Source organism: Chelonia mydas, chromosome 3 (genome assembly GCF_015237465.2).
Source record: "Chelonia mydas isolate rCheMyd1 chromosome 3, rCheMyd1.pri.v2, whole genome shotgun sequence".
Taxonomy (NCBI): Eukaryota; Metazoa; Chordata; order Testudines; family Cheloniidae; genus Chelonia; species Chelonia mydas.
Window position 1 is genome coordinate 146,583,997 of NC_057851.1, and position 121,896 is coordinate 146,705,892.

General features: G+C 44.2%; 1 protein-coding gene across 3 annotated transcripts; it reads right to left on the reverse strand.

Moving 5' to 3' along the window:
* Positions 1–41,597: 41,597 nt before the first annotated feature.
* Positions 41,598–103,221, reverse strand: KCNK5 (potassium two pore domain channel subfamily K member 5). Of its 3 annotated transcripts, none has more exons than XM_007071679.4 (5): positions 102,365–103,221; positions 51,182–51,293; positions 49,715–49,881; positions 48,464–48,632; positions 41,598–47,218 (listed from the first exon to the last, which is right to left on the reverse strand). In XM_007071679.4, the coding sequence occupies exons 1-5, from the start codon at positions 102,548–102,550 to the stop codon at positions 46,398–46,400; spliced, it is 1,455 nt and encodes a 484-aa protein (XP_007071741.1). In that variant the 5' UTR covers positions 102,551–103,221; the 3' UTR covers positions 41,598–46,397. The 3 variants fall into 3 exon arrangements, with proteins under 3 accessions (XP_007071741.1, XP_043399442.1, XP_037751470.1); XM_043543507.1 differs by lacking the exon at positions 102,365–103,221 and adding an exon at positions 99,770–100,051; XM_037895542.1 differs by lacking the exon at positions 102,365–103,221 and adding an exon at positions 77,505–77,594.
* Positions 103,222–121,896: the final 18,675 nt, after the last annotated feature.

Genomic DNA, 121,896 nt, shown 5'->3' on the forward strand with positions numbered 1-121,896 from the left:
TAGAAAGTGGTGTTGGAGAGCTGCCTAGCAGCCTCTTGTTCATATTCTGACCTATTCATGATGACGACAGCACCTCCTCTGTCAGCCTTTTTGATTATGATGTCAGAGTTGTTTCTGAGACTGTGGATGGCATTGTGTTCTGCACGGCTGAGGTTATGGGGCAAGTGATGCTGCTTTTCCACAATTTCAGCCCGTGTCCGTCAGCGGAAGCACTCTATGTAGAAGTCCAGTCTGTTGTTTCGACCTTCAGGAGGAGTCCACCAAGAATCCTTCTTTTTGTAGTGTTGGTAGGAAGGTCTCTGTGGGTTAGTATGTTGTTCAGAGGTGTGTTGGAAATATTCCTTGAGTCGGAGGCGTTGAAAGTAGGATTCTAAGTCACCACAGAACTGTATCATGTTTGTGGGGGTGGAGGGACAGAAGGAGAGGCCCCGAGATAGGACAGATTCTTCTGCTGGGCTAAGAGTATAGTTGGATAGATTAACAATATAACTTCAACAAAAAAACTTCAAAAACAGACTCCAGCGAGAGACTGCTGAATTGGAATTAATTTGCAAACTGGATGCAATTAACTTAGGCTTGAATAGAGACTGGGAGTGGATGGGTCATTACACAAAGTAAAACTATTTCCCCATGTTTATCCCCCCCCTACTGTTCCTCAGACGTTCTTGTCAACTGCTGGAAATGGCCCACCTTGATTATCACTACAAAAGGTCCTCCCCCCACCCCCAGCTCTCCTGCTGGTAATAGCTCACCTTAAGTGATCACTCTGGTTACAGTGTGTATGGTAACACCCATTGTTTCATGTTCTCTATGTATATAAATCTCCCCACTGTATTTTCCACTGAATGCATCCGATGAAGTGAGCTGTAGCTCACGAAAGCTTATGCTCAAATACATTTGTTAGTCTCTAAGGTTCCACAAGTCCTCCTTTTCTTTTTAAAAGCTGACAGTGGATGCTTTTGGTGTTACACTGTAGCACAGATACAAGCAGAATAAACCTATGCACCACCAAACAGAATCACTCCCACTCAATGTTCTCAGCAAAGGCAGCAAAAGTAAACAAGGGTTTGATATCATAAGACAGTCATTGTTTGTTCTTGGATAAATTTAAACTCTTTGGGCCTGATGCTGAGAGGCACTGAGGATTTTTAGCTCCCCTTAATTTAAGAGGGAGTTGAAGGCACTCAGCATCTCTCAGGGAGGTGCTCAACAACCCACAAGATTGATCCCTTTGATTAGTATTTTGCCCCTTCATTGCCACTGGTGTGGGCATGGGTTTTGACAGCAGTTTTACAAACAGCTCTGTGGACTGGCCATTCAACTGCCTGGAATGTCAAGGGCAGGCTGGTTCTCTCCAGATAAGTGCACTCAGTAAGGGCTTGGAGTTGAGGGTGCCCGGCTCAGGGCCGAGCTCACTGGCTCAGGCCTGAGATCACACCAGGGCCAATTCACGTGTCTAAGTGCTGTGCCCAAGTAGGGCCTGAGCATGGAAACAGTTAATGTGCAGCCTCAGTAACAGTAATTGATATAGAGCATCATAAGAACATGGCACCTGACGCTATTTACTGTAAGTAACATGGCAAGAGACAGATTGTAACTACCCAATAGCCACATAATGTGCAATTTGGCATTGACTCGAGAACAGTTATTAAAAGCTGCTTCACCACAAACAGGAACTTAGTTTCTGCCACCACAAACTTGCACTCACTTTCCAAAACAAGGGATAGTTGCACAATGACTGTGTTCTCATGCTGGAGAAGATGAGCCTGGCCTAGTGGCCTGTCCACTTTTTGCCATGGGCCCAGCCTCCTGTCCCTCCTCTTCCCCTGAGCCCCGCGCCCTGGCCTGGCTGGAAGCTGGAGCCTGACCTGGGTAAGAGCAGCGCAGGGAGCCTGGGCAGCTATGGGGAGCTGTAGACCCTCCACATGCCTGGGGGGGGGCCCGAGAGCAGCACCTGATCTGTGTCCCCACCTGCCAGGTCCCCTGCCCAGGTCAGGTGGAGGGTCCCTGGCTCCCTACAGCTGCCTGGGCAGCTGTTACCATGGCCCAGCTGTGGCTCTTCGTCCCCCAGGCCAAGCCAGAAGCTGGAGCCAGGTCAGGGTAAGAGCCGTGTGAGGAGCCACCAACCCTTCACCTGTCCAGTGCAGGGGGCCCAGGGGCAGGGACACAGGTTGGGGGCTTTTCTCGGGGGGTCCCCCACTCTGGGCAGGTGAAGGGGCCTGGGCTCCCCAACCCAGCTCTGGCTTCTGGCTTCTTCTAGGGGTGGGTGCTTCGGGGGAAGAGGAGGGGCAAGGCCATGAAGGGGGCAGGGTCTCATGACCCCCCCACATTTTTAGAAAGCGTCCGTCGCCTCTGCTGAAAACCCCCCCATTCCAAATTTACTAGTTTGGTCTAATTCCAGTTGTTGGGTTTAGTGTGAGGGTGGAGTTAGTGGCCTGTGATATACAGGACATCAGACTAGATCAGGGGCTCTCAACTTTCCAGACTACTGTACCCCTTTCAGGAGTCTGATTTGTCTTGCGTACCTGCAAGTTTCACTTCACTTAAAAACTATTTGCTTACAAAATCGGGCATAAAAATCCAAAAGTGTCACAGCACACTATAACTGAAAAATTGCTTACTTTCTCATTTTTATGTTATAATTATAAAATAAATCAACTGGAATATAAATATTGTACTTAAATTTCAGTGTACAGTATATAGAGCAGTATAAACAGGCCTGCGGACAGCAGTTCCAGGCCCCAGGGCCATCCCTAGGGGGTGGGGGCAGAAGTGACAAATTCGTCACTTCTGGGACTGACAGCACTGGTTGATCGTGCTGGCCCCTGGGGCCCTGCAAAGCGCGGGGCCTGGAGCAATCGTGCACGCCTAGGAGCCCTGCAGCCCACCCGAGCAATTTAAAAGGGCCCGGGGCTCCCGGCCACCGCTACTGTGGCAATGGTCGGGGGCCCCCAGGCGCTTTTAAATCACCCGGGCCCCTGGGTAATTGCCCCTTTTGACCTCCTCCTGTTGGCGGGCCTGAGTATAAACAAGTCATTGTCTGTATGACATTTTAGTTTGTACTGACTTTGCTACTGCCTTTTATATAGCCGGATGTAAAACTAGGCAAATATCTAGATGAGTTGAAGTACACCGTGGAAGACCTTTGTGTACCCTCAGGGGTACATGTACCCCTGGTTGAGAACCACCTCACTAGATGATCTGGTGGTCCCTTCTGGCCTTTAACTCTATGGGCTTGTCTACACTGGCAAGCTTGTTTCGATGAAACTAATGTCGCCAAGGAAAAATTGACAAAAGCAAAGTCGCCAAAGTGTGTCTACATTTTCTCCCTCTGTCGACAGATCGTGTCCACATTTGGGGCACCTTTGTCGACAGCGAGAGCAATGGACTGTGGGTATGTATCTCACAGTGCCTGGTGACACCATCAGTCGCTGGGTGTTGTGGGAATGAGGAAATGGAGTGCAGCGCATCCTGGGATGTGCAAAATGTACCGTCATGCACTGCTTTGTGTCCCACCCCTCCAAAGGTCTCTGGCTTCCTTTCGCACCATTTTTCCAGCTGTCATTCTTTTGTAGTGCGTGCCAGCATCTGCAGTGAGAGAGGATGGATCCCGCACTTCTCTCCCATGTGCTGTTAACTGTCGTCAGGACATCGCGCATGGCAGCACAGTTACTCACAAAGTTAGCAGAGGATGAATCGCAGGTACCCGAGTGGGATATGGACGGCAGCAACTTATCAGTGCTTTGTGCATTCACAGAGCAGCTGCATATGGTAGAGCGTCGCTTTTGGGCTAGAGAAACAAGCACTGATTGGTGGGATCGCATTGTCATGCAGGTGTGGGATGACGACCAGTAGGTCCAGAACTTCAGGGTGCGTAAAGCAACCTTTATGGAGCTATGTGCTGAGCTGTCCCCCGACCTGCGGTGCAAGGACACCAGATTGAGAGCTGCCCTTTCAGTAGAGAAGCGTGTTGCAATCACTGTGTGGAAGCTGGTGAATCCAGACTGCTAGATTGGCACAGTCGCAAATCAATTTGGAGTAGGAAAGTCCACTGTTGGGGCTCTATTACTCCAAGTGTGCAGGACAATAAATCACATCCTGCTGCATAGGACGGTGACTCTGGGAAATGTGCATGAAACAGTGGATGGATTTGCAGAGATGGGTTTCCTAACTGTGGCGGGGCAATTGATGGCATGCACATTCCAATTTTAGCACCAGACCACCTTGTCTCTGAATACATCAGTAGGAAGGGATACTTCTCCATGGTGTTGCAGGCGCTTGTGGATCACCGGGGCTGTTTCACAGACATCAGTGCAGGCTGATCTGGAGAGGTGCATGACGCATGCATCTTCAGGAACAGTGGCCTGTACAGAAAGCTGCAGGCAGGGGCTTCCTTTCCAGGCCACAGGTTCACAGTGTGGGATGTGGAAATGCCCATAGTAATCCTGGGAGACCTGGTTTACCCCTTACAGCCCTGGCTCATGAAACCTTACCCAGGGCACCTGGATAGCAGCAAGGAGTGTTTTAACAACAGGCTGAGCAGGTGCTGCATGGTAGTCGAATGTGCCTTTGGCCGTTTGAAAGCTTGCTGGAGGTGTTTAAATGGCAGGCTAGATCTTACCGAGGAAAATATTCCCGTGGTCATAGCCGCGTGCTGCACTTTGCATAATCTGGGTGAAATGTTTGCTCAGGTGTGGAGCACTGAGGCAGAGCGCTTGGTTGCACAGTTTGAACAGCCAGATGCTAGGGCTGTCAGAGGAGCCCAGAGGGCTGCTATTAACATCAGAGTGGCTTTGAGGAACCACTTTTACAATGAGGGGCAGTAACACGTCTGCTTTGGAATTGCTTCCCTGTTGCATCCATGTACAATTTCAGGGCCCAAGATCCATGCAACACAATGCTTTAGAAGCCTGTTGCCGAGAGTGAATTGATCGCTATACGCTTTTGTAGAACACAGAATAAAAACGCTGTACCATTAAATACCTTTTAGCCTTTATTTATTGTGTGTCGCTCCAGCTATGATTGTGCAAGCTGTGAGAGGGGGTGGAGTGATGGGGAAACTCAGGAGTGCTGTGGAGTGAAAAGGAATGTGTGGGCTTGTGGGGGGGGGGGGGCGTTGGCAAAGAATTGTGCATTTGCTGCAGTGGCGCTCGAACTTGGATCTGCTCAGTCTGCAGCTATATCAGAGACTTGAGCATCTCTGTCTGATCCTCCATCACTATTATCATCCGCTCTGTCGCTTGCCTAGCAAAAGCAGCAGTCTCTTTCCTGTCCTGCCTTTCGGGTTCCCAGCACTCTTTCCGTTCCCTGGTCTGCCTCTCATCGCGCTGCAGCACCTCACGGAACATCTCTTCTTTGCTGCGCCTAGGTTTTTTTCTTATCTGCCGCAGCCGGTCCAGGGGGTGTGTGTGGTGTGTTCCTCAAGGTCTGTGCTGAACAGAAGAGGGATTGTCACATTTCAGCAAATGACTGAAACATTTTAGTAAAAAGGGCATTTTGCTAATAGAAATCACTTTCTCTCTGAGACTCTAGGCAGGCACACAGCTCCGCGAGCACCCCAGTCATGGTGAGTTTCGGGAGCCAGGGAAAGGCAGTTGTGCATACGGACAAAAAGCTCACAGCTTGCAGGGCAGCTTTGCAGGGAACTCATTCTAAAATTATCCCACAATTTTTCACAGGCAGCCAACCTGCTGGCTGACATCTCGCTGCTGAGGGTGACCAGAGAAACCAGGGCTCAGCTGCTGAATGCTTGTGGCTTTCACCCCAGTCTACATGCAGCTCAGCTATGTGCCGCTTTGGTCCCAGCTCCAGTGATTGCTAAATGGCATGGTACAGTTTCTTACAATGGGGGAACTAACAAGGCTGCAATCCCTTGGAATCTGCGGCAGAGGATTAACAAGTACCGCTTGGAAACTTTCCAGAGCCTCTCTCTGGAGTATTCCCTGCAGGTCTCGATGTCCATCAACACCCTGCTTGGCCATGCAGATTAGCTACATAGGGCAATGTCCAGCTCACAGAAAACACTACCTGCCTCCCACTTTTCGATTCCCTACACAAGCCACACCACCTTACTTGGAGTCTCATCTGCTTCCTGTTCCCTGTTGAGCACTTCTGGAGTGGAGAAAAATTCCTGGCTGCTGACCCCGCTGGGAGCTCCACATCCTCTTCTAGCTCAAAAAGAAAAGGAGGACTTGTGGCACCTTAGAGACTAACCAATTTATTTGAGCATGAGCTTTCGTGAGCTACAGCTCACTTCATCGGATGCATACTGTGGAAATTGCAGAAGACATTATATACACAGACACCATGAAACAATACCTCCTCCCACCCCACTCTCCTGCTGGTGATAAGCTATTACCAGCAGGAGAGTGGGATGGGAGGAGGTATTGTTTCATGGTGTCTGTGTATATAATGTCTTCTGCAATTTCCACAGTATGCATCCGATGAAGTGAGCTGTAGCTCACGGAAGCTCATGCTCAAATAAATTGGTTAGTCTCTAAGGTGCCACAAGTCCTCCTTTTCTTTTTGTGAATACAGACTAACACGGCTGTTACTCTGAAACCTGTCTTCTAGCTCAGTTTCTTCATCCACAATTTCAGCCTCTGGGTTACCTCCTCTTTCAGCTGCATTGTGAAAGGGCAATGGAGGTGGGGTCACCACCGAGGATAGCATTCAGCTCCTTATAGAAGCGGCAGGTGTTAGGGGCATCACCGGAGCAATGGTTCGCCTCCCGCGCCTTATCGTACGCCTTCCTCAGCTCCTTTATCTTCGCTCTGCACTGCTGTGTGTCTCGAGCATAGCCCTTTTCACACAAGCCTCGAGAAATTTGCCCATGTGTCCCGATTCCTACGGGTCACTCACAGCTGCAATTGAACAGACCCTCCCTCCCTGTATACTGATCAGATCCAACAACCCAGTGGTGGTCCAAGTGGGAGCGCATTTGGTGCGATAGCCAGCCATGCTTACCTGGGAAGCGACCTGGGAAGCTCCTCTGGAAAGCCAGCAAGCAGGAAATGAGATTGAAAATTCCCAGGGCTTGCAAGCGGGTGGGGCGGGTTCGCTGCAGGGCAGTGGAGTTCAAACCGCTGACCAGAGCGGCAGCAGGGGAATTGTGGGATACTTTCTGGAGGCCCAAATAAAATAAAAAAAAAACCTGTGGTGTCTACACGGGCTGTTTGTTGACAATAAAGGGAGGGGAAAAGACAAAAGTCTCTTGCAGGGGTGGACGTTTTTTGTCGTCAAAACTGGGCATTTGTTTTGAAAAAAGTCACATTGCAGTGTGTACGCTATCGCTGTTTTGTCGCCAAAAGCCAGTTTTTGGCAACAAAACTTGCCAGTGTAGACAAGCCCTGCGACTATGACATTCCAGAAGGCTCTTTTTAACAAAAGCCACCTTCAAAAGTGACTTTGGGCAGCCTCCATTCAGCCTATGCCTAATGTACCTCAATCTGGGGTGTGGGAGGTATGACTGAGAAGAGTTGCATTTTAGGAGAAAGTCAGCCAGCTAGAGCAGGGGTTCCTTAGAGGATCCCTACCAACAGTGGAATAAGGACCAGCTGAACATAGAAAACTTATGTATTCCTGGAGCTACTTTCCAGAGCTGGAAGAGGCGGGGCCAGAAGATTCTGTGCCCCGGACTACATGCTGGGAGCATGGGATGTAGGTAGAGGCTACCTGTTTAGAAAGCAAGTTCCCTGCTCTCGTGAGGGAGAAGGGAAGAGAAGGGAAATGACCTATGGTTGGGAGCCTGCCTTCTTGATATGAACGGGGCACCAAAAATATATTCCAGGGCACCAACTGCAGCTATCGTTCTTCTTGGACTATTTGTTGTCTTTTCTTCTTGCAGCTCTTCCCATTTCTGCCTCTTGCCACTAAATGTCTCCATGGCATGGGTATTTAATTTCTCTCTTCCCCGCTAGTGACGTGTTTGACTTCTAAAATAGTCATTTCCTCCTTTTGCCCCCACAGAATTTACAAAACAATTTGTGGTTCTCTCTCAAACCTTCCCAGCATCCCACACATGTGCATCCAGAAACAATCTGACACCCACAGATTTTTTTTTATTAATGCTCTCCTCCTACCCACCCCATCACATGTGAACTTGTTTCAAGCAGCTGACCTTGAATTTGCAAATAATTCTTAAACACTTCAAAAATAGCTTTTCTAAGTGGTTTATTGCTGGTGAAAGCTGCTGGACTGATAGCATTGTCGAGAGTGAAGGCTTCTGGTCATCCAGAGACAAGGTAGACCATGGGCAAGCAGTGCAAGCTTCTCTCTCTCTCTGACACAATGTGCCTTATCACAGAGGGATCAGTTCAAAGGATGAGAGTGGAGTTTAGACTCCATGGCTCTTTTAATCCTCTGCTGAGATGCCCAGCAAGGGGACAAACTCGTGTCAGTTTTGTAATTTGGACATTTGTCCACTGCCGACTGGATTAAAACCACAAACTCAGTCACACAGGGTGCCTACGAGTATGTGTACACAGCCTGCGGCAGCGAGCCTCAGCTTGGGCTAACAGACTTGGGCTCATGCTAGCACTCTAAAAATAGCTGCATGGACAGCGCTTTTGAAGTGGAGGCTTGGGCTGGAGGTTGGCCTCTGAAACCCAACCGCCACCCTTGGCTTCAGAGCCCAAGCTTGAACCTGATCCGCAACTTAAAAGCGCTGTCTACACAGCTATTTTTACCGTACTAGCACAAGTCCTGTTAGCCCAAGTCTGTCAACCTAGGTTGGGAGACTCACTGCTCTAGGCTGTGTAGACATATGTTAAGAGTCAGTGCTTTCAGTCACTACTGACCTGGGTTATGTTCAAACTGGCTGCTTCCGTTTCTGTGAGAAAGTTTGTTCGCAGCATTATGGGTCATGTTTTCTTACTGCTCAGTGCTTATTTCTGTCCCGAAGAATGGACTAGAGTAATTTCTACAGAAATGACTGACTTAGCATATCATCATATTATGAAGAAACCCACAAGCAAAAAATATCTTTGTGGTTTATTTGAGCAATGATCTGCTCTGGGCCTTATTCTGTGTTTCCTCATGGAGGCAAAACTCTCATTGCAATCTTTCCTCCTCAGTCCCTTCCCTCCCCTTCAGTGGGAGTTTTGCCTGCATAAGGATCATGGAGCTTAAGTTTTTTATGGGGGATTTTTTATTTCCAGAGTAGCAGCATTGCTATGGGGAAAGTCTGTAATAAGGCTGGTCAGACCAGAACTTGTGAACTTCATCACTCAACCAAAGGGCATTAAACAATAATTTAAAAGATTCAAAACCAGGGTATATAGTAAAAAAAGAAAAGGGCCTCTTACCTGACCCTTATGGACTGGCTCCTTTCTACAGTGGGGCCTAATGGTGGCTTTGACATCACAGAACAGTGAATTCTGCCGCATCACAGTAGAGATGGAGACACACCCAGCATGATTTTTGGGAACCTATGGGGTTAAAATTAAAGGAAAGCTTAGAAAAATATTCACAAACCATAGCTAGTGACAGTTAAGGTCGTGGCAGGACACACCGCTTCCAGCCAAGAACTTAAAAGGGATCGACAAAGAGAAAAGCCTCTGGCATTCCTTCCACCTTCACATTGCCTACAATGATGTCGGTAACACTCCAGTGCTCTACATAGTTTTCATTTTTATCTCCAAGAGATACCCAAAGAATGCATACCCATGATCTACCTGTTCTGGGAATGACCAGCTGCCTTCGGTCTGTAAGGGTATGTCTACACTGCAATTAAACACCTGTGGCAGGCCTGTGTCGGGTGACTTGGGCTCGCAGGGCTGTAAAATTTTGGTGCAGACATTTGGGCTCAGGGTGGAGCCTGGGCTCTGTGACCCTCCACCTTCATGGAGTTTGAAATGAACTCACATGAAAGCTAAATGTGTTTCATGAATGGATTCTGCTTCAGTGGGCCTGACGGGCTAAAATGGATCTGGTCCCAGAAGTATAAGAATCATGGTAGACAGTATTTATATCACGTTACTGCCCAGTTTCCAAAACGTGCTGTATTTCACACTTTGTTCTCCTACAAAGCAGAGAAAAGCTACAATCTGCTTCCGAAATGAGCCTATTATTTCAACAGAGGAAAAAGCCCCTGTGAAAATGTGGAGACATGCACAATGTCAGGAAATAATAGTCAGGCAATTAAATCCTCAAGGGTGGGCATGCTGGAGATTGTAAAGCCATCTTGTTATGAAGAATTCTGCTGTGACATAAAGTTTGCATATGAAGAAGTCACTTTGCATTATGTGAGAACTTGTTCTGGTGTGTAATGGAATCAGACAAATTCCCTGTCAGTCAGGAGCTTGTCTTGTTTCCCACAATAAACAGGAACTATTGCTGCAAACACTTTCTATCTAGGATCAGAGGGGAACAGAGCAGGAAACTGCCTGGAGTGGGGATGCTTGTTTGCTTTACCTGCTGTCACTTTGCAAAGCCCTGCAAATTACACAGAAATGTTGACAAGAAGGGCAGGTAAACACAAAGTAGATGGAGTTTTCTTTTTATCTGTAAAGAAAGGAGAGGAGGAGTCGCCAAAATCAACACAAGGAGCAGTTTTTAGTCATAGAAATCTCTGAGACTGTTTCAGTGGTTTCGGATTTTTTTCTTCTCCCTCAGATTTTTACCTTAGGCACTTGCAAGTAAAGGAGCAGGCATACCTGGGCCAGATCTGTTAAGCAGTTGGAGGACTATGAGTAGCATTCTAGTTTTATGTTTCCACACATCTCCATTCACATCTATACCAGAGTACAACCCTGCTGTGTACCATGCAAGGATTTGCAGGGCCAAGATCTCAACCGGGATTGTGGGCATTAATGTCTAATGAGAGCTCATTCGTCTTATGTAGGATTGGGATCCTAAGACAATGGCTACAAGGAGAGGAATTGGCTCTGTTTATATTTAAGGGGATAGTGGTAGGGCTTGTCAAAAATTTTTATGGAAAATTGGGTTTTTGATTAAACCAAAAAAAAAAGTGTGTGAGAGAGAAGTGTCTGGTTTGCATGGAAAATTTGAGTTTTCAAAAATATTTCAGCTCCAAAGCAAAAAACATTCAGATTTTGAACTGAAGTTTTCATTATTTTTTTTAAATGAAAAGCTGAAATATTTCATGGAAATTTTTGATAAAAATGATTTTTTAAAAAAGTTTTTGTTGACATTCTCAGTGGAAAAAACTCCTGTTTTCCAACCAGCTCTAGCTCCTAGCACTCTTATTTGCAAGAGGATCTAACAAAGCTGATGTCCTGTTTTCGCTGAACTGCACAGCTTGGGTTTGTGCCCTTCAGTAGACAAGCCCCATGCAAAGCTAGAGGGGAGCCAGAGTTGAAAACTGAGACCTCAGAGAAGTAGTTGCGTCTCTCTGACCTACGTATTGGCCACAGTGGCACTAGTGCCAGCTTGAAATAGATAAAGATTAATCTCCCACCGTAAAAATTGCTGATTATTGAAAAGAAAATATCTCAGATGTTGATGAGATTATCGGTCATTAAGGTCCATAGAATACCACATTGTGTAGTTGGGCCCAGACTAGGGAAGGTTAGAGCACATAGGGTATGTCTACACTACGGAATAAGGTCGAATTTATAGAAGTCGGTTTTTTAGAAATCGGTTTTATATATTCGAGTGTGTGTGTCCCCACAGAAAATGCTGTAAGTGCATTAAGTGCATTAACTCGGCGGAGTGCTTCCACAGTACCGAGGCTAGAGTCGACTTCCGGAGCGTTGCTCTGTGGATAGCTATCCCACAGTTCCCGCAGTCTCCGCTGCCCATTGGAATTCTGGGTTGAGATCCCAGTGCCTGATGGGGCTAAAACATTGTTGCGGGTGGTTCTGGGTACATATCGTCAGGCCCCCCTTCACTCCCTCCCTCCGTGAAAGCAAGGGCAGACCATCATTTCGTGCCTTTTTTCCTGAGTTACCTGTGCAGACGCCATACCATGGCAAGCATGGAGCCCGCTCAGGTAACCGTCACTGTATGTCTCCTGGGTGCTGGCAGACGCGGTACTGCATTGCTACACAGCAGCAGCAACCCATTGCCTTGTGGCAGCAGACGGTACAATACGACTGGTAGCCGTCCTCGTCGTGTCCGAGGTGCTCCTGGCCACGTCGGCTGGGAGTGCCTGGGCAGACATGGGCGCAGGGACTAAATTTGGAGTTACTTGACCAGGTCATTCTCTTTAGTCCTGCAGTCAGTCCTATTGAACCGTCTTATGGTGAGCAGGCAGGCGATACGGATTGCTAGCAGTCGTACTGTACCATCTTCTGCCGGGCAGGCAAGAGATGAGGATGGCTAGCAGTCCTACTGCACCATCTTCTGCCGGGCAGGCAAGAGATAAGGATGGCTAGCAGTTGTACTGTACCATCTTCTGCCGAGCAGCCATGAGATGTGGATGGCATGCAGTCCTTCTGCACCGTCTGCTGCCAGCCAAAGATGTAAAAGATAGATGGAGTGGATCAAAACAAGAAATAGACCAGATTTGTTTTGTACTCATTTGCTTCCCCCCCTCCCCTGTCTAGGGGACTCATTCCTCTAGGTCACACTGCAGTCACTCACAGAGAAGGTGCAGTGAGGTAAATCTAGCCATGTATCAATCAGAGGCCAGACTAACCTCCTTGTTCCAATAAGAACAATAACTTAGGTGCACCATTTCTTATTGGAACCCTCCGTGAAGTCCTGCCTGAAATACTCCTTGATGTAAAGCCACCCCCTTTGTTGATTTTAGCTCCCTGAAGCCAACCCTGTAAGCCGTGTCCTCAGTCGCCCCTCCCTGCGTCAGAGCAACGGCAAACAATCATGCATCTGAGTTGAGAGTGCTGTCCAGAGCGGTCAAAATGGAGCACTCTGGGATAGCTCCCAGAGGCCAATACTGTTGAATTGTGTCCACAGTACCCCAAATTCGAGCCGGCAAGGCCGATTTAAGCGCTAATCCACTTGTCAGGGGTGGAGTAAGGAAATCGATTTTAAGAGCCCTTTAAGTCGAAATAAAGGGCTTCATCGTGTGGACGGGTGCAGGTTTACATCGATTTAATGCTGCTAAATTCGACCTAAAGTCCTAGTGTAGACCAGGGCATAGAGAAGTTATTGACTCAGTAATGGAAGAGACATTGACAGAGAGTTGCGATCTTGCATATCTTGGCCTCACAGGGCTGTTCAGATTCTGATTTGAAGATCCAATTATGTAGTACACTGCCACTGATAATGCAGAAACACAAGGTGGGGGAGGTAATATCTTTTACTGGACCAACTTCAGCTGATGAAAGAAAGAAGCTCTGTGTAGCCTGAAAGTGTCTCTTTCACAGGGGTGAAAGTAAGGCGGTATGGGTCGGTACAGCGTACCGGTAAAAGGTAGCCGCCGGTACCGGCCCGTACTGCTGAATTTAAAGCACTGCCATGGCAGCGCTTTAAGGACCCTGCTTAAAGCGCTGCCGCAGCAATGTTTTAATATCGCTGCCCCTTTTGCCTCTCCCCCGTCGGTCGCTGGGGGGGGGGGGGGAGAAGTAGCTGCCCCGGGGCCACGATTTAAAAGGGCCCAGGGCTCCAGCTGGCGCTGCTGCAGAGTGCCAGGCCCTTTAAATCACCACTGGAGCCCCAGGTGGCGTGGGCCAGGGAGCGCAGATGAACTGACTGGGAGACACTGACCCCCCAGCCCTGCCCCTTCCGCCCAAAGCCCCACCCCTTCCGGGGAGACCAGAGCTGCCCCGTACCGGTAAGAGCTCCATTTTACTTTCACCCCTGCTCTTTCACCAACAGAAGTTGGTTCAGTAAAAGATATTACCTCACCCACCCTGTTTCTCAAATATTCTGACTACATGACTACAACAAAACTGCAAACAGTAATAATGCATTGATTACAAACAATGGAACTCACCTAAAACCCCTCAGAAAAGAAAGTTTAATCAGGATAGGTTTATTACTGAACGGGAGGAGGGGACATTGGAACAGATGAGGAAGAAGCATTTATACTACCATATTGTGCATAGACTATTCTCAGAATATACCAAGGACATCTCATTTTATTATTTTACTTTCCATGCATGCAAAACTCTAAAGAACATTGATCAAACCCATTCCCACATTACTAATCTGTGAGTTGCTTGAATAAAAATTAAAGGGGCCAGTTCTGGCCCTTGTACCTCTATCCTGCTCTGGCGGTGAATATAGGAATTCTCCTCCACGCAGGGGAAGCATAGAGCTGCTATTTGCAGCCCTGTGCTGTCCTCTCACAACCCCACTGTAGGGAACATGGCAGAGACAGAACCACAGAGCGTTCATAGTGCGGAGTGTTATGAAGATTCTGTGCAGTAGCCCAAGACAGACTGAGGTCATAAAACATCTTTGTTCCCCACTCCCTGGGTTATAACTCCTATAGGGCACCGTACCAAATCTCTCTAATTTTAAAGAAATGTATATCTGTATTATGCTGGATCCCCGCTGTATATTGCTGCGATGCAAATATAACTCATAGCATAGCAGCATTCGTTGGGAACATATTGTTCAGCCAGAAACTTGTATGCTTGAATTTTAACCTAATATCCTTGCCATTTCAATGCTAGGGATGCAGTGATGAATCGTTATTAGCTCATTTTTTCCATTATGTTTTGGTCTGTCTCTTTAATACATTTGGTGCAACATTGGTAAAAGATAACAATGAAATCACTCAGAAACAGTCAGTGTTTACAGATCTGAGACAAAACCAGTGCTTCAGTCATTCCAGAATCAGATACCACTCACTTAGGGACCCAGTTCTCTGAGCTATTGAATGCACTCAACTCCCACTAAAGTGAGTAGCACTTGAGGGCACTAAGCACCTAACAGGACAGGATCCTGGAAGGGATCCCACAATATTTTGGACCAAACCTATAACTGCCCAATAAAAAACAAAAACTTGCACCGAAGAACAATAGAGGAATAGTCTCATTAACTCCATGAGCTACAAGTACAGTGTATACATGTTTACACTAATATTTTAGGGTTTGGGGACAGATATTTCAGGGTTTGGGGCACCCCTCACTACCATCCTTACTCACAGTTTCATGACTGAGCACTACTCCTCATGAGTCAGGCCCCTCATGATGTTTAGTGGTAATCAGCTGCTGCCCACCTCCATTTGGTGATGTTTGATCACAAAACTGAGGGTTGGAGGATGTAGAACAAAGCATACACAGTTAAATAGGGAATGGTGGGCACTGGCTTTCTTAGTATCATGAACTGGCACTGGTGTCCCAAAAGGTGACGAACAAGTAGCATAGACTATTCCTGGACCACTCACTCTTACTGTAAAGGTTGAATCATCCCCACCACTAAGTAGCATTTGACATTTTTTTTCCAAGTCTTCCTCAGCCATTGTGTTTCATCAACAGTGGGCTTGCTTGGATTGCTTCAATGCAAAGTATAATCCAACTTCTTCACAGTGCCCAACCATCATTCTTAGCATTTAGCCTCCTTCAGAAATAGACGCTTTGAATGAAAACTCTGTGTAACTTCCTGTGAGATGAGTTTTCAGACTTGCAGTTCTTAGAGGAATAGTATTCTGGGTGAATTAGACTTCAATTTCCTAGATATTTTGAAAAAATAATACAAGTTTCTTTCTCAAGTTCTTAATGGTGGAGAGGGATCTCATCTGCTGAAGGTGACACATGGAAGAGTTGTATGAAGTCTTGTTGTAGCTGTGCTGGCTCCAGGATGGTAGAAAGACAACGTGGGTGAAATAATATGTTTTATTGGACCAAATTTTTGGGAGAGACAAGCTTTTGAGTTTACACAGGGCTCTTCTTCAGTTGGTGCAATAACAGATATTATCTCACCTACCTTGTCTCTCATGGAAAAATTGACATATCCTGCCTTTGGATTCCTTAACCTTTTCATACTGTTATACAACTGTTCTTTTAAGTTTTAAGAGTCATCTAAGGACAGAGCACTTACTCTTTTTGAGCTTTTTATGACTCAAAGCTTTTCTTGTAACAGATTAGGAATACTCAATTAAAAGAGACAATTTCAGTTTCTTACCTATTCTGTTTTCAGGCTGGCCTAATTATTTGGTACAGGTCCAGCAAACTATATTCATTCCCTAATTATGGCAGAACTTTACAGCAGTATTTTCTAAGGGCTCTTCATTCCATGTGGATGTTAACACAGTAAAACCACATTTCAAATAGAACCAGTTGGGAATTTGGCAAAGTGTTTTTCCATCAGACAATTTGTCAAAATCAAAACTTTTCATGGGAAATGATCAGTTTCAACAAATATTTCAACTCATAAAAGTTTCAAAGTGTTTTGTTTCTAAGTTTTCAAAATAAAAAAAAATCAATTTTTCTGGTTCAAAATAACTTTGTTTTGAATTTAAGCTAAAATAGTTTATTTTAAAAAATGAAATTGCAAGTACACATTTTGAAATTATTGAAATGAAATGTTTCATTTGACCTCTACTAATTTCCCCCAGATTTTCAGTGTGTGAGTATTTTTGAGATTGACTTGTCATCCTGAATTAGGACAGGACATTTTTTTGATATCACAAAAATGTACATAGGATTGGAAAACTGTTTTTCACCCCACCTCTAATTTCAAGCTAGTTCCAGCAATTCCATCTTTTAGTTTTATTTCAGGTTTAAATGGCTTTCCTTCCGAATAGATACAAATCTGGTCTTTATTTTAAAAGCTTGATAGCGATATTTTTGGCTGACAAAATTAGTCCCTTGGACAACTCCACTGAAGTCGCTGGAGTTACACTAGGGATGAATTTGCCTCATTTTTTGAGTTGGCCAGTTGTTAGATTAGGGGGTTGCGCGGGTGGGGGGGGGGAGGTGTCACTCCTGTTGTCTACTCCTGGGTCTGGCACTGAAGCGCTGTGTAACCTTGGGAAACCTGCCTGTGTCTCTATTACTCTAAAATGGGACTAATAATGCTTACTTATAGGGGTCTTCTGAAGCTTCATTAATGAATATTTGTAAAACACTTGTCCATCCTTAGATGAAAGGTGATAGAGAGAGTCAAAGCATTCAAGAACTTTGCATTCTTTCTGTCTTCTGCAAAAATGCCTGCACCCTGCATAAATTGGTTACATCTGTGAGTTGAAAACTTTGTGTGTCTGATAACACTGTGTTAACCATAGACATTCTCCGCTGCAGTGTGAGATATCCGTATACCCACTTCCAGGCTTTTCTTTGTTTAAACTAGTGATCAAAAGGCACATTGCGCTGTCACCATGCTGTGAATCACCCTCACCACAGAACAACCACCCTTTCCATCTGGGTGGAAATAATATATTCCTTGGAAGGGAGTGAGGTTTCTCTACAGTAATTAGTGAGTTGAAGGAGGCTATTCTATATTGAGGAAGGAGAGGAAAGAAGGTATATTGCACAGATGATATTTATCTATTGTCATTGCATTACTAAGATTACAGTGGAAGTTATGCTCTAACTTCTTCTTCCAAAGCAGTTGCAGAACGGGCAGGGGGAAAGTGCATTAGAATGGGAGGTACCAGTCTACCTTGCAAAACACGTATTGCTCCTCTCCTCTCTAGCAAAACAAATGGAAACCTCTCACATACATCTTCTTGGTCCTTACATTGCTTCATTTTCCAAAGTAAAAACTTTTTCCATTAAAACACTGAACTGTTTTTGTTTTTTGTAAAGCTTAGGGGCAAAAAATCAGTAAAAATTATATTTTTCCTGGTGGCAATTGTTTTTGACTCCAGGGGTTGTGGGGAGGAGGGGAGTCACTCAAGCTGCCTGTCAGATAGGTCTATGATTAGTTGCCTTAGAAGTGCCACAAGAGAACCCACATTGCAAAATTCAGATCTGGATTTCAAATAGTCCAGTGTTTCAGGGGGGGTTGGATCTGGGGGTTGGGGAGGGGGTTCGTTAATCCTGTCATAGAGATAGGTGTCGAGTGAAAAGTTTATATCCAGATTTTAACCCATCCAACTCAAACTTTAAAGGGAAGGGGGTTAGGAACTAGTGTTTTGGCTCAGGCCTATCTCTGTGCATAACATTAGCTAGCTTAGCCTGTTAGCAGTCAGGCTGGAGTTGACCTTGGTGACTTTACCTCATGATAAAAGTGCCTTGTCTTCGCTGTGATTTTAACTTGGGATAGCTCACGCACGTGAAGATAGGACTACACTTGAAACTATGCTAGTGGCAAGGTGTCTTAACATGCTGTTGGCTTGCAATGGTAATGAGTGCCTTCAAGAATAATTTCATGGTAATTTATATTTTGGCTGGAATATGGGTTATAGTTACCTTTCTCATTAATGATTTTTAATTAAAGCTGCTGTAAAGTGCCGCTTTGATTCTTTTTTCCCCCTCCCCTTGTCTGCCATTTTGAACTGATCACTTGGGAGTGGTGGATAGCAGGGAGGGCTGTTATGGTGCTGAGCTGAACCAGCACCTAGGGCTGTACGGTAAGCGCCTAACCAAATATTTTGTAATATCCTTCATAAGAACAACAATGATGGCAGCCTCCATCTTACCAGCCTGAGCTGCTGTCTTCCAATGCTTATTCAGTTTGGGAAACCTCCACCACACCGTGCTCTGCCTGGGTCATCAAGGGGAACAGTTCCTATGAATTGGGGACAAGCTCTTCTCTGGGACTAGTGTCTCTTCCACCTTTCTTCTCCATCTCCCTCTCCCTGCTTATTGTCCAGGGCAGCCTGGGTTGGATCTTTGCAGACATCCAGGTTGTTAACCCACACTCGTCACGGCTCCACAGATGAGTCCATACTGAAATGGGACTCTGTGCTCATGGGTTCTCGGAACACAGTCCAATTCATCATATAAGAAACAGGTTGTTGGGGCACCCCTGGTTCTCTTATTCTTATCCTTGGCCTTCTACTAGCTCACCTTCAGCCCCTTTAGCCTCTCCCTGAGATGCTGTGCATGTCCACTTGATCCCATGTTCTTCCTGCAGCTTTTTAGATATACCTTCTCACAATTCTTTGTATTGTTAAAGTCATGGATTGTGCTCACGTTGGCTCAAAGTTGCCCCAACTTTCTGGTGTTCTTATAGTCAGGTGGATGCACAGTGATAAACAGTCTTATCAGGGGCCATTGTTCTGCTGCTTCAATGACTAGAGATGGCCAAACCTGGAGAAATTGCAGGCAGGGTGGGACTGTGACATCAAGCAGAGGGATATAACCACTTGGTCAGAGGCAGAGCCCCTAAAATGGATCATTCAGCTATGTTCTTTTTCCCTCTTCCCTTAGAAATATTTGTAATTGTTTCTACTTTTTGTGGGGGGAGGAAGTTGTTGGATAATCTCATCACCAAGTAAATCTTTAACCTTGCTCTGTTATTCACAGTGGTTACTTGGAGGCTTGTCTTTCTCCCCCCACACCTGCCCCTTTTAAAAAAAATGCTTTCATTACACAGCATGGCATGTGGCTTGGGTGTGGTGAAGGAAACATCAGACTAAAAAGAGCACATTGTGTTTCATTTAATTGCCATTGAAGTTCAATATTTTACCACTGATTTGCATATGAGTGCTTCCTGGAGGAAGAATAAATTTCAGCAAATAAGGGCATGTTACTTATGAATGAGAGCATCCACACAGGGCTTTCATGCGATTTAATTTATGTGCCTTAACTTCCACACTTTTAGTTAATTCATCTTAACTTTCCTGCATGGCTCCATGTAGACAAGCCCTAAAACATTTGCATTGTAACAAGTGGCAGGCACTTATTTAGATCAAGGACCTGTGTACTCTGCCACAAGCTGAATCTAATTTCTGCAGCAAAGTACCTGATTTCTATAGCATACCAGTGCAATAGATGAGAAAATCCATCCGCAGATCAGTTCAAAAAATTGGAGATCTTTACTGAAATCTAAAACGGATTTTATGAGTATAATATTGCCTGGGCCATTTAATTTGATATTCAATTGGTTTTATACTGCCCCTCCATTTTAAAATTTACAGACTGCTAAAGAGTTTTGTATTGAAAATACATAACCACATTGCAGAAGTTATTAGAGTGGAGCTAGAGGCTTTGGCAGCTGTCTAGTTAACAAATGGCATTTTTGGCACTTGTGGAGGCACGGGAGGCAATTTGGGATTGTGGGCTAAGCGGATTAGTTGGAGTTTGCTGTTAAAGTGATCAGTTGCAAAAAAAATAACAATGGAATCTTTGTCATTATTAGGTTCCAAAGTCAACATCCCTTTGAGATGAATTAGGCAGCTTTCACCACCCTGCTTGCTATTTTTCTGGTTGGCAGACAGTTTATACTCAGTTGACATTTGGAAAGTTTTCTTTGCAACCATAAAGGCTAGAAACAATTTTTTTAAAAATGAAAGCTCAATTTCTGGAGCACGTTCAGTGGCAAGGGGTAAATTCTGCAGCAAATGGCCACTGAATCATGGAGTACATGGGACCCTGACTTAGATGATTGCAAAAGTCTTCCTGAATTACCTGTACTTTTTTGTTTGATGACAAATTTGCCTTTTCTTGAGAGGTAATGTTATCTAAGTTCTATTGCAAGGTCTGCCACTGACTTGCTTGACCTTGGGCAAAACATTTAACCTCTGTGCCTCTGTTTCAGTACCCATTTTTGTAAAGTGCTTAGTTATGCAAAGTTTTACTGTGATTATCTCCTGCTCTCTTCTATTCTCAGCATGAGCACACACTTCACTCTGTGGTTCCCAGCTTTACTCAAAGCATTAGTTTTAGTCCTGCTCCTGTGAGTTCTGTGTAGGCACTTCTCTCCAGGAGTAGCTATAAAAATACACAGAGATATCAATGAAGAGCACCTACAGTCCTCCTACCCTTCTCTGCATCCCTCCTCCTTCCCCATTTTCTGTTACTGCCTGTTTCCACAACCCCTAGGCTCCCTCAACAAGGTATTACCATGCTTGAGTCCTGCTGCCCCATGCCCAGAGCCACACCCACTCTAAGGGCCTGTCTACATTGGGAAATTGCATTGTGCTAGAACACAATCTTAAGGAGTTCTTATAACGACAATGATGTTAAAAACACCGTGGCACTCAGCATGACATGGACTGTCGTGTTTAACATCATGTCAGCTGGTATGATTAGGGTGACCAGATAGCTAGTGTAAAAAATCGGGACGGGGGTGAGGAGTAATAGGCGCCTATATAAGACAAAGCCCCAAATATTGGGACTGTCCCTATAAAATCAGGACATCTGGTCACCCTACCTGGGGTTAACCATGACCAGGGGAGATGATGTGAAACACAATGGTCCCTGTCTACACTGAATGTAACATCATGTTAGTTACCGTGACTCCTCAAAGTTGTGTTCTACCATGATGTAATTTCTCAGTGTAGACAAGACCTGGAAGGCTTTCAACATTCCATAGCTATTCCTGAAAACCTCTCCCTAGCAGGACCCAAGCATGGCCTAATCCCTCTTTTCCTTAATCTCTCCCCAAACAGCCTTTTTACATCCCATTCCCTTCACTAGGTCTCAGTGAACCACCACTGCCATGCTCCTGGAATGCTATAATCTGCCTTCTCTCTAACCTTTCCTGGCTGGGGATCTCTCACAGCCTCTGCAGAGAGAGACTATTCAAACTCAGAATTGCTGCACCCAGCAGCTGTCCCTTTTACGGCTTCCTCTAGTTCATTCAGTTGCCAAACTTTGGTTCGGACCCAAAATAATTAGTCTCTCTCCTTTTGCCAGTTCTCAAACTATAAGAAAACAAATAATCAGTTAGTGAACAAAAAGCTCTCTGGTGCTTTTTGTTCTTGACAGAAGGTAATCGGGAATGTACTCCCATGGTAGGAGGGAGCTTTATCAGTTTGGAAAATGACCTTGCTCAATTCCATTGAAAACACAGCATTGTTTTATGTCCATCTATTGTGAAGAGTTTGTTGAAGAGCTAAACCAGCTTTTGACAGACTTAGCCTCTTCTGCAGGTGCAGAGAGAATATTTTCTTTGTTTCATTTTGTTCAACTAGTTCAGTTCAATGACTAGTTCATTCAAAGTTGAGAAATCAGTTGGGAGATGAACAAACAGGAAAGCTTGTTTTCCTCTTCCCATCTATGAATAAAAATGAATGTGAGAGGATGAGATCTTCTAGCTCTAAAATCATGAAGGACATAGTGACCAGAAACAATCAGTTCAAGTCTATAATATCTACAGATAATATTTCTTTTGTTTAATAAAGCAGTTCATTTTAAATGCAAGACATGCTTTGCTAAGCTTTTTTTTATGTATCCAACATGTTAGGTAGCTTTTATTTAACAAATGAAAAACAATTTTGAAATGCTGTTTTTGTGCATCTTAATTGAATTCAATTTCCATGCAAAAGTAGCTTGACACAAATTACAAGTCAAAAATAAATCATCTAACAAAAAGAAATGCGTCATTCCCTATTTTCTAACCTAATAAAACAGGTAAATATTAAGAATCTGAATAAATGCATGTTTGGCTATATAATTGCTTAAATAAATGTGTATCGTTATGGTGTATCCTCCTGGTTACCAAAAAGAAATACTAGTTTATATCAATCAATGAGAATCAGCCTTTCTTTATGAAAATAACTAAAAAGTACAAATGTAAAACAATACTAAAATCCATTATTTAAATCCTGGTTTCCTCCTTGATGATTTAAATCATGATTAAAATTGGTTATTTTAATCACTTTGATTTAAATCACTCCATGCTGGTGTGGTTGCAGGTAAGGAGTGATACAGGACCCCACCTAAAAATATTCATCCACAGTTACCCCATGAACACTTCCTCTGGAAGATAAATGGCAGGTACACACCATATTTAAACTAGCTGTACAGTTTATGGTGGTAAACTCACTATCTAGCTATCATTTTTATGGTACCTATCTGTGCTGACATAGGGGATGAAGAAAACTACATAAGTTTTCTAAAAACTGTTACTTTATTTATTTCCTTTTCAATATCATCTTAAGAGAAACCATATGAGGCTGCATAGTTACACCCAAGGCAGATGAGTTCCTTTTTTAAATTATGAGATTACAGTAAATAACTAGGGAATTAACTGGCATTAGCTTCTCACTGTTGCGAACATTTTATACTAACAAACTGTCCCATGCCATAGTCTGTTTCTTTTTACAGCATATCTTGTATCTGGGAATTGTATCTAGTAGACATGGCCCCAAACCAAAAGCTAGGATCCAGAAACGCTTCCAAACTTTGCTGTAGGGTGGGAATGGACAGAGCTTTCAATCTGAACTGGGATCTGTCTTTTCACAAAAAACAGTGTCCTAACCCCTGTTATGTATACTCACGCGATTCTACTGTCAACTTATATTACCCGTGTGGTTTCACATGGATAAGAATATCTGCTTTCAGTTCTAAACCGCTGTGTACTGTTGCTGCAGGCTATTAAATAGCAGCTGCATTCCACTCTAGGCACTTCATTTCAGCTGTGAGTGCAGTGATCCAAGTGTACAGTTTGTTAAAGCACTTTGGGATCCTTCAGGACAAAAAGTGCTATCTACAATTATTGATCTGTTCTCACATACATCTTGAGTCATGCAGGTCATTGACCCAGATCTCTCTGTTTTACCATCACATTAACCAGTAGGACTGCATTATGCAGACAAAGGAACGAAACAGTATGAAATATGACTGGCAGTTAGGTCTCACCAGCCAGCAATAATCTGTTCCTAACTAGCTTGTAATCAGACCTCACTATTTCAAAAAAGACCCACAATTTTTCTCTTGTCGAAACCTGAGCAGGGTTGGGGGAGGAGCAGTTAAAAACTTCCTTGTTCCATCCCACTACAGGGAAATGAAACGAGGGCTATAACAAGTGCCAGGATTCTGAGGACATCACACCAGTTGAACCAAGCTTTCTTCTCAGGATTGTCATTCCGGATCCCAAGAGAGTGATCTCATAGTGGACAGCTCTCTAAATCTCCTTGCTCTCTCTCTCTCTCTGACACATGATTTTGAAAAGCGAAATTATTGGCGCTGTTGCCCTCATTGCTTCTTGTAGTTATACAGGATTCCAGAGGAGGGCAGACTGTTCCAAGTGAAGAGTTTACACTTAATATGAGACTGAGAGACAAGGTGGGTGAGGGAATAGCTTTTATTGGGCCGTCTGTTGGTGAGAGAGACAAGCTTTTAAGCCACACAGAGCTCTTCTTCATGATCAGATGAGTACTTTTATTTGCAGAATTGAAACTCGTGAGTTAGCTTCTCAGAGTAATGGAATCACATGGAAGGGGTCACTTTTTCTGGGGAAGGCATTACTTCTTCCCAGGAAGATGACAGAAACATAAAAGTTGGGGAAGTTTGGAGTTGGATCTGAATTCTGTGTGAAAACCCAGCCAGTTCTCCTTCCCCTACCCTGCAAAAATTGCCACCCAGTTGGAAAATTCTCCACAGCTCCAGTAAGTTATTGTGACAGGTGAAACTGACAATTCTGGGCAGTGAGCAGTTTCTTGAGGCAGGTTTTCTCCAGTACTTGATGGCGAGGGCACCCTCTCCTACTGCTCAGTCGTCTTTAAAAATCAGCTCAAGCGGCAGGATGCAGATCTGGATTCTGAACAGCTCAGAGTTTTGGGGTGTTCAGACTCAAGGTAGTGGCTTGGGTCTGCCTCTAAAACAGTTGGAATATCCTGGTGCTTACCAGCAGTAGTTATATTTTGCTGTGTGTTTATGTTTCATGTTAAAGTACAAATGTCTCAAGGGAATAATGCATGTAGGAACTTCTACAGGAGCTAAAGTCCAACATCAACCTCTAGCTAGTATTATAAGAATGAACAAACCTACTTTGACAAAATTTATAAGATCCTAGGACACTAACCTAGGGCCTGATCCTACTTAGCAGAGGGTGAGCATTAATTTAAAGGGACATCTGTTGTTTGATGCATTCTGTTCAGATTCCTGTAGGGAATTATTAAAAACCATTTGATCTGCTGAAAAGTAGAATATGTTTTCAAACAATGCTCCTGCAAAGGTTCATTCACTGTGATGTAACAATCAGATTTTGCACTATGAATAAAAATACTGGGAGGTGCCACCTCTAAAAAATAACTGTCAATGTTTTTTTCATACGGTTGTCCTTCATTTCACGCAAATCTTCAAAGCCTCTCTGTGTAACTCCTGCAGATTTCAGTGTGCTTGCAGAATTGGCCCTCTAATCCTAACCATACTGATGAAAACACCTTTTGTATGTTTGTCTCATTGTCTTTTAGACTGTAATCTCCTGGGGTGAGGGGAAAGGGGGGCAGGGGAGCGCTGTGTTCTCTCTTTTATTTGGGAAGTTCCTAGCTAATTGTGGGCACTACAAAAAACAAATAATAAATGCACTGAACTGCAGCAGGTTACTAGACAAAGGGAGGTTGGATTCTCTTTTTCCTTGTGATAGTAACTTTTGTTCATTGACTATGAACGTTAAATGTGAATTATTCATGAGTTAGGAGTAATAATGAGGTATTAAAACAATGAGGTAATTAGGCTGCACTAGGTAGGCCCTGACTGGACCTTGGCATTCAACTCTTGGCACCACATTAAAGAAAAAAGGTTTGCTGTGAAGAGATGAGAGGCAAAACTATCAGTGGTTTGAAAAACAGTTGCAGGAAAAGTTGCAAAATCTAGGCATGTTGAGTTTAGGCCTTGTCTTTGTTGCAGACTTATTTAGAGTTAAGGAGAAAACCCACTGTCAAACACGCTCCGCTCTCCCACATCCACAAGCCTCTATTTGTACCACATGACAAGGCACCCACCATGCCCTGAGGTACAGGGCAGACCTTGAGTGAGCTTATTTCAGATGTTGCTAAGCCCTGAGATATCTGCAGGGAAAACACAACCACTGCCAGTCACAAGAATAGATACTTCATGATCCCTCAGTTACTTCCCATAAGCCTCCTGGGCACCGTCTCCTGCGTACTATCTTTGCCATCTACCTGTGGTCTGATCCCTGACCGGAAGCGGTCTGCCTTCATAGGCCTCTGCTCACCATCCTCTAGCTTCATTCATCTCCAGTGTTTAATACAGCAGAACGGTGCCTACTCAGATGCCCAGGTATCAGTGTGTAGTCACCTGGCAGGAGAATCAGACCAGAATGTTGATACAGCTCTGGGCTGAAGCAACCAAAACCACTGACTTTTAACTCCTCAGAGAAGAATCTCAAACTGTATGATGGGTATATCTCAGCAGCTGCTGGCTGATGAAATGGACTGGACAGCAGTGCAGGGAGAACATAAGTGTGCAGGGACACTGCATAAGAACAGTGCAGGAGCTCAAGGTGAGGTACCAGAAGGCCAATCCAGGACTACCTGACAACATGTTTATTTCATGAGGAACTGGACCGTGTTCTGAGAAGCATGCCGTGTATAGAGCCTGATTTCAGCATGGACTTAGCTGTGGAGCCAGGATGGGTGTATGTTTAGAACTTAGATGTCTGAGAAGACACGCTCCACCCCACCAGACAGCCCTAAAAGGGTTGGTGGGTAATGACACTAGGTTGAGAGATGATCTCAACCACAAATCACAGGAACTCTTTCCTGACCCAGACCAGGAAGAGCGCAGTGGAGTGGAAAGGCATCACACAGAAGAACTAGGAGAGGACGTAGTCTCTCTGCCAAGTAAAACGGGCACAGACACCTCTGTTGTTATGAAGGATATTACAAAATATTTGGGTGGGTTTTACCTCTAATCCTAGCTGCTGCTTCAGCTGGGGGCAAATGCTGTCATTACACTTGTCCATCCATCCTGACTATGCTGCTTAAAATGGTGTGCAAGTGGATTAAAACCATCTGCAAACCTGCAGCTGAATGCAATAATATCTTCTTAATGAAAAAACATTCATAGGAAAGTAAAAAACTTCTTGACTATACCTAAGTCCAGGCAAAATGTAGCTTGCCAGAACACACTACCATCCAAATATACCTGCATGTTCAGGCACATTCCCACTAGCGTAGAAGTCAGTTTATTGCTGATCTGCTTTTTGGTCCGTTCCTGGAGGTTCCTCCCTCTCCCCCCCCGGCTCAGTAAATATTACAGGCAGTCTCTGAGATTCCTTGGTAAAACAAGCCTCCCTCTGCCACCATTATAACTTGCAATCCCTGTCCAGTCACTTATCAGTTCATCTGTCACAAGACATAGGAAGATTTCCTTTGCATGTAGAGAAAGTCTTCTTCCTAAGGCCTGGAATAACTGGGCCCTCTTCCATTCTGGAATCTGAAGCAGCATGGAGTCTTGTAAGGTTGCAGTTGCCTGAAAGAGGTTTAATATAATCCCCATTGCCACTCTGTCAGCCAGGACATGGTACTCTCTCCTGTGCCCACCCCCCACCCTCCTTTCCCAAAAAGAGGTTTTTTGGGAGATTTAGAAAATAAAATCAACTCCCCATTTAATTTTCTGAGAAAACTCCTTTAGAAAGATTCACAGTTTGCAGGCATTTGTTGCGTGAAAGAACCAGAAAAGAGAATGGCATTCTTCTGAGGTAACAGTTGCTACTTTTTAGTTGTGGCTGTATACACGGAGTGTGGAAATAGGGAGTCAAGGACATGCCCAGTCTTTTCTTTCCTCACTCAGGACCAAGTAAGACAGAAATAGTCTCACTGAGGGATGGGAGGCCAACTAGGAGACCACTCAGTGTCAGTGACAGGCTTCAGAAATTGAGTTCAACATCATGGAGGACCAGAGATGATGTAACAATGGAGGTGCAAAAGGACTGCTCCATCTGATCAGAAAAGCCAATGGAATTGAAGGAGAAGCAATAAGAAGTTGGAAGAAAAACAAAGAAGGAGAATAAGGTGTCTGAGGAGAAGTTGCTGGTGGAGTATCTCCACCTGACTGTGAGATGAGAGAGCAAGACATAGAGTTTCAAATGGGACATATGTGAGAGATTATTTGGGCCCATGAACCAATGGGGGTGAATCCACATGGTAGGGTCTCCTTGTTGAAACAGTCCAGACTTCCAGAAGATCATGGATCCTTATGCATCCAATGTAGGTGTCCATGAATATGGTGCAGTGATCTATAAGGATCTGCATAATGAAGGAATAGTATCCTTTCCTGTTAATGTACTTAATTCCTTGACATGGTGAGCATAGGATGGGTATATATGAGTCCCATCAATCATGCTACATAGTTTGGGAATGACATCTGTTCAAACCCCAAAATTATTTCAGGATTATTTCCATTCTTTTCCACCCCGGGGGAAAGCACAGCATTAATTGCCTTGAAAACCTCCAGCACCATGGATTCGTCTACCCTGAACTGATTACTGGCAGATCTGTAACAGTCTGGGGTTGCCAACTTCCACAGGGAGGTAGCAACACAATTCTGGATGGTTAGTGGCTGCCGCTCTTGCATCTGGAAGTTCTGCTGCTCAAGGGCTGGGGCAAGCTCCCTACACAGCTCCAAAGAGAGTGGCTTTTCATATGCAAAAGTTCTGGCCCCACTGCTGCACATCCCATGTTTCCGTCACAATGCAGTCCCACTACTGTGTGCTTGTGCTCCTGGTTCAGAAGAGGTGGTCTGCATTGGGAGCATCTGCCATGGGAAACTGCATCTGCTCAGTCCATCTATTCATGGTCCCCATCTCTTATTGTTGTGCTCCTGCTGCCTCCATCTTCTCTGGTCTAAAAGCAGCCTCTGAAACACCTTCCACCATCTCTTGGCATCTCTCTGTGAAGGCACAAAAAAACCCCGTTGCCTCCATAGAAAGCTGCAGCCGTTGGTCTGGGTTACTGGGGCAAGGAGGAGCCAGATCTTTGACACGTAACAGCACACCACCACACCAGTTGGGTCCTGCCAGGAAATGAATTTCCTGTACCTAGTTTATTTTCTCTCTCAGTCCCCTGACTGGGCAGACAAGTTGCCCCACAACACCCTGTGAATGAGAACAGAGAACGACACAGCGAGTTGTAGCACTATGAATCTCAGGAAATGCACCCAGATAGTTGTGTTCCTTATCCCAGCCACATACAGCACCAGAGCAGATGAAAGACCTAACAGCAGAGTGCTTATATCAACCATATGGTTATATTAAAGTCAGTTATGCAACTGCTTACTGACTAACCCTCAATCACTTAACCAGTGGGGACCTAGCCTTAGACAGACTGAAATATACTGGGGGCAAACTTGATATTTGCCTACACGTACATTAATGAACGTTAAAGCTACACAACAGGACCTCACAGCTATCTGTCAGATGTGGGCACAAGACATCTTATTTTCTTTTAAGAAGCTGGGCCATCCACATTGTATGTTGGAGAACAGAGGGTTGGAGCTTGAAGGGTTTCTTGTTCCTGATCTGGGATCTGTATTCAACCATGCTGCTTTGTTTTGATGAGTTCTGTTTTTAGTTCCTTATTGTTATGGTGTCCCGACCACTCCAGGCCCTGGGCAGCCAGAAACTGAAAGATATAATTATAAGAATGAGGACAGGAACCAATTATTTCCCCTTTCTAACAAGTCAGGAAATGGTAATTAAAATAAACTTCAGTTAGAAAAATGGAGTTTGCCTATTAGGAAATACTTAAGAACAATTATACCTGTTGGAAAAACCTGCCAAGATAGAAACACCATCACTGGAGTTAATCAAGGCTAAGGCTGCACCCTCATGGTCAGGGCCATCTCAGAGAGAACCCATGGTTGCAAGGGGTTGTGAGTTGGGGAGGGGTCACTCACAGGGAGACAGCTCCTCACTCCTCCAAGTCCCATACCACCTCTGTCTGAGGAAGTGGAGCCTGTGCTACACTTCCTGGACCCCAAGTCTGCTTGTTCCCAGACCCTACCTAGACTCTAGACCTGGCCTAAGAAAGTCTCCACCCCACACCAGCGAGAGGCAAGGCAGGTGAGAAGGAAGTGGCTGCAGGGAAGGAGATAATTTGATGTTTTGTTTTGGGAAGTAGTGGTGGGAATAAGGGTCCTTTCCTCAATGGCTCCCAGTTGCCTTACTTTCTCCCTACTCAGGGTTTCTTTTGTGCCCTTCCCAGCTACTTCCTCCTGTTCCTCGTCTCCTTTACAGGTGTTCTCCAGGCTCCTCCCCACCCTTCCCAGCTGCTGCTGCTTCCTCTGGCTCACTCCTATTTTGGCCACTTCATGCTGAACCTAATATGAAGCTCCTCAGGAACCACTATCTTCATGCTACCTGCTGTTTTCTGTTCCTGTCCCAGAACTCCCCTCCCTTCAGGTAGCCTCTCCTCAGTCAGTCTGACCTGTTCCCAGTCTACCCTGCACCCTCTCTCTTCCCTAGTCACAGGCAACCTGACCTAATCTGTGGAAGTTATAAGTGTTTTCGTTAAATAAATAAGACACTATTTGAATTATAAAATGTGAGGGTGGGCTAAGAACCATTCCTTAATAGGACCCCAAATGAGGTGGTCTCCAGGGATATACTTGAACTGGTTCTGTGCTCCTTATTTAGGGATACTGAACTCTGTTCTGCCATGAAGCATGTGAGATAACTGGCTAACCCACTGGAACCCCCTTCCAACGGACTCTAACTGTGCTGATTCCCTGCAAAAGGAAGGTACATCCTCTATGAAGAGCATACAACTCAGCCTTTCATTAGAAGTCTGGTTAGTGGAGACATTCAGCACAGGAATGCGGGCTTGATATCGTTTTCATTTCACCCTGAGGATTAAATTTAGTGTCTTACGTAGCACAGACCACAAACAATTCCTGACATCCATCCAAGGGATCCCTAAAGGCCCTGTTACCTTGGCATGTATAAGAAATAAATGCAATATGGAGGGGAAGTATTGGTGGGGTTTTCAAGCATCGTACAGAATCTTACCACCAGTATTTCATAGCATAAAAGCTCGCAGTGCAAATTGACTGGGTTACGCTGGCTGCTTCTGACTCTCATCCCTTCTCTTTGTTTTCATTCTCTAGGTCATCCTGTCTTCAGTGAATAAGCAGGCACATTTTGCTCCGTTCATTTTCTTTTCCTTTGTTGAATTGCTGATTTGGAGCCAAAGGTTTGTTTGGGCAGGTGACAATTTAGCTGCCTATTTTGTGCTACAAAGACACCAATTTAGATCCCATCCACACTACAACTGCAATCATGTCAGCAGAGCTGAATACAAGGTAGTTCAGCGTACCCCTTTCTTGAGCTTTAGCATGATTCTTAAAATAGAGGTAGGTCTCATCTACACTCCAGAAGGGGAACTGTGCTTTAAACCAGGTTGGGGCTGAGGTGGTGGGAGGAGGGAGCCCTGTGAAAGAGAGGTGGTGAGGAGTTCAGGTTTGGTGGCAGACGGGGGCTGCAGGGGGCTGGAGCAAGGGCAAGTGGGGCTGAAAAAGAAGCAGTTGCAATTCACTCAAAATAGGCAAGGCCCTTCTGTGAAAGCCATTTCAGGTAACACCAGACCCACTGGCAAATGATTAGATGTGTCCTTAACTCAGTTGCTGGCCTGGTGTACATAGGGTCCAAATAGTCAGAATATGTCTATGCTCTCTTTTCTTAATCATGAGACTGCCAGAATCAAACCCACAATGGATAAAATAACATGTACGTGCATCGGTGTCCTTAATGGAGAGAACCCCAAAACTGTTCAGCTGTGTGGCATGGGCCGCATATTGCTAACAGAGAGTAGCCTCTGATTCAAGCAGTAAGGCCCTGTGCTTTTAGAACAGGAGAATCCAAGTATGGGCTCTGCTGTCAGTGTGCAATGCCAAGTGGCCATGGTGGGCTGCATAATAGGGACAGTTACTAGAGACAAGATGGGTGAGGTAGCATCTTTTAAGAGATCAACTTCTGTTGGTGACAGAGACAAGATTAAAAAGAGGCTGTGAGTGGGTCACAACAATTAGTGTATGTTACAAAAATCTGTAACCCACTAACCCTCTATTTTTGTCCTCTGACTGCAGAGGTGCTAACGGGCCATTCCATCTTGAATGGTCCCTCACAATATGCACTAATTACTTGTGCTAAACAATCTGGTCCACAGCATTTAGCTGTGATGTTCAGAGTACTTTCCGAGACCTGAAGAAACTCTGGGTGGCTTGAAAGCTCGTCTCTCTCATCAATAGAAGTTGGTCCAATAAAAGATATTACCTCACCAAGCTTTTTCTCTTATATCTTGGGACCAACATGGCTACAACTACCCTGCATAGGGACAAGCACGGCATACTTATGCGGAAAAAGAAAAGGAGGACTTGTGGCACCTTAGAGATTAACCAATTTATTTGAGCATAAGCTTTCGTGAGCTACAGCTCATGAAATGCATCACTTCGGATGCATTTCGTGAGCTGTAGCTCACGAAAGCTTATGCTCAAATAAATTGGTTAATCTCTAAGATGCCACAAGTACTCCTTTTCTTTTTGCGAATACAGACTAACACGGCTGCTACTCTGATACTTATGTGGTTACAGGAATTGTTATAGGATAGGATAAACGCAGCACAGCAGAGGAAAGGGAAATTAGGATGCACAGGCAAGGGGAACATATTGATGGGAGCTGAAAGAGAAAGACAGGGGCCTTTGACAGCAGTAATATCCCTCTTTAAAGAAGAGCCTGGGTGATTACTGTATGAAGTCCACATGTAATAGCTTTTGGAAGCGGTCACTGACCTCTTAGTCCTAGGTCTTGTGGTTTTTGAAAGAATGAACATTTAAAGTAAATAAACTTTGACAGTCTCTGAGCCTTTCCCTCCCTTTCCCCTTCTCCTTCTCTTGGCCAAGGGAAGATAAGTTTATCACAAACATTTCCAAGACGATACATTGTATGAATGCACAAGGTCACATATTGTGTCGGAAGGCAGCAATTTATAAAGGAAAGCAAATTTTAAGCTTTAATCCGTTTTTTCCTCTATTTAAAATCTCTAACAGATCAAGTATTTTGAGATAGAAAACAACGTCTCTCATGGCTGGGCATTTTTAGGGATTGGCAGTGTCACGCTCACGACCATGAGTGCCTACCACAGGGCAGACACCCCACACTGATGGTATGTTCTATAATTAGATTTCCCCAAGCCAGTAACAAATGTGAACTCCTGAATCACTATAATAGTCTCACCGTTCCCTTCCCCAGACCAATCTGAATCTTAGATCTCACACGAAAACAACACCTGTGTAGCCACTCCTGTAATAAACTAACAAAGGTTTATTAACTTGGAAAAATAAAGTGTTATTTACAGGTTATAGCAAGCAAACACATCTGTGATTCCTAAAGATGACAGATGTGTTAGTCTATCAATTCAAGATGTCTTTCAGGGCAGATCCAGGGGGTAACTTTTGGGGATCTTTGCGTCAGGTTAGAATCTCTGGCCCTGAGAGTTCACGCAGCAAAGGGATGGGAAATTTTCCTGATGTCTTTATTTTATTTCCTTTGTTCAGCCTCCAAATGCATAGGATGAGCTTCCTTGCACATAGCATTTCCAAGGTGCGATAGCCATTAACCATTCCTTCGTACTGTGATGTTCCTTGATGGCCCATCTGATTTTGATAGCTCTTCAAGTGATGGTCCCTATTGTATTCCACTGAGGGTTATGTGCATGTGCCATGGGGCTGGAGTTGGACCTTTTCAAGGTCGTAGTGTCCGTAGGGCCACGAATGTGCCCTTGCATTGCTTCATGGTTTCACCGGAGGTGATAAAGGGTAGGGTGGACCGACCACATCTTCAATTCCTTCTCACTGCTGCATAGTCTGAGTCAGAGCTTTTGCTTTTCTCTCATCCTTGGTGACACACTTTCCAAACTTTCCAGAAAAACTGTTTTTGTTCTTGTACATAATTAGGATTTTACTGATTTTGTGGTAGCTTTAGTGTTCATAGTAATTTTTGTAGGATTAAGGATTTTGGGATGTCACTTCAGTGGTTCCCCCCCAATCATCCCTCCCCTAGAACTTGTCTGGGTACTGGATTATGACGACAAGATTCAAGGTCTGCGCTTCCTGCCCTGATGTCCTTGCTCTTTTTCACTCATTGACGAGCATCAACGCTGTCTGTACTGCTTGGGGGAAGCCCACATCACGTCCAGGTGTAGTATCTGCCTCTCCTTCCCTGCCCTACACCTTAAGAAGCACCTCATGGAGGTTGTCATGAGGCCTCAGTCAGATCCTGGCCAAGGGACCCCCTCTGGACATCAGCCTGAGCAGTCCAGGAGTGCACCTCCTACCACTGAGTCCCAGTCCAGTTCCGCTGATACCAGCGCTATAGATCCCATGTTGGGGCCTAGCCATGAACCATGGAAGGATGCGCACAATTATGGCAGTAAGTCTTCTTCCATACCCAAGAAAGACACTGCACCATCCATGAGTTCCGGCCACCCAGGTTCTCTGACAGCTTACTTCTGTGAACAGTTTCATGTGAGACACACCCTCCCTCCTTCCATGCACATGACCCCTCTCAATCCTCCCCTCCCCCTCCCCCCCCTTGGTTCTAGAAAAGCTTTCATGTGGCCCATCAGGAAAGGCTCCACAGAGTACAGCCTAAGAAAGGAAAGCAGGTCTTTGATCTCATGAATTACTTTCCTGTTCCTCACTCCTTTCTGCTTCCTCAAGTACCTCCTGTCTCTTTTCCCATTGGTGGTTACAACATTCCCTACTAGGCTTGACCCTTAGCTGCTTATTTCTACAGACAGGCAGGCAAGCAACTATAGGAAAGAAGAGTCATAATCACATGACCAGCAAGCACGGTGTGGTATGTGCTTTGAGAGCCTGTGATCTACCCCACCTACCTGCCAGTACTGAACTGTTCTCCATGGTATATTTATTAGTCCAGTCTAAGTGGGTTTTTTTGTTTGTTTGTTTGTTCTATGACTCAAAGGATGGGGCTGCCACTTTCTGTTGGGAAACCATGGAAGAGAATTGCAGGTCTCTCATAAATCGCTGCTTCTTAGTTTTATCAGAGCCCTCCTTGTGAACTCTTCTGATTTGCTTTGGGGTAAGCCACAACCACTGTATCACTTTATAACAGCAGATGGCCATAAAATTAGTCACAGTAAGCAGTGTTCCCACACAAATGCTCAAGGCATATTGCTAGTTTTTCATTCATTTCCCATTTTAGTCAGAAATGAAAAATCATGTCAATTTCCTCACTAAATTTGCCTTCTTTTCCAGCTGTGCCAGAGGTGGAGCTGGCAGTGGTCCCAGCCTGCAAGGAGTAGAAAAATATTGGAGGAGGCTGTCTGTGCCTGGAGTCTCGAGCTGCGCCCCCATTTTTCCACCGACTGCAAACATACAGGAGATAAGCAACAGGTCTGGGGGCTACATGGGAAGAACAGCCTTGGCACTAAAAATGAAACCCTATCATCTTACCTCACAGGGTGTGGAGGTTAAATCCAATCTGAGAAATACAGCATTCATTTCTGGCGGTAAAAACATAGCCAGCCACATGCAGGAAGGCAAAGAGGAAGTTTTCATTTTAGGTGGTCTCTGCTTTTTTTTTTTTTTTTAATAGCTGCTTTCTAGTTTTTATGAGACTCTTTCTGTAGACCTGCATCCAGGGGAACAAATTGATTCCCTCCACACTTTTGACCATACGTATTTTTTTGTCCCGTCCATGGACAGGGTGTATGGTTGGGATAAGTGCTTCTCTGGCTCCAGCATAGTTTTAAGCATAAGTATAGGCAGTGCTCGGCCCACAAATAGGCCCAAGAGTTTTTAAAAGCTGTGATCTGAAAAGCATTAGAAAATAATTACAATATTTCCTTATAAACCCAGAAACTGACTAGAAAGGTGTAAACAGAGATGCAATCAGCAAGTGCCTTAAGCCATAGAACCTATAGGACCAAGTAAGGACTCTGATCAGCGTAGACTGGCACTCCTATTTTCACTGTAGGCCTGTGCTCCTTTGAAAGAAGAGGTGATGCATTGAGTACAGTTAAAGGCAGAGTGCATTGTACTGCAGTGCATTCAGGCTTAGGCAGAATGACAGATAGGTTTGGGGATTCTTTGTTATTTCTCAAAAATAGTACACTTGGTTGGAAAAAAAAATCAACTTTTTTCTCCCACAAACAATTATGGGGAAAATGCCCATTTGAGTTTTCTCGGTAAAAAAGTTGTTTTTTGTGAGAAATTTTAAAACATTTTTAAATGAAACGTTAAGTCAAAATGAATTTTGTTTTTCAATTTTTGGAAATCGAAAGATTTCAGTTTTACCTTTTCAGATTGCCTCCCCTGAAAAAATCCAAAACCTGAAAATGGAAAACTCCTATTGTTTTCGCAAAAAGAACAGGAGGACTTGTGGCACCTTTGAGACTAACAAATTTATTTGAGCATAAACTTTCGTGAGCTACAGCTCACTTCATCGGATGCATTCAGTGGAAAATACAGTGGGGAGATTTATATACACAGAGAACATGAAACTATGGCTGTTACCATACAGACTGTAACCAGAGTGATCAGGTAAGGTGATTCTTTTATGTAGACACTGTCCAGTTTGACTACAGACAAGCTCTTTAATACAACCGCATTTGCTCCAACCCCTCAGACAGAGACAAACACCTACGAGATCTCTATCAAGCATTCTTACAACTACGATACCAACCTGCTGAAGTGAAGAAACAGATTGACAGAGCCAGAACTCTCACAGATCTTGGGAGACAGGCCAGTCCTTGCTTACAGACAGCCCCCCAACCTGAAGCAAATACTCACCAGCAACCACACACCACACAACAAAAACACTTACCCAGGAACCTATCCTTGCAACAAAGCCCGTTGCCAACTGTGTCCACATATCTATTCAGGGGACACCATCATAGGGCCTAATAACATTAGCCACACTACCAGAGGCTCATTCACCTGCACATCTACCAATGTGATATATGCCATCATGTGCCAGCAATGCCCCTCTGCCATGTACATTGGTCAAACTGGACAGTCTCTATGTAAAAGAATAAATGGACACAAATCAGACGTCAAGAATTATAACATTCAAAAACCAGTTGGAGAACACTTCAATCTCTTTGATCACTCGATTACAGACCTAAAAGTTGCAATTCTTCAACAAAAAAACTTCAAAATCAGACTCCAACGAGAGACTGCTGAATTGGAATTAATTTGCAAACGGGATACGATTAACTTAGGCTTGAATAAAGACTGGGAGTGGATAGGTCATTACACAAAGTAAAACTATTTCCCCATGTTTATTCCCCTCCTCCACCCCCCACTGTTCCTCAGATGTTCTTGTCAACTGCTGGAAATGCCCACCTTGATTATCACTACAAAAGGTTTCCCCCTTCCCCCCTCCCGCCCCCCACCCCGCTCTCCTGCTGGTAATAGCTCACCTTACCTGATCACTCTCATCACAGTGTGTATGGTAACACCCATTGTTTCATGTTCTCTATGTATATAAATCTCCCCACTGTATTTTCCACTGAATGCATCTGATGAAGTGAGCTGTAGCTCACGAAAGCTTATGCTCAAATAAATTGGTTAGTCTCTAAGGTGCCACAAGTACTCCTTTTCTTTTTGCGGATACAGACTAACACGGCTGCTGCTCTGAAAGCGTCATATTGTTTTGGTTTCCAAAAACTGAAAGAAATTTCATTTCTAAATTATCCAAAAATGTGTTTAATTTCAAAACATCAATTCAAATTTAAAAAAAAAAGTTTTGAATTTACACAGTTACACCGTTATTCCAAACAACTATAGACTTTTCCAGTAAGAAAATTAAAATATTTCATCAAAATTTTCCTATAGAAATGGCAGTGTCAACAAAAACTACATTTTCTCATGGAAGTTTTTCAGTCAACTTTTTGTTTTTTGATGATCTCTAATAATATCCGACAACTAGTCTGATCAATATTTTTAAAATAAAATAGTTTTTGAAGATTGTCATATCTGGGGTCTTATACCATTCTTGACACCGTTGTATTTGAGTAGCTTACACCAGCAGAAGATAAAACAGGTGTAAACCCACAGTCCAGTATGTCAACAGGATTCTGTCCGTAAGTAATAGCTCAATTTGGAAATGTGAACATCAGAGAAAGGGCTTCCAGCCTGGAGTGGCTCAGCTTGTTTTCAAGTTCTGTTTGTGGGAGATGGTCTCTCTCTGAATTCTTTCTGCTCCCACTCTTCCTTCTGGGATTATCTTTTACCCCTTTTTATCTGGAATTGTTAATTTCTATGGACACTGATCCCAGTTTTTGTATACATTTATAGCTGAAGTTTGTATTAGGCAAAATACTATACCCTGAAGACAGGATTTGTTTTTTGTCTAGTTATGATGTGAAACAAGGATATCCCATCCTGGTGCTGATTATATGATGGGACTTTTAATATTCACTCCATCCCACCCGCTTTGGTGGACTTCTACTCCTCCCTCCCCCATGGTGGCCAAAGAAGCTTCTTTCAGTTTGATTTTCTTGAGAGTTTAGGGCAAGGGTGGGAGGAATGAATGCCTACTTGAGCAATGTTACAAAGGCAACCTCTGTCCTGCTGGGAGTGTGGCTGCACGTGCGTCAGCAGAAACGGTGCCAGATACCATGGGCAGGCTGGCGTCTGTCAACATGGAAACTGAACAACATTCCCCCAAATACTTTAAATATCCCAGGCTGTGCAAAGTCTACAGGTAATAATTGAATCTAGACACCACAAGGTAAACAGCCAAAAGGACTCTAGGGAAAAGGAGGGGCTGAAAGCCTAATATCAATATCAAGGGATGTACGCTAGGAAGGGGTAGGGCAGACCTCCCAAGAGTCCCAGGTTTCATGGGATGGTCCTGCTTTGACCCACAAAAGTGGATCTTGTCCCGGAGGGTTGGCTAAGCTCAGCTGCCCTTTGCAGCCAGGCCAAATCTGTATGTGCTGTGTTCCCATATATCGCATTGCAATGCCTTGAACAGGGAGCTGAGCCCAGCCAGTCCTGCAGGACTAAAGCTGCTGTAGTGTGGGGTGATTTGCTCTGCAACTCTCCTCCCCTCAACCCCCCGCCAGGCCTCCCAGCCCCAGATGGCAGGATCCCTGCTGCCTTACCAACTTGAAATGTTGAGAGTAATGATAGGGTCTATAGACTCTTCCTCCCCTCCTGCCTATATTCATGGCTGTCAGGGGTAAGACAGCTCTACAAGTTACACATCACAGGAGCAAGTGTGTCGGGGGCCAGGGGATATTCCCCTCATTTACAGTGTCACCAGCTCTCAGGATACCTTTGCAAGTCATGAGATTTCAGCCAGAGCTGAATGGAGCCAGTCAGTGAGGACACCAGAAGCTCCAGCCCTGTGGAGCATTACAGCGCTGGTTGGGAAGATGGGGGAACCCTCTGACTGGCTGGCTTCTCCACGGCCCCTGCCTCCCCCTCCTCTGCTCTCAGGAGCCAACACCATTCTTACAGAGGCCAAGAGGGGAGAGGACTGGGACACTGTGGGAGGGAGGGAGAACTAGGGACCTGCAGCACAGGTGGAGGGGTAGTGTCTCTCCCTGCCCAGGACGCAGTGAGAGCTGTCAGTCAGAGCCACCCCAGGGCTGGAAGCTGGGCAGGATCCAACAGCTGTGGTTGCAGGGAAATGGACCTGATGCTGATGCAGGACAGGGACCAATTGGGAAGCGGACCAATGGGGGCTCTTTCTGAGGTGCAGCCTCTGCTCTGCAAAAACCCTGGATGTTTCATGTTATTAGAAAAATTTCCCCTAGATAGAGGCTCAAAAAAGAGGCTATATCCTGGAAAACCCAGATGTATTGTAACCCTAAGAGGGAACAGAAAGAGCCCTCCTCCCTGTCCTGTGAGTAGCGGGGACAGCACCCTCCCCTCCCTCCCTGCAACACCTACCCTGAGAAGCGGCAGAGGGGAACCTCGCTGCAGCCCTCCTGCCCCTCCCCTGACCTGGGAAAGGGGGGTTAAGCAACCCTGGAGCTGCAGGAGCAGAGAGGAGGCGGAGAAGTGGGGGAAACAGGAGCAGGATTGATTTGGGGGTGAGAGCTTCTGCCTTGGGGGATCAACATCACCTTATCTCAATACCTGTGGGGGAGCTGGCAACACGAATTGACACAGACTGGGGATGGGCTGCCGGAGTTCAGAAACTAAAAAGACAGACCCGAAACCCCCCCCCCCCTTTTTTTTAAAGTCTCATGATTTAAGGTCTGGCTCATGATTTTTGAGTGGTTGGGGTAGGCAATACCACATCCCCTTTTCTTTCATTGTGCCCCCTCCTCTAGCCTGCCCTCAGCCAGACACCCTGCAGCAGGCACCTCCTCTTCCTCCCAGCCAAGCGGGAGCAGCAGCAGGAGACAGAAAAAGGAGGCAGCCTGGACACTTGTTCCTCATCCCAAACCCAAGAACCCCAACTACTCTCCCAGGTGCCTGGCAGCTTGTGATGGGAGACCCTGGGGAGCGGAGGGAGCCTGGGTCAGCACTGGGCTGCTCACCTTGGGCCACCATTACGCCACTCCCTCCTGGCTGCCGCAGGAGCGGAGACACAAAGCGCTGATGGATATCTGCACAATGTCCCCATGTGGCCGGGAGGCACAGCCACAAGCCGGGTGCCTGCCCACCGCTCAGCTGGATGGATGCATGCCAGAGAACCCAGCTGAAATGCAGGCAGTTGCGAGAAAGCTGTCCAAGGTGTGAGTTTGACAGGCCATACAGGACACCTGCCAGCCCTGTGTATTATGGGCAGGGTTAAATTTTCCTCCCGTCTCCACTCATAAAACCACATTCCTCAGTAGTTACACAGAGTCCAGGCATGGTATGTAGGATCAGCTCCCTCATTCACACAATGACTCAGAGTGTAATTCTACCCATTTGCAAGAGAGAGAGGGGCAAAGTCTAACAAATATTGCACTTGCCTAGTAACCTTTCATTCAAGGGGTCTTATAGCACTATGTATCATCCATGTTCTACAGGAGTGTAAACACTGAGGCAAAGAGGTGAAGTGACTTGTTCAAAGATATATGATGAGTCAGCAGCAATCAAATAGAAACGAGACCCATGGCCCCGTTCTAGCCACTCGACAACACTACCTCATAGCAGCAGGGATGCCACCACATAAAAACTGGCAGGAGCACATCCTCAAACTTTCAGGCTCAAGGCTGGTTAGGGCCTTTTGGGGAGAGCACTCAAAGGAAATCACCGGGTGTTACAGGCAGTTGCGTCTGAGATCCGAAAAGGTAAAACTTATCCTCACGAGTCAGTACTGAACAGTGTCCCAGTCTGGCACTTTCTGCCATCAACTGCTAGGTGCTAAATAGCTGGAGTGTGCCATTGGCTATGTACATATCATACACATACCTATTAGGCCACGTTCAGACTTGGGTGCCTAAAGTTAGGCATGTGCAGTAAATGGCCTGATTTTTCTCAAGTGTTGGTCACCCCATCTCCCACTGATTTCTATGGGAGCTGCTGGTGCTCAGTACATTAAACAGCTGGAGACAGAAAAGTGCTGGTAGGTCTTCTAGCCCATTCAATGGCCACTGGAGGATTGTTCCTACAGTTTTAATACAATTTTTTTTGTCATCTACCTCCCATTCAGACATTGTGGAGTGAAGGATTTGGAGAACGGTTGTGGGTACACAAGCATATCCATACGACCTTTTGGCTAGCCTTCCAAATGCTGACCTCTGTTCCCACATGCCTGTCCTTTTGACAGACTTTGCTCCCTCAAAGTACAGTGTGTTAACTTACAACTTGCTGTATCAGGGCTGTAGCTTTTTGGAACAAGACCAACCTTGTCTGTGAACTGCAATACAAATGTCTTGGTATCATAGAAATAAGACTCAGTTCCTTGATACCTCTCTACTTCCCCCAATTATGTCTGGAGAAAACAACTTGTACAATTCACGTTTTATTGCAAAATATTAAAATAAATTACATTTGACACAGAGTTATCCAATATTTACATACATTGTGATTCCAGTGACCATCACCAAACAAACAAAGAACAAACAGATGATTTATTTGTTCATGTGACGGAGTGACAGAAATGAGATCACCAGGACTGTATAGACTTTAAAAATTAGGGACTCTTTCTTATATATATAAGTTAAATGCATCACAATCAGTAGACTGAAGCCTAGAAAGCAAGAAGAGTATAGAAAAGATAGAGCTCTCAGGCTTTTGTTCCTATTTTACTGAGAATGTTGATATATTTTTTATCTGTACCACTCAAATCAAATAGAGAAAAAAAATCATATCTTATGCAGGATGACAAGGTGTTTGTCAGTAAGCACTGGTTTTGGTTTTATGGCATCCATTAAGTTTTGTGGCGTCCATTGGCAGCAATGGATTCACGTAAACCCCCAGCACTGGAAGAACACAGCTCTTATTGTCTGTTACTCAGCAGTTTCGTACCAATGTATCAGATTTGTTAGTCTGCCTGCCACAAAACACACACCCCACTGAAGCCCATTTAGTCACCCTCAGACCAGTCTAATTGGCGTGAGACAGAGGGAAGAGCTAAGTGGAAGATGAGGCCGCCTTGTCTTTTTAATTTGGATGTAGGAACAAAATTTTAAACATAACAAAGACCTGGCTGCAACTGCCAATGCCTTTGACAGCATTGGATCATCTTGGCAAATGGAAATCAGGCATGAAAGGGGAAACCATGCTCAGATATAATGGCCCAGAGGTGGCTGGAAATAGGTTAGCAGCCATTAGTCAGCTGGAAGGATGTCCCCCCCTTCCTAAGTCTATATCTACCATAAATTTGTTTTTTTATTAAAGTTAGCCACTGACCACATAATCCCACCTATAAAACTGAAATTACTGAAGAACAAACCACAACCTCAGTTCACAAACCCCAGTGGAATTCTAAATGGTGGCAAACAGTAAAGTTACGTTTCCTTGAACTACTTCACATTATACAGAATTTTCCCCAAGCAGCATCTGGGAATTGAAACTAGCTATAGGCACTTTTATGTTGAAGAGCTAAAACACTGAACATGCTTCTGGTTTGCTACATGAGAATCAAAGGGCAAGAAGACAATGCTAGTTAAGGCCCCAGGATGTTGCTTTTCTTAAAACGTGGAAGACAGGTGGACAAAGAGGGCTGGCTGGCTTAGAACTCAAGCAATTCTGAGATGGCACCAGATCTGAAAAATACTTGGGGGTGGAGGGAAATCACCTCTTCGCTTTTGTGCTGGCCCTCTGCAATGTACCAATTAAATCCCAACTAATCTTCAGGTGCAAAGCAGGATTTAATTGGTGCATAGCCCTTGAGCTGGCCCGCTGCAAAGAGGCGAATTTTGCCCAGTAGTGTTACAGTAAGGCACATGAATGGGTGGTCTTGAGTGAGGTGTGTTTATGTCTCCAAAAAAGAATTCTGCACTTAGTTCCATGGAAAGTTAATCAGCACCTGAAAATCCATGGTGTTTATAATGTAGGCTTTTATATTCTATGTCGGGAAAGTCCAAATGAGGGCCACGTCAGCAGCTTGGCAGAAGGCAGAGAGCTGCACCTAACTTGATAACATGGAATAGATCACATCCCTCCACACCTTTAAAGACATAGCTGCAGTTTGATATGGAGATTGTGCAACATTCCATCTCAGTCAGAGCAGCCAAGAGAAGTGTCTGGGTCATGTAATTTCTATATTAAAGAGAAGCCACATTCTAAAGCTCCATGGACCACACTTCAGCTGCTCCTCTTCTCTACTTAACACGGAATACCGAGATGGACTTGCTTCCTCCATCTTTTTCAGTGTGCCTTTCTCCCCAACCCTAACCCTGTAGTTAACTGTCACTAAAACTTTGCTCTTTGTGTCAATAATGGAAGACAAGCTGGAGAACAAGAAGAGTTTTTTTGGAGTGGTGTTTTTTTTTTTTCTTTTTCTTTTAAGTGATATGCATTTCTTTAATGAGAATATTAGACCTGCCACAGTAAAAGTCACACCTCTATAAATGGAGCCCTGCCTCCCATTTCTTATGGTTGAAAACAACACCACCACAGTGGCATCAAGATACAGTTATCACCCAAAACCCTCTACACAAGGAGGCATACCTGAGGGGCTTAGAGTCATGATGAAAGGCTGTGAAAAGAAAACCTATTAGAACTCATCAAAACCTTTCTAGTACAGACACTCTTTTGCAACTGTTGCAAATCTGATCATCTAGTCATCAAGACTCCAAAAAGCAGTAAAAGTATGAAATTACACCTTGAGTTAGATTCTCTCTTCAGCTATAATATTGTAAAGGTGGAATAACTGCTGAAACCAATTAAGTTAATTTCACATTTTTCCAACATTTTTAACAGAGCAGGATCTTGCCCTTGTTACAATTAGGTTACACACCTTCATGAACATAACACAATTATCCAAAGAGCAACCAATACAGACGTTCCTTGTTTTACAGTAGGTGGCTTCAGAACTTCTTGTCAACATGATATCTAACTGGAGTGCTGGGTTCCCACAGTTTCTCCTCCTAATGTGGAAGGAGACTCCCATGATTCAAGCAGCAGTGAATATTTACAGTTATTAGTAAATTTAGTCATTCAAGGTTAGGGTTACAAAATTCCATACAATCCTTCTCACCGAGTTCTAGAGGCAGCAATATTTACCTCTCTCCTTCCCAAATCCATATATTGCAGTTTTAACTGTTCTCTGAACTTTCAAAATTTCTAGGGCATCTTGGAATGATTTAGATACTATAAAACAAAAACAAAAGCTTGCCATTTTAAGTCCAAAGGTCTTGACAATTCTCTGTTCTAAAAATACTTTGGATACTGGGACACTGTCCTTTCCCCTCCCACAGCACACCCTCCTTTGCAGTGTCCCACTATCCAGAGTAGCAGCACCTCTTGCCAACATGTAATCAAGAGCCTCATTTGAAAGAGAGTTTTACATGGTGTATGTGTGGATCTCTTTTTTAAAAAAAGGAAAGAAAAACATATTACCGTTTTCTTTTTTACTCAAAACATCTGGGGTTAACATTTAAAAAAAAACAGCCCACATACCCCACAACCAACCAAAAGCTCTAATTAGAGGCAAGAGGTAAAAATTTCAGATGTGCCCAAGTGACTTAGGAGCCTGAGTCACTTTTGGAAAAAAGGGACTAAGGGCTTGTCTACACAGAATTAGCATGCTGCAAGCCAGGGTGTAAATCTACAGTGCACCCACTTGGTGCACACTAACTGGTCAAGTGGACCCTGCTACAACACACTAAAAGTTCCACAATACGCTTTCATATGGGAATATGTCAAAGCACACTAAAGAGATTTTAGTGCATGGTAAGGGGTCCACATGGCCAGTTAGCATACAGCAAACTAGTACACTGCTGATTCACATTCTCATCTGTTACGCACTAATCCTCTGAGTAAACAATCCCTAAGTCACTGGCACTTCTGAAAATTTTACCCAAGGTCTACCATTACGCAACCTTCTTGGAAGTGGGGCAGAACAACCATTGAATACCCAAGTGGGTCATGCTTTTAAAAATACCATAGTCAAAATGTGACTGTTTTTAAAACCATCTCAACTTCAAGTCTAATCTGAAGTACCAAGTTGGGGAGGTACAGCAAGAGTTTCTGAAACAGAGACAGTGATCATACTGTACAGGTTTCTGTAGCAGTTCTTCAGGTCCCTTTGACAGGCATTGCAACATTCAGACAGGATTTGCTACTCAAAAGGTGATTTTACTCAAAAGGACAGTTTAACTAAAACTTCATCTGTACAGACAAAGTGTATTCAAGTATTTTCTCTAGAATACAGACAGTGGAAGGACACTTTCCATGTAAAAAGTCTGTCATATCCTTTGTGCTCCTCTTTACTTTGATCAAGGTGGCTTCCCTCCCACCTCCTTCTTGCACAGTTCTTGGCTGCTGGACACAGTGAACTTTAGCCACAAGTGCTTTTCATGCCCCTAAGGATGATTTCATTCCAGGCAGGTTCTTGTTTGCTAAGCAGGCTCTCTTTAAGCCAGTTCCTTCGGTGTTTTTTAGTTTAATATTTTTGTTCATAAATTCACTGTTCACCATTTACTAACCGCACTGGCATAACCCAGAGAAACATCATGGTAGCTTTGAAGCTTCTTTACTCACCTCTGCCAATGCACCTCAACTCTGACCTTAAGTACATCCTGTTATTCCAGTCCCAAGCTTCTCTTGGAGATAGACTACCGGTTATGCCATATCTAGTGGTAGCAAGTTGGTGATGTGTGGCTAGGATAAGACCCCAAACTTATTTTCACTTGTGAGCTACGCAGAACTTGAATCCAGCTTTCCAGAGGTGAGAGGCTAGTGCAGTAATCTAACATGTTCTATATGCCTAAACCAGTTTGTCTGCAACTGTACAGTTTTACACCCAAATGAATTCTCCCATGAAAAGCATAAGAAAAAAATAGGTCCAGTGTAACAACTTTAGTCATTTCCTCCCGCTTTCTTCAAGAACTACAGAGTCCCAAGAGGAAGCAAGATGCCTCAAGCTTTAAATTGTCATCTTGCAACTGTTCTAACATAGACAAGCAAAGCTGATTGGACTCCAAAAAACAAACAACTGTTGATGACATTAAGACATAGGAGGTTTTTGGTTTGGGTGTTAGAGACAGGAGGTGCTAGTAATGAATCTGCCTTCCTCCTGCATAAATTTTGAATGACAGTATTAACCACCTTTAAAAAAACGTTGCCAAAATGCATGCTGCATCACGTTGTAGCCGTTACATTGTTTACTGTGTTGTACACATTCATCAGTTGTTCATAAGGCACAGAAATCTCCGACTCTTTACTGGCAAAGGTAGATTCGTCAGAGGATGGGAACTTCACCAGTTTTTTGGGAGTCTCAGGATCCTCTTCAAGATTGTCATCCATGGAGGACTTTGAAGTTTCCTCATCATCTGAAAGATCTTCCTCATTGTCTTCTTCCTCATTTGCAAAATTTATATTGGCACTCTCAAAGATTAAGGGTCGGTAATCCCTGGAGTCCCAAGCTTCCCCTTCTTCCTCGCTGATCCGGTCCAGCTGGTTTACAAATATGGTGCCCTCAAAGGGGCTGTCTCCAGTGCATTTGTCATTTAGGTGCCTCATGATGTGACAGTTTTTGAGTCCTAGGGAAACCTTGTCATAATCGAATGATTTGCTCTTTGTGTATGTCACCAGGGCATCCTTGTGGGCATTCTGGATATTTGGTTTAGCATTTTCTGCTTTAATCATTTTGTCATTGCTTGTCTTCAGAGCCTTCTTCCCAATCTGCTTGATGAGATCATTGTAGGTCTCTTCCTTCTTGGAAAGGAAGCTGAAGATGTTCACATCCTTGGAGTTGCCCATCTGAAGGGCTTTTTTAGAGGGAGAGTGATTTTCAAAGGACTCTTTCCTTTTTTTCCTCCGTTTCTTGATTGCCTTGTGGACTTCCACAAACATGCTGACCTTCCAATTGACAAAGAGTGAAAGCCAAGCTAGGCCCAGGTAGATCCAGAACTCCACAAAATATCTGTAAAGGGCATGGTAGTTCACGTCCGGGTTTACACCTATAAAGAATTCAAAACAAGAAAGGTTATATAACAAGAGTATACAAAGTTTAAGGAAGTTTTAGTCTGGATATAACTTGAAATCCAATGAAGAATCTTCAAGAGTTTTCAGACCACCATTTTCACACCTGTCTTCCAAGAGCAAAGCTGAAACAGAAAACATGTGGAGGTTTGCATTTAAACTCTCCTAGAATGAGCTACTGCATATGAATGATCTTTCTTTAAAAATGGGTTAGGGAGAAAGGACAATCTAGTTATCTAAAGCAGAAGTCAGTAATCAAGATTCTGGATTCTGTTTCAAACTCTCCTGGGATGGTTTTGGACAAGCTATGCCCAAATTTTCAGGAGTGCCATCTAATTTAGGGCACTGAACTCTAGATATCTTGGGCTCAATATTCAGAGGTGCTGGTCACCCAGAGCTCCCACTGACTTTAGTTAAGTTATGAGCACTTGGCACTTCTGGAGAACAAATACAAACTCACCAAAGCAGAGCCTAGGTGGCTGAAGTTGGGCACCCAAGATTAAAGGATTAAAGGTCACTCCTCAAAGATTAGGCCTCAGCAACTCTGTGCCTCATTTTCTCCCATTTGAGAAAAAGGGACAATGCTTGCCCCAGTGATGCTATGAGGCTTGTTTCTAAAAAGTTTTGATTGCTCTAAAAGGGTGTGTGTGTGTGTGTGTGTGTGTGTGTGTGTGTGTGTGTGTGTGTGTGTGTGTGTGTGTGTGTGTGTGTGTGTGTGTGTGTGTGTGTGTGTGTCCTAAACGTTAAGGGCTTCATGGTTTTCCAGCTCTTTGGCCTAACCCAAGACTTTTTCACTGATGGGGTTAGATCACAAGCCCTCTGGGTTACTCCCCACATGATGAGACACTTAGCAAAATCCTGTGGTTGCTAGAACCAGTGGAAGTAAGGGCAGTAATGGAGCAGTGTCTCCCACTTCACAATGCCGAGACAACTCTCCTTACCCCCCATGCCCATCTGCTTCCCCCAACCTCTGCGGAGCACTGAGCTCAGGGTCTAGGAAGTGCCATTTTGAGAAGTTGCAGGGCCAGCTCCAGAGTCTCATGGAGTAGTGCTGATCTTTAATAAAAGCTTCAGTAATGCAAAAGCCTCCAGACGCACCCAGACCTCAGGAAGTTGAACCCCCTCCTCCCTCCTCCCCCCCCCCCCCGAGACTATTGACATTTACACTGAAGACAGACACACCTCAGGCAATATACAAATAATAAAATAGGGAATTAACTGACCAGCAACAAAGTCTCCAAATCCTATGGTGGTGATTGTGATGAATGAGAAATAGAGACCTTCAATGTAGTCCCAGCCTTCAGTCACCATAAAGACAAAGGGAGGAATGACCAGATGGACTAAGACTCCCCAGACAATGAAAATTGCTGTGCATGTAATTTGTGCCATTCGCTGTGAAGGATGAAGAAAAAAAAATAATTCAGACACACAAGTCAAGTTTTCTTCCACCCCAGTGCATTTTACAGTGTCCATCAATGTTAGCCCGAATACTGCAGTCCATGTGCATATCACCAACCCTGCACAGTGGCTGCTGGAGCAAAAGATAAGGAGTGCTCTGGCAGTAAGGCAGGGGGTTGCAAAAGGCCAGTGGAGGTAGGGGCACAGTTGACAAAAGAGGAGCAAGTGATCAGTGAAGGAGCACTATGGGTTGACAGGAGATAGCACTGGAGGGTTCAAGAGAAAAAGGAGAGCCAGGGCATGTTATATGAATTAAACATACAGTATTCTGAATTCCTAGGCTTCAGTTCTATCAAAGGGTTTTGGGAACTACACAAGTTGCACTAAGGTGTAGGTGACACCACTAACACCTTTGAGAGAACAACAGCCCTGTAATCCATATCAGCCTGTTAAATCTCTATAGGCACAACTCTTTCTGATCGAGAGAGGCAGAACTTGGCCCCCACAGCACTTAAGCTCTGTGCTGGAGAGATGGGATGCTGTGGCTGGAGAAGCCATAAGAGTGATCACCATACATACTGAAATTCATGGCAGGCGTGGAGAGAATTTTAGCACTTTCCTTCCCATTCTCCACCAACTCCTGCACAAAACCCATTTACCTGCCTGCGTACATACATTTATTTCACCCTCAATAGTTTACTGTACCTGCTTGGTTTTACTGCATTAACACTCAGTTATATACACCAATTATACACATTTTTGTAACACTGTTTTGTAAATGTCTCCATATTGACTACAATATTATCAAATGTTCGTATTACCATATAACCCAGAGGCCCAATCAGGGCCCCATTGTGCTTCATGTTGTACAAACTGTAGTGGTCATGGATCCTGCCTCAGAGAGCTTACAAACAGGGCTGAGTTCTTTTCTCCATTCAATCCATGTAATCCTATTGGAGAATATGGTCCTTAAGAGCCAAGTACACTACCCAGATTAGCAGATAGCCGAAGAACTAGAAGTTCAAGTCACACACCAACCACACCCTGTAGGAGGAAAAAGAAGCAGAAATCCATACCAGGCTTACTCCTCGCTTTGTTAGGAACTGGCCCAGCCTCTTGGCACGTCCACCGAAAAACTTCCCCAAAGCACTGATCCATGTCAAGCAGAGAGGAACTCCAAAGAGCCCATAAAATATGCAGAAGACACGTCCAGCGGGTGTCTTAGGAGCAACATTTCCATAGCCTGAAAGAGATAAAAGACCATTTACACAGATGCCAATTCAAGGCAGTTCAGCATATACATAGGGAGTTGTTCCCTGACATCTGCTGTACGAGAAGCCTCAGGTAAGACGCCCCAGGTAAGACATGTCTTTTATGAGATCCATTATGAACATCTAAGCCTTGCCCTGGTATTTCTGCAGATAAAGGAAGCCTGGTAGTGAAGAGATGGAGGAAAGGTTGTGATAGAACACAGTGCCTGGGTCAGGGCTTTGGCCCTCTGATGGCAACAGAGTTTGGCAGATATTCTGAGCACAGCCCCAGTAAGGACAACTAGTCCCATTTCTAACCCTCTGCCAGAATTTTCTTAACTTCCAGTAAAAAGTTCAAGAAAGCAAAAACTGGTTTAAAGCACAATGAAGTAAGGCTTTTTTCAAAAGGTTTTTAATAATAGTAACAAGCAGAACATGGTGCTGTATTTGGTTTCACAGTAAGGTTTCCATCTCCACTGGTCAATTTGTATTTGCAAACACTGCGTGTTCCTTGTCAGAACAAACAACAAACAGTGCCCCTGATGTTTTCCTGCATCTTGCAGAGGTCTCTGGACATATCAGCAAAGACCTTCTGTAAAAGCAAAGGCAGATTTTTGCAAGAGGGCAGCAGCTGATTTTGCAAGTTCTGCAGCACAGTCCGTCTGCATAACCGAGATGAGGAATAAGCCGTACGGTGCAATAGGGTTCCACATGAACAAATCAGCAGTGAGATTAAGGAGAGCGCATCAATTCTGCCCAGCTTTCTCCAAGAAATACAAGAGATACACAGGAAGGCCTTCAGATCTGTCTCTTTCACTAATGGCAATGCGTTTATCAACAGCTTGTTTGGGAGTGTGTGGGACGGTACAGGATAGGAGAGTTTCACAAAATCTCATGCATGTGTGGATGTGCCAAGCTCCAAGAATATTCCTTTAGGTTAAAGGCAACACTCTACGCTAAATTTATACCACACAGACTTGCAAGTGTAAAACTTGATTGGAACTAAGAATACATTAATCCCACCTTGTCAGCACACAGGATTGTATCTACTCAGCAAGGGAAACATTTCTATTATGTAGTTCAAGGATTTGAGTGCTGTGGACACAGAAATTGAAAAAAACTGTCATCACCTCACCAAATGTGCCTAAAAGATAAATTTTCTAAGGTTTTTATTGATTTGTATACACTTCCTATAACCCTTTATCTTCCTTTCAGTGGACAGCCAGTTGGACAAGAGATGGTACCAGTCCACTGGACTTAAAGGCCAGGAGACTTTACATGCTAAATACCCACCGATTGTTGTGATTACTGTAGCAGCAAAGATGACAGCATTAGGCCAATTCCAGTTGTTGAAGGTTTTGTTCCCAGTGATTGCAACCCCTTGCCCAGCAGCATCTGACACCACCTACAAGGAAACAATTTATAGATAAAATCATCTGGATGTAATGCCCAACATGAAGCTTGAAGTAGAAAGTTATACTCATCAAGTCTTCCCCTTAGTTCAACCTTGAAAAATGGTAATGAAATTTTACTGGACTCCAGGCACAAAGTTTACTCTCCCATCCTTGCTAAGACTGGGGGAAGAGGGAGAGAAGGAGATACAACCAACCATATGAATGGCCATAGTGGGTCAGACCAATGGTCCATCTAGCCTAGTATCTTGTCTTCCGACAGTGGCCAATGCCAGGTGTTTCAGAGAGAATAAACAGAACAGGCAATCATCAAGTGATCCATCCCCTGTCGCCCAATCCCATCTTCTGGAAAACAGAGGCTAGGACACTTCAGAGCATGGTTTTGCATCCCTGCCCATCCTGGCTAATAGCCATTGATAGATCTATCCTCCGTGAACTTATCTAGTTCTTTTTTGAGCCTTGTTATAATCTTGGCTTTCACAACATCCTCTGGCAAAGAGTTTCACAGGTTGACTGTGTTTTGTGTGAAGAAATACTTCCTTTTGTTTAAGCCTCCTGCCTATTAATTTCATTGGGTGACCCATAGTTCTTCTGTTATGCAGAGTAAATAACACTTCCTTATTCACTTTCTCTACATCAGTCATGTTTTTTTTTTAAGACCTCTATCCTATCCCCCCTTAGTCATTCCTTTTCCAAGTTGAAGAGTCCTAATCTTATTAATCTTTCCTCAGATGGAAGCTGTTCTTTACCCCTAATCATTTTTGTTGCCTTTTTCTGTACCTTCTCCAATTCCAATATATCTTTTTTGAGATGGGACAACCAGAACTTCACACAGTATTCAAGGTGCGGGCATACCATGGATTTATATAGAGGGAATGTAATATTTTCTGTATTATTATCTATCCCTTTACTAATTCCTAACATTCTGTTCGCTTTTTTGACTACCGCTGCATATTGAGTGGATGTTTTCAGAGAACTATTTACAATGACTCCAAGATCTTTCTTGAGTGGTAACAGTTAATTTAGACCCCATCATTTTATATGTATAGTTGGGATTATGTTTTCCAATGTGCATTACTTTGCACTGGGGGACACCACTATTTCTCTCTCCCCATTTTGAAAACTGACCATTTATTCCGAACCTTTGTTTCCTGTCTTTTAACCAGTTACTGATCCATGAGAGGACCTTCTCTCTTATCCCATGACAGCTTACTTTGCTTAAGAGCCTTTGGTGAGGGACCTTGCCAAATGCTTTCTGAAAATCTAAGTACACTATATCCACTTGATTATCCTTGTGCACATGCTTGTTGACCCCTTAACAAATTCTAGTAGATTGGTGAGGCATGATTTCCCTTTACAAAAACCATGTTGACTCTTTCCCAACAAATCGTGTTCATCTATGTGTCTGATAAGTCTGTTCTTTACTATAGTTTCAACCAATTTGCCTGGTAATGAAGTTAGGTGTACTGGACTGTAATTACTGGGATTGCCTCTGGAGCCTTTTTTAATAATTGACATCACATTAGCTATCCTCCAGTCATCTGGTACAAAATCAGTTTTAAATGACAGGTTACATACCACAGTTAGTAGTTCTGCATTTTCACATTTGAGTTCCTTCAGAACTCTTGGTGAATACCACCTGGTCTTGGTGACTTATTACTATTAAATGTATCAATTTATTCCAAAATCTCCTCTAATGACACCTCAATCTGGGACAGTTCCTCAGATTTCCCCAATCCATTAATGAAAATGTTCTTGCCTATTAAAACTTTTCTCCCCACAAGCAGAGTTTTGCAAAACTGCAGCAGTGTTTAAACAGGTTACTTGGGAATAAGCTATGGCTAGAGTTACATGACTCCACACAGCTCATGCGCTAACTTCCACATTATATTGGTGAAGTAGTAGTCAGCTGGTGTCTAGCACAGCTACTGAATATGGTTTAGTGGGGACATATTCTGCAAAACAGTCAATCAAATTTTAAAACTTTCAAACATTGTTACAAGGCCTAGAATAGCTTGGACATGAACAGGGCCTAATGGAATCCTCTGGCCAAGCTACACAAATGCAAACACAAAAAAGCACAGGCAAGTGCTAGTTCACCTGCTGTCCCTGGCAAAGGCTGATGAGCCAGCACAAAACTGGGCTCCTTTTGGTTTGTTTTCCTTTGCTTAACTTTTCCAAGTTATTTCATGCTATCCGGCCTCTAGTTTCTTGAATCACCCCTGCTTCTCATTCAGCTTTCTTTCTCATTACATGTCTTTGTATTAACTGAGCTCATTTGAATGCTACATGGTTTTTTTTTTTTTAACAACATTTTGCAGTGGGAAGGGTCAATATTTTTGTTTTTCAGAGCTAACAAATCATCAGCTCAGGCCTAGAGGGCACTGAAGGCTCATGAAGAATCCTCACATTTGTGGGGATGATCTTTGGAGGTATTTTAGCCTAGACCAGCGTTTCCCAAACTGAATCACAGGGAGGTTGCATTAGAAACAACACCTAAGCCCAGTGGCCACAGATAATGTGTACAGAAGTTTACAAGGTTTTAAATAAATAAATAATAATGCATCTGACCACAGTTGTGATATATACTTGAACCTTCCTCACTAGAAATGGTTGGTTACCCAGTTCACTCTTCTGCCGTGTCTACACTAGCGAGCTTACAGGAGCATAGCTGTACCAGTGTAGCTGCGCTGCCATAAGATCACTTGTGTAGCCACTCTGTGCCGACGGGAGAGAGCTCTCCTGTCGACACAGTGCTCTCCGCATCGGCACTTCTGTTGGTGTAACTTATGTCACTCGGGATGTGTTTTTTCATGCTCCCTGAGCAACATAAATTATACCGACGAAAGTGGTAGTGTAGATATGGCCTTAGGATAGGTCTTCACTAGACTTTTGATTGCAATTAATTCGAGGTAGTTAACACATTTGTAAAAGCTGGCATGCATACTCCTCACACATTTGATCCTGGCTATAAATGTTTGTTCTTTACCTTTTAATTGGCAATCAATTATCTCAATTAATTCAAAACTCTAGTGAAGACAAGCCCTTAATAGAAATCCATAACTGATTAGTTAGTCCTTACTCTGCAATTCAAAATGCAATTTAGGACTTCTCCGGTTGCACTCCAGGCACTTTTAATGTAGGCTAGTCTAATCTAAGCACAGAGAAATGATCTCTTCTAGGGTCAGAGACAATACATTGTATGCTGTGTGTTCTCCTTACACTGGCCAACACCATGCAGGTCGGTACGTAGGGTGTGTGTGTGTGGATCAGATACTGTACTTAGCACAGAGACCCAAACCCAATTAATAAACACGCAGAACTAATTAAATAAATATAATAAAACCCAGGTTATTTAATTTTGAGCCCTAATACATACAACTACCCTTCCTGCAACAACATTGTCCTCAAAGTGAATTTACTGGGTATGTGGTGGAGAAACACAATTAAAAAAAAAATTAAAATGCATTTCACTATTGGAGCCCATTTAGAGATAAAAAGAAGGGAGCTTTGGAGTCTGGATGAAGGAATAGGACTACAGATCTCTCTACTGGGGAGGTCTGACAAGCACGCAAGATTGTGTACAATATTTGTTGTAGGCTAAAGGCTATAGCTAGAGGCGCAGGTAGAAAACAGGGCTGGCCTGCTGAGGACTCTTATCAGTTGATAGAAACCACAAAGATGGGTGCTGCTGTAGGCAGATTTGTTGAAGCCACAAGTGCCCCTAGAAAGGACACAGCAAGGTTGATGGAAGAATGCTTCCATTAACCTAGTTACTGAGGCTGGAGTTCCTACAGTGATAGAAAAACCTGTTCTGTCATTGTAGGAAGCATTTGCATTATGGTGCCACAGTTAAGCTGCTGTAGCCCATACTATAGACATGGCCTAAGTCTTTCAATTGCAGCAGCCAGTCAGGTCATACAAAATAGAAATACAGAGTCGAATGCCAGCTGACAGCCCATACACTCCTCCTATGCATGTTGAGCAGGAAGGAAATGAGAAAACTAAGACCTACATGAGAAAGTTGCACTGGTATAAACTAAGATGTCAGTTTAAACTGATGTAGTTAAACTGCGTGTGTGGACACTTCTTTGATGCAAGAATGGCTTTTCTGTTTAGTTTAAGTCAGTTGGGAATAGGTTTAAGATAAACTGAAATAAGCTACTCTTGCCTCTTGCACCAAGATCAGCGAATGTCCATACCTACATACAAAGGTACGAGTTTCAGTTCAACAAGTGTGCTTTCTCTGTGTAGACAAAACCTCGGTGAAATCCCAAAATGAGGAAATTCTTGGAACAGATGAACAATTGCTTACACAACCCTCTGATCTCTCCTTTTTTGGGGGCGGGGGTGGGAGGGAGGAAATGAATGGAGCCATTCCAAAATGGACTTCATCAACTCTTGCTAGGGACTGCAGACAGCTTCAAAACCTCACAAATCAGTCGTGTCCAAGGCAGCTGACAGATACGGGGTACTCTGCATGGATGCCTGAACTTCATCCATCACCTGGAGAAGGAGATGTATATTAAAACTGCACTAGATGTTGGTCTAATACCATTCACTCTCCAATTACATCCCATTCTCCAAAACATACTGGATTAGTTTAATTCCTCACAAGACAATTGACCTCAAAATACACACTAAATCCTACATGTTGAAATTTCAGTCTTCATTGACATTGGGCCATTATATCATACCACATTACTACACCCTCAACTTGAGCTAAGGAGCTCTGTTTACCAGTCTGTGAAAGCAGTTAAGAGCACTATCTGCAAGTGGCGGTGGTTTTAGTCATGTGAGGGAGACACAGCTCAAGAGGAAGAAGGCAGCTAGAATGGAATAGAGTCTCACACCTGGCTTAGTGCCCTTCACAATGATTCAATTAATGTCCTAAGACAGACACAGGGCCAACAATCTTCTCAATGCTGTGTAAACACTTCAAAATTTAGATTAATAGACTTCCCCCCTGCCAAAGCTACAACTCCCTCTTGTCCACAATGACATGCAATTATCTATGAGCTGCAGTCTTGCCTGACGGTCTCCGCTTTCATTCTTGTCTTAGTACCTTTTGGCTGTAATAAGCCTGTGTGCCACAAGGCACATTCAACATATACAACCCAGCTGTAGGAGCAGAAGATAAAACATGCCTTTCTTCCCTCCCCCACTTCGTATAGAAGTAATGTCCCTTAAACAGCACAAGTTTCTTGGTAGGGACCAAAACTATTACTATTGATAGGGATCAAAACTATTACTTGGTTAAGGTTCCTCTGTAGGAAAAACGTGCAGCCTTGAATCGCATGCCATGTGTTTGATCATACCAGCATGAAATAAAAACACAAGAGATGAAAAATAAGTTAATTTTGGTGCAGAGGGAAATATATGTAGCAGTTTTCTAAGCAGAGTGCAACTTCTTGACTTTTTTGAAACAATGATGTCTTTTTGACATCAGCAGATAATTCAAGCTGACACTAATAGCATTAAACAGCAAATACACTTTTTGTACAAAAGTTTGTTAGGCTGCTAAAATCTTTTTGAATTCAAATAGATTGTGTCAAAGACATCGCCAACTTTGCCATTCCCCACTCAAGTATATAATTTCCTAGACTCTTGGAGTTATTACTGAACATAAACAGGGATTCTAGAAATGGAATCCAAGAAAGGGAAGAAACTAATACATCTTTCAATTATATCAACTGGAATACGAACTAGAAGGCAAAAGATCATTCCAACATTATCAAGGTGACAAAGTTCTCTCTCTTTCCAAGGTACTTCCCCAAGATAAAATAATGCTCCAATGCAGCCTCAGGTTTCCTTCAGTGACATCTTAACTGTTAACTATTAATGACTGACTTGACTGAGGATTTACCTCAAAGGTCAAAGTGCCAGTCCAATAACTTTCTTCCCTCTGCCCAAGGCTGCATATACAGGAGGTTATCCATGCTAATGTGCCACTTAGATTGTCCATCAAAATAAGGATATGATTGCAAACAAGAACAAAAACATACATATTTTTAAAAAGACAAATTAGTTTTCAGGAAGATAAAAGGGTGAGAAAAAAAGAAAAAAGGATAGATGGATCTCTCTCCTGACATCTTCCTTTTCTGCTAGTATGGAAAGGAGGGGAAAAGAAAACTCAGAGAGCAAAACAAGAATGTTTGGAAAGGCTCAGCCTTCTTACACAACCAAACCATATGCACATATACTTTGACTGTGCCGACACCCGCATTTTCCCTTCACATTTACTGCTACTGCAATATCAGCACAGCTCCAGTGCTAGCAAAGATGAGAGCGCCACTGAAGACAAGCCATCTACATTTCAACTTTCAGGCTGTCAGATTATGCTCAGAGCAGGTCTTTACAGTGGGTCTGTCTCAACTGTTGCCAGACCTGCTCTTAGTGCAATGATCAGAAATTTGAATAAAAATGGTATTGTGGAGAAGACTTCTGGGTCAGTGAAAAGGGGACAAAGGAGAGCATGCACCCAGCCCTCTGAGAAAAGAGCAAGAGAATGGTGGGGGCTTGGATGAAGAATACAACTATAGAATGACAAGCAAGCTTGGCCACAGAAACACCTCCCCCCCTCCCCACAGCGCTTGTCTATGCTATTAATTAAAAGCACCTGACCATGTTAAATTACAACTATTAAACAGTTGGGCCCTGCCTGTGTGAACAGCAGTGAGCCATACTGTAGCCAGATATACAAAAGGCATGCCACTTTAGCCCTAGTTTTTAAACTTTAAAAAACAACAACAGACTTTTACATTTTGTCTATGCAAATAAACCTGTACAAGGTCCGTGGCTTTTTTTTTTCTTCCCTCTTTTTAAACAAACCAAACATGTAACATAGTTATGGTCATATCCACAGCAATAAGATGCATCTTTGTTAAACAAATGTAGTCAATTTTGCAACACAGCAGGCCTGTACAACCACAGAATACCATTCAGGAGCAAATGGACACTTTATTTTATGAAAGTCTGATTGCACATACATTAGGGAAAAAAATCCACAATACAGCTCTCCTCACAAGGGAGAAAAAAAATTGACATTGGTCTCACACACAGTCTCCTTGTTTAAACACCTGCAGTGATTTTCTGGCTCATCTCCCATCCAGGTAAGTTCTTTAATTGGCGTGTTATGGCTGTAACTAGCACAGCATTATCTGAAGATAAGTCAGTGCATTCAAAACTTTAATCTGCCCAGATAAGGCAGAAGAATGAGATGTACATTATGATGTACAGATTTCTGGAGCATTAGCTAGGTGGGAGAGCTGAAAATGGTAGGTAACTACAGGGATGCTACAAGCCAGAATAGTTCACCCTGCCCAACAGGCACTTTATTTCTGCCTATAAAGGACAGCAAGAAACCACTTGGCCCAAAGACTAGGTTCCCCTTTAGATTAGCTGCATTTCATCTCTTCCCACAAACCCAGTCAAGTCATTATCCAAGTCATGCTGGGCAGATGTGATCACATAAGCCAGTGGCAGTTGCATAGATAATCTCTGCACATCCTTTCCTACATTTACCCATTAGATTCAGTGGCTCTTAAACTTGCAATTTCTTGTATGTTGCGCTCATTGAACAAAACAGTTCTCCAAGTTTCCCAGTTTCTCACTTTCATGGCATTTTAAAACCCCGCAGTGGGAACAATGATCTTGTCCTAATATGAAATAATTCTCTTTAGTCAGAGAGGGTCGGACTAACCGAATCCTTTAAGCCTAGAATCAGCGCAGTCAGCTTTCTTTATACTCTCACCATGGCAGCACCATATTTACTCTATATGCAACAGTGGTCAGTACTGAATCCTGCATTTGAGAGCATACTCCATTGGTTAAACCAGTAGTTGCTGTTCCCTGTCAGTAGCCTTTGCTCTGTCCCCTGCTCTGACCCCAACACTGAATAACCATAGATACGTTAGGCTTTGTCGACACTGGAACTTCATTGGCAAAACTTTTTTTGTTCAGGGGTGTTAAAACACACACACACACACACACACGAATGACAAAAGTTTTACTGATGAAAAGCGCCGGTGTGAACAGCAAATCCTTTTCCTGATCAACTACCTTCTACATAATACGCACTTAGTATTTGGCTCCTTTACAGCAGACTCAGTTAATATTTACTCGCCCACGTCACCAAAAAGCTCTGAATTCCCATAACCTGCTCGTGTTTCTTTTCATTACTTGCTGTACCTCAGATTTTAACTGAGATCTCATTTTTCATGCCTATATCCAGAGACTTGAACATAAATTTAAAGATAGAAAACACTATGGATCAGTTATCTAATCACAGGTACATGCAACACCAACAATTTAGCCAATTACAATAAAATGTCCAGAAGCATAGGGTTTGCATTTATAATCAGATGAAACTTCACACTGCTATTCCTCTTTCAGCAGCTTTTATTTTAACGGAATCCAGCAGCAACAGAATGAAATAGCAGAAGACAACTAATCCTCAGGCAATCGGCACCACAGTCACATCTTTGATTTTACTTACATCCCATTTCAAGAGGGGAAGGGAGATCAAGTCAACAAACGTGAAAGGAAAGAGTCCCAGGGCTAGATATGCTTGTACGTATGCATCCATAGGGTAGCAATGGCTCAGGCCAAGGGGAGAGAAGTCTCCACCTGTACCTACTGAAAGAGAACTTCCATCCCTCTTTTTTGTTCCTGGTTGTCAGGAAGGTCTCTGTAGTAAAAGCATTCATGTAGAAAGAACCTGAAGTGGGCTGCAATGGTAATAATGGAGCAGACTATGGTGGAGGGAGTTATATTCAGAGGGGGCAAAAAATAAAATAAACTTACTTGGAAAGCGCTTACTCAGACCCCTCTAGAAAGTCCTATATTAATGCAGGTGAGCATATGTACATTCCCAAGAAAATAAGAGGCCCAATCCCAAAATGTAGGGCAAAGGAGGTGAAAGCAATTCATGTTGCATTATCTCCATATTCAGCCACCTAGAGACAGAGGCCTAGTCTATATCCAGAGTTGCATCAGATTAACTCTAGGCATTATTTATGGAATTGAGTTAAAATAAAATCAATATAAACCAGATTATTAACCTGAATTAAACAGAAATAAGAGTGTTGGCACAGGATTTTGCACAATTTGAACTACATTGGTTTAAAGCCACACCTAGTATTAAACCTGCGCAGCTATTGAACATGGGTAAGCCCAGAAACCAAGAGACAATATTAGAAGGATGCAAAGCCCTTTGTATGCTAGTAAAGAAATAAGTGTTTGGCCCTGAAAATAATCAGAGTTTATACATTCAGTAGCTTGAATATAATAATATCGTGACCTTTAATATTGCAAAGAAGAAACTGATTCACAGGTTCAGTTATTCACTAAGGCAATCTACTTCTGGGAGATTCACAGTTGGTGTGAATGAGTTTAGGCACATTACATATGATGGAGTTAAAGTCTGAAGATTTCAACAAACCTTGAGTGTATCAGTACTAGCGGACAGTATTCCCCACTTGTCTGTAGCAGACAGAGATTGTTGTGTTAATTTTTAGCAATGAAAGTTTCATTTTATGAATTCTCACAATCTAGCCTTTGCTATGTGACCTGCAGTACTACAAAAAAGGATTTAAAGCCAACAGAGCCCTTTTATGTACTGTGACCTGATACAGTATACAGGGTAAAATAAATATTCTCATCTGTAAACACTCTTGGGCCAGGGGTGGAAGAGAAGGTGATTATCTGATTAGTGGCCTTATCAAAGTGTAAACTTAGACATTAAACTGTTTTCTGCCTTTTCCTCTTGATAAAAATTTATTTCTACACAAGTTTTCCCCTCTCATGTCTGCCTAAAGGGGCTCAATTTTATACTTTTCCCCTTATTTCTGAAAATAACCACTCTACGGTGAGGTACCCTTTGCTTGCCACCATCCTTGCTTCTGCTAGCCAAAAAACCAAAGTGGCATGGGACCAGTAATATGGTCAAGAAATGGAGAGAATACAAAAGGTTACAACAGAAGGCCTGTGTAGCAAAAATGCAGGAATGGTGGCGAAGGGGGAGGTTATAGCTCATGACTTCAGGGACAGCTGAAAAAACTGCAAAGGAAGGAACCAAAGCACGTGTAGCAGTGTACAAAACAGCTGCATCCTTTTAAGTCTCTCCTTCTACTTTTGTATATTTCTCCCAGTCATTTGGTATGAGGCAAGTTGTTCATGGTATGTGTGTAATGTACGAATTCTCAGGAACACAGGACAACAGCTCCTTCCAAATGGATCTAAAATCAGCAGGAAAGGACACACTTTTGGTTATTGCCCATCCCAGTTTTCCGTCTCAGACATAATGACAGCATCATCCTGATTGTTCACTTGGCCCCTCAATCCTCAGCTGCTTGAAACATGCTGGCACATGACCAGGGTCAGTGTGCACAGCCAAGCAAGTGAGCCGTTCAGGAAGCCTCAGGCACTTGATAAAGTATCTATGGGACTCTGGAAATCAACAGGACTTAGGATGGTTGACCTTTCATTTCCCCTCTCTCTCAGCATTATCTGGGGCTGGAATATGATTTTGATGTTCATCAGGATAACAGCCATGCCAGATGAGAAAAAAAAATTTTTAGGAGAGTCCTGGATTTCCTAGTTTGGTTTTGTAGGAATGGTGTGTGACCTTTTTTTGTAGAAAGAAAAATAAGACAGGTTAACCACATTGTCTCAAGCTAACAGACAACACTCTGGTGCCTTACAAATCTATGAGAACTTAACTGTCATTTATGATCTATGTAGCATGTAGTTGATAGGAGGCGTGTGGGGCAAAGCCTCCAGGATATGAGTCAGCAGCAGCATTCATTTGCACCTGCACGAGGGAAGGATGGCGAGTGATAAAGCAAGTGAGAAATAAATTCCAGATTTTAAATAAGAGACAGCCGTTGGCTGCACAAATTCAATTCCTGCTCAACTGAGCGTGTTGTAAACAGACCCTCAGAGAAGATGCTTTGAGAGGTGTCTCCTCCCAGGCATCTAATCCCAGCACTCCAGATTTCAAGGTTCTCTGCATATCCTAGAATTTCTGTAGCAGTTTGATTCTTCCCAAGCAGAACATTAGCAGAATCCCATCTAGCAGCACCACATGATAATCGCTTTGAATAGTTTATGACACAAGGGGGCCAAAACCAGTAACAAACTGTTGAAATTTACATGCAGAGGCTGCAATGTATTTCAAATAATCAGATGTCATCAAGGTATAGGAATTAGGTGTTGAAAACTGCAAATAAGAATAAGCCTAATAAGACCATAGTCAACAATACCTGAATAACTAATTAGTAACACATATTTAATATCACTGGAGAGAGAGTTCCTCCTCCCTCACTATGGGGGAAAAAAAAATCGCAAAGAACAGGTGTTAGCTACACTGTTTACACTCCCAGATAACACATTTACACATAAAAAATATGTGTATGGTCTCTTTTGTAGTCATATACTGCCTTTAATAAAAGACTGATTAAATAGTATCAGCTAGCAACAATCATTTCAACTATTGTTTAACTCATTTTTTTATCTTAACAGATTCCCACAGCAGGCCAAAAGCAAAGTTAACTAAGTGTCAACTGCTCTTTTCCCAGTCCTATTCAATGTATAGCTTCGTGTACTACAGTGGAACACTAACAGGCTTTTACTTTGGGATGCATCAAAAATAATCTAGTAGTGGGTGTGTCAACATTTTAATGTACAATTCTGAAGTGTGCACGTGACCTGCTCAGTTTTCCTCAATCTTCAGAAGAAGGGGAATGTCTTCTCGAAACAGGGGTCAAGTCAACATGACGTGACAAAGTTTTAACAAGATGAGCGCCAACTGCTGCTAGCTACGCTAGCAATTCTTTTAAACAAACCAGAGTTATCTTTACAGGCAGAACATGAAGCTTTAATGAGCCCTTAGACAAGTCATATGCAATTTAGTTATCAAATAAGATTAAAAAATAAAAACAAAGAACTTTGGCTCCATGGTACCTAACACCGGTAAGTGGTTAAGCTAAAAAGCTGCTCCTTTTCCATTTGCCCAGTCAGTTTCTCAGCTTTTCACGCTAATTATGCAACAGTGCAGCTCTGCACATAGATATTTGGAAGATCCAAGTTACGCTACTTATACTTATCGCTCCAAACTTTACTCTGTCCACAACCAAGACTTAAACTGAGCAAATTTCTCCTTACCTCATAGAGAGCCTCCAGCACATATAGAGCCTCCAGCTTCATACAGAGATGTCCCTGCCTCTGAGCCTGATATTTGAAGCATACAAGTAAATAATGCATGCCAGGTTGCTGCTTTGCATATTGCTTTTGAAAAAGGACAACAAGATATGATTTGGGAGATGGCAGGCCAGACTATTTTGCTGCTGTTTTTACAGCCTAAGTCTATTAATTAATTGCTCGGTATCTTCAGAATTCAACTTTGGGTTTTTAGAAACCACTAATGGGGATTTTTTTGTTCCTTTGCCATTTCTACTCCTTGCAATACTGCTTTATCAGCAGACTGGCTAATTTTGAAGAAGGAAGAGAACACCTAACCAGCTTGCACTGTACAGGATTTTAGAACCAGTTAGGTTCCAAAGAAAGCAATAAAGCATAGATGAGGAGGGGAGGCTAAGGATCAGTGCTGGAGGTTCTTCCAAATTCACTGATTAGCCAGAAAAGAAAACACAGAACAGATTGTTCTAGCATAAATACATGAAGACCAAGATGACAAACATAGCAAAGCATGTAAAATACTAAGAAACCTAATATGATATGGCAAAAATATTCTTGCCTCAATTACTGTACCACCCACTCCTTGCCTTGAAGAAGGCCACGTTTAGTTCCAAAACAAAAAACAACATGGTTATCTAGAACAGGGGATTAAAAGAAAAAAAAAAAAAAAGCAATGCTCTTGCAACACAAACATTAACGTTATTGTGGCCTAGGGGAAGTTAGTTTCAGGTCTTTGTACAGGTATGAAGAACAACTAAGGGGGATGAGCAACAACTGACAAGGCTTTGATCTTCAAGAGTATCTATTCTGGGTGCCCAAAACCACTACGATACATATCATAACTGGGCTAAGGGAGACACAGATGTGAGTCAGTTGTCCAGGATTCCATCCTGCAGCCTCTGACTACATGAGCACTAGCCCCAGTAAAGTTATTGAAAGGGGTTCAGCATCAACCTCATACAGACACTGCTATTTGCATCTCCACTGAACTTTAGACCTTACTGCGTGGTCTATAGACAACAAGCAGAAAACATGGGAAAGGAACCTCCTTTCAGTTCTACATCATTGAATTTGAAGAAAACTTTTGTTACTTCTTTGACTCTGACCAATACTAGCCATTTCTGGTTAATAAGTTACAGATCATCCTTGAAGAGGCTCAGAGGTGCAGGCTCCAAGTGGCACCTACCTCAAGCGGCTCCCAGAAGCAATGGCATGTCCTTTCTCCAGCTCCTACGCAGAGGCGCCGCCAGGTGGCTGTGCACACTGCCCCATCCGCCGGCACCACCCCTGCAGCTCCCATTGGAGCACCGGAGGGGCCATTGGCGTGCATAGGAGCCGGAGTGGGGCCATGCTGCAGCTTCTGGGAGCCGCGTGGTGCGGCCCCTAACCCTGAGCTCTGGCTGGAGCGCCGGAATGGGGCTAAGCCGCGTGGTGCAGCCCCCGACCCAGGCCGGAGCGCCAGAGCTGGGCAAGCCCCAGACTCCTGCCGGCCGGCTTAAAATGGCCCGCGGGCCATAGTTTGCCCACCCCTGGTCTAAAGAGAAAAATATTGTCAACAGCACCTAGGAGGAGGAAAATAAGACCTATTTAAGAAATTCTGGAAACAGAATGGTAGCAAATCGGAGTAGAAAAAACCACTAGATAAGTAAGTCTTTCCCTTCTGCACCTCTGCAAAGGTAGGATAGGTTTCTAGGCAATTACTCACAGAGAGATAACATTTTCAAAAAGCTCCTAGATTCCATTGACTTTATGGGATTTAGGAACTGAAGTGCTTTTGAAATTTTTACCACGAGCACATTTACATGGGGACACTCAGGGTAGGTCTACACTACAAGCGCTACAGTGGCACAGATGCTTTGCTGCTGTTATAGTGTAGACACTTAATACAGTGACAGAAAACATGGTTACTAACCTTTCATAACTGCTGTTCTTCGAGATGTGTTGCTCATGTCCATTTCATTGTAGGTGCGTGTGCTCGCCACATGCACCAGTGCTAGAAATTTTTCTCTCAGTGGTATCTGTAGGGGACTGGCTCTGACAACCTCCGGAGTGGCCAGCTCCCACCCCAACTCCTTCTTGACAGAACTCTGACAGAGGGGAAGGAGGGTGGGTCATGGAATGGACATGACAACACATCTCGAAGAACAGCAGTTACAAAAGGTTAGTAATCGTTTTTTCTTCTTTGAGTGATTGCTCATGTCCGTTCCATTGTAGATAACTCCTAAGCAGTACCTGGAGTTTGGGCAGGAGTTCATGGATGTGTCAATTGCAACACAGCTCTGCCAAATCCAGCATCATCTCTGGCCTGCTGGATAATGGCGTAACGTGTGGTGAACATGTGTACTGAAGACCACATTGTGGCCCTGCAGACGTCCTGGATAGGGACATGCACCAGGAAAATAGCCGAAAACACCTGAGCCCTGGTAGAGTAAGCCTTCACAACTGGTGGAGGCACAGCCTGCGCCAACTTGTTACAAGTGCAGATGCAGGTGGTGATCTAGTCTGAAACCCTCGGAGGACACCGGAAGGCCCTTCAATCCTGTCAGCGACGGCAATAAAGAGCTGAGTCAATCTGCGGAAGGGCTTGGTGTGCTCCAAGTAGAAAGCCAGGACACGTCTGACATCTAGAGTGTGCAGACGTCTCACCTCGTTGGTTGTGTGAGGCTTTAGACAGAACACTGGGAGGAAGATATCCTGGTTGACATGGAAGCGCGACACCACCTTTGGCAGGAAGGCCGTACGGGACCGCAGCTGAACCTTGTCCTTGTAAAACACCGTATACGGGGGCTCCGAAATGAGGGCTTTAATCTCGGAGACTCACCTCACCTCAGTAATGGCTACAAGGAATGAAACCTTCCACGACAGGTGGGAGAGGGAACAAGAAGCCATAGGTCCAAAGGGTGGACCCGTGAGCCTGGAGAGGACCAGGTTACGGTCCCGCTGGGGAACCGGGCCCCGGATGGGCGGAAAGAGTCTTTTAAGGCCTTCCAGGACCCATGTGAGAATACAGATCTGCCTTGGACGCAGGGATGGAAGGCAGATATGGTTGCCAGGTGCACCTTGATCGAGGAAAAGGTGAGGCCCTGGTGCTTCAAGTGAAGCAGGTAATCCAGGATGAACTGCAAGGATGTCTGGGTCGGGGAAATATTCCACTCTGACACCCAGCAAGAGAAAATGCTTCCACTTTGCCAGGTAAGTCACTCTGGTGGAGGGCTTTCTGCTGGACCTGACTAGTGCAGGCTTGTTCTTCTAGGTTCAGCCTCGCAGCATCCAAGGCATGAGGTGGAGAGAGGTGAGCTTCGGGTGCAATAGCTGACCATGATCCTGCAAGAGTAGGTCTGGGCAGCTAGGGAAGTGTCCATGGGTCCGCTATGGCTAGGTCCATGAGCATGCTGACGAAACCTGGTGCAATGATAATGACCCACACCTTGTCCCTCTTGATCTTCAAGAGAACCTTACTGATGAGCGGAGTTGGTGGGAAGGCATACATCAGGTCTTCCAACCACAACAGGAGAAAGGCATCGGAAAGCGAGCCTCTGCCTAGACCTTGTAAAGAGCAGAACTGATGACAATTTCTGTTCTGTCTGGCGGCGAACAGGTCCACTCGGGGAGCTCCCCACTTCTGAAAGAGCATCCTGATGACCTCCCAATAAAGGGACCACTCATGGTGAGAGAAGAAGGACCTGCTAAGGCGTGTTCCGGATGCTGGGGAGGTGCGAGGCTACCAGGTGGATTGCATGCTGAATGCAGAAGTCCCATAGATGGAAGGCTTCTTGACACAGAGCCAACTAACTAACTCCCCCCTGCCTGTTGACACAGAACATGGAGGCTGTGTTATCTGTCAACACCTGCACTACCCAACCGGACAGTTGGGGAAGGAAGACTCCACAAACCAGGCAGATGGCTCTGAGTTCTCTGACATTTATATGTAACACGAGCTCCTCCCATGACCATAATCCCTGAGTCTGCAGTACACTGAGATGTGCTCCCCACCCAAGGTCGGACGCATCTGAAATCAGGGAGACAATGGGTCGTGGGTTCACGAACAGCACACCTTCCATTACCAGAGTTGGATTGGATCTCCACTACAGGGAGATAGGGGAGATCCTGGATGGATTGCTGGACCTCTGCTGACAAGCCTGATGACTGCAACCAGGATGTCCGCCTCATTGAAATGGCTGAAGCCATAGACCGGGCCACAGAGTCCACCGCATCTGAGCTGCTTGGAGGGCTGCCCTACTGCTCTGCCCTCCTCCAGAATAGCCAGGAATTCCTTCTTGGGCTCCTCAGGCAGCAACTCTGCGAACTTGGCCACGGATTGCCAGATGTTAAAATCATAGTGACCAAACAGGACCTGATGGTTGGCCACAGAACAACTCTTTCTACCAAAAAGATCGAACCTCTTTGCCTCCGTATTCTTAGGGGTCGATCCTGGTTGGCCTTGTCTATCATGTTCATTGTCTGCTGACACCACCAGTGAGCTTAGGGCAGGGTGTGTGTGCAGGTATTCAACCCCCTTAGTGGGGACATAATACTTCAGCTCCATCCCCTTAGAGATGGGTGGCAGGGTGGGTTTGCCAAAGGGCTTTGATCAGTGTCACAACTCCCTTGCGGACTGGTAATGCCACCTTCAAGAGGGCTGCTGCACTCAGCACATTGAACAGGGAGTCCAAGGACTCTGCCATCTCCTTGGCTTCCAGCCTGAGATTCGATGCCTCCCTCTTCAAAAGCTTCTGGTGGGCTTTTGCATCATGCTGGGGGACCGTGCGAGAGGGCCTCACTATCGCCTCGTTGGGCGAAGAGGAGGAGGAGGCAGGTATAGATGGGCCTGGTAACTCCACTGCCTCTGCCTGGGGAGCTTCAATTGGAGCTGGCTGTCCCTGGGGAGCTTTATCTGACTCTGCTTCGAGACATGGGGGCAGGCGGGAGACTGTGGCTGACCATCTTTCTGATGCTCCTGAGACTGACCAATGCCCCTGCAAAGGTTGGGGAAATGCCCAGGTGTTCCACAGGTGACAGGGTGTTGGCCATTGGCCCTGCGGCCATGCAGCCCCTGAGGGACCAGAAGGAAATGCCGATGCCCTCAGTGGGTGGCCTTGGCCCATGGGCAGTTCTTCCTCCTCACTTTCAGAGCCTAAGGAGGGGGAGGCTTGTCTGGGGGACCAGGACGGGACTGATGTCGCCTGTCTACCCCATTCCCATCGGCTTTCTCCGCGAACCTCTGCTGGGGAGCTGCGATGTCTCTCAGTGCCGCGATTCCGGTGATCGGTGGCTGCGTTCGTCAGATTGGCGACGGTACCCTGGAGATTGATGCCTCATGCTATGAGAGCGGTGGCGCTCCGTGGACCGGGAGCAAGAACGGGAGCTAGAGGATCAACATTTTGGAGACCGTCTACGCACCCGTGGGGATCCGTACCGGCAAACCTGAGACAGGACTCCAGGGACTGGTATACCAACCCTCCGGAATGGTGCCATAAGCCTGGAGACAGATTTGGACGCTCCAGGTGCTGAGACTCTGGGGACACGCCTGCAAGAGTCTGCGCCAGGCAGCCGGCAATTGACATTGGAATCCCAGTGAACACTACTAGAGAGTGGGGAACAACACTGGGAACTCTGGCAGGTATGCTGACCCACATCTGAGGGGTGGTGGCGCTGTTCAGGTGAGAGCTGGCAGGGCACCCGCTGTGGTGGGGAGCAGTGCCGCACTGATGGATATGGCTGGAAGGATCCCAAGGAGGGTTTTCCCATTGAACGAGGCACCTTATTAGCTGGTGTGGGCAGCACTGGAAGGAACAATATGTCCTTAGCAGCCTGAAAGTCCTCCGGCATGGATGGCACTGTCAGGTGCCGAGAGCCTCTGCTGCTTTCCGGGATAGTGGGCAGGTCTCGAAGGGGGCTTGACAGCTCAGTAGGTGCTGGAGCCCAGCCACCATCTGCAGAGAAAGAGCTGCCCCTTGGGGTCTTTGCCGTCCTCTGGCTCTCTCCTTCCCTTTGGGGGACGCAGGTGAATGCACTCTCCCAGCCTTTCTTTACTTTTCAGCTGGTACCAGGGATGGGGATCAGTGCCAGTCTGAAGTCAGTGCCGGCAGCATGCTCCACACTGAGGCCGCAGTGCTCGGAGCTGAGTCCAATCTAGTCGGACCCGATGCTGGTATGAGGGCCGACTCCATAAGGGAGTGCTTGGAGACGAATGTCCTGCTTCTTGTTCGTTCGTGGCCTGAAGCTCTTACAGATGTGACACTTGTCACTCACGTGGCTATCCCCCAAGCACTTTAGACAGTTTTTATGGGGATTACGGACTGGCATAGGTATCTTGCAGTAGTCCCAAGGCTTTAAGCCCAGGGACGGTGGCATGCCCTGTCCCTAGGATAAGTCCCGTACGGGACTAACCAACTATTACTAACTCTAACACTAAGGGAACTATAGAAGTTTTTAACAACTATACACAAAAATTTTGCAATTAGACACAGTTGAGAGAAGTAAGCTTGCCGAGGCAAGGAGACGTTCCAGAACTGTCACTGGCAGTAAGAAGGAATTGATGGAGGAGGGGCTGGCAGTGCCCCTTATACCGGCACATGTGTGTGCCACTCCAGAGGGCGCCAGAGCCAGTCCCCTACGGATACCACTGAGGGAAAAGCTTCTGGCACCGGTGCATGTGGTGAGCACACACACCTGCAATGAATGGACATCAGCAATCACTCGAAGAAGAAGGAGTTTTTCTGTTGCTGTAGTAAATCCACCCCTCGAGAAATGGTAGCTAGGTCAATGGAAGAATCCTTCTTTCAGCTTAACAGTGTCTACACCAGGGCGCAGGTCAGTTTAACTGTCTCTCAAGGATGTGAATTTTTCCCACCCTTGAGCAACATAGCTAGGTCAACCTAACTTTTAGGCGTAGACCAGGCCTCATGAAAATTATACTGAACTAGCTGAAAGGTATGAATTTAAAGTACATTAAACCCCATGTACAGATGCTCTCATTCAGAAGTAAAGTGGCCTTAGATCCAACTATATACTAGAAGTGTTCTGCTGGTATAGTTTATTCCCATCCCCCGAGCAAAATAATCGATACCACCATAACTGCATCTATACTAGGGACTTTTGCTAGCACAGTTCTGTCGGTCAGAGATCAAACTTCATTACACCCTGACCAAGACAGCTATGCTGGCAAAAGTTTGTATTGTACACCTGGCCTAAGGCTACTTTACTTATGAACGACAGCATCCACACAGGGGTTAAATGCACTTTAGATTCAGACCCTTAGTTAATTTGTCTTAAACTTCCCTGAGTTTCCCTGGACAGACATACCCATAGTTTCTAACAGCATGTCTACACTATGAAATTAGGTCAATTTTATAGAAGTCGATTTTTAGAATTCGGTTTTATACAGTCGATTGTGTATGTCCACACTAAGCGCATTAAGTCGGTGGAGTGCATCCTCACTACCATGCCTAGCATTGACTTTTGGAGTGTTGCACTGTAGGTTGCTATCCCACAGTTTCCGCAGTCTCTGCTGCCCATTGGAATTCTAGGTTAAGCTCCCAATGCCTGATGGGGCAAAAACATTGTCGCAGATGGTTTTGGGTACATGTAATCAGTCGCCCCTCCCTCCGTGAAAGCAACAGCAGATAATCATTTCACGCCTTTTTTCCTGGGTTACCCGTGCAGATGCCATACCACGGCAAGCATGGAGGCCGCTCAGCTCACCATCACCGCTGCTGTTGTGGACAAGTCTACTGTGTTATGTTTATGTTCTGTTATCAAGGGTAGTGACTCTGGGAAATGTGTGGGCCTTTTTAGATTTTAGGTGCATCATAGTCCTATCCTTTGTCGCTGGTGAAGAAGTCTTGCAGCTGTCCGTTCCAGTCAGGTCGGCACTGTAACACCCCATAGCACTTCTGTGGTTGACACATGTAACAGCTCCAGGGCTCTTGCTCTTTTGCTTTGACACCTTGCCCTACCAGGACCTCCAAGCACTCGACACAGAAGCACCTGCAGCAGCTGGCATTGCTACACAACAGCAGCTCCTGGGTGCCTTTGTAGCAGATGGTGCAGTAGGACTGCTAGCCGTCCTCGTCCATGGTGTACGGCTCCACCGCTTCCGCTGCAACTCTGCTCTCCTGCGAGCTGGAGGCTTCTGCCTCAGGCTGCTCGCCCAGCTCACAGCACCGCGCGGTCGCACCTACCCCAGCCTACCTCTTGCTCCCATGGCTCATGAAGCCTAGACAGTAGTAAGGAGCAGTTCAACTATAGGCTGAGCAAGTGCAGAATGGTGGTAGAAATGTGCCTTTGGACATTTAAAAGCTCACTGGCGCTGTCGGTCAGACCTCAGCGCAACCAACATTCCCATTGTTATTACTGCTTGCTGGGTGCTCCATAATATCTATGAGAGTAAGGGGGAGATGTTTATGGCGGGGTTGGAGGTTGAGGCAAATTGCTTGGCATCCGATTTTGAGCAGCCAGACACCAGGGCCATTAGAAGAGCACAGCAAGGTGCGCTGTGCATCAGAGAGGCTTTGAAAACCAGTTTCATGACTGGCCAGGCTTCGGTGTGACAGTTGTGTATGTTTCTCCTTGATGCAAACTCACCCCCTTTGTTGATTTTAATTCCCTGTCAGCCAACCACCCTCCCCCCTTCGAAATAAAGTAACTATTGTTTTGAAACCATGCATTCTTTATTTATTTATTAATTAAAAAAAAAAAAAAAGAGAGAGATAACGGAAAAGGTAGCCCGGGTGGGGTGGGGGAGGAGGGAAGGACAAGGCCACATTGCTTACTGTACCACACTAAAAATCAAACTGTTTGAATGACAACCTTCTGTTGCTTGGGCCATCCTCTGGAGTGGAGTGGCTGGGTGCCCAGAGTCTCCCCCCCCCACCACGTTCTTGGGTGTCTGGGTGAGGAGGCTATGGAATTTGGGGAGGAGGGTCGGCGATTATACAGTGGATGCAGCGGGGGTCTGTGCTCTTGTTGGCTTTCCTGCAGCTCCAACAGACGCTTCATCATGTCCGTTTGCTCCCCCATTAGCCTCAGCATCGCCTCCTGCCTCTGCTCTTCGCGCTCACTTAATTCTTTCCTGGCCTCTGTCACTGAATGCCTCCATGTATTAAGCTGTGCCCTAACAGTGCGAGAGGACTGCATGAGCTCAGAAAGCATGTCATCCCAAGTGCGTTTTTTTCGCCTTCTAATCTGCGATAACTCAGGGACGGAGATGATGGGGGAGCGTAGAAACATTCTACGCTCTACGATTCTGAGGGGACTGCATGGTCACCTGTGCTGCTGAGTTCGCCACGTTGACCAAACAGGAAATGAAATTCAAAAGTTCCTGGGGCTTTTTCTGTGTACCTGGCTAGTGCATCGGAGTTCAAAGTGCTGTCCAGAGCAGTCACAATGGAGCACTCTGGGATAGCTCCCGGAGGCCAATACCGTCAATTTGCGTCCGCATTACCCCAAATTCGATTTTAGCAAGGTCGATTTTAGTGCTACGCCCCTCGTCAGGGAGGAGTACAGAAGTCCATTTTAAGAGCCCTTTAGGTCGAGGGAATGTGGTTGGTTGTGTGGACGCAGTCATTTTAAAATTGACCTAATGCAGCTAAATTCGACCTAACCCCGTAGTGTAGACCAGGGCTTAGTCTTGTCTACACAAGAAAGATATTCCACAATAAGGCACAGGGTGAATTTAAAGCAGAATAGTTATTTTGAAATAGCTCCATGTGTGGACACTTATTCCAGAATAACAGTGCCTTTTTCAGGTTTAGTTTAATTCATTTTCAAAGTGGATTAAACCAAATCAGAAAAGGGATGCAGTATGGCCTAGTGGATAGAGCACTGACAGGGACTTAGAATACCTGGGCTCTGTTCCTAGCTATGCCACTGACCTGCTGGGTGACCTGGCGCAAGTCAGTTCCCTTTTCTGTGCCTCAGTTTCCCCATCTGTAAAAAGGGGAGACTACTGACCTCCTATGTAAAGTGTTTTGATATTTACTGAACTAGGTATCATCATTATTCTGGAATAAGAATATCCAGAAAGAGTTATTTTGGAACATCTATTATTCCAGAATAACTCCATGTTTAGACAAGCCCTGAGTGGTTGATTCTTAAAGTGTCATCAGAGGCGACTTGAAGAGCTAGTTTGTATTTGACTTTAAGACATTATTTCTGCAGCACCATGCATGCACACAGACACTGCTTTATACATAACTTCCTGCCTTGGAGAGCTTACAATCAAAGTTAGGCACAGGATAGCAAGGGAAAGTGCAGGAGGTACGGAGATGAGCAATATAATCTTGGGAATTTCCAGTGTGCCCATTCTCTGCATACTTTTAAAAATTATGTAGTCTAAATACAAAAGAGCAAAGTATACCCATCCATATCAGACAGTTATGTGCTAATTCCCTTAATAGTTCATGTTACCAGATGCTCCTTAAAATAAAATACGTACTTGGATACAATGAATTCTAAGGGATCTATATCTCTTCAGAGGGACAGTGTCCTTCAGTGCCGCTGTAAAGTAGTCTAAACTATTTGTTCAACCAGCATTAGGTAGCATCTCCAATAAAAATACTCTGGCACCACCAGTTCTGATTGATGCTGGTATTGTTCCCAGAGTGTGTGTGAGGGCAGGGGTGGGGGGGGGGGGGACGGGGGACAGTGACCAGAAGTTTCGGGGAATTCTGTGACATTTCCAACTATCACATGGAAAATTACAGCTGAACAAGAAGCACTAATGCAGTGAATCTGGCTGAGGACAGGATTCTTCCTGAGACATAAATGCCCTCTCTCTTTTTTGTTTTAATTTTTGTCCCTTGGCAGAGAGAACAAGGGCTGAGAATTTTAAAGGAAATGGAAAATATCTTGGGAAATAATGATCATTGACCTGACAAGAAAACACTCTCCTGTGGGACATTATCTTATTACAAATAAACAGGCAGAGAGTAAGCGAATCTCCCCTCACTTAACCCTCCCAACCCCCCTTTTCATTAAACTTCAAACACTGCAGAAGTCACAAATTGAGAAACAGGAGTCCCAGGAGGGGATTTTAACTGCACTTACGCCACAGACGTATTACTAAGTGATGGATGTTACACACACACGCACGCGCGCACAACAGTATTTGCCAATGGAAATGTGCCTGTCCAGGTAGATTAACATACAGAAAGACAAAAACAGACCCACTGGGAATCCAATTGACTTGGCTTAATTCTGTCCTTTCATAGAAGGAAGCAGGCTCAGGCAAGATGAGACTTACAAAGTAGACAAATGGGTACAACTTTTCTCTTGGTGGTCAGAGACAGAATCAAAGTAGAGAAGGAGATGTCAAAAACTCCATCGCTGTTTTGGGCTTCGAAGCCAATGAGAGTTTTGCCATCAACTTCAATGGGAAAAAATAATGTCCTTAATTTGTAGTGTACTGTTTTAAGATAAGCCACTGCAGTTCTTCTGTAAGCATAGAGGTAATGACAGAAGCAGACAGCAGGCATGTTGGATTTATCTTTCTGCAGCCCCCTCGGCCCGTGCCACTTCCCACAGCCCCCATTGGCCTGGAGCGGCGAACTGCGGCCAGTAGGAGGCGCCATCGGCCAAACCTGCAGATGCGGCAGGTAAAGAAATCGGCTGGGCCCGCCAGGGAGCTTACCCTGGCAGGCCGCGGGCCAAAGTTTGCCGATCCCTGGCATAGAGCATACATGGAACATCCAACAATCACACCTTTCCACCAGCAGGTTTCAAAGATATGCAGGAATTCTCCCTCAAGGGCTGCCAAAATATTACAAAGGTGTGTCAGAACAAAGGAAGGCCAAAGGGTGAAAATCACCTGGGCACCTCACTGTGGAGATAATGAATACAGCATGCAGTAGAAACGTGCTCATTTGCATTTCTGTCTGGGAGCCTCATTACAAGATGCTAACTCTTTGGGCAAATTTAAAAAAAAAGCAAGGAGCATGAATCACAAGATATATTTTCTTCCCTTGACATGTGCTTCAGTGGTGTTCCAAAACTGATACATGATGTTTTATGAAGTCTTGATAGTACAGTATAAACCTCTGCTATTAAAAAATAGAACCAAACTGCAGATTTCTTTTTGCGATAATCCGCTCGATTCTTTACTTGTACAAAGTCCTGCATTATCAAAAGTTTGGACACATCTGATACAAAATACAAAGCTGTCCTCAGATTAAAGAAAGTGTGCATGCAAACATTTTAACTTGTTAATGAAGATAGGATCAAAATCAAGGTGTATAGTGCAACTATAAAAAAGGAATAAAAATAAAAAAAACAAAAATCAAGATATCTCCAAGCTACACGTTAAACAAGAGCAGGGTGTTGTCTACATAGCTGATGTGGCAAGAAAGACACCAATTTCATTACTTCCACTTTAAGAGATTCATTTATAAACACACTATATTTTGAGTTTATAAGGAACAGTTCAAGAGATGTTTAGTCAACATGTAAATGCTTAAAAAATATCCCCACTTTGTAAACAATAAACCTGAGTTGCACTCTGCCGAGTTCCAGCTTGGATTTCTGCCTATGGATTTTAGTATTCCTTCTTCAGATTCACTTGAAATTTGCAGCAATTATAGAGCCAGCCTTTCTTGCCACACAGCCCCAAAAAGAGATTTAACTTTCACAACAGTGAATTCCAGAATGATTTTTTATAATCTTCCTCATAAGGATGCTCAGCATTAGAACCAGGGTTAGTTTTTGTTCCCTCTCTCCCTTTTAAAAGGGAAGTAGAGACCAGACCACTGCTCTTAGGCCATATCTACGCTACTAGGACTATGTGGGCTTAGCTATGGTGCTGTTGCAATGCCGGCATAAACCCGCAGACACAGCCTACACTGACGAAACGCCATTTCCCCAGCCAATGATAGCTAGATCAATTAAAACATTCTTCTATTGACTTAGCTGCATGTTCACCAGGGGGTTAGATTGGCACAGCTAGGTCATTCAGGGTCATGGATTTTTCACACTCCTGTACAATGTAATTTAAAAGTGTAGACCAGGCCTTAGTCTCTCACTTTTGCTTTCTAAAAGCACGAGTTAGCATTTTTGTTTCTTGTTTAATGTACTAATAAACAAGACATGTGAAAAACCATTATCATATGGGATGACCATAAAAAAAAAAAAAAAAAAAAGAGGTGGGACTGTATTTGGGTTCCTAGATAAGAAATAGCGATTGTTCTTTCAGTGCATGATTCTGTTGCCTCTTAGGAAGTTGCCACTTTCGTCATTTTTTCCGTTTTACTTCACATCATGTAACTACTGTGTCCCTGCTGGAAGGGACTGAAAGAGGCACCTTTATGGCTAGAAAACAGTTTCAAAGCTGTTGTGAGGCAAGTCTTTAATAGGGTCAAACTAACCAATTTTTTAACAAGACAAGACCAAGGATCACATTCTCTACTCTACCAAAAGAGACAGGATGGTAAGAGAAGGCAGGAAATTTTGCATGTTTCAGCCCAGCCAGGTGTCCTCACACTGTAAACTATCTGGGGCTGAGACCACTGTTCTTGTAAAGCACGATGGGGTCCTGATCCAAGACTAGGGTTCCTAAGTGCTACGGTAATACAAATAATACATAATAATGCCAGCCCCACGGAACAGGCAAAAGATTCAGCCTTCTAAAGCAGAAGACAGCCTGCAGGGTCTCCAGTGCCTCAGCACAACGTGCTCTGCTGCCCACCTTTCCCTGTAGTATTATAGCTCCTTAAGAAGTCATGCTATTGTTGGTCCCAAAATCTACGCAGTAGCAGCCATGAAAGGGATATAATGATTAATACTTCTTGGAACAACAGAGAAGTAAATTCTACCTCTAAAAATAAAACAGTAAAGTTTAGAGTATTTGCCATTTGTAAGATGAAGTGTGAACGTGACAGTAAAAATCATGTAAGTACTTAGGAAGCCAGAGAACACTGCCAGGAGAAAGAAAAATGAAATGTAAAGGGGAGGTTAAAACTTGGAGCTCTACTTTCATTCTGCATTCAGCACAAATAACTGGATATGTTACTAACCTCTCTGGGCAAGAATTCTGATATGTTTGTGCATTTATCTCTTGGAGGCATGTCAATATTTTCACAGAAAGTACTGTTTAAGATCTGCTTGTGTATGAAGAATACCAGACAGTTTAGTTTTCCTATAAAGCCATAATTCATACGACAGACAAAAAAAAAGTGAGGGGTATTAATGGGATGAGAGCAAAGAGGTGATTTCCTCTTGTACTTTTCTGCAGAGTTAAACAATAACTTGCTGAATTATGAGTTTTAGTTGGATGGAACTGTTCTGTCATTGCAGTAGTGAAAACTGGAACTTACCACCCCCGGCACTCACAAATCCCCTGTGTAGATCTATATATCAGCCGTCAAATGCTACTTCACTTAATACAGAATTTCCCTCATTTGCTTGTGAAGTACTTTAAAAGGGCTGTACCCTCTATATAAGCCATTAGCGTCTTGGTCAGATGACACAGACTACACAGTTTAAGGGCCGACATCGACTATTAAAAACAGACACACTCACTCTCACCTAAAGATGTACGCAAGAAGGCTAGGCTTTTTTACTTGGGCCTGGTCAACACCGAAAAGCTAGTTTGACCTAACTATGTTGCTGAGGATGTGAAAATTTACACCCCCAAGAGCTGTAGTTAGGTTGACCTAACCCCTAGAGTAGATGCAGCTGAAGTGGATGGAAGAATTCTTCTGTTGACCTTACTGTAGCAATGGAAAAAACCCTTCCATTGCTGTAGGAAGAGTCTACACTACGGTGCTACAGCGGTGCACCAGTATCTGTGCTGTATCTGTGCCATGATAGCGTCTGCAGTGTAAACAAGCCCTAGATCAGAACTCAGTTTCAGAAATTAATGCTCTGAGTTGCTATTTAGTGCCTCACAATCACTCTGGTTTTGTGATTAAGAAGCAGAGGAAACTAAGGCTGCATCTACACAAGAAAGGGTTTTCTGGTAAACTTATACTGGCAAATCCTCTTAGCGTAGATGCAGCTTATGCGGGCAAGAGTGCAGTTTTGCCAGTATATAGTTTCCTGAACGAAATAAGCTAGACCAGCAAAAGAGAGTCAGAGTGTTTTTGCTGGTCTAGTGGTCAGCTAAGGGTGTGATTTTTCATAGTTAAACTTAAGTGTTGACCAGATCTAGTTTTCATTAACAGAGTTGCCTGACCCATGACAGCAGGAGACATGAATACAGAACCCTAACAGGGCTTTTCATTCTCTTCTGTACGGAGTGCTCCAGACTCCTTTTCCTTAGTCAGCACGTGGGACCTTTACTTAGGCCAACTCTATACTAGGTGTGCTTTGTCATTTCATTATACCGATATAGTACCAGCACAATGCTTTTAGTGAGGACACTACTTATATCAGAAACATTTCATTTTTGCCAGCATAGCTTATCTAGTTCACCTGAATGAAATAGCAAAACTATGCTTTTGCCAATATAGGTTAGTAGAACTGTCTACACTAGTGATTTTTGCCAGTACAGATATGTCAGTCACAAATCTCATCTCGTCGTATCCCTGACTGACACAGCTGTTCCACAAAAGGTTGCAGTGTAGACTAACCTTAGTCATGATCAGGACAAGAAAAGATGAGGCATAATTGTGTGTATCAATACCTCTTAAGGCATGTAACTCAGGAAAATTAAGCTGAATTAACTGTATGTGTAAATTTAAAGGTTTCAGAGTAGCAGCTGAGTTAGTCTGTATCTGCAAAAAGAACGAGGAGTCCTTGTGGCACCTTAGAGACTAACAAATTTATTTGCGCATAAGCTTTCGTGCATCCGATGAAGTGGGCTGTAGCACACACTAAAGGTGTGATTTTAAATTGATTTTGGTTAAACAGGTGCAAACCAGTATGGAGACTTATTTCAGTTTAAGAGTGGCTTATTTCAATTTGGCTTAAGTCTATTAAAAATCAGTTTAAACTAAACTAATAAATGCCTCGTTTAAACCAAAACTAAACTGATTTAAAAAAAAAAAAAAAAAGCAGCACACCTTCCGTTCAAGCAGCACACCTTTCTAAAGCAGACAAGGACTCATTAGCTCTTCTTGACTAGCACCCCAGTGTTAATTTCACTGTACCACTTTACCCATTTGCAAAATGCAGCTACACAAGTGTCTGTAGGAGAGGAAGTAAAATTGAAGAATAAGCTTCCCCTTGTAATTTCAACTGGATACAATTAAGCAAAATGAGAAAAAGTTTCAGATGAACAACCAAGCTGTCTGGCAACTTAACCTACAGAATTCTAAAGACCCCTTAGGTCACTGAATGTGTTGTGGCATAAGCTACGGAACACATTGATGTTTCTATCGGTCAACCTCTCACTTTACTATAGTAACTAATATATTATACATAGATCATACCTTAGTGAAGGCTACTAGAGGTTATTTGAAAGAGAAAGATGATTTAACTTTCATGTGAAAGATCTAACGGAGCTAAAAGTAAAAAGGTTAAAGATTTTACTTGGCTCAAGTTAGTTTTGAAGGTTAGCAAAATTTAGCCATTATTGTCAAGGTCTTGCTTCGGTAAGGAAGAAAGCTGGAAGATACTGTCCAGATATTTTAATCAAATAAGGATTGATTAACATTAGTCGTCCCACTTTAAAACTACCAAGATAGGGCACAGTTAGGAAGTTAACAGACACAACAACTTACATTAAGAATTTGCTCAGTTTACAAATCCAAATATGATGTTTTCCTAATGCGTGGCAACCTGAAACCTATAGCAGGATGAGCCAGAACATTATCAAGTATTTGAAAGTCAAGCCAGTGCTGTTGGTTTTTGTTTGTCTGTGGATGGGGGACTGATATCTCCAGTAACTGTGTCTGGAGAACAAAAATATTGGCCTAACAACTGTGGAAGAATAAAATCCTGCTCTTCTTCAACAGCAGCATGGGTGCTACAAGGCTAACAGGAGTAAGATGAGCAGATATGACTCAAACACACACAGAGTGCACAGGTGCTGAGTAAGGTGATGGCATTTTTACTGGGTGACTTTTTGGACTACAAAACAGAGGCAGATATTGCATTGTAGGCTATACAGGTGTCCCGATGCAGTACTTTTACTAACTTTCAACTAGTTAACTACCATGGAAATACTTCTGCTGAAAACCCAAGCAAAAGTCTTAAACACATTAGTTTCTCTTCTGCTCTGGAACATTTCAATAAATAAGAGAGGGAAGCAGGGCAAGTTTCCAATGTCAGCAATGACAGGATGCATTTTAAGAGCAGCGAGGTGATAGTTTTATTTTAACAGGAGTAGTGGGAAAGTAATTCCACAGAAAAACTATGGCTACATCTATACTACAAACACTAGAGCCGCACAGCTGCATTGACGGAAGGGGTTTTTCTGTCGCTGTCGTTAATCCACCCCTCCGAGAGGTGGTAGCTAGATCAACAGAAGAATTTTTCTGGCGACCAAGTCATATGCTCAAGTCAGCTTAACTACATCTCTCAGCGGTGTACATTTTTCACACCCCTAAGCAACATGGATGGGTCAACTCAAGTTTTCGGGGTAGACAAGGCTAACTTTTCTTTGAGACTTCAGTTACTATGCATCCAGTTTAATGAATGTCCTGACCACCACACCATGATGACCCCAGTTTTCCCAATGGTTAGGACAAAACACTGTCCAAATCCACCACAGTCCCATCTGTCGTGTCATGATTCCCTCCAACACAAGTTCCGCACTCAGCTCTGGAGACTTTCAGAATGAAAGAGGTATTGTGTATCTTGGATGAATGTCTGTGAACAACTAAAAAAAACCAACACACAAAATGTACACTCTTCTGCTGCTCTCTTACTATGTCCAGCACAATTGTGTTATTAACAGTGTGCTCTGTGGTGTTCAGTACACAAGAATAAAGACATTCCCTGCCCCCAAAGAGCATCCAATCTAAAAGCCAGATGCACACACACAAAGAAAGGATGCACAGGAAAATAAATTTGTTTTTCTAAGCAGTTTCTTGTCAGTTTTGCATCACATTCAGTCCTTGGGCAAGAACCCATTGTAAACAAGTTGTCACATTTAACTGGGATATATCCTGTGGAAAATATCTTGAATAAATAAATAAAAAGCCATTTTGTTTGACTGTGACAGCTTTAGCAAACTTACTTTCACAGCTTGAGTTCAGCTTTAAAGTTTGGCCTATAATTGTTTTTACGGCTTTATTAACAGTTCTCAGTGGTTAACTTGATTATATCTTCATGTTGAGCCTTAGAAATACAAAGTTCTCACATACCGGTTTTAACATGCACTCCTACCCTCAAAGACAAGACTAGATTTGTTCAGGTTTCAGCATGGCAGTATCATGCAAGATATTTCAAAGTTGTGCCATCATGCAAAGCTGCATCGTTCTGTCCCCAGATGTGGTGATGATATCAACACATTTCACAATAAGGGCAATTTTCTAGTGTACATTAAGTGAGACAGTCAGCTTCCAGACTGAAAAAAAAAAAAAATCTGAGGGGGAGGGAGATAGGGAATCCCTAAGGGACGGGGGGAGATCATGACCCTTCCTTGCCTGAATCAAGAGCTTAGAGCACAGGTGGCCAAACTTGCTGGCCCTCAGAGCAGGAATATGACAATCTTCAGAAGTTCAAGAAATGGGGTGCAGCTGCTGGAGCTCAGGGCTTCAGCCCCGCAGTAGGCAGCTGTCGGGGCTCAGGGCTTCATGTGGTGAGGGGGGGTCTCGGGGCTTCAGCTCTGCAGGAGGCACATGCCGGGGCTCGGGGCTTCAGCCCTGCTCCTGCTGAAACCCTGAGCCCCAGCAGGCACACCCCGCAGGGCTGAAACCCCGAGACTCCACTCCCTGCTGAACAGAAGAACTCCCTATCCCCACCACAGGGCAGAAGCCCCAAGCTTCCCCCCGTCCAGTCTGGTAGGTGGAGAATAGGAGAGGGAGCATGGGGGGCTCTGTGAGCTGCAACTTTAACTGTAAAAGAGCTGCAAGTGGCTCACGAGCCGCGGTTTGGCCCCCCCTTAGAGTGTACAGTAGTCAAAATCCCAGCTTCAGTTCATTCAAGCCACATAAGGCAAATGATACACAAACAGGGAGAACGTGTCTCTCACTATGGTTTTGCAGTGAATGAGAACCATCTCACTCTGGCCTAGCATACCCTTCTGCTATTCCTTGGCAGAATTGTTTGACAACATAGGTATATTAGGAGCTCTAAATATTCTTGAAAGACAAATATTTAAAATCCATTGGCTCTTTGTTGGAAGCTTTCTGAACATCAAGAATGCAAGCCACTATCCCACTACGACTCTAGAATTCTTGGGCCTTGATTCCAGTCTCTCTGACACTGGTGTAACTTAATGGAATTACATCAGAGAGCATATGACCAGATCCACCCCTTTAGTGTTTGTTTTATTAAAGAATCCACAGCTTGTGGCATAATTGTGTAGGTAGGAACGAGGACGTCTCAGTGGCATCTTTCACATCTATACTTGCAAATATTCCTCAGCAGGAGGTTAAACATCACATCCCTCCCCCTCCCACCTCAGAAATAAGCTAATTTCTATAGTTGCTTTTTGTGCTTGAAATTGGTTTGGTTGAGGATATCATTTTGCTACAATTTCTCTTTAAGAGCAGAAAAACACTACAGCACGTCGGTGTTTTTCATGCTACATGGCCAAAGCTGACTGTTCTATGTACAGTCGGAACAACTTAAGAACTTCAAGTGTTTTAAAAAAATATCAGAGAACGTTACCAAAGGCATGGAGGTGGAGTCCTTGGCTGCTAGAAGGAGCTGAGATGAACTTGCTCATCATGCTACTCAGGTCGTAAAAGGAAGTCATGCTGCACCTCTCTATAATGAAAGCTCCAGTTTAATTTTTAATCTCACTGAGAAGCTGGGACATGTGTGTCAAGCTTATTTTGATCTATATCCTCCCAACACTACAAAAGAAAGAACTATATTTAGTTCCTTGAAAAAAAGAGGGAATAATTAAGTGAAGATAAATCTGTTCTAGTTTCCTCATTTCTGCCGTGGACTTGTGAAGTACACAGTACCTCCAGGCTTCACAAAGCTTTTCACTCTACAGACCTCATCTTAACATTAAATTGCCTCATGAACACTTCCTTTCCCAATTGCTATCTCACAGACCACCTCCACAGCCCTTCACAATTGCATAAGATCCCCGTAGAAACTAGTGGAATTTGTTAGTTTTATACATGATGTAAATATAATTTTTAAATAACCCTCCATCTACAATTCCTGATTTCAGCAGGTACATACAAAAAAGTAAGAAATCCAAGGAGCTAACTGGAAATTAACCCACAAACATTTTAAATAAATTTCCATATGTCTCATATAACACCACAAATAGTCAAACCATTTGCAAAGAAGTACTAGGTGTCAAGAACATTTGAGATTACACTCAAATCAACAGTCAAAACCCACACAAATTCACAGGTCTAAGATTTCACTAATGACTCCACTTCAGCTAGTGGATTTCACAACGCAGTAAAGTAAACAGTGGGGCAGTAATCAGTTAATTTCAAGAGCACCACTTAGCATAGAACAGTTTCAGTTTATTTGGAACAAGTCCAAAAAGTCACATGAGAGTTATTGCCTGTTGAACTGTGTGCACTTCTCCACCAACAAGATAGTTTCTATGTATTTGCAGCATATTCTTACATATCCAACAGATTGCTATTGGAAGCAAAAGGCAATATTGATATTTAGGAGCAAGCAGCACAGAAAAAAACCCCGGAGGGTATGGAAAGCTGAGCCACACTTGAATCTTCTAAATGAAGAAATGATCAACTAGCTAGCACAATTACTGTGAAGTTCCAGGCTTCCGTTTACTATCCTTTCTCTCCTTCCTGTGCTCCTGTAACAAGACTCAGCAAGTGTCTCTATTTACTCCTCCTTACATGCCACAGGATAAAGGAAGTCATTGCTCAATTAAATTTCCCTCTTTACTATGCAGAAACATCTTTAGCTTAAGAGCTGCTCATCATCAGGGCACTTTGAAGATCATCAGAACCCTAGAAAAATTATAATCAGATGAACTACACACCCTTCCTCTCAAAGAGGCATAAGTTCAGTAAAAAGAAAAGGAGTACTTGTGGCACCTTCGAGACTAACAAATTTATTTGAGCATAAGCTGCGATGAAGTGAGCTGTAGCTCACGAAAGCTTATGCTCAAATAAATTGGTTAGTCTCTAAGGTACCACAAGTACTCCTTTTCTTTTTGCGGATACAGACTAACACGGCTGCTACTCTGAAACAAGTTCCGCAGTAAGTTTCTTTCTAGCATCTAGTCTGAAACTGCATTACAAAAACATTCTTCAGCCGGAAAAGAGAAAGCAGCTGTTGTGATATCTGTCCAACCGACCAGCTGGCCATATCACCGCAAAGCTGAGTATGCATTCTTAAGTGTGTGCCAATAAAGCCAGGATGCTCCAAAAATATAATCTAAATCTTACATTTAACAGAAGTCAAACTAAGAAGTGTATCTACACTAGTTTTACTGAGTAAGATGTAAGGTCTAGGACCTTCCAAACAGATACTGTAGAGCAAAGTTATCACAAAGGGACCAAATATACCACACACAGGTAATGGGTGTAGTATATTTATTATTTATATTATTGTAGTACCTAGGAGCCTCAGTAATAGACCAGGACCCATATTGTAGTAAGCACTGTACAAACACAGAACAAAAGGATAGTCCTTGTCCCAAAGACCCAATGGTCTTCTCTTACAATCATGCCTTGAAAATCTAAACCTGCTTTACAATTTACCTACAAAGGGATAGAGTGAACTTGATTGTGGCATTTTTTGCTGCTTTAAGGAGAAGACAGTCAGTCAAGAAGGCTCCCACATTAAAAAATAATTTAAAAGCAAAACCCACACAGAGTTAGGCTCTGTCCTGTGGCCAAAGAAGTGTCGCTATCAATCATGTTCACCCATCTTAAGAGACCTTTCCAATTATGTTATGTCTGCACTAAGAAAAAAAGCTGCATTTTTAAAATATGATAGTTTAACGTCTTTTAGGGCAAGCAGTAGTTGTGTTAGAACTCTCAACCTTCAAAACTTGTCCGTTTGCCACACAAGCCATCAGAAGGGGACAAAAATGACAGAAGCATGCAAATGCAACTCCACATTTGACAAATTATAATGGCTTCACCATTAAACCTGTTTTTAACAATGGATAAAAAACCAACCAGATTTGCATTCAGTTACAGATGTGTTTTTGTGTGTGGAGGCAGGAGTTGTTGGGGAAAGGTTCCTGGCTAGGCTGCTGCATAAGGGGGTTCATGGAGGGAGAAGTCAGACCTGTCCAGTTAGTTTAGGCTTGACTCTACCTCTCTGAATGGCTCCTTTGCTGCCTCTGTCCCCAATGCCCTCCTGAGGTGGGATTCACAAGGGGGACTTGGGTGCTGCAATGTTCAGCCAAGCTTTTAGGTGCCCAGCCACTTAGCGAAATTCACAGGCCCGAGTTAGGTGCCCAGCCTCCCTATACGATGCTTGGGGAGAATTAGGCACTTAGAAAACACATTCACAAAAGCCAGCAAGCTGAATGGGGAGGTGCCTAAACTAGCCAATAGGAAATTCTGAGAAGAGGGGAGTGGCCTAAGCCCTGCCCCTCAAAGGGAGTTAAGCACCTAACTCTGGGCTGGAGGGAGGCCCTTCCATCTACTCTGGATTCATAGCTGTCAACCCTCTTCTGGAGTTTGAAGTCTGAGTCAGGGCAACCCTTTCTCAAAGATGCAAGAGAGAAGCCTCTGAGGCCCATGGCAGATTCACACCCTGGCTTGACACAGTAAGATGAGCCTTGAATTGGCAGTATTGGGACCCTGAGCTGGCTACAACTTGTAACTTATCACAAAACGTTGTACATTTGAGAACTCTGTTCTAGTTTTCTCCCCTCTCCCATCTTACCTCACTGGGGTGTCAGGAGGCTACATTAACTACTAGTTAATATAGTAGTCTGCACAGGCGCCAGCTTCCTCCGGGCCCAGGGGGTGCTCAAACTCCCGTTCCGCCCAGGCCTGACTCCCACGCAACCTCTTCCCCAAGCACTCACCCCTGTTCCACCCCAGGCCACGACCCTACCCTCTCCCCGGAGCGTGCCCCATCCCCACTCCTCCTGCTCCCCCCGCCGACCAGGGCCTCCTGCACACTGTGGAACAGCTGATCGTGGCAGGTGGTAGGCACTGGCAAGGAGGGGGAGGAGTTGATTGGCAGGGCTGCTGGCAGGCGGGAGGCACTGGGGGGAGCAGGAGGAGCTGGCTGCCGGTGGGTGCTAAGCAACCACGGCGGTATCACTTATGGTAGTTTGTAAACTGTAGAGACTGTCAGATGAAAGCTGCCTTGGGAATCCAAAGTAGCATTAAACAACAGATAAATACGTAGAGCCTTGTTGTGACAGACAGCCAAGATTCATATTTCTAAGATAGCAGAGGAAGTTTCCCTTGATGGAGCCAACTCAGACATATCCATTATCTAATTTTATTAGAGTATTGCACCTGCTGCGACTTCAAAAACAAGCTGGTTTATATATACATCACGCAGACACACAAGTCTGAAAGGCTTGGATTTTATTTCTGAGCAGCTGGAAACTGGTTACACATACTCGTGGGAGGGTACATTCACAAAACATGAACAGAATCCCTTCAGTGTTTGACGGTTTCTGCAAACATGCCCAGCTCTTACCTCTCTTCTAAGAAGGCAACACGATCCCCAGAGCAGGGGTTCTCAACCTTCTTCTTTCTGAGGCCCCCCGCAACATGCTACAAAAACTCTACAGTCCACCTATGCCACAACATCTGGTTTTCTGCATATAAAAGCCAGGACCAGCATTAGGGGGTAGCAAGCAGGGCAATTGCCTGGTGCCTCCCACCACAGGGGGCCCCAGGCAATTTTCTTAGGGAAAAGGAAGAAACACCCAAAACTTAGTTGCTCAGACTTCGGTGTCAGTGAGGGCCCCATACAGTGGAGCTTCATCTTTCTGCCTGGGCCCCAGGAAGTCTAATGCCGGCCCTGTTTGGCAGATGTCCTGAAACCAGCTCACAGCCCTTCCTCCCCAGTGGGCCCTGGAACCCTGGTTGAGAACCACGGCCCCAGAGCACAAATTACTGTAACACCAACCCCACAATAAGGGCTAAGCCCAAGTGAATACAGAGAAAACACTACAGACCTGCACGGTGATGGAACAGGAGCTTTTGAAATATCTCATGGTGTGATAGATTCAGCCTCTTCTGAAAGACTATGGTCCACAATTTGTTTATATTGCTTCCATGCCCCTTCCCTCTTTATGCTGTTTTCTTAGGGAAAAGGAAGAAACATCCAAGGTCTTTGAACTAGCAACAGCTTTCAGAAGCTAATGGACAATCAATTGCTCCTTGGGTCACAGGAACTCAGGGTGGATAAAAATCAATGATTTAAAAAAAAATTTAAAAAAATCAGATTTTGATAAAATGCTTTTTAAGGAAAAAACCTATCTAAATATAGTTTTAATTAAGATACATTATAGCTCAAATATATCTTATCATGGAATAGGGATTATAAATTCTATAGTATGAGACAATACATTCATGTAATGTTTAAGAAAAGTTTTGTAAATGAGTTCCAATAGTTCAATTTGATTTAAATCAAATTCACCCTGCAGGAACTTATGCACCCGACTGTGAGAGTCAAATAGGGACAGATGTGAAAACAGGGTTGCTCGGGCAGAGTGCTAAGGAATGGCTTATCCTGCTGTTAACACAGATTTTTAAAATGTTATTTAAATACATCATTTATGCAAATATATCCAGGGCTACAGTTATGCCACATCGTAAGAAAATATTGCCAAAAATGTATGGAGCACAACTCTTCAGAACACAACTCTTCGGAAACTGCAATATGTATCCCAACTACTGGTTAATCAAAGAGGAATAGGTTTCAGAGTAACAGCCGTGTTAGTCTGTATTCGCAAAAAGAAAAGGAGTACTTGTGGCACCCTAGAGACTAACCAATTTATTTGAGCATGAGCTTTCGTGAGCTACAGCTCACTTCATCGGATGCATACTGTGGAAATTGCAGAAGACATTATTATATACACAGACACCATGAAACAATACCTCCTCCCACCCCACTCTCCTGCTGGTAATAGCTTATCTTAAGGGGAATAGGAGCACTTCATACCAATACCAAGCTAACCCACCAGGGTTCTGCAATGTCCATGCTTAACAAACCTGAACCTGAGGTTGAACGGAGACTACGGAAGACCATATTCTGCTCTCAGACCACCAACGTCAGTGAATTTAAGGGCAGAATTTCTCCCAGGGTATTTAAATAGCTCTGTGATAAATGCTCACCATTCTCCTTATTTCCGCTACCTGGCAGATCAAACCAATGAAACTGAAGTGAAGTTCGCACATGCAGGTTTGTAGGGATGCGATTAGATAAGGGCACTTACATCCAGATTCAGCAAATCATATGCTTAAGTCCTGTAGAAGGTCAGTAGAATTTAAGCATGTGTTCAAGTGGTTTTATGAATTGGAGCCTTTTTGCTTAAAATGACGTGCACAACTTTTTTAAAAAAAAAATTAGTCATTAATCAAGGTCTTAAGCTAAGGTAGCTGGGAAAAAAATTCAGATATAGTTAATCATATGTAGGACACGTGCCAAAAAAGTTAGTAGCGAGATACTAAAAGATAGGTAATGAGCATTCAAGAATTTCCCATTTTGCATTTGACAAAATTACATTTTGAAATTCCAGTTTCTTTTTGATGAACATAAAATCCCTTATAAATGTTATTATTACATTAAAAAAACCAAACCACTGCCACCCAAATCAATTCCCCGTATATATACTCCACTTAATAGTCAAAATTAACAGTCTTAGAACATGATCTACATCCTTTAGAAACCAAGTCACCTGGATTTTCAGTTAGGTTAGTATTTTTAAAGGAAATTTGCTGCACAAGGAGATCCCTCTAAGACAGTAGTTCTCAACCAGGGACACACCTACCCCTGGGGGTAGACAGAGGTCTTTCATGGGGTACATCAACTCATCTAGATATTTGCCTAGTTTTATAACAGGCTACATAAAAAGCACCAGGAAAGTCAGTACAAACTAAAATTTCATACAGACGATGACTTATTTATACTGCTCTACATACTAGAGCTGACCGTATTTCCCAAAGTAAAAACAGGACACTGCGTGGGGCTGGCCTGAGCTGCCAAGTGGCGATACTTGCCTGATCCCCATACTTGCCAGGGGCTGGCCTGAGTCACCCCACCACCGCCCCTGCAAGGGTTTGGCCTGAGCCACCTGGAGTCTCTGCTCGTACTGTGCTGCCCACGTCTGGGGCTGACTGCCCAAGGCCCACGCCGCCCAGGGCTAACAGCCTGAGGCCCGGTGCGTCTTGTCTGTGCTCACCATGCCCCTGAATGTTCCTCCATGCCCTCATAGGGGGGCACACCCCACTTTTTTGGCAAAAATGGGTATTTGTTCCATTTGCTCTTGTCAGCTGATGATCATTTTTGCCAAAAAAGTGGGGATGTCCAGAACAGGGCTTAAAATGGGGACTGCCGTGGATAAAATGAGATGTATGGTCACCCTAATGTAAGTACAATATTTATATTCCAATTGGTTAATTTTATAATTATATGGTAAAAATGAGAAAGTAAGCATTTTTTCAGTGCTGTGACACTTTTGTATTTTTTTGTCTGATTTTGTAAGCAAATAGTTTTTAAGTGAGATGAAACTTAGGGGAACGTAAGACAAATCAGACTCCCGAAAGGGGTACAGTAGTCTGGAAAGGTTGAGAGCCACTACTAAGAAACTACTATATCTGTAACTACTAGCCCCCCCCAGGAAGGCTACCACATGGTTCAGTAAAAGGAGGGCCAGCCTTACAGAAAATGGCACCCTGGACAAACTTGTATTTTGGCTCCCTTTCTTTATGGTGTATCTGTACTTAAACACACAGTCACACACCTTGAGTTTACTGGAGAAGCTTTTAAGTTACGGTAGAGACAGTGTGCCCCTACAACTGAGACCAGTGCAAAAGGCACTGGCAGTGCCTGGCACTAGCAGGCAGAATGCCAAGCTGGTGACAGTGTGACGTGATGGGAGGATGGGGGGGTGGCAGCTCTGTGAGGCACTAACTGAAGCTCAGCACAGCACATGCCCAGCACAGGATCTGCTTCCCTGAACTACCATGAACCAACCAGCCCCGCTGCCTCCGCTCCTCAGTGCCACTCAACTTCAGGCACTGCTGTGTGCTCCCAGGAGCACTTGCCACTAGCCAAGGTGCACTCCAGCCACCCCTGCTCCATGGGCATTTGAGGGCGAGTGAGCAGCTATCCTGGCTAGCAGACTGCGCCAGGCAGCCCAGTGTGAGTGCAGGAGACACTGGGAAGAAGTAGCTCTCCCTCTAGTGCTCTCCTGGCCCCCGGAGTCCAGTGCATGGCACAGCCCCAGGTACAAGGCTAGCCCTGGCTCCAGCCTGCCCTGCAGGGCACTTCCCTGGGCCCACCGGGGCTCCCCTAGCTCGTCCCTGGGGCAGACCCTCGTCAGGGGCAAGTTGCAACAACCTCCCCACCGCAACTTCGGCTCCCTCCCCCACCTGGAAGCTGGCCCGACCCACCAGCTCGCTCTGCTGAGCCGGGACATCTCATGGGGCAGGGGTTACCCTACACGGGTGCCGGCACACTTTTGACCTCTGAACCCCACCCTTCCCAACAATGGTCTCCTAGGCAGTCACTCATGTCACCCACCCGTAAGGCCAGACCTTAGTAAAAGCATTTTTAAAGACAGCACTATGTTAAGAACTCCGTGAGAGGGCTACAAATGCAGTACTTTGTTTAAAGAGGGACTAAATATGAACTTTCAGCCATGTGTCCCAACTATGTCTATTTTGTTTGGTTTGGGGCTTATTGCTATTAAAAAAAACCCAACAAATGTTTTAGTTATTTTCTAAAGAGACTGCACAGTTGCTTGACTGCTAATGTCAGTTGCAACGTAGTTTGTTTCTGGTTGTCTCTCTATTTTGTTAGTATGTTTGTTCTAAGGATTTAACAGCATTGTGGGAAAATAAATCTAATTGAAAACAAACTGAACTCTTATTTACGGTGAAAGTAACATTTTGTTCCAAAAAGGAGATCAGTGAAAAATGGAATGCAATCCTGAATTTTTACAAGCTACCGAAGCAAGGGGGGTGATGCAATAGCCGAAAGGTGGCATGATGTTATGTATTATTTCCTAAAATAACCAGGGGGAGACTACGTTAGCCGCACCTAAGGCTGAGTCTGTGCTAGGAAAACTAGGACTCATAGTTCTCCACTGACAGTGGCAATAGGGGAGGCTGTAGCACTGATAGGGTTCAGGCATTTTTCCACCTTGCCATTTAACTCTGCTCCAAATAGGATTAGACAATAAAGCAACTAAAAAACAAACAATAACAAAAAAATCCCACAAGATACCCAACCCTTCACCACCCTCCACCTACCTATTCTGAAATTATCTAAACTACAGAGAATTGCAGTGCTGTCTTCTACTGGTGAATTGTGGGTCTCAATTTTCCTAGTATAGATATTGCCTATTAAGCAGTGTAATCTAGTAGTTAGAGCAGGAAGACTAGGATTGACAGTTTTAGTTGGATGTATTCTTGGAGGTTTCATCACATGACAATCTTTAATTAAAGATTAACCTTTACTTCCTGGAGACTCCAGGACAATCCTGGAGGGTTGGCAATCCCGAAGAAGATAGGAGTTCTAGGTTCCATTCCCACCTCTGCAACTGGTTGCTGAGCAACCTCAAACAAGTCAATTAAGGCCCAAGTTCCTCAGTTCCCCTATTTCTAAAATGCGTAAAACAATATTTACCTCTCAGGGATAAGACTTAATTTGTGCTTTAAAACTTCTTGTGCTTGAAATATTAACAATGATTATATTTTCCCTGAAGAAGACTTTTGTATTAGCAATCTCCTGTCCCATTCCTGTGGAGGCGGCTTGATTTTATTTTTTTTAACCATGTAAGATTTGAAAATATTCCATGGATTTAAACTATGTTGCATTTTGCTTTGGGACAATCAGACAGCCTGGTGCAAACTACGAAGTTCAGGTTACTATTAAATTCTGTCCCCTCCCCTCAATTCTTTAGACTGTAGCAAATCAGGAAATCAGGGCAGCTGTGCGGTTTGTGACACTATGTGACCAATTTACATGCAACACAGTTCTTATGAAAATATGCCAATGGCACCTTTCAACGAAGAGCAAGTCAAATTTGATGATTACTTGGAGGGGAATGAATCACCACTAAAAATCGCTACTCCCTTTACTGAGTGTTGAGCAAGTGGAGTTAAATCTTAATTGCCTTTCAAGTTTTGGAAAAGTAGTTTACAAGATGCTCTCAAACCTGACAAATATTGTATGCAAAATTAAACCTTAGGATGTTAACTTTGAAGTAATGAACGCTGGATATAGAGCATTCAAAGAAAGTATTTTATTTCTTTTATAAGAAGTGCAAATGAGAGGGAAACAAAACAATACAACCACATGTACAAGTCTGGTATTGAGACAAAATCCTTAAATCCTGACAGAAGTTGTCAACTTCTATATCTTCCTGTTTGCATACTCTCTGAACTCCCTTGCAGGTATTTTTCTTCAGAGAAGAAAAAAAAAAACACCACACACACACAAAAACCCCATGTACACTAATCTGAGCTCTCCTTGAGGTTCTCTAAGCACTTCTTCATAGCACTGGGCTCTGGTCCAAATAGTCAAGCTACCTGGTTACTTTAGATATATTTTAGGCCTTCTGTTTATAGTGGTGTAAGATTTTTTAATAAAGACCTTAGTTATTTGTTCAAATACCTAAAGGAAGCAAACATCAAGAGCTGGAACAGGCAGTTTTTCTCTTCCTTTTGTATGCTTTTCTCCCAAAATAAAAAAGTTTTCTACACATAGCTTTGAATTCTTTCACTGCCACCAGCAAAACTTTTTGGCGTATCAAAGAGAAGTATTTTGACTGCCCCAACACCGCCAAAAGAAAAAGTTCCCAATAAACAAGGTCAGTAAGACTCACCGCATGACTATAGCTCCCAATCGTTACCTCAGTGTTTCACAAGCTGGGTGGGGCAATAAAGAGCAGAAGAAAGAAATTGGAGTGAAGGGGAAGACTACATAGCCTCATATCTACCCCTGCTCTGAAAATGCACTCTCACAACAGAGGAAGAAAAACAGCGGGCAGGTCTTCAGAAGTCACCACCACCAGATGCAACTGGCTGCAATAGTAGGTTGTATGTACAAGTTTGCAGATTTCATTGTCTGCACACAAAAAGTTGTACCCCACTAGTGTGGATGCAGTTTTATACTGGTATAAAAGGGTCCATTACTGTATAGCTATTTCCATACAGGAACAGGAATAAGCTATACTGGTATAAGGCACCTTGATACCAGTATAACGCCTTCCACAATAGTGGGGTTATACCAATACAACCATACTAGTTAACCCCCTCCCAACATAGTTATACCAATACAAAAACTGTGTTTTAGACCAAGCCTTATGCTACTATCCCAGCAGTTCTCAAACTCGGTCATGATCCTGTTTTAATGGGGTCGCCAGGGCTGGCGTAAGACTTGGTGGGGCCTGGGACTGACGCCGACGCCCGAGGGCTTCAGTCCGGGGCAGCGGGGCTCAGACTTTGGGTTTAGCCCCCCACTGTTTGGGGTGGTGGGACTTGAGCTTTGCCCCCCTCCCCGCCCAGGACAGTGTGACTTGGGGTTTGGCCCCACCCCAGGTGATGGGGCTTGGGTGGGCTCAGACTTCAGTCTCCCCTCCTGGGCTCATGTAGTCATTTTTGTTGTCAGAAGGGGGTCGCTCTGCAATAAAGTTTGAGAATGGCTGTAGACTATCCCAAGCTTCTCTTCTATGCTCCTGTGGTGGGCAGCTCAGCTGCAAAATCATGCTGCCTGGCCCCATGAAGCTAAATGACAACCTTCCTCACCGGAAACAACATGCAGCTTTCTGTTGAGTTAGCCCTAGAAGATTTAGGAAGCAAAAGACTAAAAAAAAATGTTTCTCAAGGGCATTTGGGGCCCTCTACTTTGTTTGTGCGCATCATTTGTTGGTAATTTAATTAACTGTAAATTACAGTTATTCCAGATAAATAACCAATTAACGTGTGTGCTGTTTTGAAATTGCTCAGAATCTTCTTGGATTTGGAAAATTACACAAGGCATTTCAAGAAGTCTTGGGAGTGGACCCTGAGACACCAATTTCCACCACTGAGTACATGGGTGCCTCCCCACCAATCCCCAACATCGCCTTTCAGGCGTGTGTAAAGTTGTCAAAATAAAGACACACAGGGTTTGATCAGAGGAAAACTGAAACATGGCGTAACTGCTTTATCTAGAAGCATAGCGTCACCTGACTGAAAGCAGCCATTTACACTACCTAGAGACTCACTGTGCACATTGGTATAATTCTACATGCCTCAGTGAGAGACACTTCAAAAATAGCATTTGTGAATCCTTAATAGGGAACAAGCGTCCTTACCTTTATTACAAACACTAGATAAGGTTATTAGAAGAGTAGTTTATTTTTCACTGCATGATTTACTTTTTGCATTTCTCTCAGTGCAGGTGGTGAAAACAGACTGGTTGGATTCATTTGCAAGTTCTCATGCTCTAGCATATGCTGCAAGGTGTCATTTGTAAATTCTGTAGGAAATGTTTGCTACTTTGTTTCCATGAGAATGTATTTTAATTTGGTGCATTTCTATTATTAAGTGTAGCGAAACCTTGTTTTCCAGAATCTAAATTTTAGGCCAAATTGACCTGACACTGTCCCCCTTAAAAGCAATTTTAGTCTGTTAATAATCAACCAATCAATCAATATAGAAATACTAGTCTAAATGGAACTTGACAAGCAAATAAATTGATAAGGTCCCTGGCTCCTTGGAGCTTAAGATCATAGGACCAGATTCTGCAAACCACTCCACAAAAAGAATTTCCATTGTTCCTGAGCCCAGTGTGTCTACTTAATTGGACAGTAAATCAGAACACAGCGTGCTGGGTATGAGACAAGACAGCATGCAGCCCTGCTCTTGGGACAAAGTCATTTCTTGTTATTTTTGTTTTCTTTCCCACCATCCTGTTACATAAAGCAGGTCAGCAGAGCTAACATTTTTCTGCATGTTTCTTGTGGTTTCCTTGGGGCTGATTATTAGAAAGCAAGCTAAGTTTGGTGGACATTTGTTGAAAGGCTTCACAGAGAAGTGGGTTTTTAGAAGGGATATTGAAGAAGGGAGGACAATCGACTGACACACACAAGATCAAGAAGGCTATTCAAAGCCTCATGGGGCTGCACTGCAGAAGGCAAGTACCGAGGGGAAAGGATACAAACGGAGCAACCAAGCAGAAGGCTTAAGAGGAGTACAGGGAGAGAAGGGAAGAGACAAAAGTAAAGATGTGTGTCTGGAGTCATGCAGGACCTTGAAGACAAGTTCAGGGAAGGAAATGAAGGGACTCAAACAGGGGCATGGCAGTTTGAGCAGTAGGAGAGGAAGATAATTTTGCCAGCCTAGTAGTTTTGGATGTGCTGGAGGGCGAGTACATTGACAGGTGGTTCCAGTAGTTAAGGCAGGATGACCAGAGACAGACGGAAAAAGGATGGATTTTAGAGATGTTATAAGAACCAGCAGGAATCAACAAAATGACAGATACTGGTTGGGGGAAAGAAAATTTAAATATGACCCAGACTGTAAGTGATGCAGCTACCATGGGTGAAATCCTGGGCCTCAATGAAATTAATAGGATTTTTGCCACTGACTTCAATGGGGCTGGATGTCACTCCACGTTTTCATTCTCTGTGAGAAATGCTAGGCACATGATGACATTATATACCATAGTTTAACAATAGTGACAGCAATATTGTAAGCCTAGATGACCTGGAGGATAGCAACATTATCATCAACTGCTACCAAGAGGGCTGAGAGAAGGGAAAAATCAGAGTCACATTTTAGCCATGTTGAGTTTGAGCTTGCAACGGAACACACAGGAAGAGTCATCAGAGAGGTGGGACTAGAGATTGAAAAGTGTGATTATTTTTGAAGTAGTCAACATGGAGATGGTGAATGAAGCCATAAGACCTTGAGGAGTTCTAACAAGGATAAGGGTGTAGAGCAGTGGTGGGCAATCAGCAGCCCGTTAGGGTAATCCGCTGGCGGGCTGTGAGACAGTTTGTTTACACTGACTGTCCACAGACATGGGAAGCGGCGCGGGCTGCAGGGACGTGCTGGCCGCTGCTTCCCGCAGCTCCCATTGGCTGGGAACGGCGAACCACAGTCACTGGGAGCTGCGGACAGTCAATGTAAACAAACTGTCTTGCGGCCCACCAGCAGATTACCCTCACATGCCGCAGGTGTAGAGAGATAAAGGCACAGAGGGGGATAAAGGACAGAATCCTGAGGGGCAATAGAAGAAGCGTGACTGGGTATTGTCTTCACTGCACAGCTGGCCAAGGTGACGGGTGCCTGAGTGAGGCTAACCTGCGTGTGAACATTCCCACAGCAAAGCCTACCCTTGTTACTGTGTCCTCACTGTTTCTGCATTCACCCATGTGTGTCTGGAGATGTATCCCTTAGTTCTTTTTGCTAAGACACTTTAGAATTCACTCCCAGTCAGTCGTGGGAGAACTTGTCTGTCCTTTGAGGTAGTGTCATCAGTTTGGAGGTGCTGGGGGAGCTAATGCCCCCCACAAGGTTTTTGCACCTGCTTAAAGTTCCATAGGCTACAGAGCCGGCAGGGGCCCTGGCCCAGCCACTTTTAAGCAGTGGTCCTGTCCTAAATCAGCACAGCTGCTGCCAGAGCGTTGCTCCAGCTGTGTGGTCACAATGCCACTAAAATTTGAGCCCGCCAGGCCAAACTTCAGGAAGTGGCATTGCGACTTGGTGCACAGGGTCGCAACACTGTTCAAATTTGCCCTGCCACCCCTCTGTCCAGACAGAAGGCCAGCCGGGCCCAATGGTGTTGCAACCTGGTGCATAAAAAGTCTGTTCCTGTATGTTGAAACACAGGGGAGTCCAACGAGAACCCAACTTGTGGCAGCACAGGCTCATGTACCATGTGGATAAGAGATGGGAGACTCCCCGACTGGGAGAGACCTGGAGTACCTGTGGGAGGAGAGTGGGGAGGACAAATGGGGTTCTTGCTGGGGGGGTGGAGGGGGTGGGCAGAAGGGAGGGAAGGATCAGAATTCCCCCTTTCCCCCACTTCCTAAATATCTGAATTGACACTACTGCTTTGAGGGGAATTGTGGAAGGGCATTGGAGGACTATTGGTACTTGAGTGATTTTGCCTCCATCACCATTGCAATGTGGGTGGGTTCGAGCCTGAGTTAAAGAGCAGTTTAGTCTGTAAGCTACAACCCAGCCATATAAACTACTCCAGGGTTTAAACACCTCTAAACTCAGGTCAGTGGTTTTTCTGCATGGACGGTAAGGATGGCTGGGCTAAAATGAAGGCAAGAGTCTGGGTTAACTATGCAGAGAAGACATACCCACAGAGGCAGATGCTGAAGGAGCATTACAGAAATGGAATGAGATCTCAGTAAGCACAGAATCATAAAAGCACAAAGAGGAGAGCCCGATCAACTGTGATAGAAGTAGCAGGCTCTTGTTTTCTTTGTCTCTGTGTCTTTACACATACCCACATGCATACTTAACTTTTATGGATCACTTAACACTCCTGAGCCTTCATCAAACCTCTCCACTATATCCTACAAGGATATGCTTCATAGGTAGAGCCCTACCAAATTCACAGTCCATTTTGGTCAATTTCACAGTCACAGGATTTTAAAAATCGTAAATTTCATGATTTCAGCTATTTAAATCTGAAATTTCATGATGGTGTAATTGTAGTGGTCCTGACCCAAAAAGGAGTTGTTTTTGTACGGGGGGGGGGGGGGGGGGAGGTTATTGTAGGGGGGTTGCAGTACTACTCCCCTTACTTCTGCGCTGCTGCAGAGCTGAGCAGCAGCTGCTGGCCGGGAGCCCAGCTCTGAAGGCAGAGCCGCCACCAGCGGCAGCCCAGAAGTAAGGATGGCATGGTAAGGTATTGCCACCCTTACTTCTGCGCTGCTGCCTGCAGAGCTGGGCCCTCAGTCAGCAGCTGCCACTCTCTGGCCGCCCATCTCTGAAGGCAGCAGCGCAGAAGTAAGGGTGGCCTGGTATGGTATTGCCACCTTACTTCTGTGCTGCTGCTGGTGGGAACGCACCTCCGGCTCCAGACAGTCTCTGCTTCCCACCCCCTGTGGGGCCCCACCTGTCTCCCTGGAGCTGAGCCGCCTGGGACCGGTCCAGAAACCTGGCCAGTCTCTAGCAATCGGGGGGAGACACACGATAGTGTGCGGGGCTTGGCTGGGCCCCTCCAGGCAAGTGGGTCCTGAGGGAGTCTGGCCAGGGCAGGCCCTGGCCTGGATGATAGCACCACTCCTGAGATGCCGGAGTGATTCCCTGCCCTGGGACCAGCCCTGGCAGCTCAGCCCGGCAGACACAGTCACTTCCCAGAAGGGCTGGTGAGTGTGGCCAGGAAGCAGGGCGTGGATCTCTAGGAGGCCTGGGGGCGTGTCCTGGGCTGTGAGGGGTCAGGGAAGATCTCTGTGTGTTGGGGCTCTAGGGAGTAGAGGTTCTGTCTGGGGTGCTGGGCAGTTGTGGTGGGGCTGTGGGCAGGGGTGGTCATGGTGTGCAGGGCACTGTGCATTTGTAGCAGAGTCTGGGGTGGGGGTGCTGGGCATAGTGGGTCCAGGGGGCTCTGGCCATAGGGAATTGGGGAGAGAGGGGGGCATTCCAGTGTTGGGCGGGGAAGGGAAAATGTGTGGCGTGGCATGGGCCCACCCCTGAGGGGAAGGGGCATGCTGGCAGCACAGGGCTGGGTGGGCCATTGTGCGTCTGCCAACTGCTGGTTTGTGAATAGTGCCCTCACACTGGGCCGGGCGGACATGCCATGCCCCTGGCTGGCCCCTCACTCCAGGGACCTACCCCCAATGCACCATGCTCCATTGCCCCATGGGGGCCCACAGATATGTTTGGCACCAGGGCCGTAAAAGGTTAATCTGGCCCTGCTGGGACCAAACATATGGCCAACCCCATTTTCTTACTTCTCTATTCCTCACTGCTCACCTCCATAAACGGCTGCCCTGAGTGTACAGTAACTCCTCACTTAAAGTTGTCCCGGTTAAGGTGGTTACGTTGCTTATCAATTAGGGAACATGCTCGGGGGAAGAGGGGGGCTAATGTCAGGGTGTCCCCCTCCCCCCGCTTACCTCATCTTCCATAGAGCGGGGGGACACACGACAGGGCTCAGAACTAGGGCTCAGGACTGGGACGGAGGGAGCTTCCTGGCAGCAGCTGCCCTCTCAGCTTGCTTATCTACTTAAAAAGGTAGTGTACTTAGAGTGGGGTCAGCGTACTTAAAGGAGCAACGCGCATCTCTCTCTCAAACAGGGTGTGTCCCTCTCTGTCTGCCATGCTGTCTCCCCTCCCTCCATTCGTGCTGCCTTGTAGAGTGTGAGGCTACATTAACAACGAGTTAACCCTTGAGGGCTCAGCCAATTGCTAGTTCATCATTTAGCAGTAAGGCATTCCCTGGGAAATATCCCACCCTCTGACTTCACCACCTCAACCAAGCTTCACAATCATCATCGCAGTATACCAGTATTAAATTGTTTGTTTAAAACTTATACTGTGTGTGTGTGTGTGTGTGTATAATATAAATAAGACTATATATAGTCTTTTGTCTGGTGAAAAAAATTTCCCCAGAACCTAACCCCCCTATTTACATTAATTCTTATGGGGAAACTGGATTCGCTTAACATCGTTTCACTTAAAGTTGCATTTTTCAGGAACATAACTACAAAGTTAAGCGAGGAGTTACTGTACGTGTTTTTTACATGTAAAAACTATTGCATAGGCTCCAAAGAGCCAAACTACATGCCAATTAATGCACACACTAGACGCATAGCAAGACACTAACAGTTTAGTATTACTGTGTGATCTGTTGAGTCTTATTAAGTAGCTGTAAAGAGGAGTTATACATACAAGGAACTCGTCTCCCCTCCACCACCAACCACTCCTTATGGTTAGGAAACGGTCCAGTGCTATAGATGTAACAAATCATGGAGGTTAAGTGAGATGCAAAGAATAGACTTGCTATATATTACAAAGATTAAACTATACACTGCATTTACTCACCATATTATAAAGGGGTTCTTTAGTAATTGGTTATTAAAATATCTAGTATTTACCCCTTCACATATACTAAGCTTCATACAAATGAAGCTCAAATTGTAACCCTTCCCACCCAAGCAAACCATACAATTTTGATTGGGAAAAACTTGGGTTAAGGGGAAACCAGACCAAGTTATTAAAGCTAAACACAGATCCCAGGCAAACTTTTCAAAGTAGAACTTACTAAGCACATAGAACAAACAAACACAGGCCAAACAAAGAAGAGGATCAAGCGCACCGATTTCTTGACTTCATCTTTTGTTTCCCTGATTCTCATGCCACCACCTAGGCTCCAGATATCCAAAAGTATCCACACAGAGATAAAAAAGAAGGGGGAATCTGTTAGTTTTGGTGGCTCAGTTAATCTTATTCGTTAAAGAGTTGCTACAGTATGCATCAGCAAACAGTTCAGTAGTGTAATTCCACAGAGTAGTACCTTATTGAGGCAGCCTAAGGAGGAGTCAATACATTTTTGAAACCTAGGGAAATTAACACACACACACACACACACACAGAGTTAAACTGGTAGTTGAAAAGGAAACTTTTACACCGTTCTGGTTAAAGGTTGAAAAGCAATTTCAGAAAACGGATTTAAGTAGGCTCTAACCACTGTTCCACAGACAGTAAAGACAAATTACACTTACAGTAAACCAACTGCATTTTAAAAAATTAGCATCTCTCCCTTTGGTGGAAAACCTCACCTTTTTATTGTAAACTCAACTATTCCTTTCAGTTAGATGTGTTTTAAAATTATACAAGTTACTACATTGTCTTAAAAGGACAAAAGAAAAGGAAAAAAAAAACCTACCAAGCACATCACCTGTTGATATAAACCCAGTCTGCTGGCCTGTGCCCCAGGGAAGCCATATGCCCTGCCTGCAACTGGCAAAAAAAAACCTGAATACTCAGCACTATGACTTTTGCAGTGTGGGAAATCTATAGAAAGTTGATTCAAACTCAGTATACCAATTAAGAGAAAGTATTTGTCAAACTCTCTTTTCTCATGTTAAAAATAAAATTCTTCATGAAATCTCAAATGTCAAAGACACCCCCCATAGGTATGAATGAAAATACTTTGTTAGAAAACCAAAGCTATTCCCCTCCCCCTTCCTTAAAGACAGGCATACACCTCTTTTAACTGCACCCTACTTTCAAATGGGATTTGCTCTCCAAAACACACATCCCCAGGAAGAGCAGCCCTCCCCTGTTAGAGATCTCTCCCAGAGGTAAACTTTGAGATACTTAGGACCTAGGTTTTGCATGGCAAGTGTCCCAGCTAAGTCAGGAACCTGCTTGGGGCAGGGATTTCTAAAGAGGCTCGTAAGACATTTACGGGAACACACAGCACTATCCCGATAGCCTTTCATTCAAAGTTTTGGCGCGCGGGGGGGGGGGGGGGGGGGGGGGGAGAGTAATCGCATGACACGCACACGTGTCTCGTTTCTGGGAGGATGTTGGTTAAGGAGACATCAGCCTTAGCTCTCCCTGTCTCCGCGGCGGGTTACTAAGGCTGTCTTGCCTCACAGGGAGGATTTGTGAAGCTCTCTTAACCGCGCTTTGAGATCCTCACGTTCAAAGGGTCACTCCCAGAGCAGCCCGACGAGCGAGGGGAGGCAGCTCCCCGCACTTACCTGCAGGATCTTCTCCAGCCCCTCCTGGCCCAGGCAGGGAAACTCCTTGAGCAGCTCAGTTTTCTTGTCCTTGTAATCTTCCGTCGCTGCTCGCCAGTTCGGCTCCTCCAGGACCTCAAAGATAGCTGCCCCAATGGACAGGTAGAAGATGATGGCAGAAGTCAGCAAGGGGCCCCTGTCTACCATGGTGCTGGAGGGGGCGGCTCGGGGACAGTGACAAGCAGGGCGCTGGCAATGCCTTGGCGAGGCGCAGGGAAGGGAACAGCAGCCTTGGGCTCCCTCTGGAGAGCGACTGAGAGACGCTCTTCTTCTTCTTCTTCTTCCTCCTCCTCCTCCTGCCTTGCCTTGCCTTGCTCTCCCTCCCCCCACACCTTTCTTCTCTCCCTCCCTTTTTGTCTGTGTGGCTCCCTCCCGCTGGCCTCTCGCTCTCTCTCCTCCCACCGTCTCCTCCCTCCTCTTCTCCCCTCTCCCTCGGGCTGCCTCCGTCCCCTCTTCCTCCCCCCTCCCGCCTCGCTCCTTCGGCGGCTGTTTGAATTGGGTGCCCCGACTCTCCCCCTGCCCTTCCCGGGCGGCGCATGCGGGGCGGCTGGAGGGGAAAGTTCCCCGCTTCGGCTGAGCAGCTCTGGGGCAGGTTCCCACCCCGGAGACCCGGGACGGGGAGGCCAGGGGGACCTGCGTTCAACTGCGCTTTGCCCGCTCCGTGTGCCTCTGCGACCCCGCTCCGCTGGGCTGCCTCCCCCGCCCCGGCAGCCACGTGTGTGCGCTCCGCCGCGCAGCCCGCCACGGCGGCCCCAAGGAGGGCGACCAGAGCCCCGGCAGAAAGAGTCTGACCTCCGCCCGTGCCCTGTGTGTGAGAGAGAGACACCCCTCCGCCCGTACTGTGTGTGTGTGTGAGAGAGAGAGAGAGAGAGAGAGAGAGAGAGAGAGAGAGACCCCTCCGCCCGTACTGTGTGTGTGTGAGACACCCCTCCGCCCGTACTGTGTGTGTGAGAGAGAGAGAGAGACACCCCTCCGCCCGTACTGTGTGTGTGTGTGAGAGAGACACCCCTCCGCCTGTACTGGGGGGGGTCAACCCTCTGCCTCTATTGTGGGTGTGGGTGAGAGAGAGAGAGTCCCCTCCGCCTGTACCCGGGGGCGGGGAGGGGGTCAACCCTCTGCCTATACTGTGGGGGGGGTGAGAGTGTGTCACCCCTCCATGTGTACTGTGGGGGGGGAGAGAGAGAGACATCCCTCCACCTGTACTGTGTGTGTGTTGGGGGGGTGAGTCACTCCTCTGCCTGTACTGTGTGTGGGTGAGTGAGTGAGTCACCCCTCCGCCTGTACTGTGGGGGTGTGAGACACCCCTCTCCCTGTACTCTGGGTGTGTGTGTGAGAGAGAGAGACCCTTCCACCTGTACTGTGGGGGTGTGTGAGAGCGTTACCCCTCCGCCTGTACTCTGTGTGTGTGTGTGTGTGTGTGTGACACCTCTCCACCTGTACTATGGGGGGGGGTGAGAGAGACACCTCTCCACCTGTACCGTGGGGGGGGGTCAACCCTCTGCCTGTACTGTTTGTGTGTGTGTGTGTGTGAGAGAGAGAGACACCCCTCTGCCTGTACTGTGGGGGGGGGGTCAACCCTCTCCCTGTACTGTATGGGTGTGAGACACCCCTGTACCTGTGTGTGTGTGAGAGAGAGTGTCATCCCTCCAACTGTACTGTACCTCCACCCCTCTGCCTGTACTGTGGGGATGAGATGCCTGTACCCTGTGTTTGTGTGTCTGAGAGAGACCTCTGCTTACCCTCTCTCTTACCTCTGCCTGTACTCTGTGTGTGTATTGTCATCATCTGTGACAGGTAAATGGGGATTGGAGCACGAACCCCTATTTAAAACTAGTAGTGTCAGGGGAAGAAGGGTGACCCATGTTACTGGAGATCGGGTGAATCTAGAAGACAACTGATGTTTTTGGTGCCTGGGGGCTCTACACGCCTCTCCCCATATATGTGAGTGACCACCCATGTTAAAGGGGTGTGGGATCTGATCCTTTTTTCTCCTGGAGCGGAGCAGGGGTAAGAGGATGCAGTTCTCCTCATTTCTCCTGAGGAGAGGATGGACTGTCACTAGACAAGTTTTTGGAACATGCCTCTAGTTTTCATCTGAGCTGGCCAAAGTGGCAAGGACCAATAAAATGGGCAAGGGGCCAAAAAATGGGGAAAGGAGCCATGCACAGCTTCCCTTTCACCCATTTCCCTTGTCTGTGTAGATTTTAAGATCTTCAGGAAAGGAACCGTGTTGTCCTGTGTGGTGGTAAAACCCCTAGTATATTTCGTGCCTTTAATAAATAATGCATATGAGAGAGAGACCCCTGCCAGTGTGTTTTTCCATAAGACATTCAAAAACTCCCAGCTTGAGATAGTCCAGCTTGGCTTGTTCATAAAGCCTTGCCCAGGATTTGAATTGACCTTTACTTTTAAAGAAGGGGTTAAAGAGAGAGGAAAAGCTGCAGCACTGTGTTGGATGAGAGTAGTTGGAAATGTGAGACAGTGGGAGGGTGAAATGTACTGAGAAAAAGGGTGGAGGGGAGAGAAGGGAAGGGAAGCTGGAAAGAAGAGACAGTGCAAGAAGGAAGAAAAAGGGAGCAAAATGAGAAGAAAAATGTGGAATAAGATAAATATGAGAGAAATGTGGGGGGAAATCCTGCCTTAGATGTGGGTGTTCAGTTACTGGTGTGTAAAACACAAAGTGACGTCAAAGCAGTGCTCTCATGAGACTGCTTATAGAAAACTAAATTGCTCCCTACATAAACAGCCTACTCCAACAATGAATACATTCATCACAGGCAACTATAACCTATAGTAGGTTCTCTTTTTTTCAAGCTCAGCAGTTTAGTAGCAGGGTGAGAGAAACTACTAATGAGGGATAGGATAGAGGTCTATAAAATCATTAATGCTGTGGAGAAAGTGAATAAGAAAGTGTTATTTACTCCTTCACATAACACAAGAACTAGGAGTCAATCCAGTGAAATTAATGGTCAGCAGGTTTAAAACAAACATAAGGAAGGACTTCTTTGCACAATATACAGTCAGCCTGTTGAAATCATTGCCAGGGGGTGTTGTGAAAGCCAAAAGTATAACTCAAAAAAGAATTAGATAAATTCATGGAGGATAGGTCCATCTCTGGCTATTAGGCAAGATGGTCAGGGATGCAACCCCATGCTCTGAGTGTCCCTAAATCTCTGACTGCCAGAAGCTAGGACTGGATGACGGGGGTGGATCACTCAATAAATTGCCGTGTTCTGTTCATTCCCTCTGAAGCGTCTGGCACCAGCCATTGTCGGACGACAGGATACTGGCCTAGATGGACCATTGGATTGACCCAGTATGAGAATTCTTATGTTCACTAAGAACATAAATCTGTCAATGTATTGATTGTTCAATATCTCAGTCTTCTCTTGGGAATCCCCAATTATATGCAGGCTTCTTCAAAAGGGGCCACACAGAACCATGGAAAAACTTCCATATGAAGTGATATTAGAAATATTGTGTTTGTTTAGATTAGAGATGAATCAAGAAGGGAGATAATAAACACAGTGGATGGGATAGAGAAAGTAAATCAGGCAAGTTTATTTGTTTTCTCTCCTAAAGCACGAACAAGAGTACGTTTAATGAAATTGGAAAGCAGCAAATTTAAATCTGATAAAAGGGAACACTTTTTTCACGATGCACGTTTACCACGAGGAACTCTCTGCCACGTGTCCTTTGGACCAAAAGCTTAGTATAATTTTAAAAAAGCACTGGATGTTGATAGAGAATGAAAACATCCACAGTTACGTTACGCAGGATTTAAAAATAAAATTGAAAGGAAGGATCTGGGCAAGTTAATGTATAAGTACCTATTTTGGGCTTTTGCAGCTTCCTCTGAATTATCTATGAGCCACTGAGCTGGATGGACCACTGCTCTGATCAAGTTATAGCCGTTTTGTGTTCATAGATTATAAAGCCAGAAGGTACTACTGTGATCATCTCATCTGACTTCCTGCATAACACAGGCCATAGAACTTCTCTGAATTAATTCCTATTTGAACCTGAGCATATCTTTTAGACAAACATCCAATCCTGAGTTTAAAATCGCCAATGATTGAAAATCTACCACATGTTCCTATTTTCTTGTTCTTGCACATCTGTGCCTCTTTACCTGGGGGTATTTAATATTTGACTGCATTTTTGAAATTGTACCTCTCTTGCTGACTACCTATAACTCTTTACATTGCTGAAATAACCATATTAAGGGAATAACATGAACATCCCAGAACACAGTGCAGATTTGCAGAACAAGTAGGAATGAATACAGTTTCAACACAGTTATGGAACATATGTTTAAAATTGGGTGGAATCTTTCTACTTTCCATCTCAAACTCTACCTCAACTATTCTGCTGAATCTTTCAGGAAATTGAGTCAGTTGACATTTTGAAATATTACTACACTTGTCAGACTGCTTCTTTGGGTTTTAGAGTCGTAACCCACACAAGAAAATAGTTAACCACAATTCAGTGGGAAGCAAATTCTACCCTCTAGAAGCAGAAGTGATCTTATGAGTCTGTCAGTTAGCTCCTGACTTCAATTTTCACTTCAATTTCTTTTGTCTGCAGCAGAACAAAATACAAGGCACATTTTCATACTGCACTGAAAGTGAGCGTACCAAGAAAGAATGTGTCTAAGTCATGGATGGTTTTATTTGATACTTATAGTGCGGTGCTTTTTGTAAGTGGTTTTCCATAGCTGGCACCTCTCTTTGTTGCTTTTCTTGACCTCCTAAAAGATCCAATCTCCTTTTATCCATGGCCCTTTTTACTCGCTGTCTCCCTCAGATTAAACAGTGCCCCTATTGTTCACCCGCAGCACCTGTCACATGGGCCCCACGGCTTCCCAGGCCAGTTGAGATAATGAAAAGGCTGGGATGGCTTACTCAAAAGCTGAAACATTTCAGGGCTGAAACAGCAGATAGTACTATTGTGAGTGAAACCACAAGTGTCAACCGTTTGCACTGTTTGCAAAAGTCATCATCATTTCAGGCTTTCCAGTCCAAAAAGGAAATCCCTTTCAGCCAAGCTGTATGTCTAAGACACATTTGCTGTACAGATGTTTCCTAGAACAACCCTGAAATGAATAAATAAATGTTAGAAAATGTTTTAGATTGAGCACATGAAAATACTTTATGGTAAAGGAAACCTGTTGCATAGTGACAAGTGCTGCAGATTTTACTGAGTATGAACTGTGAAAGGTGCGATTAACTTCAGGCATCTATCTTCTCAGGCTGCATCACTTCTCACCTGGAAGTCCTTACTTTCCAATTGTTTCATGATCTCACTCCGGGTGATGTCCATCAACTCTGCATCTCTCACTCTTTTAACAAGCTTTGACCCATCTAGATTTGCTTCTCCGCTCTTGTTGCAAATCTTGTCTTACTTTTTTGTACCTAGAGAGGTGGAGGGGGTTGTAATTTGTTGCTTTGCTGCCTAAATACTCGGTTGCAGTTTCTTTTTTCAGTGGGGTAATTTTTAATCTTCATGAGCAACTTTCTCATGAGGGAATCCAGATATCTTAGTTTATTATCTGTGCATGTCATTGACGGTCTTACTCCTCGCCTATCTACAATAGCAATCTGACCTTCAACGTTGGACAGTGTAGTCCTGTTTCTCTCAAACTATTGCATGAAGAAACTCTAAACTTCTTCCATCTCACTTCAACTCTTGCAGACAAACATTGATAATACCAATTTCTTATTATAAAACTCTTGATTTTAACATGCATATAACCTGGAAAAATCTAAATCATGGCTATAAAAATCAATCAATTGCAGTATTTTCAGTCCTTGTATTCACTTTCTTTTTTTAGTTCACCATCATAATACCCACAAAACTTTGGCAGTCAGGCCTCATAATCAGGTTTAGTGGGACATTGTGGGAGAAAAATGGTGAAAATTGCCAAATATTCTGCTATTGTTTGTAATATAAAACATCTAACCTCCCAGTTGCAGATAAGGGCCCAGATAGGGATATGTATTCTGGAGATGAATGCATGACTGCACAGATGGTGTCAAAAGGAGGGCTTTGGCTTCCTTGACCATGGGATGCTGTTCCAGGAAGGTGGACTGCTGGGAAGAGATGGAGTCCACCTGACCAAGAAGTGGAAGAGCATCTTCACACACTGACTTAACAATCTAGGGAGAAGGGCTTTAAACTAGGTTCACAAGGGGTAGGTGGAAAAGGCCCACAGGTAGATATACAAAAAAGTGACCTTAACAAAGGGCTCAGTGTTGTGGGGGAAATGGAAAATTACGCTAGGGTTACAGAAGCAATGAGAGCGAGAACAGTGGGCGAAACTGCTCAACATCTTAGATGTCACAAATGCAAGGAGTCTGGGTATGGGGAATACACAGGATAAGTTGGAAGTCGTAGTACACAAGCTAACTTATGCCTTTATCATCATCTTTGAGCCTTGGTGGGATAACTCTCATGACTGAAATATTGGTATACAGGTGTATAGCTTGTTCAGGAAGGACAGACATGGAAAAAAGGGAGGAGGTGTTACATTATACATCAAGAATATATACACTTGTTCAGAAGTTCAGAAGGAGGTGATAGGCAGGCCAGTTGAAAGTCTGTGGGTGAAGATAAGGGGGGGAAACAGATGATGTCATGGTAGGGTCTACTGCAGACCACTAAATCAGGAGGAGATGGTGAATGAGTCATTTCAAGAAAGTAGACTTTAACAAACTCAGTGGACTTGTAGGTAAACTCCCAAGGGAAGAAAAATCTAAGGGAAAAAGGAGTTCAGGAAAGCTGGCAGTTCCTCAAAGAGACAATATTAAAAGCACAACAGCAAACTATTGTGATGCAAAGGAAAGGTATGAAGAATAATAAACTAATAATAAGTTATGGCACATAATGAGTACACTTAAGAAGGGATGTAAAAGTAATAAGATGAGATTCTAGAAATACATTAGGAGCAAGAGAAAGACGAAGGAAAGAGTAGGTCTTCTACTTAGGAGGGAAGAATAGCTAGTAACGGTATGACATCAAGAAGGCTCATGTGTTTAATGCCTGTTTTGCCTCAGTTTTCACTAAAAAAGGTTAATGGTAATCAGATACTTAATTAATAACAACAACAAGGAGGAGGAAGGAACGCAAGCCAAAATAGGGAACGAACAGGTTAAAGAATATTTAGATAAGCTGGATATCTTCAAGACAGCAAGGTCTGATGAAATTCACCCTAGGGTACTTAAGGAACTAGCTAAAGCAATCTTGGAACCATTAACAATTATCCTTGAGAACTCCTGGAGGACATGTGAGGTCCCAGAGGACTGGAGATGGGCAAATATAGTACCTGTTTTCAAAAAGGGGAACAAAGAGGACCTGAGGAACTATAGACCAGTCAGCCTAACTTTGATACCTGAATGATACTGGAACAAATTATTAAACAATACGTTCATAAGCTCCTAGAGGATAATAGAGTTATAAGTAATAGACAACATAGATTTGTCAAGAACAAATCATACCAAACCAACCTAATCTCCTTCTTTTATAGGGTTGCTGGCCTAGTGGATAGTGGGGAAACTGCAGGTGTGATGTGTCTTGATTTTTTTAAAGGATTTTGAAACAGTTCCAAATGATATTCTCATAAGCAAATTAGAGAAATGTCGACTAGATGAACTTACTATAAACTGCATGCAAAACTGGTTGAAAGACCATACGAAAAAGTAGTTATCTATGGTTTATTGTCAAACTGGGGGGACATAACTAGTGGGATCTTGCAGGGGTCAGTCCTGGGCCCCGTACTATTCAGTAATTTCATTAATGATGGATAATGGAGTGTGGAATATGCTTTATAAAATTTGCAGATGGCACCAAGCTGGGAGGGGTTTGGAGGACAGGATTAGAATTCAAAAGAACTTTGACTAATTGGAGAATTGGTCTGAAATCAACAAGATGAAATTCAATAAAGACAAGTGCAAAGTACTACACTGAGGAAGAAAAAAATCAAATGCTCAGACACAAAATAGGGAATAGGCACTAGTACTACAGAAAAGGATCTGGGGGTTATAGTGGATCACAAATTGAATATGGGTCAATAATGTGACGCAATTACAGAAAAGGTTATTAATATATTAACTGCAGTGTAGTATGTAAGTCATAGGAGTTAACTGTTCCACTCTGCTTGCCACTGAGGCCTTAGCTGAAGTACTGTGTCCAGTACTGGGCACCACACTTTAAGAAAGATGTGGATAAACTGGAGAGAGTCTAGAGGAGAGTAACAAAAATGAAAAAAGATTTAGAGCATGGGCGGTGGGTGAACATGCCCTTGGGGGAGGCTAGCCCTCGGCCCCTCTCCCTCTGCCCAAGGCCCTGCCCCTCCCCTTCTGCCCCCCCTCCCCGCTGGAGCACAGAGCACCACCAGCCCCAGCACCTGGCAGGCAGGTAGGCAACACAGCCGGAGCGTCCCCAGCCCCGGAGCACTGGGTGGGCAGCACGGTCCCAGTGCCAGACAGATGGACAGTGTGGCGTGGCCCCAGTTTCAGGGTCTTGTGCACACCACGGCCCCAGCCTGCCTACCCCAGCCTCTCGGCCACACAAGGGAACAGCAGGCAGGAGGGGGTCTGGGGTGAAGCGTGGGCGGGGCCACTCCAGGCTGTTTGGGGAGGCACAGCCTTCCCCTGCCTATGCTACCCGCTGCCCATGATTTAGAGAAACTGACCTGTGATGGAAGACTACACTAACTCGACATGTTTAGACTTGTGAAAAGAAGACTGAGGGGGGACCTCATTGTAGTTTTCAAATGTGTTAAGGTCTCTTATAAAAAAATATGGTGATCAATTTGTTCTCTATGTCTGCTGCAGGTAGAAGAAGAAGTAAGCAGCCTAATTTGCAGCAAAGGAGATTTAAGTTAGATATTAGGAAATTTTTTCTAACTATAAGGATAATTAATCTCTGGAAGGGCTTGCAAAAGAAATTGAAAATCTCCATCACTGGAGGTTTCTAAGAACAGGTAAGACAAACACCTGTCAGAAATAGTCTAGGTATACTTGGTTTTTCTTCAGTACAGGGGGCTTGATTAGATGACCTCTCGAGATCCCTTCCAGCCCTACATTTATATGATTCTATGATTGAGGAGTCTGTGTAATTAGTTTCCTAAGAAATTGTTAATTTCTGTTTGTTTCTAATAAACAGTATTACTGTAGTAAATATATAAATCTGCAAAAACTGTCAAATTCCATTGAGATTTTAATCCTCAACACGGCATAATTCTTCAGTTTGTTAACCTTATTTTACAAGCATTTAAAAGGCTTTTCCAGTGCCAAAATGTCTGTTGAGCGTTGTGTGCAGATTTTGGCTGCCCATAGGATTCCTTGCTATCGTAATAGCTCCCATTCTCCTCATAGAAGCAAATGCATCAGACTAATTCCTGCAGGAGAAAATGAGACAAAGTTGGTAGCTTTTCCTCTTTACTGTTTCAGGTTAATTAAATCACTTTTATCTGGCCTTCTAAGGATGGTCACCCATCCTGGGAAGAAGAAGAAGAACCCCCCAAAACAAACTAACAACAATATCAAGTTTTCATCATCTCCTATTCCTTTGTCCCAAATCCTGCAGCAACATCTTGTGATTTTATACGAAAATGGAGTTACCTCCGTACAGTTTAGTAGGACATAGTGTTTTACACACTGATGATTTGTCATGATGTTGGAGATACAGTGAGATGAAGCAGCATCAAATTGTCATGATACAACACGAGTTGTAATGCAAACATCAAGGAGCTGTGGCAAAATGAGGGTAACGGGCATTGAGGATGCTTAGCACCTTGCAGAATAGAATCCTATAATAGAGGATAGCAATTAGAAGGAGCAGGCTCTGTGTTAAGTCAGCCAGGCCTGATAAAGCTTGCCTCCCCCAAAGGTCTCTCAGTTGCCTATAGAAATGTCATCCTCAGGAATTTATTGGAAAAAAAGGAGTTGATACTATAAGCAGGAGGGATATTAAGAGGGTTTGGGGGTACTTAGATTTCAACGTTCATCGTGTCACACTGCTTCCTTCAATTGCATACCAAGATCAGATGCAGAGGTAGCGAGCAAAGTTCATTAGTTGATATGACTCTAGGGAAGCAACTTGCCATACAACTGGCTAACATGCTGACAAGTTGGAAGACCGGAAAGAATCCATAAGAACCATTGCTTCAGTTAAAGACTAGGCTTTTGCCACCACTATAAAGATCAAAGCTGCCTGGAAATTTTAGTTGACCATGGGACCAAGTTTGCAGGGTGCTGAATGCTTTTGACTCCCATTGACTTTGGAAGAAGTTAAGGGGACTCTATAAATTGCAACATATTCAATTGTGCACCCTAGACCTGTTTGGAGGGGACTCTCCCTAGTGGTTTCTTCCCTTCTGCATAGAAGTTGTTAGCTGCTTCTTTAGCACCATCTCCCACACATTCTCCAGACCTTGCAGAGGCCTGTCTGTGCCAGAGAAGGGAACAAAGACTGGGCGGGTTGGGGGTGATTGGGTCTGGGCTGGGGCACATATCAATCATTTATCTTCATTCTGTGTTACTGCATAGCCCTACAAGGAATCCCTGGTTATAGAGTTCCAAGATAGCCACAATGCCAGGGATGTGGTTGGGGAGAGGCCTGCCAGCCAGGAGCCAGAGCCAGGGCAGAGACATCTGCATGGATAGCACTAGTCTCCCACAAATACCTGGAGATCTGCCAGATTTGGGATGGTCCTGGGGCTTTTTCTATGCGTGGGGAGTCCTCTCCCCAATAGGATGATGTAGCAGGATTCTCAGTAAGGGAATCTTAAGAGATTTCCTCCCTCAGGGTCCCCTTCCATCCAAGGTGGATTATTAGGGCCAGGATCAGATCTGATGTATATATCACGCTAGCAACAAGGGTTATGAAAACTAATGATTATCAGACTGTCAGCTATATCCAATAGAGATTTCACAACTTATTTCCTTTTAGTGTTAGACTTTTCTGTTGCCAAATAGGAAAAAAAGAAAATAAAGCTATGCAGGGTATTTCACCTGTTTCAAGTGTCTGATTCAGTTGGGGACACCAATGAATTCAGTCTTGAAGATGGCACTGCTATTAGAACTGAAAATTAAATGTTTTCCCTAAATGTGACTAAAATTCATTTGGTACAAAGACTCCCGTAAAGATTATAGGTCCAGTCTGCAAACTGTTGTTTGTGTGAGTAGCCTTACTCATATATGCAGTCCCATTGACTTCAGTGGGATACTTACAACAATAAAAACTCTTCACATGAATGATGTTTTGAAGGATCTGTCTTTATATCTTTTTTTCTGACTTTTGCAACTGGGTAACAATTAGAATTAGTAAAGCGTGTGTCTGTGGGTCTGTAGTTCACTTTGCAACATCAGCCTTGATGATGCAGTTTAAAGGAGAGAAAGGGGTGCAAGATTTCATTTTACCCAAATGAGAGCTGCATTGGCAACATACCAAGAGCCTGAGAGTTGTACTCATCTTTCATAAAAGGAAATCGATTGCAGGTAGCAGCCCGTATCTGAATATGGAAGTGTGTCCTGCAGATACTCCAGACCTCAGCATGCACTGTTTCATCTTGCTTCAAAGAGAGCTCTAAATTGAGAATTGCAGGCAGGGTGCTATAATCTTGCATTGCTGCCATTGTTTGTTATTGATGGGTTGCCTTGAGCTGTGTTGTAAAGCTTTCTGGGATGCACGGAGCATGCATCACCCACCCCTGCAATGGAGAAAATATCATCTCACTAATATGAAACATGAAAATACTAATCTCATTAAGCAGAAACTTGACAGGTAGATTTACTGTGTTTTATATTGTTTAAATTTGTGCCTATATAAACAGATGACAATTAAACTTGAACTTTGACTGAAGGAGCTGTTAATTGTTTTTATAGCTCTAGATCAGTTAACAAATGAGTAATGTTTGCCAGTACAATAAAAGAACTAAGACGTGTACCTTTCACCTATTGCACTGTCTAGCTCAAGTAAAGCAACCTTTTCTTTGTAATATAAACCTAATTTAGGCTATGTCTACACTTAAAATGCTACAGAACTGCAGCTATGCTGGGATAGTACTTCAGCGTAGACACTCACTACAGCAATGGGAAGGGTTCTCCCATCGCTTTAGTTGATCCACCTCCCCAAGAGGTGATGGGTAGGGTGACGGAAGAATTCTTACGTCGATCTAGTGCTGTCTACACTATGGGTTAGGTTGGCATAGCTATGTCTCTCAGGTCTGGTCTACATGGGGTGGGAGAGGGGAATCGATCTAAGTTACGCAACTTCAGCTATGTGAATAACATAGCTGAAGTCGACGTACTTAGAGCTACTCACCGCGGTGTCTTACCTACAGTGAGTCGACTGCTGATGCTCCTCCGTCAACTCCACCTGCGCCTCTCACTCCGATGGAGTACCAGAGTCAACAGGAGAGTGCTCGGTGGTTGATTTATCATGTCTATACTAGAATGATTTATCTATACTAGACGTGATAAATCGACCCCTGCTGGATTGATCACTTCCCGTCGATCCAGCGGGTAATGTAGACAAGCCCTCAGGTTTCTAAGAGACATAGCTATGCTGATGTAAGTTTTCAGTGTAGAGCAGCCCTTAGATGTATAATCATCTCTATGCTAGTCTCTTGCAGACACACAGGGCCAGATCACTACGCTAATGTACATCAGCGGAAGATCTGGCCCTCAAATTTCAGAGAAGTACAGTCCTTCCACCTAATGATGGGAAAGATCCTAGCTACATAATTATAGATTAATTAGTAATACATATTTATTAATTCTCTACAGTGGGTGGTAATCTCTTTAGGAGTCTAATGGGAGGGACTCAGACACTTTGGTGATAGATAGGCAACCTTATGAAAACCAAGATATATCAAATTACTTTGCCCTCCTTTTCAAGATTGACCATTAGCAGAGTATGCAGGAGTGCTGGCATTGGAATCCACTTGGAGAACAGTGTGGAAAGCTTAACACTGGAATATCCATTTTCAGGGTAATGTGCAGAAGGCTGGCAGGAGGGATTTTACTGGAACACACTGGTAAGGTAGGGTGGAGAGCCTGGCACTTAAGACCATTGACAAGACAGTGTAGGAAAGATGACACTAAAGCCCATTGTCTAAACCAGTGGTCCGCAAATTGTGGTGTGTGCCCCCAGGGAGGTGTGGAGGAATGTTCGGGGGGGGAGAGGGGGGGCTATGCAAGCCCAGGCCAGCCACCACAGGGGGCAGGGAGGGAGTACCACCCAGCCCTGCTCTGACCCCAGGCCCCCCTCCCTGGCCACTGCTCTGGCCCTAGCCGCAGACCCCAGCCGCAGCAAATCTGACTTTCCTTAGTTTATCTAAATGAAAATTCCCATCTGGCTCTGGATAGAATCCCCAACATTTATGTATCCATTTAAATTCAAACCTCCTCCTGTCTTTTGCTCAGTTGCCCACTGAATGGAAAACACCTGTGAATAAGTTAAGTGTGGGTGAGAGACTGTTAGCTTGGAAGTTTCTTGTGACATCTAACCAACAATTTTCCAGATCCCGGCATTCTGGTGTGATCATGGCATAGATTAGATTTTTAAAAAAAAGCCATTCCTGCTTACACAACAGAATCTAACACTTTCACACAGTAACATAGTCAAAGTCCTTCCAAGCCAATGGCACATCTAGGTGATATGGTTAAGGCATATCAGTTTCATAGTTAACAGAACACAAGAGAGTGATGTGGCCAGCAACCTGTCCGACTGCCTTTGATAACAGGTCAGATAACTGTTATGCAGCTGGATGAACTGTGGGAAATGAAGCAAGACTCCAGCCCCATAACCATCAGGATTGTAGTCAAGGGCCTTAACCACTCGGCCACCATACCTCATAGTACTATGCCCTAGAACACTACATAGTAGTGTAGAAAGAGAGAAAATAAAAAACACTGGAATATGTACTACATAGGGTACAGACTGTCATTGGCAGGGAGCTGGACTAGATGACCAATAGGTCTTTTCCATTTATGACTTCTGTTCTTCCAAGCCATCTTTTCACAATGGCTCAGTTTTCTAATCAGAGCCCTTATGCAGGGATAAAGAATAGCTCATGGCCGATCCTTAAAATATGCCAAAGGATGCATCCCTCAGAGAGTCATTGGACTGAATTATGGTTTCACTTCTACCCAATAAAGTGAATAGCAAATAATTCCAAACTAAATAATTCCCTCCCCCCCACACACACACCCTCCCTTCAAAAGAATATACTGTACCATGCAGTTAATGGGCGCGTTTAAGTGTTTTAATAACAATGGAAAGAATGATCAGAGAATCAATCCGTGCTGAGCTAACCGCAAAGTGCATATCCAGCTCTCTGCCTTTTTTGGTCAGTATCTTTACACCATTTATCCCTATTTTTGAAATAGAGTAGCTAGGACAATTGGAGAACCCTGCACACCTGACCCAGTTTGTTTGTTTTTCACACTGAGATGCACAGAAAGAAAGGCATTATGGGGTTCTTTCTATTTTCTGTTACAGCAAGGAGCTGTGGCATCTCCACTCCTCTCCATGCATTTAAATTAAGTTTGTCCAAATGTGATCACTGTGTGAATGCAGGTTCAAATGAAAGTGAAAGCTTAGAAATTAACTGGAGTGCTGGGTGCAGGGGGTCAGACCCATCAGTTATGATATGCATTGTCTTTGGACACTGGAGGCTATTTAACATTGTTAGAGAACTTATTCCTTCACTCTCCCACTTCTCTGGTCCTTCTTGCATGAACAAACAGCAACAATACCCAAAGTCTGAAGGTGCAAACAATTCAATGTTTATTGGGGTGAACCTCCAGCAAGCTTAAATCCAAGTTCCTTTTCCTTATTTTTGAATCCCAACTTACTTCCTGTTTGCCCTAATTTATATAGTAATATTCCTAGCTATACCTTAACCAATCATTCTACTGCACCTTCTCTCGTATGGGCATACTACACCTATTCCAATTAGTGTTCCAGACTTCCCATTACAGTGGGTCCGAGGAGGTTGGGTCCAGGTTGTCTAGTACACGTGGGAGGTGGGGGAGGAGCTTACTACATTACTTATAGGTTATAATTAGTGGCTGTTCTCTGGGGATTGTGCCCCCCTTGATCATGTTTAGGATATAGATATTCAGGCCTGCCTGTAAAGGCCTATACTTTAAGAATTTAGGTATATGTTTATTATTTAGCTAGTAATAGAAATATACAAGAAAGAATCTGTGTAAGGACCGTCTCTCACTGTGACAGTCTGAGGCCCTGTTCTTAGGCCAATGCCTTTGGCTAACAAACAGAGGCAGCCATAAACTGGGAAGTGAACGGTCACATCCTCACATTCCAAACTAGTCAATCTGGGGCTGTTAGGAAGGTGATCCAATCTATCATCTCCAGAGAAAGGGAAGAGCATAGAAGATGTAAGAGGAAATTTAGTTTGATAGTTTTTTGTCTGGTAAGAACTCACTTATCAATAGACACAGCTGGGAAACTCTTATGTCTTTAGAGATGTAGTTGTGAAATCCTCACTTCTGTATTGGTTTGGCATTATAGTTCCCACTTTGCTATTGTTTATTTGCATGGTCTCTGTCTGGTTCTGTGATTGTTTCTGTCTGCTGTATAATTAATTTTGCTGGGTGTAAACTAATTAAGGTGGTGGGATATAATTGGTTACATAATCATGTTACAATATGTTAGGATTGGTTAGGTAAATTTCAGTAGAATGATTGGTTAAGGTATAGCTAGGAATATTACTATATAAATTAGGGGCAAACAGGAAGTAAGTTGGGATTCAAAAATAAGGAAAAGGAACTTGGATTTAAGCTTGCTGGAATTTCACCCCAATAAACATCTAAGTGTTTGCCCCTTCGGACTTTGGGTGTTGTTGCTCTCTGTTCAGGCGAGAAGGACCAGGGAAGTGGGAGAGTGAAGGAATAAGCTCTCTAACAACATTCCCCAGGCACCAAATCAGAGAACACAAATGCCCTTGGAAGTGCTGTCAAAAGTACACTGACACTGAAAGGTAAAATCCAATTCAGAATATTTGCATAAACCTGGTAGTAATCTGTAAAGTGCAGTATCATCAGGTTTACAGCTTACTACCAGGTTTATGCAAATATTCTGAAGGTTAAATGCTCACATTCATATAGTGGAAGTACAAAGGCCTCAGTATTATTGTTCTTTCTTGGGTGGAAATGGGGCAACATCTCACTCCCATGGAGCTCTGAAAAAGTTAAAGTTGGGTTTGAATAGGGACTGGGAGTGGCTGGATCATTACACATATTGAATCTATTTCCTTAAGTTAAGTTTTCTCACACCTTCTTGTCAACTGTCTAAATGGGACATCTTGACTATCACTACAAAAGTTTTTTTTCTCCTGCTGATAATAGCTCATCTTAACTAATTAGCCTCTCACAGTTTGTATGGTAACTTCCGACTTATCTGTATATATATAGATATATCTTATTATATGTTCCATTCTATGCATCCGGTGAAGTGGGCTGTAGCCCATGAAAGTTTATGCTCTAATAAATTTGTTAGTCTCTAAGGTGCCACAAGTACTCCTGTTCTTTTTGCGGATACAGACTAACACAGCTGCTACTCTGAAACCTCCCATTCCCCACATTCTCTATATAGCCAATCTTGCAGCCACTAGCTTTCATAGTGGTCCCAACACTTGCTGGACCAAGTGGGGAACTGATGGAACTGGGGATCTAGGACAGAGCATTAGCACTAGAGCACTGGGCTGGGCTGTCCCTTTTTCCCTTTACCATTCTCTCTGAGTATTTTGTAGCAGGTGAAATTTACCCTATGCAGAGGGCCAGCACAAGGCCTGTGCAACACTTAAATCCTACTTAAGCCTCAAGAGGGACTAAGTAACGTATAGCTCTTGTGTTGACCTTCTGCACAGGATGGGAGTGAATTTCATCCTGACAGAAATTGCAGGTTTGTTCCTTGTGGCAGGGTCTTTACTTTTGTGGCTGTAAACCACACAAGCCCTTGGGTCTGTAGAAAAATATACATAAAGAATAAAAGTTGCAAAAGAATAAAGCAGTGAGAACCCCTCGCACCCCATTTAGTTGATTATCTGCATGCTTTGCTAATGGTTGGAGTTTTATACCAAAAAAATAAAAACCAACAGGATCTTATTAAAGGGAATAAGGCAAAATGCCACATTTATTGTGAATCCAGAAAGAATCATAGTAAGCAGTTAGTTATAGCTATAACATTACATTCAATTTCATATTTATTCACACATTCATTCATACACACACACACACATACACGTTCTGCAAGGTTGTTATCATAGTTACAAGCCTTAGAGTTGCGCGTGCCAAGCCACTGGCCAGGTGGCCTGGACACGAGGAGGGAGCAGGGCCTTGTCAGATGCTCATCTGATGCTCCTGGAAGTTGGTTTGCAGAATCAGACTCCAAAGTTCTCAGTTTCTAGAGTCCACTTTTATATGAATTTATTCCTAAGCTAGTCTATGGGAGGGATAGCTCAGTGGTTTGAGCATTGGCCTGCTAAACCCAGGATTGTGAGTTCAATCCTCGAGGGGGCCATTTAGGGATCTGGGGCAAAAATTGGGGATTGGCCCTGCTTTAAGCAGGGGGTTGGACTAGATGACCTCCTGAGGTCCCTTCCAACCCTGATATTCTATTCTGTTCCTGAATCAATCAGCAGATGGCACATTCCCGATGGCTCCGTGCTGCCAGATGTTATCTTGTTCTTTGGTTCTCCCATCCTTGAGCCTGTTGGGTGGATTCCAGTTTCCACTTGATGCCTTCTTCGGCCGATGGACACTGGATTCTTAGGCTGGCACCTCCCTGATCATTCATTTATTATCCACACCAAGCATCCATCCACATACATCCTCTATCTCTATTTTAATCACAATTGTTAACAAAGCGAGATAAATACAGCAAAAGGGTGGGGAGTCTCTATGTGCTGTTTCTGTTGTTACAAAGTATCGCTTTGAGTCTCTCTCTGTGTGAGTAGTTGTTGTTACAAAGTATTGCTTTGAGAACAGACTCTGTGTTAGGATGTACTAACACAATTAGCAGCCAACAACCAAGAGACCTCCCTCTTAATTAGTAATACCCTGGAATTTAAACTATGGGGAATCAAACTCATTTGTGATTTTAATACAGAACTTCTTTAATATGATTCAACAGGAGTCCGCTTTCTATTCAGAAACATTCCTGTTTGAGTGTCTGCGCCATAACATGCTTGATGATGATTAATAAAACATTGTGTCAGATTCTTTCCTGTGTACAGTACATTGTTTTCCCTCCCCAACCTACTATGCAAGAGCTCAGAATGCCATTAAAGACAGCGGTTGTGCTATCACAGTTCAAGGCTCCCAACTGCACTTGCCGAGGCAGGGACATGCCTGGCTTCTCCAAAAATAACGCCCCAGAATAGAACAGAAAGCCAAGCGGAAAACAACAAGAGTTTCGATGTAAAAAAACAAAATAGAAACTCAGTGACCCATGTTTTTCAGAAGTCTCCTCTCCTGTTAGATAACTCCACACAAGAACCTGCTGCTTAATCCCTGAGGGTGAAATTCACTCTGTGCAGCCAATCAGTATGAGTCCTATGTACCACTTAAGCCCTGAGGGACTTCAGTGGTGGACAGGCCTCCTGCTAGTCCTCTTCACAGGGGTGAATTTTACCCTTAATCCCAAACCAATTCAGCACACCCCACCCCAGGCAGTCCATGTCACTGTCCTCATATCCACATCAATAATGCATCACGCTGAATGTTTCCCTTGTTTTCTTATGTAGGAATCTCATTTCATAACAAAAAGTAATTCCAGGCAGCATGTTTCTTGGGTATTATTTCACTTCCCATGTGGTCAGTGTCACTCAGTTTTACAGCTTCAGCCCAAGGCCCTTGGTAATCCCCCCAAAATTGTTCTGCCTTGTGTCTTATTTCTTAAATATTACTTCCTGTATGCTATGTTGGAAAAGGACCATGGGGACCTGTTATCAAAATATTTGCTAAGTCCCTGGTAACTTTCTTATACAGCAGAATACTGTTCTCATTTCCCTATGGAATCCTATCCTGAAAACCTTTGCAAGTGCCAAGGGATAGGTATCTTTAAAACAAACAAACAAACAAATTAATTAATATTCTGCTGTGCAGCTCAGAGGATACACAATTTCCCTGGTTCCTGTATTCGGGGCTGACACCCTGGAAATGGCTCTAAACACTGTGTTAGATTCCAATACACAAACGAGAAGGCTTTCAGCACCACCAGTAGCTAAAGTAGAGTGAAACAGGAGTGACAGGTTTCAGAGTAACAGCCGTGTTAGTCTGTATTCGCAAAAAGAACAGGAGTAGCTGTGGCACCTTAGGGACTAACCAATTTATTTGAGCATAAGCTTTCGTGAGCTACAGCTCACTTCATCGGATGCATACTGTGGAAAGTGTAGAAGATCTTTTTATATACACACAAAGCATGAAACTTGCTTTTTATATACACACAAAGCATGCTTT

Coding starts and splice junctions, on each gene's coding strand:
- KCNK5 (XM_007071679.4), bottom strand. CDS start 102,550: ATGGTAGACAGGGGCCCCTTGCTGACTTCTGCCATCATCTTCTACCTG. Junction 51,294..102,364: donor GGCTGGAGAAGATCCTGCAG/GTAAGTGCGGGG, acceptor GTTTCCTTGTAG/GTGGTGTCAGATGCTGCTGG. Junction 49,882..51,181: donor TACAGTAATCACAACAATCG/GTGGGTATTTAG, acceptor TATCTCTTTCAG/GCTATGGAAATGTTGCTCCT.